General features: G+C 55.1%; 2 protein-coding genes and 1 non-coding gene across 12 annotated transcripts; 1 reads left to right on the top strand and 2 right to left on the bottom strand.

Annotated features, from left to right (window-relative positions):
• Positions 1-4,237: 4,237 nt before the first annotated feature.
• Positions 4,238-4,311, bottom strand: TRNAI-AAU (transfer RNA isoleucine (anticodon AAU)). Its single transcript has one exon. It is a non-coding gene; the product is annotated as a tRNA-Ile (tRNA).
• Positions 4,312-16,476: 12,165 nt separating this feature from the next.
• Positions 16,477-31,189, top strand: MOK (MOK protein kinase). 2 transcript variants are annotated; one of them, XM_056113726.1, is made up of 12 exons: positions 16,477-16,637; positions 20,498-20,612; positions 23,194-23,283; positions 24,553-24,623; positions 27,656-27,734; positions 27,858-27,906; positions 29,214-29,389; positions 29,564-29,665; positions 29,774-29,947; positions 30,305-30,416; positions 30,810-30,989; positions 31,061-31,189. In XM_056113726.1, the coding sequence occupies exons 1-12, from the start codon at positions 16,631-16,633 to the stop codon at positions 31,139-31,141; spliced, it is 1,236 nt and encodes a 411-aa protein (XP_055969701.1). In that variant the 5' UTR covers positions 16,477-16,630; the 3' UTR covers positions 31,142-31,189. The 2 variants fall into 2 exon arrangements, with proteins under 2 accessions (XP_055969701.1, XP_055969700.1); XM_056113725.1 differs by having other exon boundaries at positions 29,211-29,389.
• A 5,625-nt stretch (positions 31,190-36,814) lies between these two features.
• Positions 36,815-90,462, bottom strand: WDR20 (WD repeat domain 20). 9 transcript variants are annotated; one of them, XM_056113709.1, is made up of 4 exons: positions 90,095-90,461; positions 46,077-46,259; positions 43,574-43,666; positions 36,815-38,694 (listed from the first exon to the last, which is right to left on the bottom strand). In XM_056113709.1, exons 1-4 carry the CDS (start codon positions 90,341-90,343, stop codon positions 37,438-37,440), a joined length of 1,782 nt encoding a protein of 593 aa, XP_055969684.1. In that variant the 5' UTR covers positions 90,344-90,461; the 3' UTR covers positions 36,815-37,437. The 9 variants fall into 9 exon arrangements, with proteins under 9 accessions (XP_055969684.1, XP_055969685.1, XP_055969686.1 ...); XM_056113714.1 differs by having other exon boundaries at positions 38,264-38,435; positions 90,095-90,462; XM_056113710.1 differs by lacking the exon at positions 43,574-43,666 and having other exon boundaries at positions 90,095-90,460.
• Positions 90,463-106,166: the final 15,704 nt, after the last annotated feature.

The raw sequence follows: 106,166 nt of genomic DNA, 5'->3' as shown, positions 1-106,166 counted from the left end.
CACTCCTGGTGATCCATATTGGTCACTCCGGGACCCTTACTGGGTGCCAGAGATGGAATCCTGGTCAGCCTCGTGCAAGGGAAGGGCCTTAACTCATGTGCATTCTTTCTGGCCCATCTGCCTTTTATTATTTTTTTTTTCTAAAAGATTGTCTCCCGGGGCTGGAGCGATAGCACAGCGGGTAGGGCGTTTGCCTTGCACGCAGCCAACATGGCCGACACAGGTTCGATTCCCAGCATCCCATATGGTCCCCCGAGCACCGCCAGGAGCAATTCCTGAGTGCATGAGCCAGGAGTAACCCCTGAGCATCGCCGGGTGTGACCCAAAAAGCAAAAAAAAAAAAAAAAAGATTGTCTCCCGCCCCCACCCAGTCCCTTGGTCTTGTTCTCTTCTGGGCCTTATACTTGCGTTGCTCTTCAGGAATTTCTTTCCCTGTCAGTTGTCTCCTCTCACAGAAGCCGAGGCAGCCCTTCTGGGTTCTGTGGCACTGACGTCACATCACACCATCAGAGTATTCCCGGCATCAGCCAAGGGTCTCTGCAGAGGAACCCTTCCCAGCCTGTCCCAGACACCCTGATGGCCCGCTCTCAAAGAAGCAGCAGAGGGTGCTCCCCACCCCGCAAACTGCCCTTTCTTACCCTCCCACCCTCACGGGCTCCCTGCGGGTGAGATGATGCCCAGTAGGGGTGCCAGCCTAGGGCGCATGCTCAGGGCCTGACGCCGGCTGTGTGCTGTGAAGAGTGAATGGACTGAGGGGAGCATGCATCCCTTCACCTCCAGTGCTCCCCTCTCCGGTGCCCCCAATTCTGCGGCTGCTTTCCAGCCCGCCTTGCAGCTAGCTGTCTGCAGGGCCTGTCTGAGCGCCTCTCCGCCACAAGCCCGTGGGCTGCAGGGTCAACGCACACTCTCCAGGGCCTGAGAGCTGAGGCCGGGGGCTCAGGTTCCACCCCGGCCTCCTCAGGGGCCCCTGAGCAGTGCCTGTGTGGACCCAAGCAAAACAACTTGCTAAGTTTCTTGCAGGCATATCACCGTCCCCACCTCAGGCTGCTCCAGTCCATCGACTCGCCAGGCTGGACAAAGGAGCATTTGCCGCAGGTGATGCGGCCACGAACCCCTTGCAGGAGGCACGAGATCTGGCTGGTGTCGGAGAAGGTTCTGGGACTTTCCTTTCCTTTCTGCTCTTTGCCTTCCCTCAGGTCATCTTCATCTCAGCTCCCACCCGCACTGTCCTCTCTGCAGGGAGGCCCTGCGGCCTCACCATAGAGTGATGATATTTGTGACCTTGGCTTCATACTTTTCTCTTTTCTCCTTCCTTTCCCTCCCCACTCCTCCTTTTTTTTTCTTTTTTCTTTTATTTTGTCTGTTGGGTCACACCAGGCACTGTTGTTCAGGGACCATATGTGGTGCTGGGGATTAAACACAGGTCCGGGGCTGGAGCAATAGCACAGCGGGTAGGGCATTTGCCTTGCACGCGGCCGACCCAGGTTCTATCCCCAGCATCCCATCTGGTCCCCCGAGCCAGGAGTGATTCCTGAGTGCAAAGCCAGGAGTAACCCCTGAGCATCGCCAGGTGTGACCCAAAAAGCAAAATAATAAAATAAAATAAACACAGGTCCGCTGTGTGCAAGGCAAGCACCCCACCCACTTCGTCTCTGCCCTATCTAACTTCTCTCTGGTTAACTTTTACAAGAAGTTCCTTACCACCTTCTCACCCTCAGCTGTCAGAGGTCCCCAAGCCCTAAGTTCAGAGTGTCCCTGTTCCTTTATCTAGATGTGGGATTCAGTTGTAGCATCTTCTCCAGCCTGTCTTGATCACTTGATATCTCATTACTCATCAATTTGCTCGAGCAGGCACCAGTAACATCTCCATTCGTCCCTGTCGAGTGCTAGCGTAGCCCAATGGCATCTGCTTGTTCTAGGAACACAAAGAGCCTCAAACCAGCCTGTCTAAAATACGATAAACACTTTTTGGGAGGTTTGGACAAGATAAAAGACAGATGTGTGTGTGTGTGTGTGTGTGTGTGTGTGTGTGTGTGTGTGTGTGTGAGACTCTGTGCTCAGGATCAAACTGTGGTTAACTGCATGCCTTAACTCTTATGCCATCTCTCTCACCCCAAGAGAAAAGAAAAATTGAATTAATTGAATTATGTGTGTGTGTGTGTGTTTTATCTGTATCTGCCTATATTGGTTGTAGGGGACACACCCAGCTGTGCTCAGGGAGCCATTTCGGATGCAGGGTTCAAACCAGGGTTGGCTGTGTGCAAGGCAAGTGCCCTTCCTACTACACTATCTCTCTGGTTCCCAGGTAATATTTCTATTAATGTACCTTTAAGAATGTATGTCAAAAATGTTACTTAAAGAGGTCATTATAACTGGTGCTTATGTAAGGCATTTTGGGTTTTTTTTTTTTTTTAACTTTGGGGCCACACCCAGTGGTGCTCAGGGCTTACGCCGGCATCTATGCTCAGGGATCACTCCCGACAGTCCTTTATGGACCAGTGTTTTGGAACCAACTTGTAGGATCAGTAAGCAGGTCCTTAGGACCGTGGAGTGACAGTTTGGGGACAATGCCTTCACATCCCCTCACCTGTGGTAAGAGTCAGTCTCCCCTGATTGCTCCTGCGGCTGGGAATTGACAATGAATTCTTTTTTATTTCTTTTGTCATTTGTTTTCGTTTTGTTTTGGGGCCACTCCCAGGGGTGTCAGGCCTTACTCCTGTCTCTGCACTCAGGGGTCATTCCTGGCACTGCTGGGGGACAATAGGGGGTGCCGAGGACCAAGCCCGGGTGGGCTGCATCCCAGAGAAGTATCCCACCCACTGTACTATCTCTTTGGCCCCTCTTGATTTCTTTGGAAGATTCTGCTTTTAGGCAGATAAGACTTTTCAGAGACTCAAATGCCCTCAACGGATACATAAAATATAAGCATGCTTTTTCCTGGAGGCCTGTTCTGGACCCCTCATGCCCTGCCTATTGAGGACTACGTGTGCCCCAAGAATAACGGTCTCAGCTGGCTTCCGCCCACGGTGTCCCTGATGCAGGAGCGGCATCTGGCTTTGCCCGGGTGGCTCCTGAATCTGTCATAGCCCTGCCCCTCCCTCCAGCCCAGCTTCCCAACTCAGTCTCATCACCAGAGCGCCTGTTGAGGCCCAGGTCTGCGGACAGCCCGTGGTGACTCTGCACAGCGTTCAGAGCAGGCGGTGGGTCACTGGCAGTGGGGGAAGGGCGCACGGAGAAAGGCTGGGGTCCTCAAACCTCCCTCTGAAATCACTTCCTCTGGAGCTCCACGGGGAAGTATCAGCTTCCACCCCAGCCTTTGGGGACTGTGAAGTGGGGTTGTCAGGGCGTGGGGGCGAGCGCCCAGCCTGAGTGTCCAACAGACCTGCATGCCCCTGACTGTGAGGCAGCTGGAGGAAAGAAGGCAATGAGGGGGGCTGGGGACCCCACTGTCCCTGCCTGCACGGGAGCCTGCGAGGACGGTGATCAATAACCAATGGTTTAACAGTTCATCGAGCCAACTTAGGGAGGTCACCACTTTATTACGGGCTGGGGAGCTGGTCATGTACCAAGTTACCACTGCAGGGAGCTGCAGCGGCCTTTATTTATTTTTTTAAATATGAAAATGCTTTATTAATTGTGATGTAAGGCAATATTGAAATAACAACTTTCTTTAAAATGGAAGCAAATTGGGGGCTGGAACAATGGTAACAGTGGGTAGGGGCATGTGCCTGGCACATGACCATCCCGGGTTCCATCTCAGCATCCCGGCATCCCATATGGTCCCCCCAAAAGAAAAACCAATAAAACCACAAATCTATATCTATATCTGCAAGTTATATTCCAGGGTGCCCCGGCCTTTAGAGTCACGGCTGGGGCGGTGAGGAGAGGGAGGGAGGAGGCCTGGCCTAGACCTAACTCGGTGGGAACCGCCCTGGGCGCAGCTAGTGGCCGCTCCGATTGCAGGCCTGGCCCTGCTCTCCCTCCGCCGCGTGGGCACCGCGTAGCACCGCACACACAGGCCTGGGTTTCGGCCAGAACCCCACGGGGAGCCCCTCCGGGAGCCTTGCATTGGCCAACAGAGGGGGCAGCAGCCAAGCTGACCCTCCTCCCCCCACACGCAGCCCGCCGCCACTCGGGCGCAGGTCACACGGGTTCTGAGACTTTCGTCAGCACGTCTCACGTTTTTCAAAATAAGTGCCAAGCTGCTGAAAAGGAGAGAGAAAAGGAGTTGCACCCGTGGCCCGTACGGGGATCGAACCCGCGACCTTGGCGTTATTAGCACCACGCTCTAACCAACTGAGCTAACCGGCCACTCGTCCCCGGAGCGCGGCTGCGGCGCCTACGAGCTTGGTGCGCCTGCGCGCAGCGCGCTCGGCGGGGCTCCACGCGGCGGGGGGTCGCGCTTGGGGGCGGGGGCCCGGACCGCCGCGGGGGCGACCTGGGACGGGATCGGAGCCTGCGGGGCACCGGCCGGCTGCGCACGGAGGCTCGGCGGCGGCTTTCGAGCACCGCGCTGGCCCCTACTCGGCTCCCCGGGGCGCCGTGCAGGCGGGGACACGGCAGAGCCGGGGAGAGAAGGACCCCGGGGTCCCTGCGCCAGCGCCCGCAGGGGGTCCGACGTGCGTCCAGACCCCCGGGTTGCAACACACAGATATTTTCGGGCTTGGCTGTTTTGGCTAGCTCTTTCGGGGTGGGTGCATCTGGGAGAGCTCAGAGTGGCCCCGTAAAGCCAACCGCAGCCCAGCCAAAGAACGTGTTTGGCGTCCACTGGCATTTATTAAAGCAACATGAATATAGGATTTTTTTAAAGTAAAATTTATTTATTAATTTATTTTCCATGAGGTTTGCACGTTTTTGTCATCATAAGCACGTCCCCAAGTCCGTGTAAATGTCAGCAGTGTGGGGCACAGTGGAGAGCCAGCGCTTTTTTTTTTATTTTTCTGTGTTTATTTCCTTCCTTTTTAAAAAATTTTTTTTTTAATTTATTTTTCTGTGTTTATTTCTGTGTTTATTTCCGGGAGTGTGTCGTGTTGGCTGGTTGGGGCAGGCCTGGTGGTGGCGTTTGCACACTCGGATTTGGGGCTTGCTGGGGGTCGTGACGGTGGGGGGCGGGGGGGGGGCGGCTGCTGCTGGGCTGGAGGTCTCCGCCTGTGCTGGCCACTGAACCCCCCCAGCACCCCCTCACGCCCCCTTCACCGGGGAGCTGTACCCCGCAGCCACTGCCAGAGGGGTGGACCCTGGCTTCCTGCAAACGTGTTTGCATTCTGCTCCCGGCGTCTTGCTGCCTGGGTGGCCCGTGTCCACGGGGCAGCAGGCAGGAGACAGTGGACTCGCGCCTGGCTACTCCGAGGAGGGCAGTCGCGGTGAGAGGTGCGCCTGGGTGCTGTGCTGGGTGGGGACAGAGGCTGGCCATGCCTCCCGGGATGGGACACCTCCCCGAGTCGGGGCTGGCAGGACCCAGGGAGGACAGTCCCGCTTCCCGCGCGGGCATCACGCCCCGGTGACCGAGTTCCTGCAAAAAGCACGTCCGAGCCGCTGGCCTGTGAGAGTAACGGTCCCGCCTGGTCCCACCCAGTGCGGTCCCCGCAGGGTCTGTCCACTGGTCCCAGTGTGGTCCGCATAGGGTCAGCCCGCCTGGTCCCAGGGTTGCTGTGCTGCGCGCGGCTGTGTGGTGCAGTGAGGGGAGACCCCCCACCCCCACCCCTCACTGTGCTGTCCTGGGCCCCTCCCCGGAGGCCGCCTCGGTGCGAGGATGCGGTCCCCGTCTCCCCGTTTGCTCTCGGTCACCGGCCGCCTGCTCCACCTGCCGGCCCCCAGGACACCCACTCCTCCTCGGTTGGTCACTCCCGGCACTGAGCACGGCGCTCGAGGCAGGGCCGAGGCCGGACAGGGCGTGCCCCTCGCTGTGCAGTGGACATCCCTCGGGGTCGGCCCCGGGCGGATCTCGCGCTGCAGGTCGGCGACGGCAGGGGGCGCCCGACACCCGCGGAGTGGGTACCACGCCGGGTGCGGATGGGACTGCGCCTCGGGCATCTGCTCCACCCCAGAGCAGCCCCTGGGCCCCGGGGGTGTGTTGGCTGCGGGTGGGGTGCCAGGGACTGAATCAGGCCCTGCCGTCACCTGTCTCGGTCCAGGTGCTTCCTCCTCCGTTGCCCTGAGTGGCCTCCTGGGCTCGGCCTTGCTCCCCACTCTCTCCTTTCTCTGGCACCCACAGAATCTGGGAGGTCTCCAGTTTCGTTTCTCTCTTCTGGGGTCTCGGTGTCTGGCTTTTTGTTTTGCTCCGTTTGCGTTGGGGGTGGGGGCGCACAACTGAGCAATGCCCAGGCCTTACCCCTGGCTCTGCACTCAGAAATCACTCCTGGTTGTGGCCAGGAGACCATATGGGATGCTGAGGATCGAACTCACGTTGGCCTTATGCAGGGCAAGAACTCTACCCACTGTACTATCTCTCCAGCCCCTGGCTTTTGGTATTCTCCTGAACAGTTTGCTTGGACTACCTCTACTTTTCTAACTTTGTTTTGGGTCCACATGGATGGTGAGGGGATAACTGCCAGCATGGTGGGTGAAGACTCCCGGCTGAGAGTCCTCCCGGGAGCTGCACGGAGCTGGATCCAGTGCTGGTACTGGCGAGGTGAACCCGGGGCCCCCTCCACGTGCAGTGTGTACTCAGCTCACCTGCTGGGAAGCTTCAGGACTGAGGCTGACCAGCTCGGGAAAAGGGGCAGCGTCAGGGGCAAAGCACCACGGAGTAGACAGTTCTAGGCTCAGTGCAGTTAGATGGTGAGGAAGGAAGAGAAACAGTTGCAGCTGCCTCTAATCTGTGGCAACAAATCATTTGGTTCCAGGGACTTTAAAAAGTGTCTTTCCTTGGGGCTGGAGGGATAGCACAGTGGGTAGGGCATTTGCCTTGCACGCGTCTGACCTGGGTTCGATTCCCAGAATCCCATATGGTCCCCCAAGCACTGCCAGGAGTAACCCCTGTGCATTGCCAGGTGTGACCCAAAAAGCAAAAAAAAAAAAAGTGCCCTTCCTGGGGTCAGAGCAATAATTCAGGGAATTCAACCCCTGGTGATGGAGGTGGACCCCACGGATGGCTCGCGTGAGTTGAGAAGCGAGAAAGACATTCACTTTCTCTCCATTTGCCTCTGCCACCTGGGACAGGTGGACCCAGGGTTACTGGGTCTCTTGAAAAGAGTTTCAGTAGACAAGCAGTGAAGTAAAACAGATTTTCTCTTTTTGGGGGGTCACACCCAGCATTGCACAGGGGTTACTCCTGGCAGAGCTCAGGGGACCATATGGAATGCTGGGAATTGAACCCGGGTCAGCTGCATGCAAGGCGAATGAATACCCTACTCATTGTGCTATCGGTCCAGCCCCAAAACAGATTTTTTTGTTGTTGTTGTTGCTTTTTTGGGTCACACCCGGCGATGCTCAGGGGTTACTCCTGGACTCATACACTCAGGAATCACTCCTGGCGGTGCTCAGGGGACCATATGGGATGCTGGGAATCGAACTTGTATCAGCCATGTTGGCTGCGTGCAAGGCAAACACGCTACCCACTGTGCTATCGCTCCAGCCCGCCCCAAAACAGATTTTATTTGGAGTTTTTTTTGAAAGTGTGGAGGGGGAGAGAATGTGAGAGAGAGAGACAGAGACAGAGAGACAGAGAGAAAAGCAGTCAAGAGAGAACACGGGCTTCTCCAAGGGCAGAGAGAGCCCTTATACACACCCCAGCATAAGGCAGGAGAGCATGAAAGTCCCCGTCTCAAGAGGGGAGACGCAGGCGACACATGTGCTCGGCCACGTGGGCACAAGCAGCACATGGGCTCGGGCAGCATGTGCTCACACTTTCTTTGTTCAAAGTGGCTTTTATTTATTTATTTATTTATTATTTTATTTTAGTTATTGATTTTTTAATTTTTATTAGTGAAACATCATGAGGTACAGTTGTAGACTTACAAATTTTTGTGCTTGGGTTTCAGTCATACGATGATCGAATACCCATCTCTCTACCAGTGCCCATTCTCCACCACCACTGATCCCAGTATCCCTCCCACCCCCATCCCCCCCATCCCACCCTGCCTCTGTTGTAGGGCATTCCCTTTTGTCATCTCTCTCCTTTTGAGTGCTGTGGTTTGCAAAAGAGACATCGAGTGGCAATCATTTTCGGTCTATAGTCTACTCTCATCACGCATATCCCATCCTGGGAGGAACCTCCCAGCACCCTTTATTTAGTGCTCCCTTCTCTATTTGAGCTGCCTTTCCCCCTAGTGTGTGCGGCTGGTCTCAAAGCCATGGAGTAATCCTCCTGGTACTTATCTCGGCTATTATTGGGTGTTAGTCTCCTATTTTGTTATCAATGTGACTTTTGTAGGCTCTTCTCAGGTTGTCTTGATCTGGAGTCTTCTCGAGGCAGAATCACTAAAGTTAATCAGATTAAGGGAGAGGTCCGAGGGTTTGAGGAACTTCATGGGGAGGGGTTCAATCTCCTCAGAGTCCGCTGCTGAAGGTCTTATTCAGGTCTGTTTTCTGTATCCATGGGGTGGATCAACCTTAGAACTTTCCTTCCCAAAAGTTTTGTTGACCTAAGTTTCCTTGCCGAGGGTCTTTCCCTGTCTACCTGCCTACATCAGTGGTACCCAATACTTCCCCCCGAGCCCACCAGGAGTGATCCCTGAATGTAGAACAGGAAGGAAGCCCTGAGCACAGCTAGGTGCTTCCCCAAAAGAACTTTTTTCTGCACACCCGCAAAAAAAAAAAAAAGCATGCCCTTCCTCAGAGCCCCGTAAAGGGGGTAAAGGCCCTCCCGTTGATCATCGATTTGCTCGAGCGGGCCCAGTAACGTCTCCATTGGAGACTTTGTTGTTACTGTGTCTGGCATATCGAATACTCTCGGTAGCTTGCCGGGCTCTCCGAGAGGGGCGGAGGAATCGAACTCGGGTCGGCCATGTGGGCTGCGTGCAAGGCAAACGCCCTACCCGCTGTGCTATCGCTCCAGCCCTTTCCTTAGAGCATGTAGATTTATTGTATTTTTCTTTTTTCTTTTTGGTGCTAGGGATCATCCCAGGCCTTCATTCTGGCCAGACTTCCCAGCCTACCACAGCAGACCTGTCTTCAGCCACAAGTTTTTTCTAAATCAACATTGCTGCGAGACATCAGCCATCACAACAGACACGAGAGGCAGAAGTGGCAGGCTGAAGTTGCACAGCCCAGGGGGCCAGGGGACTGAGCCCAGGGCATAGCCCAAAGCCCAAGGGCCCAGGGGATAAAGCCTGGGGCACACCCCAGCAGATGGGAGCCCCAGGCACAGCTCACTTTCCTTTCTTCTTTGGGGTGCTGGGCGTGGAGCCTGGTCACTGCACAGAGCCCGTGCCCTGAGCCCTGTCTGGTTTGGGGACATTGGTGGTGGAAAATGGGCACCGGTGGAGGGATGGGTACTTGATCACTGTATGACTGAAATGCAAGCACGAAAGTTTGTAAGTCTGTAACTGTACCTCACAGTGATTCACTAATAAAAAATTATTTAATTTTTTTGGCTTTTTGGGTCACACCCAGCAATGCACAGGGGTTACTCCTGGCTCTGCACTCAGGAATTATTCCTGACAATGCTTGGTGGACCATATGGGATGCTGGGAATCGAACCCGGGTTGGCTGCGTGCAAGGCAAACGCCCTACCCACTATGCTATCACTCCAATTAATAAAAAATGGAGGAGGAGGAGGAGGAGGAGGAGGAGGAGGAGGAGGAGGAGAAGGAGGAGGAGGAGGAGGAGGAGGAGGAGGAGGAGGAGGAGGAGGAGGAGGAGGAGGAACTGAGTTGTCCATACAGCTGTCTCTGTGCATGCAGCTGACCCAGGTTTGATTCCCTGTGTCCTGCGCTTTGCCAGGAGTGATCCTGATTGCAGAGCCACGAGCAAGCCCTGAGCACTGCCAGTGACATTTTCTTCTTTTTGGAGCTGTTCCGAGCCCCCCTTGGCTCCTTCCTGGAGTGCGTTTCCGACAGTGCTCCTCCCTCCGCGGGGGGCTTGACGCATGCGTTCCTGTCCCTCCGAAGTTCAGGAATCCTGTTTGTCATGTTCCCCTTCGCGGCGCGAGTGCATTACAAGCTGGCGGCCTGACACGGGAAATGAGGGCCGAGCTGAGACGGGAAGGGAGAAACCGCTAATCCGACAGGCTGTGGCGGGGAGGCTCCGCGTGCCAGAGGCTCGATGCCCAGCTTCCCACAGGTGCCAGGCGCCTGACTGCTGGCGCCGGGGTGCAGGGCGAGTCTGCTCTGTCCTTCCTGTCACCAGGGCATACAGTGGCAGGCCACACAGCTGTAGGCGGGCAAGGCTGACTCTTCTGCACGGCTCACTTTCCTTTCTTCCTCGGGGTGCTGGGCGTGGAGTCTTGGTCACTGCACAGAGCCCGCGCCCTGAGCCCCGTCTGCTTTGGTTCATGGTTCTGAGGGGAGTTTCCCAGCAGCATTTGTTTTGCTTATTATTTGGGGGCTACGCCCAGCAGTGCTCAGGACCCACTCCCAGCTGTTTGCTCAGGGGTCCCTCTCAGAAGTACTGGGAGGACCGGGGCTGGAGCGATAGCACAGTGGGTAGGGCGTTTGCCTTGCATGCGGCCAACCCGGGTTCGATTCCCAGCATCCCATATGGTCCCCTGAGCACTGCCAGGAGTAACTCCTGAGTGCAGAGCCAGGAGTAACCCCTGTGCATCGCCGGGTGTGACCCACAAAGTAAAAAAAATAAAAGTAGTATTGGGGGGACCATGTGGTGCCTGGGATTGAACCTAAGCCTCCTACATACAAAATTTGTGTTCCAGGGGCTAGGGAGTAAGTAGCATGTGAGGCGGCTGGCTACCTGGGTTCGATCCCTGGCCCCGCCCACACGGGCCCTGAGCATCTCTGTGCGCAGCTCCAGCTCGGGGCAGGAGGTGGGGTGGGGTGGGCAGTAACACATTCCTTGGGTGGGGAGGAATAAAAGCTTTTCTGCAGTCCTTTGGCATCATCTCCCCAGCTCCAGACTTTGTGTGTGTGTGTGTGTGTGTGTGTGTGTGTGTGTTTACTCATTTTGGTTTTTATTTTTGGGCCCCACGGGTAGCCTGGCAAGCTACCTGTGGCATATTCAATATGCCAAAAACAGTAACAATAACAGGCCTCATTCCCCTGACGCTGAAAGAGCCTCCAATATGGCAGCGTTGGGAAAGACGAGTAAGGAGAGGTTGCTAAAATCTCAGGGCTGGTGCGAATGGAGACATTACTGGCGCCTGCTCAAGTAAATTGATGAACAATGGGATGACAGTGATACAGTGTTAGTGATTTGGGGGCCATACCCAGTGGTGCTCAGGGCTTGCTCTTGGCTTTATGCTCAGGACTCACTCCTGGCCATGCTCAGGGGACCCTTTGGGGTCCAGGGATCAAATCTGGGTCAATCCCACGCACCCTACCTGCTTTCTAGCTCTCTGGCCCCCAAACAGTTCATTTTTTTCCCCCTGCCTCTCCCGCCCGCCCTCGTCTCTTCTCTTCCCTCTCTCCCCGCTCTCCTTGATGTCGGTGGACCCCATGTGTGGTGTATGTGAAGCGGGAGGAGAGAGACGGTCACTTTCTCCCCATCCGCCTCTGCCACCCGGGACCCAGGGTTACTGGGTTCTTGTCTCGCCTTGCAGAAAAGAATTTCAGGAGTTGACGAGCAGTCAAGTAAAACAGATTTTATTTGGAGGTTTTTGAAGGGAAGGAGGAAGAGAAAGTAAGAGAGAGAGGAGAGTGACGTGCAAGAGAGAACCCGGGCTTCTCCAAGGGCGGAGAGAGCCCTACACACACCCCAGCATTAGGCATGAAAGCGTGAAAGTCCCCATCTCAGGAGGGGAGACGCGGGCGCCATCTGAGCTCACTCGGCAGCATCTGCGCCAACAGTTTGCTCTTCTGGAAAATGCTCTGATGGAATATGTGACTCCCCATGCCCTCATTTCATACACGCCACAGCAAAGACACCCCCTCCTCAGTCATCCTCCCGCCCGTCTTTAGGCCTTTGTGAGCACTTTGCCAAATCACTTTGCTTTTTCCTTGAGGGTTTGACTCTTTCTGGACACTTGCTATCAGTGGACTCACGCAGAGTGGCCCCAGCAGCCCTGCTGTCAGAGCGGGGACCTGTCCCCAGCCTCTGCGTTCTCCTGGACAGCACAAGCTCTGCAGTCCCATCACGGGGTCACGTCCTCCTCTCCCGGTGGGTCAGGACCTAATGCAGCTGTGCTCGGTGTCACCAGAGGTGCTGGGCGAGCGGACCATCTGGGTTATCCTTGTAGCAGGACTGGAGTGGGCCTGGGCATTCAGAGCCAGGAGTGCGGGCATGTGGGGACGGGGACGGGCTCCTTCCCTGGTCTGTAGGAGGCCTGGCTTCCTGAGAGCACCAGCACCAGTGACCCCTGAGCACAGAGCCAGGAGTAGCCCCGAGTACTGCCCTGTTGTGTTCCAAAAGAGAACAAAATAAAAAAGTCATTTTTTCCCCCTGGAGATGACCTTAAAGTAATTTGCATTTTAAAATCATTTCAGGGGCTGGAGCAATAGCACAGCGGGTAGGGCGTTTGCTTGCACGCGGCCGACTCGGGTTCGATTCTCAGCATCCCACATGGTCCCCCGAGCACTGCCAGGAGTGATTCCTGAGTGCAAAACCAGGAGTGACCCTGAGCATCGCTGGGTGTGACCCAAAAGGCAAAAAAAAAAAAAAAAAAAAAAAGAAAAGAAAAAAGAAAAAAAATCATTTCAGTAACAATTGTACAACTTACCACCAATATTTCTTTTGCGCCCAGCCGACAGTGCAGGGGTGGAGAGCAAGTGTGTGCGGCTGGTCTTCTAGCGGGGAGCCGGGGACCCGTGTGCAGAGGTTTTCGGCCTGTGGAGGTGCCTCCTGCCACCATTTACACTAATAGATGGTTTGGAGGGTGATTTCAAGCCATACACGGCAGTGCTCGGTTGGGGGCTACACCTGGGGTCAGCAGCGTGCAAGGCAAGCGCCCCGACACTGCACTCCCACTTTTTGTTGTTTTATTGTCTGTCTAGAATACACCAGCAGTGGGTGCCTGGCACAGTGCTGGGGGAACGTGCAGAGCCTGGGATTGAACCCGGGGCTTCCAAGCTCCAGGCTGGATTGAACCTGCGCTTTGTGCCTGCACTAGACGCCCAGGCTTCGCCCGGCGTTGGCTTTCGAAGGCTTTGTCTTGCCTTTAGTCAACAGAGAAAGTAGTACTTTGTGACATATTTCTAAAAATTGATGACAGGAATAATTTTAAAATATCACTGTATCACTGTCATCCCGTTGTTCATTGATTTGCTTGAGCAGGTACCAGTAATGTCTCCATTCGTCCCAGTCCTGAGATTTTTAGCAGCCTCTCCTTACTCGTCCTTCCCAATGCTGCCATATTGGAGGCTCTTTCAGGGTCAGGGGAATGAGACCTGTTATTGTTACTGTTTTTGGCATATCGAATACGACACAGGGAGCTTGCCAGGCTCTGCTGTGGGGGTGGGATACTCTTGGTAGCTTGCCGGGCTCTCTGTGTTTAAAAATATAACACACATAATAAATGATTGTGCACAATACAATTTTGGCAATTACACATAACTTGGGATGTATAGGAAAAGAACACGTAACATCAAGAGAGAAAAATAACAGATGCACAAGTTAGTTGGAAACTGCACAGTAAGATTTTCTTTTTTGAAGTCACTGATGAGGGCTGGGAGACTCCGAGGGCAGAGCACGTGCTTTGCATCCAGGAGATCGGGATTCTTCCTGGGTTCTGTGTTGGTACTGCATGGTCTCTCAACATCCAAGCCAGGAGTAGGCCCTAAACTCTGCTGGTTGGGCCCAAGGACAAAAATAATTAGCCTAAATAGGCACAAGTAGAGTTAATACTTGAAAAAATATATATGTATTTTTTTTGTCTTTTATTCTTTTTTTTTTCTGTTTTTGGGTCACACCCGGCGACGCACAGGGGTTACTCCTGGCTCTGTGCTCAGGAATTACCCCTGGCGGTGCTCAGGGGACCATATGGTGTTAGGGCACGGCTCTTAATCTCCGACCGCCAGCAAGGGCCACACAGGAATGCAATCCGCAAGCAGACAGTTTATTGAGTTGTAGCCACGGTTAAGCCGTCCCACCGACACGCAGGCCCAGTAGGTTAGGCAAGACCCCGAGCTTCTTCAGAAGGGAACATTTATAGACCTATACTAGCCGTTACAGCAGATTTGAAGGTCACAATTTACGTAAGTGTCCGCTCCAGGCTTCATGTGATATCCGGGTCCAAGGGCGAGGATAATCAACCACAAGGTCTTTTATGAAGTTAGCTTATACCCTTATATGGCCATAGCTCAGGGGCCTGTACTTTCCTCCTGGAACAAGCAGATAGTGGAGGCCTGAGTAGAAACTTTACTATCTCCATTGTCCTTGGCCCAGTCCAAGACTCTCCTGTCCTAACAATGGGATGCTGGGAATCGAACCCGGGTCAGCCGCGTGCAAGGGAAACGCCCTACCCACTGTGCTATTGCTCCAGCCCTTGTCTTTTATTCTGGTTGGGGGCCCCACGCTGCACTATTCAGAGATCACTCCTGGTGGTGCTCGGAGCACCATACGTGGTGCCAAGGATTGAACTTGAGTCAGTTGCTGGCAAGGGAAGGGCCTTACCCCTGTACTCTATGGCACGTGATTTGTGTTATTGTTTTTGTATTTTTTCTTTTTGGGTGGCACCTGGTGATGCTCAGGGGTTACTCCTGGTTCTGCACGCAGGAATTACTCCTGGCAGTGCTCAGGGGGCCATATGGGGTGCCCGGGATCGAACCTGGGTCAGCTACATGCAAGGCAAACACCCTCCCCGCTATCCTATAGCTCTGGCCCCTGTTTGTTGGGTTTTAGTTTTGGGGCCACAACCAATGGTGCTCAGGGCTTACTCCTGAGCATCAGGAGTGCTCAAGAGTGCTCCTTGGTGGTGCTGGAGATGGAACTCGGATTGAGTGTGTGCGAGGCAAGCACCTTACTTCTTGTACTATCTCTCTGGCTCTGGTATGTCACGTTGGACTCCTTTTAAAGGTGAAAAAAAGGGGGGGGAGGTGGGGTCCTTGAGTAATGATGGAGGGACTGCACTGAGATGTGTGGAAGTAGTAAGATCAGACTGTTATAAACCACGACACCTCAGTAAAAACCCAAAACAAAAACCCAGCTCAAAACATGTTCTCTTTATGCTGGTGGGAAAATTCGAGCAAAACATAATGCCTAAAAGTAGAGAGAGAGCATTGGGGAAACTGCCTGCCATGGAGACAGGGTGAGGACTGGGATGGGGGTATACTGGGAACACTGGTGGTGGAAAGTGTGCATTGGTGGAGGGGTGGGTGTTTGATCATTGTACAGCTGAATTTCAATCATGAAAGCTTTGTAACTATCTCATGGTGATTCAATTTAAAAAAAATAGGGGCTGGAGTGATAGCACAGTGGGGAGGGCATTTGCCTTGCACGCAGTCGACCCAGGTTCGATTCCCAGCACCCCATATGGTCCCCCGAGCATCGCTGGGAGTAATTCCTGAGTGCAGAGCCAGGAGTAACCCCTGTGTATTGCCGGGTGTGACCCAAAAAGCAAAAAAAAAAAAAAAAAAAAAAAAAAAGATAAATAAAAAAATTAAAAAAAACATATTCTCTTTGATTCAGCAGCTCCACTTTGGAAATTCCTGGTAGCTGTTCATGGGAACTTAGAGGCAATGTTGACAATGAAAGCACTGGCGATCGCCTCAGAGTCTGCCTGTGGGAATAGTGAAATGAAGTAAAGGTGGTTACAAAGGCTGAGGAGGAGGGAAGTGCGGGAGGCCCAGTCCTGGTAGAGGGTCCAGCCCTGGCTGGGGAGGGGTGCAGAGGAGGTAGGTTCTGGCTGAAGGCTGGAGAGACACGATGCAAATGAGGGGCATTTGTGGGTGGGGAGAGGCCCCTTCTGGGCTTAAAAAGCTCGACGAACGCTCCCAGCAGCAGCAGGAGCGCTCAGTCTCGGCCCAGGTGGAAAAGGGAGAGGGACTGTGAACAGTAAAGAAACGAAACCTGGCCTGGTTCCCATCCACTCCTGTCCCGAATGCCGTCTCCGTCCCCGGGATTGTCGCTGCGTGCACGCAGGTTCGTGTGCACGCGGAGCGCTGCAGTGATTTTGCATCAGGCCCCATTTAAACTGCAGGGGCCTGTCACCCACGGGCTCCCGTAAGAACACGGCCGGGGAGCCGGGACAGCGGCCCCGATTCGCCCCAGGCACCGCAGATGGTCCCGGGTCCACCTGAGCGCGGAGCCCCGAGGAAGCCCCGAGCACCGCCGGGCGAGTTCCGCCCGCAGCCCCGGAAGAATCGCTTCCCACGAGCGGAGCGTCGGTTGCTTAGCAACCGGGCCCGGAGCCGCGCCCCATTGCGCACGCGCGGAGGCGGCGGGCGTTTTGCGCACGCGCCGGCGGCGGCGGTTGCTAGGCGACGGGATACAACATGGCGGCCGGTCCTAACGCTCTCATCCAGGGACCCCCGCGGAGGCCCTAGTGCGGGTCCGTACCCGGGCGAGTGGGAGCCGGGGCCGCCCTTCGTGCCGAGTTCCTCCGACGGTGTCTCGAGGGGCTTGGCCGGCGTCCGCGGCCAGGATGAAGAGTGAGTGGGCGGCTGCGGCGGGGGTCCAGGTCGCGGGGGCGGGGGCGGGGCCTGGGCGGCTGCGGCGGGTCCGGGGGCGGGTCCGGGGGCGGGGTGGGGGCGGGGCCCGGGGTCCGGGGCCCGGGTCGGGATCGGGGTCGGGGTCCGGGTCCGGGTCGGGGCCTGGGCGGCTGCTGCGGGGTCCGGGCCGGGGGCGGGGGCGGCGGCCGGGCTTGACTTAGTGTCGCGGCTGCTTTCCCCCGCGCGGGTCCAGAGGGGACGGGCCGTGGGCTCCTGTCGGGGGTCCGTGGGCTTCTTATCGGGGGTCCGTGGGCTTCTTATCGGGGGTCCGTGGGCTTCGTACCGGGGGCCAGTGCGCTCGCCGCTGGGGGCCGAGGCCGATGCGGGTGGACCGTCCTCCCCGCGCCCACGTGCGCCTCTCCCGCGCTTTCCCTGGAGGGTCTGGGGGCAGCTTCCGGCGGGGCTCAGAGGAGAGGCGGTTGCGCACAGCCGGCCCTTGGATCTGGATCCTCCGCATCCCAGAGGGTCCGGGAGTGATCCCTGAGCACAGAGCCAGGAGTAAGCCCTGCGCGAGCGGGCTGTGGCCCAAACACAAAAAAAGGGGAGTGTTGCTGAAAGCTGTGGAGGGTGTAGGCACCTTGGGAAACCGACAGAAGGGGTGCAGAATTCACCATGACCCCAGTGCAGTTACCACTGGCTCTGCACCCAGTGTTCACTCCTGGGCCCCCTGTGCTCTGTGGGCCCCCTGTGACGCCAGGGCAGAACCTGGGCCCACTACGTGCAAGGCCAGTGTCCTATCCCCTGTCCTGTCTCCGCAGCCCTGGGTCATTTTATTTAATTAATTAATTTATTTATTTTGCTTTTTGGGTCACACCCGGCGATGCACAGGGTTTACTCCTGGCTCTGCACTCAGGAATCACTCCTGGCAGTGCTCAGGGGACCATATGGGATGCTGGGAATCAAACCCAGGTCGGCCGCGTGCAAGGCAAAGGCCCTACCCGCTGTGCTCTCTCTCCAGCCTCCCCCTGGGTCATTTTAAACATCGTTGTACTGGCTCTGCACAATTGTCATTTTGCGGTCATGAGCCAGAGGTGCTGTGGAAAGTTTAAATTTTGTAGGAGTAGTGTAGTTTATGTTGTGGCCTAATTGTCAGTTGATAATTCTGTGTGGCAGCCGTGGTGTAACAAAGACTTCATATTCAACCTTTGCAAGACATTTATTTCTGTGAGAACATGTTTCTGTGTTTATCTTTTTCACCCATGTACCCAGAGCTGTAAGGGCTGGAGTGAATAGCACAGCGGTAGGGCGTTTGCCTTGCACGCAGCCAACATGGCCGACCCGAGTTCGATTCCTCCGCCCCTCTCGGAGAGCCCGGCAAGCTACCGAGAGTATCTCGCCCGCACGGCAGAGCCTGGCAAGCTCCCCGTGACGTATTCGATATGCCAGACACAGTAACAACGAAGTCTCCAATGGAGACGTTACTGGGCCCGCTCGAGCAAATCGACGATCAACGGGAGGGCCTTTACCTTACCTTTACCCAGAGCTGTAGTTTGAATACAGGCCTGCAAAACTGTACCTTTTTTATTTTTTTGCTTTTTTAGGTCACACCTGGCGATCCACAGGGGTTACTCCTGGCTCTGCACTCAGGAATTACCCCTGGCGGTGCTCAGGAAACCATATGGGATGCTGGGAATCGAACCCGGGTCTGCCACGTGCAAGGCAAACGCCCTACCCGCTGTGCTATGGCTCCAGCCCCGCAGAACTGTATTTTTAACTTCACTTCTAACCTGTACTTACAGTGGGTACACTTTTTTCTTTTGCTCTGTTTCTTCCAGTTTATTTTTGGGGCCACACCCAGTGGTGCTCAGGGCTTTCTCCTGGTTCTGTGCTCAGGGATCCGTTGTGTTCAGGGAACCATATGTGATGCTGAGGATTGAGCCAGGTTGCGTGTGTGCAGGGCAGGTCATTTCTAGACTGTCTTCCACTCCCTTCTCTGTCCTTTTTTATCTTTAAGATCATTTTGTCTGCTTCCTGCCTGCCTTCCAGCTTTCCTCTCTCCAAATGATGGGTTTGTTTGCGCTGCCCTTTAGAGAGTTGACATCATGACATTTCACTGCTTAAGCCAAGGACATTGGCCTCTGTAGTCTCAGACAGACGGGACGAGATAACTCTTGTGTCCGCATTATCTCGTACAGTCTATTGATCCTTTCCCTATTTACCTCCATAAGTTCTGCTGGAGGTTTGTTATTTTTTTCCCCAGGATCCAACCAAAAACCACAAATTGCATCTTGCCTGTCCCTCAGACTGTTGTTCTGGCTCAGTCTCCTGCCTCTCGTGTCTTTCACAATGTCATTTTTTTTCTTTTTGGGGGTCACACTTGGCGATGCTCAGGGGTCACTCCTGGCTCTGCACTGAGGAATCATTCCTGGCGGTGCTCAGGGGACCATATGGGGTGCTGGGAATCGAACCTGGGTCGGCTGCGTGCAAGGCAAACGCCCTCCCCGCTATGCTGTCACTCCAGCCCCACACAGTATCATTTTTTGAGAACTCAGGCATATTTTGCAGATTAGTACTCAGGTCGGACGTGTTTATTGCTACCTCCTAATTAGCTGCAGCTGCTCTCCAGCTGGTTTGTTTTGTTCTGGGGCCACCCCCAGCGGTGCCTGGGGACTCTGCGGGCAGTGCTCCTGGGACTCCTCGCAGCAGGACCCAGGCCTCCCCTAAGCCTGTGCTTGGGTCTACCTCTCCGTCTCCTGCAGCTTAGATAGTTTAGTGAGGAGCCTGTCAGGACTGTCCCTCTGTCCCCGCTGGAGGCCCACGGCGGCAGGCTTCAGTTTTGGGGGAGTGATGCTCAAGTACTTGCTCTCTCACTTTGGCCTTGTAGACCTGCCCCAGCTAGAGGCAGGCGGTGCTGTCCATTCCCCGCATGTGTGTGTGCCCTCCTTTCCACGTGTATGTCGAGAGACGTGGGCCTTTTTTTTTTTTTGCTTTTTGGATCACACCCGGCGTTGCACAGGGCTTACTCCTGGTTCTACACTCAGGAATTACTCCTGGTGGTGCTTGGGGGACCCTATGGGATGCTGGGAATCGAACCCGGGTCAGCCACGTGCAAGGCAAACACCCTCCCTGCTGTGCTGTCGCTCCGGCCTCTTATCAACTTGTTTATAAGACATTTGTTTCAGGCCTTAAATGTTCCAGCTACACCAATAGCCCACCACCAGTGTGTCCTTCCCGCCACGGTGTCCCCGAGTTGCCCACCCATCACCCAGCTGCCCCTTGCAGGCCCCAGGAAACCAGCTTCATACTGCTTGTTGCCACATGACAGCAAATGGAATTACGGAACGTTAGATCAACCCAAGTCAGTTTGCGATAATTTCTGCGTCTCACAGTGGTGTTTCTGAAGTCACTGTCCGAGGACTTACTGAGGTGGCCAGGCCCATTTTAATTTCAGATAATTTCCGCCTTTCCGCGGCCTCTGGCTTGTTTGTGGGGTGCCTGGGCCGTCTCAGCCAGTGGCTTCGGCGTGTGCCTCCCCACTCCTTTCCTGCTCGGTCCTGCTGGGGTGTGCCGCGTGGGTGTCCCAGGTCGGAGATTCCTGAGCAGGCCGAGGGCCGGGGAATCCCTCTTTCTCAGCTGTGCCCCCAAGTACCCGGAAGGGCCCCGCGGGCTGGGCACATTTTCTTCCACACCCCTGGTTTTCCCACCAGCCGCTTGGCCACGGGCCTCTGCCCTCCTGGCTGGGCTCTGCCTGCCCCTCCCCGGGCACAGGAAGGCACTTTCTCCAGTACATCTCTGGGGGGTTCCGGTCGAAGGCAGCAGGTGCGCGTGGACAGCCTTCTCCCTCCCATTCCTCTCTGCAGACTATAAAGCAATTGGCAAAATAGGAGAGGGAACGTTTTCTGAAGTCATGAAGGTGCAGAGCCTGAGAGACGGGAACTTCTATGCTTGTAAACAGATGAAGCAACATTTTGAAAGGTAGGTGTTCTGGAAGCCCGGGTCTGGGCCCAGTTGGGTGGGCGCTGTCCAGCAGACTGGGGCTCGGGGCAGCCCTCTCCCGACAGCCGTGTGCTCTGACTGTGTGCTGCCTCCGAGCTGACCCGGGGTCCGCGTGGCGGAAGAGGGCCAGGGGCTTGGAGCAGTGGGTTTTCGGGGAGGACCTGGGTTTTGGCATGGTCCCTGGAGAACCGGCAGGTCCATTCTCAGCGGTCACATGACTGGGGCAGCCACCGGAGGGGACGAGGCAGCCCAGCGCATGGAGTGGGACGGCTGCGGGTCATGGGACAGAGGGCGGAAGCTCTGGTTTGTGTGTGCCAACCCCGACGTGGGAGCTGCACACTGGAAGCGCTGGGGGTGGGGACGTGACCCCTTCTCTCCTGGGGGTCAGCGGAGGCCTGTGTTGGGGTGTAGACGGTTGTCCCCCACTTGGTATAGGAGACGGAGCAGCAGGGCGCTCCTTGCACCAGCGCACCCAGTTTGACCCCTGGCACCACGTATGGTGCCGCCCTGAGCTCCAGGAGTCATCCCTGAGCTGAGACGGGAAGAGCCCCGAGCAGCCCCAGGGCGCCCCCAACCGAAAGGAGTGAGAGATTAATTGCTTAATTAACTGTCTCTCAGCTCCAAGCGGCATCTGGGCGAGGCAGCATATCGGTGCGGGGAGAGCAGCCCACCCTCACGCTCCTCGCTGACCTCTGCCCCGCGTGGACACTGCCCCCCTCCCCGCGGTGCCCGCCCCCCACTCACTGGGTCTGTCTGTGATTCCTGCTCAGGGTGGCCCCGCTGCCCGACTCACAGAGGGCTGTGCAGTTCTCTGCGGCGTGAATGGGCAGGAAATCCCCCCCCCCCACCGCCTCAACTGTGCCGGAACATTCTAGCCAACAGAGAAAACGCCTTCGCGCCCCTTCTCAGCTCCCACCTGCCTTCAGGCCGCTGTCTTCAGGGCTTTTCCTCTGCCCTCTCCTAGGACTGCCGCATCTCCCGGGGCCCAGGGCCTGCTCCAGGGGGCTGCCAGGGCCTTGGCTGTCCAGCTGCACCCACAGCCCTGCCGCGGCCGTTCAGTGGTGACACCGTGGGGCTCTGTCTGCCGCCAGTGGCCTGGGTTCGTGGAGGCTGTCACTGCCGGACTCTGGACACAGTGCCCGTGGCTCGTGGCCGGGGTCTGAGTGAAGGGGCAGGTGCTGCCCTCACAGAGCGAGGCCAGTATCTGGTGTCTGCCGCAACTCTGGGCATGTCTTTGGCACCTTTGCTCTCTGGCTGTGCTGTCTCTAGTTCTGGCTCTGTTTGTTTGCTTTTTCTTGTCTTGGGTTTGGTTTGGTTTGGGGGTCACATCCGGTGATGCTCAGGGCTCCCTCCTGGCTGTACGCTCAGGAATCGCCTCTGGTGAGCGAGGATCAAACCCAGGTTGGCCGTCTGCAAGGCCAGGGCCCTTCCTGCTGTACTATCGCTCTGGCCCCTGGTTGCTTTTCCTTGGTTATTTTTGTTTGATGGGGGAGGGGGTCACTGGTTCAGTGCTTGGGGACCCTGCAGTGCTGGGAATCAAGTTTGGGGGTGCGGCCAGCACTGGGCACATTGCACCCTTTCCCTGGCGCCCGGGTCACTCATTGCTTTTGGGGCTCAGCCCTGGCTCTGCACTCGGGGTCACTCCCCAGTCAGCTATGTCGAGGCCAGCGCCTTCCCGTCCCCTCCGTGGGCCTAGTGCTCGTCACGGTGCTCACTCCTGGGCATCTGGCGGCAGAGACCCTGTCCCCAAGCAGGGACCACAATCCAGGGGGGCTCATGCGTCTCACAGGAAGTGGACAAGCTGGGGCTGCCTGCCTGTGTAGGTGACGTGAGCCCTGGGTGACCTGGGCCTAGAACAGGCGTTTCCAGGCTGTGCCAGTGGGGCTGCTGCCGCCCCTGGTGGGTCCCTACAGAAAGCCTGGGAGGCCTGACCCGGACCCCCAACTAGGGGTGCTGAGTCCTGGGGGGTGGGTCTGGCAGTAGGGATGGTGATGGCTCAGTGGTGCCCTAGTGAAGATGGGTGCTGTCCACCCGGTAGGGTGTGGGCCCTTTCTTGTCCGAGGCCTCTCTCAGGCGCTTTCGACACGAAACCCCGTGTGTGCGTTTCCCAGAGGGACCCTGGCCCGGGGACTCCACCTTGGAGGCTGTCGTGGGGACCTCTGGGGGCAGCCCGGTCCTGGGTCCTGACAGTGGGGTGTGTGGAGCCCCATGAAGGTCAGTCAGGCTGTGCCTGCTGCTGTGGCCCCCACCCGGCCACCTGGACACTGAGGGGGTGCCGGCTGGACAGGGAGGGGAGTGCAGGCGCCCCCCGCAGGCTGCCATCTTGCTTTTCAGCATGGGGGACCATGCACACCCTGCTCAGGACAGAAGTGTCACACTGGGGGGGAGTGCGCTGCGAACCCTGGGTCCCTGCTGCAGGGGCACGGCCGGGCAGGCGTCCCCTCTCTGGAGTCTGTGGGCAGCGCCACGCCCCACTGGGCCCTGGAGGGTGAATCGTGACTTCCTGGCCCCGACCTGAAGCTGACCGTTCTCTGCCGCCCTTGTGTTTACTGCACACCAGCATCGAGCAAGTGAACAACCTGCGCGAGATCCAAGCTCTGAGGCGCCTGAACCCGCACCCCAACATCCTCACGCTGCACGAGGTGGTCTTGTGAGTATGCGCGGGCTCAGGCCTTTCCGTGCCTGAGAGACTCGGCCTTGGTCTTTTCTGGCGGGGAGTTTGACCCTCAGCTGCCAGTGCTCAGGTTACTCCTGGCTCTGTGCTCAGGAGTCACTCCCGGCAGGACTTGGGGAACCCGGGGAGGGGGGTGCTGGGGTGGAGATCAGGGCCGGCCTGCGTGAGGCGAGCACCTTAACGCCTCTTCTCCTCCGTTCTCGCTCTCTCTTTCCTGTGTCCGGGCCTCCCCTGGGGGTGCGCAGGGCTCACTCCTGGCTTTGCACGCAGGGGTCACTCCTGATGGTGCTTGGGGGCCATACGGGATGCTGGGGATCGAACCCGGGTTGGCTAAGGGCGAGGCCAGTGCCTCCCCAGCGTGCTGTGGCCCAACCCCCTCTCCCCCCTTCCCACCTCTCAGCCCCCCTGCCTCTGGAGGAGACCGGCAGCAGGGCAGCCGTGTGCTCTGTGGCCAAGGAGCCCATTTGTGGGCTCTGGGGCCGTGGAAGCTCCCACTGGGTGCCAGGACTCTCGCTGACCTCCAGGACTGGCATGGAGCCCCTCTCTGGCCGGCCCTTTGGGAATACTGCCCGTTCCCTGCGCCTCACCCCCTTCCCTGGTGCTGGCACCTCCCACCCCGCACCCCTGCAGGCTCCTGCCTTTCTGATGCTGGTGTGGCGGGCAGCTGTCAGCAGAGGTGGGCGCAGGGCAGAGCACATGCCGGGGCCATAGCTCCCCTGCTTGGGCCCCAGAGACCCCGAGAGAGGGTGAGGTCAGCCCTGCAGCTGCAACCCCCTGCCCGCCCGCCAGGATGCTGAGGGGCTGGTGGACCTTGTCAGGTGTCTAACAAGGGGTCAGTCTTCGGGTGGTGGGAGGGGGCTTTACCGTTATGAGGAATTGCAGTATGGATCACATGGACATTCACGTGATGCAGGCCGCCGCTGCTTTTTTTTTTTTTTTTTACTTTTTTTGGGTCACACCTGGCAGTGCTCAGGGGTCACTCAGGAATTACTCCTGGCAGTGCTTGGGGGACACTATGGGTTGCCGGGGATCAAACTCTGATCGGCCGCTTCAGGGCAGACGCCCTGCCCCCTGTGCTATCTCTCAGCCCCGGGCCCTGGGCTGTGTTCAGTTAGTCCATGTTGCTCTTTGTCTGATGTGGGATACTCATGTTTACCAGAAATGTTCACAAATGAATGATTGGATGTTTTTTTTTTTCCATGGAGACAAGGAAAAAGCCTCTTACAAACCTGCTTTCTTCTTCAGTGACAGGAAATCCGGTTCTCTTGCACTAATATGTGAACTTATGGACATGAATATTTATGAACTAATCCGAGGTACGTAGAACAATCGGGCCCTGAGACCCGTCTTTGTGGCTGGTGCCCCGAGACCTGTAGTCGCTGTGGACCCCATGCAGGCACCTGCTTGGTCCCTTCCCCTCGCGGGCCCGGCCCTCTGGCCGCTGCAGAGAGGCGCTGGCCCGTGTCCTGCCTCTGCCCGGGACCCGTGCCCCTGCCCTGCTGCTGTTCTCAGCTCCGAGTGGCGCTAAAGGAGAGGCCCCGTCCACTCTCGGCCCACGGGCAGCGCCCTGCTCAGATCTCGCTCTCTAAGCTGTGGCCTGGGGGTGGCCACGGTGGCCGCATAGCAGCTGCCCGGCCTCTGGCCTCTGCTGTGCTGTGCATTTCAGGTGGGCCGTGAATGAATGCCCCAGAAAGGAACCCAGGGCGCAGGTGCTGGACAGCAGCGTGAGGGCTGCCCCCTGAGTGACCTGTCAGCAAAGGCTTTAACCTGCCCAGGAAACAGCCTCTGTAGGACGAGGGTGGACACTGGGCTTCCCAGGGCTGCAGGACGAGGATGGACACTGGCTGCTCCCCTGGGCCTGCGTGATGAGGGTGGACGCTGGCTGCTCCTGCGGGGGCTGTGGACTCGGAGGTCAGCTCGGGGCAGAGCTGTGGGCCCAGGTGCTGAGGGAAGTGCCGCCCCCCCCCCCCCCCCCCCCCGGGGCCTGGGGAAAGCTTCGGTGCCTCACGGTCCCCTGAGGGTGGTAGGCCTGGAGCGCCACCACCAGTGCTTGGGCCCAGACTTTCCTGGTCCTTGGGGGGACATGGATGATTCCTGGCGGGGCGGGGGAGGCGTTTCTTCCGCTCCCCATGTCTGGCCCCAGGGGGGTCAGGCCTGAGCTCTGGGACCTGGCACCCAGCTGTGACAGCAACAGCCGGGAGGCGGGAACAGCCATGTCTGAGGCGGCCACAGGTGGGCCCAGAGCAACCAAGGGGCCCGACAGCCCCACGTGGATGGAGGAGGCAGCCTCATGGTTCTGCTTCTCGGGGGGGCCCCGGGAGCGGCCCCGGCAAGGGCCCCGGCGTCGGGTCTCTTGGCTGTCTCCTGGCAGGGGCCCAGGGCTCACTCCAGAGCATGGAGACGCCCCATCCCCACCCCTGTGGCTCACCGAGAGGCGCCTTCGCCGGTAAAGCACCACAGTGCTTCCTTCCTTTGGGGCTGCTTGATTCTGTGCCCACGGGGGTCTGGGTGCACGGGCTCTGGGTGGGCTCTGGATGGGGCCACCTGCCCCACTGCCCCGGCCATTGATGTGCTTCTCACGGAGCCTCACAGATATCTCTCTTCAGCAACAGCTTCTCAGGGGGCTGACGTCTCAGAGTTCTGACGCTTGCTTCCAGGGGCATGAAATTCTTTTTGGGTCACACCTGGTGACATTCAGGGGTTTGTCCTGGCTCTGCACTCAGGGATCACCCCCGGCGGTGCTCGGGGGACCTTATGGGATGCCGGGGATTGAACTCAGGTCGGCCGCATTTAAGGCAAATGCCCTACCTGCCGTACTATCACTCCAGCCCCTTGGCTCGTTTTTTTTTTGTTTTCTGGGCCACACCCAGGGATGCTCAGGGTTAACTCCTGAGTCTGCACTCAGGAATTGCTCTCTTTTTTTTTTTCTTTTTTTCTTTTTGGGTCACACCTGGCTCTGCGCTCAGGAATCACCCTGGAGGCGCTTGGGTTGGCCATGTGCAAGGCAAACGCCCTCCCCGCTGTGCTATTGCTCCAGCCCCAGGAATTGCTCTTGACGGTGCTTGGGGGGCCATATGGAATACAAGGGATGGAACCTGGGTGGGCTGCGTGTGAGGCAAATGCCCTCCCGCTGTACTGTCACTCCGGCCCGCTAGAATATTCTTCATGGCACTGTTCGGTGAGACCCCCCTGAGGAGCACTCTGGGGCCAGCCTGGACATGGCTGGGGTTACTGTGCCCTCCTCAGGCCCTCGTACTTCTCTGAAGCTGGGGTGGTGGAGAGACTGGGAGGTTCCTGGTGCTCCCTGAGTCCCTCTGCTTTCAGCCAGGCTCAGGGGAGGCACGGAGGAACTCTGAAGTCTGAGGTGGGTGGGGACAGCGGGGTCAGCCCTGCGGGAGGACTCCAGGGTCCCAGGTGCTCCTGCTCCGCCAGGCAGGGCAAACTGGGAGCCGGGTCCTTCCTCCCGGGGGCTCCCAGCTGGCCTTAGTGTCTAGGTCCGCTTTCTCGCGCCCAGATGCCACAGGGGCAGGCAGATCGCCCCTAGGACGGGGCCTGGAAGGACACCGGGAGGGGCACGGGGCTCTGGAGCTGCTGATGGCAGGGCGTGGTGGCAGTGGGGTGGCCTCGAGCCTCGAGTGCCTTGAGGTCGGGCTTGTGTCCTCCACACGCGGGGCTGGTCCCGAGGCGGCTCCCGACAGCCCTGCGCCCACGTGGCCCTTCTGGTCTGCTGCCCGGAGCCACCGTGAACTGTGTGGAGTCGCCGGCGACTGCTGGGCTCGGTATTCTGTCATGCCCGTGAGTCGGCCCGTCCTGCAGAAAACGCTTTCACGCCTAAAGTGCAGCTGCAGGACAGGCCCGGGCATCCTGGCGGCATCGCAGAGTCCTGGTGGCATCGGGGCGTCTTGGGACATGGTGCCTGCAGGGGAGCCCGGCTAGCGGGCCCATGCACCCCTGCAAGCCCCCAGCTCCTGTTGGCTTCTCAGACCGGAGGTGCCCATGGGCAGTGTGTGGATGGTGCCCCCCGCTTGGCGGCCACAGTGTCTGTTTGCTTCTTCCCTGGGCCAAAGTTAGATTTTCACACAGCACAGCGGGTAGGGCGTCTGCCTTGCACACAGCCAACATGGCCGACCCGAGTTCGATTCCTCCGCCCCTCTCGGAGAGCCCGGCAAGCTACCGAGAGTATTCGATATGCCAGACACAGTAACAACAAAGTCTCCAATGGAGACGTTACTGGGCCCGCTCGAGTAAATCGATGATCAACGGGAGGGCCTTTACTTTTACTTTACTTAGTCTTGACTTCACGGAAGGGGATCTGGTGAACATGTTGGCTGTTTGCTTCACTGCACAGGGAGAAGACACCCATTACCAGAAAAAAGAATTATGCGTTACATGTACCAGCTCTGTAAATCCCTGGACCATATGCACAGGTACGCTGTGGGGAAGGCTCCACGCTCCCGCCCATCACAGGAACTAACATTCATTCAAAGTACGATGTAAAGAATTCCAAGCCATGAGGTACCATTAATTCTACCGTTTTATGTTGACTGCAGAAACGGAATATTTCACAGGGATGTAAAACCAGAAAATATATTAATAAAGGTAAGAACATAGACTTTATTTTGTTGTTTTTTGGGCCCACCCAGCAGTGCCCAGGCTTACTCCTGGCGAGCCGGGGTGGACCCTGGGCTGGCAGTCCCTGTGGTGTGTGTCTCGGCCACCCGCCCGTGGGGACGCTCCCATGAGGACTCTGTCTCAGACACTGGACGCCTTTTGCTGACCTTCCTCCATGCCAGAGCGCTGGAGTAGGTCACTGGCCTTGTCCCCAGCCTGCAGCAAAGTTCTTTAGGGTTTTCCAGCTGATTGCTTGGCTGTTTGTTTGGGCACCACAGCTGGTGGTCCTCAGGGGCTCCTCCTGGCTTGGTGCTCGGGGTCGCCCCTGGCAGTGCCAGGGACGGGTGGGTATGCACTGCCAGGGATCAGACCTGGCATCCTGCCACGCGCACTGAGCCGTCCCCCGACCGCACATGGCTCTGTTAGTGAAAGCTCTGGACGAGACAACATGGGACAGCCTCGAGCAGAGGCGGCAGGGCAGGCCGGGAGCGCACTGTGCCCTCAGGACTCGTGTCCCGTGAGCTGTAACCCGGGACCAGGGCTGCTCACTTGGCACCAGCCTGAGGTCTCCTGTGCCCGTGGCCCGTCCTCCCCAGGCTGGGCCTGGCTGCCTTAACGGGATCTTTGATTTTGGAGGGGTCACACGCAGTGGCGCTCAGGGCTGATGTCACTTGCGGCAGGCAGGCTGCATGCGAGGCAGGCGCCCTCCCCGCTGTCCTGTCTCTCCGGCCCTGGCCTTTACGGGCTCTTTCTGTAATGTTCTGTTACCCGTGGGATTGACTCACGCATGTCCCTCTGGGCCTGGCGTCTCTCCCTCTGCTCTGTCCTCTGCAACAGTCTGTGTCCCCTTCTCCCCTGGGGGTCTGTCTTGCCCCTCTGCTGGCTGTGCCGTGCAGCCACGGAGCGTGTCACTGGAACCGGCGCAAGGACCTTTCTGGCGTGACTCTTTTGGAGTCCCCAGTGCTCACCTGACGGTCCCCATCCACCGGCTTGTGCTGCAGACACGGTGACTGGTTGTTTCCGATCCCTGTGACAGCCCTACAGTCGATGCCACTGGCGAACCTGGTTCGAGGTTCACTGTGCCTTCAGATGGGTCTGCAGGCTGGAGGGCCGGTGCGGGGAGGAGGCAGTGTGCCGTGCGGCCGCCGGGCTCATTCCTGGCACCCCACACGGTCCCCCGCGCACCACCAGGAAGGCCCCCGAGTGCAGAGCAGGCGACGCTGGGGGCGGGGGGGCTGCGAGGGGCAGCCGGGGCTCCTGTGGCCGCCGACCGCCCGGCGCTGTCCCCGCAGCAGGACATGCTGAAGCTCGGGGACTTCGGCTCGTGCCGCAGCGTGTACTCGCAGCAACCGTACACCGAGTACATCTCCACGCGCTGGTACCGCGCACCCGAGTGCCTGCTCACCGACGGCTTCTACACGCACAAGATGGACCTGTGGAGCGCGGGCTGTGTCTTCTACGAGATCAGCAGGTGCGCGCAGGCCTGGCCTGTCTCCGGCCCATCCCCGGCCCGGGCTGTCGCCAGAGTCCTCCGGGGTGCAAGTGTCGAGAAACGCTGAGGCTGGGGCCTTGGGGAGTCCTGGGCGATGGGCGTGGCCGGGCTGGTCCCCGTGTCCGGCCTCACAGCCAGCCTCCCCTCCCCCAGCCTGCAGCCCCTCTTCCCTGGTGCCAACGAGCTCGACCAGATCGCCAGGATCCACGAGATCCTCGGCACCCCCACTGAGAAGACTCTGTGCAAGTTCAAGCAGTGAGCGCCCCGCCTGCCCGCCCGCCCGGGGAGGGAGCCCCGAGGGGCACGACGGACGTGGGTGCTGGAGTAACGGGGTGACCGACTGTCATTGGGCTTTCAATACAGGTCGAGAGCTATGAGTTTTGATTTTCCTTTTAAAAAGGGATCGGGAATTCCTCTAGTGGCGGGCAGTCTGTCCCCTCACTGCCTCTCCCTCCTGCACGCAATGGTGGCCTACGATCCCGAGGATCGAGTCACGGCCCACCAGGCGCTGAAGCACCCCTACTTCCAGGAGCAGAGGTAGGCGGGGCCTGGGGGCGCCCCGCAGCGGTCCAGGCCCTCTGGGTAGCCCCTGAGGAGCGGGGGGGCAGGGCCCGGGGGGCGCCCCGTGGGCGGAGAGGTGGACAGGACTTGGTGCCAGCGGGTGTGAGGGGTGAGCTGGGGGGGCCTGGTGTGAGGGGTGAGATACTTTGGGGGGCCTGGTCTGTGAGGCGTGTCCCGGGGGGAGGGAACGCCTGCTACTGCACATTGCGGTCACATCCTTTCCTGCGTGTGAGCGGGAGCTACTGCCCCCAAAACTTGTGATTCATGGGAGCGCCTGGGTGGCCGTGGAGTTGGGGAGCCACCTGGGGCCACAGTGGGCCTGTCCCTCCACAGGACAGCCGAGAAGCTAGCTTTGAGCAGCCACAGAAGAGCCTTCTTCAGCGAGAGGGCGGCCTCGGGACTCCTGGGCCCCGACTGGCAGGTGGCGCCGGAAAGCGGGAAGCAGGTACTGACCGTGGCCACGGGGCCGGGGGGCGCGTTCTGCCTGGGGATGCCCCAAGCTGGGGGGCTGCTTGCCCGCCCCTGCCCAGGGTGGGTGGGCTTCAGGAGAGGCAGCCCCGCGTCTGCACCCCAAGCACCGTGGGCCGCAGCCCCACCAGCCCGGAGCACAGGAGCAGCCCGGCTCATGGGTGTCCTTGTGCCCCTCTGCCACCAGCCTGTGACCGCCCGGCCCTGGGTGTGGTTCAGGTGGCGGAGGGGTGGGGTGCAGAGACCCCCGGGCAGCCTGGCCGACTGCGTCTCCCGCCCTCCGCCCCGTTGTCGCTGCTGTCCGGAGCGGTGCCTCCGCCGCCACTGCCGCCTCGGCGGGTGCTACTCCCCTCTGTTTTGTTCCGAGAAGCAGCCGCTCAAGCCCGAGGAGGAGTGTGGCCGGCGTGCGGGTGCCGCCTGCGTGAAGCTCGCGGGTGGCAGCAAGCCTCTGTCCTTCTCCAGCCCGGCGCTGCCGTCCATGCTGGGCCCCGGAGCCGGCGCGAGAGTCGCGGTGCTGAGGCCCCTCAAGTGCGTGGGCGCGAGCCAGAAGGTAGCGCCTCGCTGGCCTCCCCGTGGGCCCCGGGGCCCGGGCACCCGCTGAGCCGCCCCTTTCTCTGACAGCTGGACCCGCAGAAGGACCTGAAGGCCAGCCTGAGGCAGTGCCGCCTGCCGGCCATAGAGAGGAAGGGTGGCGACCACTGAGGCCCCGCAGGGCGAGCACAGCCTGGGGGGCCCCCCCGGAGCCGGCCCTATGCGCGGCCTCGGCGGGGCTGCTCCCCGAAGCGGCGGACAGTGGGGCCCAGCTGAGTCCCGCCTCGGACCGCCTCCTTCTAGGCCTTTCATGCACTTTTGGACACAGACGCGGGGGCTGAGCTCCGGTGGTCTCCGTCTGTGGCCCAAGACCCAGATGCCGGGATGGACACGCTTGGATCTGAGCCTGGTGCCCGCAGCTCTGCCGGGCACCCCCGGGTGCGTGCGCTGCGGGAGCCGCTTTTGATTAAAGCGGCATCGTTAGAGTTCGCCTGTGTCTTGGCACATCTGTCCTGAGCCCGCCACCTGCTTCCACGAGCACCTGGGAGCAGCGACCTTGCAGGGAGACCCGGGTGGAGGTGGACCGCGGGGCCCTGGCCCACAGGAGCGAAGCGGTCACTGTCTCGCAGCATCAGGCTGGCCTGGGGAGCTGCAGTAAGTGGGCATGGGGTGGGGTGGTCTGGTGGGCATTGGCTGGTGGTGGACAGGGGGACCCTCACCGGCCCCTCTCTGGGGAATGTCCCACAAAAGCTCAGCATTTTTCTCAGCTTCTCCAACCAATGTTTTTGAGACTCCATTTCCCAGGTTTTGTCGTGTCTTTTCCGTTTTTGGGACAAATCTGACATCTGTGCTTGGGCCACCAGCCATGGGAGGGTGGGGGGCAGGGAGGGGGCCACCGAAGGGGCTATGGGGGCAGATGCAGACTGGGGGGTCACTCATGGGGGCCCGGGGCAGGCGGCTTCCTGAGATGGCACACGGGCTCCTGTGGGCAGCCAGGCACCGGCTTCCCAGCCGCACTGGGGAGTGGCCGAGCCAGCCACACTGATGCTCAATGCCCTGAGCTGGGTGTGGCCCCCAGGATCTGGGCCTTTTTGGGGAGCGAGGCTTGGACCATGCCTTGTGGTGCTCAGGGCTTGCTCCTGGGCTGTATGCGGTTCCTGGCAACAAACTAGGGTTGGCCGCACGTAACCAACAATGTGCCTTTTCCCATTTCTATCCCCAGCCCCCCCTAAAATGAACTACAAAATTAATAAAGGGTTCTGGGCCAGAGTGATAGTACTGTAGGCTGGGCACACACACAAAAAAAAGGCACTCCAACTAATAAAGGCTTCCCAGGCAACCTTGTCAGAACTGGAAGGGCCTCCCTGTCCCCTCGCCGTGTGGCAGGGCTCACTGGGGTGCCCAGGCTCCCCATGCCAGCTCGCTGCTGCGTCCCCGCGTGGGCATTCCTACTGGGAAGGTGTCGGCTCCACTCCTCCAGCGCTTCCGAGTGGGGTGCCACCCCGGAGGCCGCCACGCCCCTCGGCCACTGCCCCGATGGCGCCAGCAGTTTGCTCGCGGAGCCCCGGGACAGCTGGCGGGCAGAACTGGGACCACAGCGTGTTCTGGGCTTGAACACGCCGGGTGGTCCTGGTGCTCCGATCATTTCCTGCACAGACTGGGGCGTCCCAGAGGCAGCTTGTTTGCACCTTGAGGTGGGGCTTCCTCGCCTTTGGGACCAGGACAAGTTGGGTTTCCTATGTATGTGAAGGTCACAGCCATGCTGGGGGAGGGTGACAGTCACACGTGCTGGGGCCCGAATGTCTGCCACCTTCCCACAGGTCACAGCGACTCTGGCCTCGGCCTGAACATGGGTCTGGCTGGCCTTGCCCTTGCTCTACCCTGGTGGGCGCCAGGCCTACCCCGTTCCTGCGGTCACAGACGGGCTCTGCATTGCGCAGGGCACAGGGGCCACTCCCAGAAAAGCTGGGCCGGGCAGGCCGGCTGACTAGCTGCTGTGCTTGGGGAAGATGCGGCTTTGAGCATGCCAGGCTGTGCTCCGGCTCCCACGGCAGGGCCGGGAGTGCAGCTCGGCTGGACAGCACTTTACGTGCACGCCTGAGCCTGGGTGACCTGAGGGCTGCTCCATCCCCAGCCCTGAGCGGTGGCTTAAAGACCAAACCCGGGCACTGGCCAAGGGTCCGTGGGGCCTGATCTTTGTAACTCAGGCCGGGCCTCCAGGGGCCTTCAGGTGCCACCAGCGGAGGTCCTGTGCCCAGTTTCCTGTGCGAACTGGAAGGCAGAAGCGGGAGGGCAGGGTGTGAGTGTGGGCGGAGGGACAGAGTTCTTCCTTTGTGATTCTCTAATTCAACCCAGTTTCCCATTAAAAAGTCGAACCATCACATCAGGGAGTCGGTGTAATCGGAAGAGAAACCAAGTGGTCTGTTCAAGATAATTTTAATATGAATACCTTTGTGAGCTAGAAATATTACTATTTCTAGCAGGATGAAACTGGGGGGCGGGGAGGGCAGGTGCTGCCCGCTGTGGCAGTCACAGAGTTACAGAGTTTGCACGCGAGCACAGCACTGATGCTCTGGAAGGAATCTTGGCCCAGCACAGAACTGTCTGACGTGCAGGTCACAGTGAAGGTCACAAACCACCTTCGTGGGCTCAGGGCTGGGCGCGGGGCATGTTCTTGTGTCCGTGCAAAGGTCTCTGCTGACACGTGTGTCTCTAGACTTGCTTCTTGTGATGCCAGATTTGGGCGTGAAAAGCAAAAACCACCCGTTTTTCCTCGATGGCCGGAGCCCGAGTGCCTTGCTGTGGGCGCGGCTTCCTGGGTGCAGGTCAGCTCTGCGCGCCTCCGGTGACATCCACCTCCCGCGAGGTTTGGCCGCCCTGAGTCCCCGGCAGCGCTACACTACAGTTCCCCGGGGAGAGCGGGCCTGGTTTGGGGGTGACAAGAAACCCTGCAAACAAAGCAGCTCACGTTAATCCGGCTCACCCACCGCAGGCTGCCGCTCCGCCGCCTCCAGAAGTTTCCCAGGTCAGAGGGGGTGGCTGCGGGCCAGCATTCTGGACACTTGGTCTTCGCCCGCCGCTGTGCGATGGCCTGTCCCCAGGCCCAGAGCAGCCCCTCACTCGGAGACCAGGTGGCCTCAGCTCTCATGGCGCCTGTTCCTGTCATGGCCACATTCAGTGGCACTTGTCAAGGATGTTTTCTGGGCGGCGGGCAGAATGTCTCATGGCAGTTTTCGTTTTTTTGGGGGGCTGCATACCTGCTAGTGCTGACCACTCGCTCATGGTGGGCTCGGGAGACCACAGGGGGCGCCAAGGATCAAAGTCAGGCTGTGTGCCAGGCAAGCCCCCTACCCGCTGTGCACTCAGTCCAGCCCCACCAAGACCTATGGGTGGTCTATCCCGGAGGGGGTGCCCCATAAAAGCTGTGGGCAGCAGCCCCCCGTGGGCATTGGCTGAGGAGTAGGTCGTCTCCCCACGTTCTCCAAGGTGCACTCTGCAGCACCCTGTAGGTCCGGGGCACCTCAGCTCCGCCACCCTGCTTCTGCTCTCAGATCTCAGATCTGGACTCGTCTCACTCCCACCCCACCTGCTGCTCCCCTTCGGGGCCAGTGGAAGGGGGAGGGGCCTGCTCAGCCACCACTGACCCGTCAGCGCTGCCTTGGGGTGTCCAGGATGGCTCATGGGGTCAATCTCCCATCCCACTGGAGGCCCAGAGGGGCTGGTGCAGGCACGGCGTGGCCGACCACTCTCCTGCCCTGTGTGCACGAAGCCAGCCAGGCCAGGAGCCACCCACAGTTCCCCGAGCCCCACCGGTCACTGCCACGCTGATGGGGACACATGCCCCCGGAGGAAGCGGCCCGGGGGCACCCTCTGCCGGTGGGCTCTGTCCCCTCAGGCCTCTCTTGCCTGAGCAGGAGAGCAGTCCTTCCGTGGGTCTGTCTGTCCTTCCGTGGACATGTGCAGACCCACGCTCTGCCCTTGGAGCCCTGTCCTATGGGGGGTGGGGGCTGCAGCCAGGGCTGGCACCGCCTGCGCTGTCCCCGCGCTGGTGGGCTCAGGCCAGCCGAGCAGGTTGTAAAAGCCCCAGGAGGTTTCTTTTCAGATCCACCGAGGCCCCCGCCCTCCAGCCTTGTACCCCTGCCTCAGGAGATGCATTTCTTTCCCGACTCTTTTTCGTGGCTATTCCTGGGCTGCTGCCGGTCCCAAGGGTGCAGAACAACGCCCCCTGCTGAAACCCGGCCGTCACAGCACCCACATTCCGGCCACGTGCACGGTGACCCAGCCAAGGCACAATTACCAGCATTTCACTAAGGAACAGTCCCATCTACTCCAGCCGTCAAAGCAGAGATGAGAACGGGAGGAGATACACAGGTGTTACAGCTGTGGTCCCCAAGGAGGCTCAGACAGTCACTGGGGTCACCGTGTCAGCAAAACCCGGACACAGAATCAAAGCTGCAGGCAAAGGCGCTCCGCTCTCAGTGCTCCCCCAGGGACCTCGCTCTGCTCTCCGCAGCTCTCCCCAAGGGCCAGAGCCAAACTCTTGAAGACTGGAGCAAGCAACAGTCCTGAGGCCCCCACGGGGATGGGTGCCCTCGGGACAGTTGGCACACACGGACACGGCAGGTGGGGGTCTCTGGGCTCCACAGGACTACAGGTGGGGGACGGGCCTGCTGGCCACCAGACCGGCCTCCAGCCTCAGCAGGAGGGCTGCTGGCCCGGGGGCACAGGTGGCCCCAGGCGTGGACACTGCCCCAGCCCCCGGGCTGTCGCCTGGCACTGGTGTCCTCAGAGCCGCTGTGAATCCAAGTCCTGGGTCCCGCCTCTCCGCTCCCCAGCCAGAGCAAGAAAGCAGGAGTCCTCCCAGTGCAGCGCTGAAGGAACGTGGGTCCAGGTGGGACGGGGCAGGGCGCACATGCGGCTGTGGGTTCCAGCCCCGGCACCGCCAGGTGCGGCGAACTCCCTCCAGCCCCCAAATGGGGGAAATGCTAGAAGGTTCCATGAGCACACAAGAAAGTGGGGGTGCCAGAACCATTGAAGCGAGTGGCTCCCCGGCAACCCGGCTTCCATGGGGCCAGGCTTGTCTCTGGTGGCTCACCCTGGGGGGTGTCGCTCTCAGGGTGCTTAGGGGCCATTCCTGGCAGTGCTCGGGGGACCAGAGTGGGGCCTGAGATTCGAACCACGGTACAGCGGCGGCCACGTGCACCTTAGCCTCTATTTTGTACTTAAAATAGGGGCCAGAGCTGGGGTGCTCGGGGTCCCCCTCATGCAGGTCCCGCTTGAGCTGGACTCCTGGCAGCCGGGTTCCCGAGGTGGCGCAGGGCGAGATCAGGGGTCGGGCACCCAGGCCAGAGGCAGGGAGTGGGTCACACAGGCGGCTGGCCGGGAGTCGGTTTTGTTTCGGTCCAATGCTCATTCCCTGTGCCGGCAGGACAGGCTGGGGGAACCGCGGGTCAGGGTCGGCTCCCTCCCACCCCTTTAGTCACCGAGGAGAAAGCAGCGAGGCGCTGAAGGCGGGAGGGGCCCGTCCCCACTCACCCCTGCAGAGCAGCTCACCCTCACGTCTGCACGCTCAGACCTAAGGCCAAGCAGAGACACGCGAGAACAGCCGGGAGCAAACACAGGGCCGGGGCCCTCACTGTGAGCGCAGGGCCACTAGCCTCGGCGTCCCGGGGGCCTCCCACCCCTGCAGAGAGGCCACAGCGCCCACCTGCCCGCATGCCCAGCGCCAGTTCCTCAGTCTGCACAGATAGAGCCGGGGCCTGCCCACGGCCGGCGTCCCCCGAAAAAGACGACGCCCGGCCGCGGGCTCCGGCACTGACTCTCAATCAAAGTGCTACAAACTGCTTCTTTGAAAAAGATGTTTATTAAACAATTTTAATTGTCATAAAATGACTAAAATGGGTTTTAAAAATTAAGGCTCTTCTCTTTCTGTGGATTGCCAGAACAATGTAAAAATAATATCAATCAACCCTGCTGAACGCTTTGTTCCTAAAGTTAAATTTCATAGATTCCTAAACATTTTATGATTAAGATAAAAAATTGGACTATAAATGACAATGGCCGTCCGCACTGAATAAACACTCTGATCGGGTGTACAATATTCTAATTGAGTAGTTAAGCAAAAATATTCCAGTTAAAGCAGAAATTTTCATCCTAGCATTTTAAAGTCGTGTTTCCCCGCCATGATTCTCTAGAACTGGAATCGCCTAGCACGGGGGCGCGGGCCGGGCCCACGGCCCCCGAGGTTGGGTGACTGCACTGGCAATTAGTTTGATTCTAGTTTTGAAACGCGCTAAGGTGAATTATCAAATGATTCAGAATTACATGGCATGCAGTATCCAAAATTATGGCTCTGATGCATTTAGATTTACATTAAGAAGAAGAAGTGTCATTCACATTCATCGCACACCCCCCGCCCGCAAGGAAACCGGAATCACTAGCTACGCAGTCCGAGACGAGGCGCGGCATCAAGGGTTGAAACTTACCACTTTCCCAGGCCTTCCCCATGTGCAAATAAATCCCTCCTGACAAGCAGTGACTATACAGTCTTCGAGGAAAATCAATACCGTCAGTCTCTCGTGCGCGATCTTTTTGCAGACCAGCGGCTCGAGCAAGGGGACGTCTTCCATGCGAGGACACAGGGCTGTCCCCAGCGTCTTAGCAGGGTCCGTCCTGGCTTTCGTGACCAGGTTCAGCCTGTCGCTGCTCTTGCTGGAGATGTGTCCCATGCTGTGGTTGCGCTTGTGGTCCTTCTCGTGGTGCCTGTCCTTGCGGTCGTGCAGCGAGAGGGTGGCGAACTTGCTGACCCCGGAGGCGATGGCCCCGTCGGCCACGCTGCTCTTGCTGCCGGCGTTGGAGACGGCGGAATGTGGGAGGCTGTTGGACCTCGGCAGGGGGGGCAGCGCCGAGTTGCCGGTGCTCCCGGCGGGGGGACTCGTGGCGTTCATGACGTTCGTGTGTGTCCGTGCTCTGGAGAGGGGCTGGTGGGGGAAAAGGATGTCTTCCGTGAGGTCCCAGAGGCAGAGCTGCGTGTCCTGGCCCACCGAGCCGAAGCGGTAGGTGACGCTGACGGGGCGGCTCTCGGCAGAGTTCCGTTTGGAGAGCCGGGACTGCGTGCTGCCGGCGCGGTCGCGGCCACAGTGCAGGACGTCCTGGAAGTCCTCGTCGCTGCCGCTCAGCTCCATGGGGTCGCTCTCGTCCACGCTGGTGGTGTAGGGGTCAAACGCCACCACGCTGACCCAGGACTTGTGTCCGTGGCCTCTGGCGATCACCCGGCAGTCCACGAAGGACCAGACCGTCACCAGGTCGTCCTCGCCGCCCGTCACGATGTACTTGCCGTCGGGGCTCCAGCACACGCACAGCAAGCCTCCAAAGTAGCTTTTCATGGTGCCGTGCAGCTCCACCGAGTCAAAGCTGAACACGCGCAGAAACCCGTCCTGGCTCACGCACGCCAAGAACTTGCCATCTGGGGAGAAAGCAAACTCGTTGAGGGCCCCCTCGCCCACCGTCCACTTGAGGAGAGGGTTCCTCGTGGATTTGCTCTTGCAAGTGTGCACGGCAAAGCTCTCGCCCTGCTTCAGGAGCTGGTAGTGGGGGGCTGTGGTGCCGCACGTGTGCTCCCCATTATACAAGTACATGTTCCCACTCGAGTGGGCTACTAGGAAAAGACTTTCCGAACCGGGAACCCATCTGACACAGGTCACGCGGGACTTGTCTATTAGCCTCTGTGAAGACAAAGGAGAACACGTTATCACCACGGAGAAGGGGAGGCCCCTGCAGCAAGAGCGCCCCGGCGGCCCGGGCGCCAGTCACTCCCGCGCACCCCCGCCTGGCCCTGCCCCCTCGCACACACATGGGAGGGGCACCAAGGCCGCTGGCCTCTGACCCCGAGCTCCCTCCTGCTCTCTGCCGAGCCCTCCTGCCCCCCCCCCCGGCCGCTACAATGTGGGGGCGCCCGACAGTCCCTCCCAGACTCCCCCGCTGCCCCCTCCTGTCCACTGGTGTGCCGAGTGTGGCACGTGTGTGGGTCTATGAGCCGTGTTCAAGGGACTCCGAGTGGCCAGACCTAGACTCTTGTCTTCTCCCGGGCCTCTGGGTCGCGTCTTAACTACTGGCACCAAAGTCTCGCCTTGGGAACCCAGAGGACAAGGCCACAGGCCGACTCAGTGCTCGGTGCCGCCGGCACTCTGCCACCTGCAGTCTGCGGGTGCGTCAGAGGCTGCTCACTGCCGGGGCTCCTGCGGCGCCCTCACGTCCTCTCCAGTCAGCCCCAGAGGGCAGGGACCAGGTGGGCACTCGCTGCTCACAGGCAGCCCCCCTCCCCGCTTTCCGAGTCACTGCGGCAGACAGTGGGGGCCTCCAGTGGGCGCTGCACTGCCCCAGGACTCGAGCAAGGAGCAGGTGGGCCCGGGGACGAGCGATACCATGGCCGGGCCTCAGGGGTCCTCCCGGGCACCCCTGCTCACCACCACCCAAAACGCCTCAGCCTGCCACGATCACGCGCTGGTTCTACCGAGTGTGAAAAACTGCAGGAGCACAGAATTTCCTAGTTCTACAGTTAAGAATTCCTAGTTTTGCCTTAAATCCCCCGCTCCCAAACTGCTCTGATGAAGACTTTGCTTTGGGGTCACACCCGGCGATGTTCAGGGGTTACTCCCAGTCTCCTCAGGAAGGACTCCTGGCGGTGCTTGGGGGACTACGGGATGCCGGGGATCAGACCAGGGTCGGCCGCGTGCCAGGCAAACGCCCTCCGCTGATGAGGGCTCAGCGTGAAGCAGCAGCTGGGGAAAGCTGGCCATCTGCAGGCGCGGGGCGGGCCCGACGGGGACACCCCCGCCCCCTCCAACGGCCAGACTCGCCTCTCCACACAGGGCTTCTCGCTCAACCCACCCGGCCAGCTCGGGAGCAGCAACAAGGTGTCCTGCATCGGGGTCCCCAGGTCCCATCAAAGCTGTGGCAGGAGAGGACTGACGGGGCTTGTACACAAGCTCCCCGATGCCTGGTCCAGCCCCGCCGCCACTGGAGACCAGAGAGCGAGCGCACACACCCAGCCTCGCCCGGTCCTGCTCCTGTGCTGCAGCACGCCACAGACCAGCGGGTGACACGACCACAGCACGTGGGGGACAGGAGGGCCCCAGGAAGCGAGAGCTGAGGAGACCAAAGAGGCCCCTGGGCGCAGATAGCTGGGCGAGGTGGGACACGGGCCCAAGATGCAGACAGCTGGGTGAGGGGACACGGACCCACGGGTGCGGACAGTGGGTGAGTTTCGAGGGAACGTGCCCGCAGCGGGAGCCCAGGGAACGCCCGACACCCCGCGGAAGGACGGAGCTGGCGCAGGCAGTGGAGCCCAGCGGGCAGGGCACCCTCCCTGGGCACAGACGTGGACAAAGGCCCTCGGTGTCGGAAGTGGCCCCAGCCCAAGGCTGGGCAGCAGAGCGGCCCTGGGCGCTGTCTGACAGCGGGAAGGGGAAGTGGCAAGCTCCGCCAACTCCTGCTCCACGTGGGGAAACGCCGGCGTCTGCTCAGCACACAGGCGCAGAGCAGTGGCTCCCTGCCACCGGCCACGGCAGACGGGGGACGGGGATGCTCACTGGGACGAGGGGCCACACAACGCCTCTGTGACTGGAAATTAGTACCATTGGCCGGGTACCCGATCCCCAGCACCTCAAATGGCCAGAGCCCCATCAGAAGGGATCCCCGAGCGCAGAGCCAGAAGCCCCCACAAGAGAAAGAAAACGAGAACAGAAAACGCCTCTGGAAGGCGGCCCCACCAGCTGCGGCTCCTGGCAGACAGGAAGTTGGGTCTGGACTCAGCCCCGGGGCCCGAGCAGGATGCGGCTCTCGAGCACTGGCTGTGCCTGTGACACGGGAGAAGCCGAGCGTCAGCCCGTGTCTTTCGTCTTGGGCTCAGCTGTGAAGGCCAACGTCCTCCCCCTGCAGTTCTCTCTGGCGCCAGTCACCGGCCTTCGCGGGGACAGCCATGCTTCCGCGAGCGTCGTCAGTGAGCAGAGGAAGCAGCGAAAGGCCCGGTGGGGTGGGCAGGGAGGGATGGTGCTGCCCGGGGACCTACCGTGTCCCCACCTCGGCTGAGCACCAGGCCTGTGGCACGCAGGGAGCGAGCAGAAGGTGTGAGCAAGGGGTGGCGAGGTGCGGCCAAGACGGGCTGTGTTGGGTGCCCTTCCCACTCAAGAGCGACTCCCCGATGGGTCCCCACATGCCCTGAAAGAAACTCACCCTCCCGATACCCACCAGGTGACCATCACCGAAACTCCAAACTGCCACGAGCCGTGGCACAACCGGACACGAGTTTCTCATCCCATCATCTCAGTAAGGGGAGAGTCCCTCAGGCACCATCACTGGGGGCTCGTCACATGGAGACGCCCCTCCAGAGTGCTGCCAGCACCCAGAGAGGTCACAGGCATCTCTCCACAACATAACACTAAAACCACGGCGGCGAGGTGTGAGACAGCGCAGGGCCCAGCTGCCTGACCGGCGTGCAGCCCTGGTCCCCAGAGCACCACCAGGAGCGATCCTGGGGCCCAGAACGAGGAGGAGGCCTTGAGCACAGCTGGGTGTGGCTCCCCAAACCAAACTAGACCAAAATAAACAACCAGAACCACGAGACGCAAGAAGCCAACACAGCCGCTGCTGGCGCGTGCTGCCAGCCCGGGTGAGTGCACAGCCGGGGAGGCCCTGCAGAGAGGGCGGACACCGCTCGGACCCAGGGGTACACCTTGCCTCCTCTCTACCACGAAGAACCACCCTGGGCCACAGACCTCAGAGGTCTCCAAGCTGAGCCCTTCTGTTCCTCTCCCCGGGGTCATCTCCTCACTGCCTAAAGACACCCGCCTGGTGCTGGCTCGCTCTGAATTCTGTCAAAGAGGAGCAAGAACACAGACGTCATTGTCAGTAACAAAGTCAAGTGACACGTTATTTTCAGATTTCACATCTGAAGCAACAATCGAAACATACTTGAAAATCTTTTGAAGTTACCGCCCAATGGCTACAAGCCTGCAGTCACCTGGGGCTGACTCACGGACCGGGCAGTGGCTCCCTTGTCAGGCTTCCCCCCGCCCCCCAGGTGATGAAGTGGCCGCCCGGGCCTGGGCTCGGGACACTCTCGATGGGACACAGCAAAACGCTCTCACGAGGCTCGTCTCTGTGGAGTCCAGCAGGGGATGTCGTAGCGGAATCTAAACCCACTCCCGAGGGCGAGAAGACAGAGAGTGGGGAGGGGGCCCTGGGGCCACAGGCAGGGACAAGCGGGCCACCTCAGCTGACAGAGCACCTCGCTGCCCTGCCTCAGTCCACAGATGAGCAGCCCGAACGCCCTGTGAGCTCAAGCTTTGCTCGCGGGAGGCCCAGGTTCAAGTCCTGGCACCGCATGTCACCCCCAGGCGCCCAGGAGCACGCCCAAGCCCAAAGCAGGAAGAGTCGCACAGCACCCCTGGGGGGACTCCCCACCCCGAACCCCCCAACAGTGAGCACCGAGACTTACAGAGACGGGTGTTCTCCGTCCTCTGGAACTTTCCATGTCCCAATTCACCTATCGACAAACTGTCCGAAGTGTCCGGTGGACGAGGAAGCGCAACACGCCCTCTGCGACAGGCCTGACTCCCAAGCACACACTGCCCTCTTCAGTCACGGGCCCGCTTCCCCCTCCAACTAAAGATGCACCCCGTTTCCGTGGGCCGCGCCCCTCAGAAAGAGCAGAGGGCAAGTGACCCAAACCTGAGGTTGGCAGCTAAGAGCGACAGACGGCCCCACTGCGGTGTCCGTGGGCCGAGTCTCCACCCAAGGCGTCCTGCTCTTCCCTTCTTGTTCTAGAATCGTCCCTCTGGGAGCTGCAGGGATCGCCCCTTCCTCGGCCCTGCGGCAGGGCCTGGGCCTTACCTGCTCTCCAGGGTGGTGGCTGACACGGGCCTGCACCCAGCAGCCGTCAGCGGTGGTGCCGGCACGCCAGAGCCCTGGGCTTCGGGCTGGGGTCTGGGTGTCGTTTCACGGCCCAAGCTGCGGGTCTAAGACCCCTCAGGAGCCATCTGATGAGGAGGTCGAGCTCGGCAGCCCCCCACACCAGGGCTGGCTGGGATGCTGCTCTCCCCGGGGTTTCCACACGCCTCTCCTCAGGGCTGTGATCGCTGCTAATACGCCGACACCCCGTGATGTCCCAGCATCTGGCTAAGCCTCTCTGGCTTCTGCAGCCTGTCGCCTAAGCCGAGAGGGGCTGAGCCGGGCAGGCGTCCCTGTCGGAGCCTGGTCCGAGCACCCCCGAGGCACAGAGCCGGGGGCAGCCCCTGAGCAGAGCCGGGTAGGGCCCCAAAGCCCTTGGAATAAACGAAAGTGGCCAAGGTGACCCTCGGAAGCCACTGTTGGCCTTCGTCCTGCTGCCCCTGGCTGCGAGCTGAAAGGCCGTCCTCTCCGCAGGCACGGGCCCTGCTGGCCCTGGCTGATCCTTACCTGACAGCTCAGCTGAGAGCCCCTCGCCGGGCCGTGGCACCGGAGCGTGTGAGTGAGTGTGGGGGGCGGTCAGAGCGTCTCCGTGCCGGGCACGGTGGCGGGGTGGGCGGGGAGACGCGGCCTCGCGCTCCAGGCCGCAGCTCTCACCTGCACAGCTACTAGGGACTCCTCACTGGTCTCGCTACCTTCATTCTCTCTTTCTTCACTCCAATCCACCTTCCACAAGTGCTGACAAGAGTTCTAAAAAAACACAGTTGATCCTGTCACTCCCCTGCCGCACCTGGGGGTCCCCACGGCCGCCAGGGCCAGACTCACTTTTCGCTTTTCGGTGGGTTGTCACAGGCTCCTGTGGCCCGGGGTTTGCTGCTCTGCACTCCCAGGAGCACCAAGCCCCTTCTTGCCCCGCTCACCCCCCACACCCCAGAGCCTCTGCGCTCCCGTGGGTGGGACGTGGCCTGTGGTCACAGGGAGAAGCGTTCCCTGCCGCTACCTTTTCTCACCGGCCCTCGCCATCGTCGAGCATACGGATGGAAGGCTCCAGGAGGGCCCCGAACCAACCAAGCCCACGGAAGCTTTGAGAAAGCCACGGGCGGGTCTCGTCCGTCCAGCCACCAAACCCGAATCAGGAATCCGTCAAAGAACTTGCCCCTGGTGGAAGGTGGGCAGTTCAGCCCCGCATCATGCTGGCGGGACCCCTATAGCCCTGGCATTCCGAACAACCGTTTTTCAAGGAAGATGTAAGACGGACCTCAGAGAACTGCTAAACCAGCAAAAATGAGGGTCCTGCAGCCCCCTACCGTCCAGAATGAGGGACTTCCTGGCTGAGGGGGCCCCTGACCGCTCACCCATGAGCTGGCATTGGGACCGAGGCCCCAGCCTCGCCCCAGAGATGACGCACAAACCTTTGTTCTCTGAGTGGCATTCTGTGCCACCCGCACCTAGCAGCCCCGACACGCCCCAACCCTCTCCCCTCTCTAGGCCACAACCAAACCCCACAAGGATGTCCAATCTCTGCCAATACTGCACTCACCCCCAAAATCAACCAAACATTCGATTCTTCAGAAACCACACCTCCACACAATAAAAGAGCTACGTGAAAAGAAGAATTTCTTGTTTATATTTGTAACAGGGCAAAGAGCACTAGAGCCGAGGGTAGGGCAAATGCCTGTCACCCCATCTGGTCCCTGAGCTCTACAGGAGTGACCTCTGTGTGCAGAGCCAGAAGGAAGCTCTAAGCTCTGCCAGATGTCACTGTCACTGTCCTCCCATTGTTCATTGATTTGCTCAAGTGGGCCCAGTAACATCTCCATTGTGAGACCTGTTACTGTGTTTGGCATATCAAATACGTCACGGGTAGCTTGCCAGGCTTTGCCATGCGGGCGCGATACTCTCGGTAGCTTGCCGGGCTCTCTGAGAGGGGCGGAGGAATCGAACCTGGCTCGGCCGGGCCGGCTGTGTGCAAGGCAAACGCCCTACTGCTGTGCTATAGCTCAGCCCCTGCCAGATGTGGACTAGAAAAAAAAAAGAAGTAACAAAAAGTAGCACTAAATGTCAGTCCAGATGGCCAATTATTTCTGTTTCCAGTCAGCCCCGATGAAGCTGGGGGAGAAGGTGGCATGGTTCCAAAGAGAACCCGGTCCGGGAAAGCCCAAGAGCAGCACCTCGGACGATGGAGCCAAAGAAGACCCAGTTCACTGACAACCTCGAAGTCCAGCGCCTCGGGCGATGGATGCTAGACATGAGAAGGCAGCGAATTCCCTAAACACCACAAAAAATCATAATTTTAACTGCAATCTGTCAAGTTTTCTTCCCCAAAATAACTTCTGAAAAACCAGAATGGATCCATTGTGTCCTGTGTGAACGGCCCTGAAGTGTGCGCCGAGAGCAAACACTTGGCTGTCTAGAGGCGGCGCCGGCCGCGCCCGGCAGACAGGTCCCATCAGGAGGCTGAGCGATCCTGAAAACCAGGGCCTGCAGGTCAGCATGGCCGGAACTGGGCCAGGCGTCCCCCTGACAGCCACAGCTGACAGTGCTGACATGTTCCTTGCAGGCAGCTCAGACACCTCCGCTCCATCCAGAATGAAACCGAAGACAGCAGAAACCCCGGTGTGGTCCACGGCACTGCCAGAGCATGTCACGGGACCTGCTTTGAAGTGCCAGGATTTCGAACTATGTCAAAGGTGATCCTACAGCAAATATTTTCACAAGCGAGAGAATGGTTCCTTAGCCAAAAGCCTGTCAAACATGCACATGGGGTTTCAGCTACCATTTAAAGCAGCCTGAGGAGAAGTTATAGAGTTCTTTGGTGTGCACAGAATTTCCTGATGACATAAACAAAGCCTGAAAGTATTCTCTGACGTAAACAGTCAACATCAAGCCCCTACCTTGCCCCTACCTCCAGCATCGAGTTTTAAAATACCCAGTCAGACAAGTGCCGTATTCCACGAAAACGCACAAGGCAGCCACTCCCCAGAAAGAACAGGTGGAAGCCGACAAGTCAATTCGCCCCGTTAGGCCTTGGGAAACGCCAAGGAGTGACAAGAGAGGGGAGCAAAGGCCGAGGCTCAAGGAGCGAAGCAAGGCCACTGCCCTGGCGAGCACGGAGAGGTTCTGACGGGGGCTCTCGGCAGCCACGACAGGTGCTACTTACTTCCTCATTAAAGAGTTTGCTAGTTTCTTTTTTGATGGGGTCTATAAGCTGGACTTGGCCTGCGGAAAAGCCCACTAGGAGAGAAACACTTTCTGCTGTGGCTGTGAGGTGGTTGAAGTCATGACAAGTAGGCTGAGTTCCTTTGTATATCCTTTTATCTATTGGTTTACTCAAGTCAGCAGCCTGGAGGAGAAAGAGAAAAACAGACACGGTGAACAGCACATTGAGGCGAGAAATCTCATTTACACTATTTTACACTCCATTGTGTCGTTCCCATCTTAAACACAGACACTTCAGTTGTAGCATTTTACAAAGGCACTCCCACATACAATAGCCAATCTGATGTCCTCAGATGCTCCGTGACGTAGCGGTCACTTTCCCGCCTCCTCAAGTCTGTTTCGTCCTGCACGGTGTAAGGGTCCGGGCGCCCAGTCCCCGCCCCCCCCACCCAGCGTTCAGGCCCGAGGATCCCCACCCCGGGCCTACCTGGCCCCTCAGCGTCCAGGCCTGTATCCCGGCTCCGAGTGCCACAGCCCACTGGACAAGAGGCTAAGGGAGTTCAGCTACTCCACTGAGGTCAGGCCACCTACCGAGCACGCAGCGGCGGGTGGTGGCGGCAGGTCTGGGAGGCACATCTGAGCGACAGCCTAAGTCAGAAAGCTCTTCTGACCTGCTCCGCCAAACACAGCTCCCCTCTGCCCGCCCCTCACGCAGGGCTGTCTCTGGGCCAGCCAACCTGCCGGGCTGTCAGTAGCAAGACAGAGGCAGATCAGCCTCCCAACCTTGCCAAAGGCTGCCAGCCCACCATGCCATGGGAGGAGCCAGGCAGGGACAGGCCATGAGGACACTGGGGGGAGTGAGCGACGGCGGAAGCACGAGCCCGGCCAGCAGCCGGGCAAAGGCTGAGGAACACTGGGGGGACCGACAGATCGACGCACAGGCCAGGCATGCGCCCCAGGCCGAGGCTGATCTGGGCATGGTCCCCTGGGGAGAACCCCAGAGTACTGACGAGTGTGGCCCCAAAGTAAGGTCTGAATAAGGTATGGCAAGAGGGAAGACTGTGGGAGCACGCAGCGAGGGGGCCGGGAGACTGGGCGGGCAGGAGAGCTGGGGAGGAGGGAGAGCTGGAGGGGGGGTCAGGAGAGTGGAGGGGAGAGAGAGCCGGGGAGGGGGCGAAGGAGAGCCTGGGAGGAGGGGAGTGGTGGTGGGGGGCAGGAGAGTGGGGAGGAGGAGGGAGAGCTGTGGGGGGGAGCGGCAGGGAGGAGGGAGAGCCAGCCAAGCCCCCGACCTCCCACTGACACGGTCCCAGCAGAGAACACGGCCCCAGCCCAGGCCCCAGCCAGCTGAGCAAAAGGGAAACAGGGAAAGCCCGAGACTAACATACAGCCCGCACACAGGAGGGCAGAATCCAAATGTGAATTGAAGCAATTAAAGGATTATGTGATTTCTACAACAGCATTACAATTTTTTGCTGTTTTGGGCCATACCTTGCTGTGTGCTCAGGGGCCCTATGGGGGTAGGGATCAAACCCGGGTCTGCCAAGTCAAGTGCCCAACCCGCTGTACTTCCACTCTGGTCCCAGGATTGCTCTTTGGTTAGAGTTTACAACAAATGTGGCACTTACTTGGTGTTTTACTACCAATAAAACATGTCTACATAAATAGCTGCATATTAATTTTATACACTATAATTCTTAAGACATAAAATTTTCTGCCTGGATATTAGTCCCTAAAAGAATACTCTTAAATTTATGCACTGAAATATAAAAATCAATTCAAAGGCCACAAATACACAGAGAAAAGTGATACATTTATTATTATTATTTTGGGGGTCACAACCAGTGGTGCTCAGGAGTTACTCCTGGCTCTGCACTCAGGAATTACTCCTGGTGATGCTTGGGGGACCATATGGGATGCCGGGAATCGAACCTGGGTTGGCAGCAAGTAAGGCAAACGCCCGCACGCCTGCCCCACTGTACTATCACTTGGGCCCCAGTGATAACTTTTTTTTTGCTCTTTGGCTCACACCCAGCAATGCTCAGGGGTTATTCCTGGCTCTGCACTCAGGAATTACTCCTGACAGTGCTCGGGGGACCATATGGGATGCTGGGAATCGAACCCAGGCATGCAAGGCAAGTGCCCTACTCGCTGTGCTATCACTCCAGCCCATCCAGTGATACATTTTGATGAGCAAATTCACAGCTTGTTTCCAGAAGGGGCCTGCGCTTCCCCAGGTGTTCCAGTTTAGGTCATCCTGTACCATACTGAGTCAGCCTGCTGCTGCTCGATTTGGGGCCCCCCAAGCAGGCGCTGGGGTGTGGAGGTCCCTCCCGGTGACACTACACCCCAAGTGCGCAGACGGCCAGGCCCCATGCTGCTGGGGGCCTCCAGGGCCACGGCCGGGGATTCTCAGGGCATCTCTACTGTACATCAGAAAGCAAGGCTGGGCACAGCTTTTGTTTGGGGAGGGGACGGGGACGACAGCCAGCTGTGCTCAGGGCGCACCACTGGCAGGGCTGAGGGGCCGTGTTCGTTGACCACAGGCAAGGTGGGCGCCTTAACCCCTGGACTAGCTCCCCGCCACAGGGACAAGGGTGTTTTTTTTTTAATTTTTGCTTTTCTTTGGGGTCACACCCGGCGATGCACAGGGGTTACTCCGGGCTCTGCACTCAGGAATTACTCCTGGCAGTGCTTGGGGGGACCATATGGGATGCTGGGAGTAAAACCCGGGTCGGCTGTGTGCAAGGCAAACGTCTACCAGCTGTGCTATCGCTCCAGCACCAGGACAAAGCTTTTTAACCCCCGTGCTACCTCCCCGGCCCCTAGCACCTAATCTCAAGCCTCTCCCGCCTGCAAAGATGTCGACTAGCTGAATTTTTACTCTTAAGTCATGGAGATGTTCCAACGACAATCCTGTTCTCTGGAACGTTCTTCTCGGATCACCTCTCCCCAGTCCCCGTCAGATCAAGCACAGAGAGAGAGGTCCAGGAAGGGAGGCTGATAGCTGAAATCCCACGGCCATCTGACTGTACCACTGGAGCCCACCAGAGAGCAAAGTCGGGCACCCACCACGTTCTGGCTCATTGGCCCAGGGACGGACCTGCCTGCCTGTCTGGGGGGAGAGAGGTAGGAGGGATGAAACTCGGGGGCTGAACCCACTCCTGCTACCAAACTAGCCCCTGGAGCATGCCCCCAGGTGGGAGCAGTCTGGAGAAGAGGCTAGACTGCATGCAGAAGACTGAGGGCCCAGCTCTGCTTGCCCTGACGGGAGGTGGTCTCAAGCAAAGTGCTCATCTCTTCTCCCCAATCTCAGAGAACAAAGCCCAGTCCCGGGCTCCTGGGGTAAGAACAGATATCGCCACTGGGCTGGAATGACAGTACAGCAGGGAGCGTGGTCGACCCCCAGACTCTCATATGGTCTCCCCGAGCCCCGCCAGGAGTAACCCTGAATGTCTCCAGGTGTGACCCCATAAAACGCTCTGGAAAGGCCAGAGAGATAGTACAGTACAAAGGGAGGGCGTTTGTCTTGCACATGGTCAACCCGAATCCAATCCTCAAAACTACACGCTGTTCTTCGAGCTTCGCCAGGAGCGATCCCTGAGCACAGAGCCAGGAATAAGCCCAGAGCATCACTGGTTGTGCCCCCGAAACCTAAATAAATAAATGAAGTTCTCCGAAAGTCCTCCTAAAGGCCTTTTTGAAAAACGCATGTCAGCTTACGATGGCTAAGGGAAGTGGCAGACGTTAACACCGACGGCGGACTTGGGGCTAGACACATGCTCCATCCTCAGCACTGCACAGTACTGTGAGCACTGTCAGGGATGACCCCTGAGCACCACTTGGTAATGGCTCCCAGAAATCAAACCCAAATCCAAAACTACAGGTGGGCTTCACTTTCCCTCCTGTCTGGAAATCGCCTCCGCTGGGCCCACCACGCCAGCCTGCTCTGCCTTCTTTGACCCCTCCTGCCAGAACCAGATCATTCCCTGGAAGAGCCCGGGTCTCCACCTACTGTCAGGGTGAACGCCTCAACTGCTGGGCCTGGCTCACGCGTGGTCTCTCCTCCTTCCACACTGGCCCACCCCAACGCCACAGGGAATCTGCCCATCACCACCATGTCCCTTCTCCCTGCTCTCTCTCTGCAGGGCGGCTTTTTCCTGCCCAGACCTCATGCACCGGTCACTGTCGCTTTATTAGCGGCACACACCGACGCATTCCTTAGAGCAAAGTCCAGCTGCCTTCCGGAAGGAGGAAAGCCAAGCCTCTGCTGAGTCACCGCCGGCTGGCTGCGTCACCCACAGAAGCGGGAGCAGCTCGGGCACACTCCCGTTGGCCGTCACTACCCGAACACTCGAGGGGCAGGGTCGTGCTCTGTGACGCTCAGACGGCCAGAAGGGGAGCCCCGAGGGAACAGAGGCCACACAGCCTCACCTGCCTGGAACAGAACAGAACAGGTGCAGTCTTGGCTCAAGACTCGGGGCCCAGAGCAGCAGGACAGCCCGCAGAGCGTTTACCTTACACGCGGAAAACCGGTTTGATCCCCGACATGCCATATGGTCCCTTGAGTCCCCCAGCAGTCATCCCCAAGTGCAGGGTCAAGACCTGCACATGGCCAGCCAGAAATAAATAAAACAAAATGGGGGGGTGGGGAGAAGACTTGCAGTCCAGAGTCCATGGCATTACAGGTTTTCTTGGGGGGAGTCATTCCACTGACTCAGATGCGAATTCTGGGGAGGGTCACGGTCAGAATGAAATGAGTGAACTCAGAGCTGATACAGTCACTTTGTTAACAAAATTCAGTGTGTTACGGAACTGAGACTTTCGTCAACAAAGTGGAAAATGATGGTGACTTCCAAACATCATCATTGCCCACACTTACATGCATGTCAACAGTTCCGTGCCGGGTAGCAGTCCACTGGAGGACGCTGCACAGATGCCAACTCTATGGTCCAACCCACTGCCCTGGCGTGGAAACAAGGTCAGGCTCCGTCTGTAGAACACCCACACATGCCTCTCTCTCCGGTTCCTGGCTCAGCAATGCCACCCAGAATACCTGCATCACTGGCACGCACAGTACTGACAACACCTAACATTCATTTTGAAAGAGCTATCAGTGGTACTGAGTCAGGCAGGTTGGCATCATTTCTCCCGGTGTGTGTGTGTGTGGGGGGGGGGGGGGGGGAATGTCGATTGTCAGTTCCAATGTCTCAGAAAGGAGAGACACTTCCTCCCCACTCGCCACACCGCCTCCACCATGGAACACTGGTCACTGGCTGGCACAGAAGGTCATTTCTTATCTACTGTAGAAATCAAACAACGCTGAAGACAGAGGGAAAGAAAAGCAACCGGAACAGAACAGAACAGTGGACGGGGCCAGTCACGGAGCACTCGCCTGCAGGTGCGAGGCCCTCGGTCTGGCTCCCGGCAACCCCACCCTGAGGAGGGAAAAAGAGAAAGAAAGAGGGGGAAAGGAAAAGAACGAAAAGAAAAGGGGGGGAGGAGAGTCCAGTTTACAGAGCACCCGGGCCTCAAGCCTGGGGCTAAGTACCACGCCACGCCCCTCTCAGGAGGGGAGGAGGGAGAATTCCTGTCACACCAGGCCCTCAGGAGAAGTCAAGATAACATCTGCAGTAACACCTAGTTTGTGAATTCTATCACTGTGTGACCATGGGATCAAATATTCCAGCCTTGCTGGCGGCCCAGATTCCGGCCTGCATTCTTGCACTTTCTCTACAGCTGCTGTACTGAGACGGGCCAAGACCCTCACGTTCCAACCCCACACCTAGAGAATCTCTCTCTCCCCTTCTCTCTCTCCCCCTCTCTCCTCTCTCTCCCTCCTTCTCTCCCTCTCTCCTCTCTTTCCCTTCTCCTCCCTCTCTCCCCCCCCACGCCCAGGGCTTGCCGAGAAGCACGCAGACCCATGAACGCTGGCAGAGCGCTGGTGCCACGGCTCTACGCTTCCAGCTGGCGGCGGGCACGCGGAGGGTATGCTTTTGCTCTGTGGAACTTTCCAGAACAAGCTGCTGCCTCTCCGGCCCTGTGCGGGTGCCGTGGTCAGACATGCTAGCTACGCCTGCGCGGCAGCCCCTGGGGAACACGCACACACCCAGGGCTCCTTGCTGCAGAGACCCCACGGAGGGAGATGCCTACTTCCTCCCAAACAAGGCACATGCCCAGACAGACAACTCCGGGGCAACATCACTTCAAACGTGGAGGTACAATGAGAAAATACCAGATCAAATTTCTGGCATGAAACATTTCCAGAGAAACTCACACCCACTCTCTAGAATCACTTGCTGCTTACAAGACGAGAGAGGGGCCCCCCCACTGTTTTTGGTTTCTGGGCCACACCCCCCAGCGCTCAGGGGTTAAGTCCTGGCTCTGGGAACATGTGGGTGCTGGGGATCAAACCTAGGTTGGCTGAGAGCAGGGCAAGCGCCGGACTCCCTCTGTGGGCCCAGGGAAAGGCGTTTCGCGGCGTCAGGAGGGGCTCCGGGGAGGAGGCGCCCTGTCAGTCACAGACCCGCAGGAGTAAGCGGCTGGCACAGACGTGCCGCTCCCCCCAGGCAGCCTGTCACTTAGAAACTAGATCAGCCCTCGGCGCCTCCCTCAGAAATGAGCACAGGAAGCTGTGGGCCGGTCGGCGCTCCTCCCTCTCACGGTGCTCCGGTCCCGGTGGACTCGAGAAATGGCTGTGCCCGGGGTCTGCTCCGATCAGGCTAATGAAACGCTGATTTCTTCATTAAAGAAAAACTATGAATAAACATAAGTTTCGATTCGCACACATTCTAATACCAGATATCATCACATTAAAATGCTGACATATTCAAATGACCTATTTTAATAAATGCTTCTGTTAAATATGCATAGGAATATGTATCCCGGCTCCTAAAGGAATACTGTCTCAACTGAAAGACAAATGCTTTCATTTCTGCCAGAGATACATTTTTGAATTCTTCGAAAATAATTTTTGTTAAGAGCCCCTTGTAAAGGGAAATGTGGATGGGTTGGGGGAGGGGAACCTGCTCTGCTGAAGCGGTCAAGACAATCCCTCGGCCCGAGCAGCTCCAATATGCGTTACCGCCTCTACTACTGTTTCCCTGACATTTAGACCATCCAAGACGCAGCACACACAGACGATTTGTAAGTGTTCTGAGTAACAGCCAGTGCTCAGCGACAGAGCTCCCGTTCGAGGCAAGAAATTTCCTGATGGGGCTGGAGCGACAGTATAGCGGGGGGACATTTGCCTTGCTTGCAACCGACCCAGGTTTGGTCCCAGGCATCCCATGTAGTCCCCGAGCTCCGCCAGGAGTGAGTCCTGAGTGCAGAGCCAGGAGCAACCCCTGAGCATCACCGAGTGTGACCCAAAAAGCCAAAAAAAGAAAAAAAATTCCCGAATCCCCAAATAGAATAAAAAAAAGCCCTAAAGGGGGACAAGGTAGAGCAGGTAGGACGCTTGCTTGCCCTGCATGGTCTGACCTGGTTCGATCCCCAGCACCCCATATGGTTCCCCGAGCCCAACAGGAGTGCTCCCCGAGCACAGAGCACCACAAGGTGTGCCCTCCCCCGCCCCACCCCCCCAAAAAAATCCTAAAGTGATCTATCTGGTCCTATTTACTCAATTTAGGAGAAGTGAGACCCAGGAAGGGGTGGTTATCCACCCAAGGGTTGACTTAAACTCAAGCTGTCGCTGCTTCTCAACCAACCAAATTTCCGGCAGAACAATGAACTATTCACTCTAACGCAGGAACGTTTCTACATGACACTGACTGTACTCCATGACAGCACTCCAGAGCCAGAACATTACCGTGTTTTCACTCAGGAATGAGAGAGAATGTATCCTACACATTAAAGGAGACGGATCCCACAGAGGTGGCCAAGTGACTCGTCGGCCCCCGGACCAAGCGAGCTAGTCCCTGACCCGGCCAGACCTCAGCGACGGTAATCAAAGGCAATACTCGGGAGGACTCCTGGCTCGGTGCTCAGGGGCGGCTGCGGCTGTGTGCTCAGGCAGGGAAGCTGGGTCTCCTGAGCGCAAAGCACACGCTCCAACCCCGAGGCAGCTTCCCGACCCTTCATCTGGTTTTATTTATTTTTGCTTTTTGGGTCCTACCCAGTGGTGCACAGGGGTCACTCCTGGCTCTGCACTCAGGAATCACTCCTGGCGGTGCTCGGGGGACCCTATGGGATGCCGGGGATCGAACCCTGGTTGGCCACGTGCACGGCAAACGCCCTACCCACTGTGCTATCGCTCCAGCCCCTTGATCTGGTTTTAAAGGACCTCAAGAACTCCTTACCTGGGCTGTGTCTCGGCTCCCCCAAGAACCTAAAATACTTCAGAAACACACCCCCTCAGTAGCAGTCATCCAATCATGTCGATTTTTTCCTTCTACTGAACCAGAAACAATTTTTTTTGGTGCCTGAAATGTGTCAGGACTGGCCTAGCCTGGTAACATGACAGCAGCCGTTTGGAAATGTGGACCCGTAAGACTGGCACACACAGTCACAGGGTGTATTACTGGAACAGCTCCTAGACAGAGCAAGTTGGCAGCCTGGAGCACAAGCCTCCTTTCCCTGCTCTTTCTGGGCGGGCTAGGACTGAGGGGCTCAGGTCCAGCATCAAAGCTCTTGAAGGCCACCCCAACTCTGGGGGAACCCTGGCCCCCAGCTGTTTCTTAATCTGGGGATGATTCCACTTAATTAAAAAAAAAGGTCAGGGGCTGGAGTGACAGTACAGGAAGTGGAGTGTTTGCCTTGCATACAGCCGACCCAGGTTCCATCCCCGGCATCCCACAGGGTCCCCCAAGCATCTCCAGGAGTGGTTCCTGAGTGCAGAGCCAGGAGTAATAACTGAACATCGCCAGGTGTGACCCAAAAAGCAGGCGGGGAAATGGTTAGGGGCTGCAGCGAGAGTCCAGCAGGAAGGGCGCTTGCCTTGGACACGACCAGCCGATTCAATCCTCCAAGCCCTGCCAGGATTGATCCTGAGAACAGAGCCGGGAGTAAGCCCTGGGCACCGCCCAACGTGGCCTCCAAAAAAACTTATTCACATTTATAAGCATTCCTGCTTGTATGCATCCTTAGATTAAATAAAAATTTTAAGTGAGAGGCCAGACACATTAGAGGAGGTGTGGTAGCTGCCTTGTCTGCTGCTGACCTCTTTGAACCCAGCACCACACCACACCTGGTCTCCTGAACACGGCGAGGGGTCACTCTTGAGCACAGAGCCAGAAACAGCCCCTGAGGTCCAATAGCTGTGGTCAACTCCTCCCCCAAATGAAAGTAAATGAATGAACAGGGGACAGGGAGATAGCTCAGAGGCGCGAGCGGGAGATCCCAAGTTGGACCCCTGCCTCTGCCCAGGCTACTTAGGATCTTGGTTTGCAACCTTGGGCACACAAACACCACAACCAAGGATGGCGCCCTCCTAACCCACCCACCCCCAGTCAGCATCAAAGAAGCAAAAAAAGAGAAAGAAAAAATTAGAAGAAGTTAAGCAAATACACAACTGAAGTCAACTCAGTTTTAACTAAAAAAGCATTAGTATCCTGGGTTCCAAAAGAAGGAAATGGTCAAATAACAGCAGAGTATTTTTAAATGAAGGGACTTACTGGGCAGCAAGGGATGTCAATGATCTATCAAATGAGAGAAATACCAACAGGGTTGTGTTTTTACTGCAAATCACTGCGAATCAAAAAGAACTGCAGGCCTGGAGCGATAGCACAGCAGGTAGGAGCTTGCCTTGCACATGTTCTTACCAGGTTTGACCCCCAACCTCCCATATGGTCCCCCTCCCCTGCATCAGTGGGTGTATCCAAAAAATAATAAAAAGAACGGCAAAGAAATCTTCAATCTCTATCAATCCTTTAGTGACAACCGTGCACAGTTAACATACCTCACCTGGGCTGAGAGTGCGCTGTAGGCTAGAGCATTTGCAGGAAGCCACAGGGGCCCAAACAATGCCAGAGGGCCAGGAGCAAGCCCTGAGCACTGCTGGGGTGGCCCCAAACCAAGAATAAAAATGAACAAGTAAAATATATTTTGTGGAATAAGGCAAATGTTAATTACATAATTGTGTCTTTAGGAAATAAGATTTCCAGATGAAATATAAAATCTCAGACCATTAATCCTGGGGTTGGAGTGACAGCACAGCAGGTGTGGTTTCTGTCTTGCACACAGCCCACCTGGGTTTACTCCTCCAAGTCCCTGAGCATAGACAGGAGTGATGGTGAGTGCAGACAGGAATAACTCCTGACATCACCAGGTGTTGTTGTTCCCCACCCCACCTCCCCAAAAGGAGACCATTAACCTTAAATCTGATTCGGACACACCAACGTCAATTCATGTGGCTACTTCTTTGTTGATTTACAGGGACCACACCCTGTGGGACTGGGTGTGGCAGTACCCTGCCAGGGTGCTTCCAGGGACCCATGTAAGGCCTTAAGTGGAGGCATTTGCTCTACCATCTGAGCTATTTCCCTGGCTGAGGTGAGTTTATTTTGTTTTGTTTGACCTGTGTTTCTTTCTTTCTTTTTTATTTTTCCTTTTCTGAACCATGATACCTAAACTATAATAAAATTTTTTGAAAAATTAATTTTCTTGAGGCCAGAGAGATAGTACAGTGGGTAAGTTTAAGGTATCTGATTTCTACACGGATAACCTGGGTCAGGTCCCCTGAGCCTGCCTAGGAATGATCCCTTAGTGCAGTGCCAGAACAGAGCCCTGAGCTCCTGTGGGATAGCCCTTACCCCCCCCCCCCCCAAAATAAAACAGAGATCTACTCTCTTGGGACTGGGGTAAGCAGGCTGAGGGCTGGACAACATGAACTTACAACACCTCTGCGTCTCTGAACAAAACAGCTACCAATCAGCAGTAGGCCAATGGAAGTGTCAATAGGCGGGGCGTGCGCAGGTTAGGGTCCCCAGAGCACCATGGGGAGTGACCCCTGAACTCAGAGCCAAGAGAGGCCCTCAAGCACTACCAGATGTAGCCCCCAAATCTAGACAAAACAGAAACTACAAAGACTACTGAAGTTGGGTCCAAAAGATTCCGAAAGACCAGTGGCCCAAAACAGGATGATTGCTTTTTTTCTGGCAGAAAGCCCACAGACAGCGGTGCTCAGGGGAACATCGGGTAGCCAGGAATCAAATCCCCGGCAGCCATGGGCAAGGCAAGCACCCTGTCTGCTGTACTATCTCTGCAGCCCCAAGACAGTGCGACCGAAACACGGAAACAGCAGTGCAGAGGCTGGAGCAATAGCATGGCGGGGAGGGCGCCTGCCTTGCACCTGCTGACCCGAGTTCCATCCCGTCAGACCATACGGTCCCCTGAGCACGACCAGAAGTGATTCCTGAGTGCAGAGCCAGGAATGACCCCAGAGCATCACCAGGTATGGCCCAAGAGCAACAACAAAAACCCTGCAGAATTTTCAAAGAAAGAATCTGAGTTCATAATACCAAATATTTGAAAAAGAAAAGTATTTCTTGCTGCAGAGGAATACCTAGTTAGTGTACGAGAACAGAAAAACAGAATTTGAAAATCAGCACATTACATCTAGATGGAAATGACTGGCTCAGTCGGAATCATGGATGTCGGGACTGGCAGGAGAAGGTCTGGGGAGAACAGGACACGCTCGCAGTCAGTCAGGAATCACACAGCCATGACAGAGGAAAGGCGAAGGGCTGGCTTAGGGCTGACTCAGCCAACACAGCCTGATCATAACAGCCGCAACGGCGGCAAGCCACACCATGTGCCACCTGAGAAGGGCGTGGTTATCGATCCCGTGACAGCCCCTCAGCCCCCCGCTGAAGACTATGATCCGATCATGAGTAAAACCAGACAACTTCAACTTGAGCTACAAAATAACTGGTTTGTACTTAAAATGCCAAGATCTGGGGGCTGGAGAAAGGACAGTTGCATGTAGTCAACCCGGGTTTGATCCTGGCACCCTGGTGGCCCCCTGATTCTGGTAGGAGTGAGCCCTGAGCACAGAGCCAGAACCCAGCCCCGAGTATACCCCGGTTTGGTCCAAAAACCATAAAAGAAAAAATGAAGTCAAAATCATGACAGCAAAGACCAAGCTATGGAACTGTGCTGATCCCTGCCAGTGAGCCGGGGCTGAGTCCCCATCCCAGGAAAATGACTTACAGGAGAACTGGGGCAGGCACGAGCTTTCACATGACCTGTGCCTGAGGGAAGAAAGCTGCGACGCTACAGAAGGGAAAATGCTTGATCTTGAAAAGAAAACCTGAATTTTATAGGGAAAAATGGGCATGGCATTTACTCTCAAATATCACATGCCATACAGACGTACACAAAGAGAGGGGAACTGGAGAAAGAAGGCGGGAATGAAACAGGCGAGGAAGGGAGGAGGGGGTGGACGGCATACCAATGACCAAACACAGCCCATCTATTAGTAATGGGCATATGGCAGCTTTGTAGTATTCTTGTCACTTTTCTCTACGTGTGAAGAATTACAGCAAAAGAATTCTTTAAGGGAAAATGGAGTGGGTCAGGAAGATGCCAAAGGCTGGTAGGAGCACTCTGCACGGGGAACTCTGGATTCGAACCCTCCAACCTCAGTGCTGACAGGTGTGTACCCCTCCACAAGGAAAAGAGGATTAAGAGGTTTGTACACTGATGGCAGTGAGTCATCCTTGCTTGGAAACAATTTTTTATTTTTTTGGGGTCACTCCCGGCAATGCACAGGAGTTACTCCTGGTTCATACACTCAGGAATCACTCCTGGCAGTGCTCGGGGGACCATATGGGATGCTGGGAATTAAACCTGGGTCAGCCATGTGCAAGGCAAACGCCCTACCCACTGTGCTATTGCTCCAGCCCCTGGAAACAATTTTTTAAATATATTTGAGGGCGGGCTGGAGCAATAGCACAGCGGTAGGGCGTTTGCCTTGCACGCAGCCAACATGGCCGACCCGAGTTCGATTCCTCCGCCCCTCTCGGAGAGCCCGGCAAGCTACCAAGAGTATCTCGCCTGCATGGCAGAGCCTGGCAAGCTCCCCGTGACGTATTCGATATGACAAACACAGTAACAACAAGACTCACGATGGAGACATTACTGGGCCCGCTCGAGCAAATCGATGAACAACGGGAGGACTGTGACTGTGACTGTGATATTTGAGGGAGCCAGAGCAATAGTACAGTGGGTAGGGAGTTTGCCCTGCATGCAGCTGAACCAGTTTGATCTCTGACATCCCAGAGGGTCCTCCAAGCACCGCCAGGATTAATTCCTGAGTGAGAGTTAGGAGTAAACCCTGAGCATTGGCAGACAAGCCCCCAAAACAAACAAACAAAAACACCACCATATATGAAGAGGGGTTGGAGCGATAATCCCCAGAATCACATATGGTCCCCTAGCATGGGCAAGGATCACTGAGGGCAGAGTCCCCAAGCCAGGAATAGTCCCCAAGCACTGCTAGGTGGCCCGAGTCCCACTCATCCTGCAAGAAGTAAGAAAGTCAACTGTTAAGAATATTTATTATCTTTGGGCTGAAGCGAAAGTAGGGCGTTTGCCTTGCACGCGGCCAAGCCAGGTTTGATTCCCAGCATCCCATATGGTCCCCTGAGTACCACCAGGAGTAACCTGAGTGCAGAGCCAGGAGTAACCCCTGAGCATCGGCAGGTGTGACCCAAAAACTGGGAGAAAAAAAAGAATATTTATTAATGTCTTAAAACATGTCTTAAAAGAACAGACTGAATCCAAATATAAATTGGGGTGGGGGGAGGGCGGCATTCACACGCCCCAAAGCCGCCACCCAGTGAAACATTTAACTTCTGCTGTATCACCCCATGAAGAATTCTGGATTTCCTGGAGCACAGGACAGCAAACTCTGCAATACTGATGTAACACAGAAGGCACCAATCTCAACCTGTAACAACATCTTAGTGATCTCTCACACGAGGCCTTAATGGCTCCATGGTGAGATACAAGAATCTTCACTCACTTTCTTCTAAGGAAACATTTTTTGATCATTATGTTAGCAAATTATTTATAACAAGCAATGTAAATTCATGATTGAGGACCAGCTATGGAAGGCGTAAGGGGCAGTCGGGAAAACTGGAGGCAACGGTAGAGGGAAGGCGCAACGGTGATGGGACTGGGGCTGGAATATCGAACGCAACAAACACAAACAACTTCACAAACCAGTGTTTATATAAAGAGTATATAAGGGGAAAGTTTTTTTTTTAAATTCCGGGGGGAGGGGCTCCCAAGAGCAGTTCATGGGAACCTGGGGGCTTCGTGGGCAATTCTCAGACCACTGGGCAGGTGGCACGATGCAAAGGCTAAAGAACAGTGCTGCTGGCGCCCTACGGGCTGCTACGCCCTGCGGACTCTAGGGCCATGCCCAGTGGTTTTGGGGATCAAACTGACACTGGCCACATAACCCCACACGATCTCTATTTGTGAAAATATGGCTTTATTTCCCAAAACCATCCACAAAGTACTGACGAGAGGCTATGGATTGGCTGTAACTCCTGGGATGGGAAAGGTCAGGCGATGCCCTTCGTCGGTCCCGGCACCAGAGAGGTTCCAGCTCCACCAGGGGTCACCCTTGGACAGAGAGACTCAAGTACAGCAACTGAGGCCCCCGGATGTACAGCTCTGGAGCATGGGTGGGGTGCAGCATACGCCTCGCCTGCGAGAGCCTGGACTCGACCCAACCCACGGCAGTTGCAGGACCCTGGCTGGGAGCTCAGCAGCAGAGCACTTGCCTCACCGGTGCGAGGGCCTGGGTTCAAACCCCAGTCCACACACATACACTGTTCGGGCCATGAATTTATTTCTGTGTACCTGTCTGCCAAGAAAACAACCTGGAAAGATTCTCATCAAAACGGCCAATGTGGTCCTTTACAAGGGCACTTGCCTTGCATGTGGCAGATCTGGGTTTGATCCCTGGCATCCCATTTGAACCCCTGTGCACTGCCAGGAGTAATTCCTGAGTGCAGAGCCAGGAGTAAGCCAGAGCAGTCAGGTATGACCCAAGACCAAAAGAAAAAAGGAGCAAAACCGGCATTTAGGTGTGTTTTTTTATTTTTGGTCACACCCAGTAATGCAGAGCATCACCTCTGACAGTGCTGGAGGACCACATGTGTGGTACCAGGGATTGAACCCAGGTCAGCCGCATGCAAATCAAATGCTCTACCCACTGCACTATCCCTCAAGCCCTTAAGTGGCAATTTTTTGCCTTCCTTAATTTTAACTTTCATCCATGTTTAAATATTACTTGCACAGAATTTTAAAAAGAAGGACAGGAGTACGGGAGAGAGCTGACGGGCGGGGGCACGTGCTGGCCAAGGGGCGAAGGTGGGTCCCGGCACTGCGAGTGGTACTGGCTCCAGCCCCAGCCCCATCACGAGAGAAAAAAGCGGCTGGGGTCGGAGAGACAGCACAGCAGGTCGGACGCTTGCCTTGCACATGTTCCACCTGTTTTCAGTCCCCAGCATCCCTATGATCCCCCACGCACTGCCAGGAATGATTCCTGAGCACAGAGCCAGGAGTAACCCCTACACATCAAGGCCCAGGTAGAGGCAGGGACGGAAGCCGGGGACCCTGTGCTCCAAACGGGAGCCATCCTCCCAAACCCAAAAGCTACCGAAAACTCTGAGAATTATTCTAGAAGTTTAAAACATGCCACGGCGTAGCACATGGACATCAAGGACATGCATGAGCAGGGACGATCCATGCGGGGACACATTTCAAAGAGGCCAAGGCAGAGCATGCCCCCAACAGGAGCGGGAGCCCTACCGTGGGTGTTTCGGTGATGCCAATGACCTCATTCGGCGGGAAGGGACGGGACAAGAAAACCCTTTCAAGAGGCTGCAGAGGAGGCGGCTACAGCTGGTTCTATTGTTTCACTCTGCAGTGCCCGTCCACTGTGGTCGGCTGCGCCGCAGTGGCAGACAAAGATGTCTCTTCCTAGGCAGCCGTGGGAAATACAATCTGCCTCAAGTTTACCTATTTTTCTTCAGCGCAGTTCTAAAAGGGGGCTCCCATCTTTCTCACAAAAACTGAACTGAGAATTTATCAACTCTGGGCTTTTCTAGAAAGTCCCAGGAAAACGAATTATGAAACAAAAACACTGACTTGATTGGGACAAACTGCACTTGTTGTCTTAATGGGGACAGTGTTGCATCTGAATGTAGGTTAGCAGGCCGACCAGTTCGGAACTGGATAAGCAGCTCCACGCTGAGGCGAAGCGAACCACACGCCGAGACTCGGCACTCGGCAGCACCTGCACATTTGCTCCACTCGAAGCTTTTCCATGATCTAATGTTTGGGAAAAAAAGCAGCTACTAGCTTCGAAACTAAATATAAACCTACTTACAAAAATAGGACTGAAGCAACCGATTTCCCATTGTGAACGATTTTATAATTATCTACCTCTACAAAGGTTTTCGGGGGGGTGGAGGTGGAGGGCGCACCACGAGCTGTGCTCAGGGCCTACTCCCGGCTAGGGGCTCAGGGGCTGTTTCCTCCTGCGAGCGGCTCGCCCGGAGCCACGGCACCCTCCCATACAAAGGTGTTCAAAGAGGCAAAGTCTCAGCGTCAGGGACCAGACGATGAGGAGAAGTGGAAAGGAGCTTTCGAGAGGCCACACTTGCTCTCAAGATGCTGCAACTTAAGAACCAAGAAACACCCTGAAGCATCCGTCCACTCACTCTACAAGAAACTGCACGCCCTCAGCGCACTGTGTCCCGTGAACTCTAGGAAAGGCAGGTGGCCTCAGCCAAAGCCCTCCCGGTGGCAGTCGCTCCCACTCTGTGGGCTCTGACTTCTGCCTCAGAAGTGAACACACCCGACTCCAGCTCTCTCAGCCAGGTGACATAGGTGGCCCTCCCAGCTTCCCAAGGGAAGCCAGAGTGAAAACTGCATCAACGGGGTGGGGTCAAAGCTTGAGACACGGAGGGGTCTGGGGGTGGGGAGATACACAAGAATGAGCCAAGATTAGGAGGCCCAGGTGGGAAACGCTGAGCCACACTCCACGCCTCCATAAGCTCTCAGGGTAAGCGGAGCGAACCGGCGCGCTGAGTCAGGCATGGTGGTGATTCCAAGTGGCCCACTCCGCCACTTCCAAAGCCCCTGCCTGCCTTCCAGAAAAACTGGCCCTCTGCAGGCCAATCCAAGGCCTTCTAATTAAATCCTGGCAATAGCCGGGACGTATACAAATCAACAAAGGCGGGAAAAGGCAGTGATGTTTAAGTTAGGTGCATACACATGGGAGGCCGGGGATCAGCTGTGTCAGAGCACATGCCGTGCACATGTGGAGCCTGGGTGTGACCCCTGGTGCCTCCCAGCAGTTCTGCCTGGTGGTGCCCAGGGCGATGACGGGCTCAGGCTCCAAACACCAGTCGGGTTCCTTAGTAGCCCCTGTGGTTACAAGCCCAATGGCAGTCTGTAGGGTCTAAGCAAAGATCATCTCTCTATGTAGAGCACTGCACCTAGATCTGTCTTTTAAAGAGATACACCCCCTCCCCCAAATGTTCTAATCCAGCACTGGTGTGCTGTTCTCGGGAAGTTCTCAAACCTCAACCACGTACACAAAAATCACGCTCTATAAGCCCAGGGTAGGGGCCCTGGTGCCAGAGCAGTACTACAGCGGGGAGGGTGCTTGCCTTGCGCACGGCCGCCTGGGTTCAGTCCCATATGGTCCCCCAAGCCTGCCAGGGAATGATTCCCGGTGCAATCAGGAGTAATCAGAGCACCACAGGCTGTGGCCCAAAAACAAAAACGGGGGGAGGGGGAGGGACTGGAGCACATCCTCTGCAGGGGGAAACCCCTGAGTTTCACTCCTGACACTGTTTTATCCCGTGAGCATCACCAGGAGTGACACTCCCCTCTGACCCCTCAAAAGAGAGAAGGAAAAGAGGAGAGCGCAAGCAGGAGGGGGGAGAGGGAGAGATAGAGGGAGAAAGAGAGAGGAGGAGAAAGGAAGAGAGGGAGATGGAGAGAGGGAGAGAGGGGAGAGAAAGAGGCAGGGAGGGAGGGTTGTAAAGTGACACATCACTGAGAAAGCTCTGTGAAGTCTTGTCACCGCAGGAGCAGTGAGCGCAATCCAAGGCATCAAGATTCAGGCTGACCGGCCGCTTGTCACCCTAGGCCTGGGAAAGTGACCAAGTTATTTGACTTTCCAAATCAGCTTCTACAACATGGGAAAACGGACGAAATAAAATGGGAGAAACCATTTTAAAGTGTTTAGAATAGCACTGATATAAACCAGGTTCTCTGCATTAGCGACCATCATTACTGAGTAAGTACTATCAATGTATATTGGCCAATTGCAATCAAACCAAGAAGTTGAGCATATCCTATGAAAACAAGCATTTTTCTCGTTTGAAAAACGAGGGAACATTTATGAATGTAGGGGAGCTGCAGAATATTGCTATCACAGCCACTGCTGCTTGAGCTGTTCTCTTTGGGCCAAGGATTCACGGAAAGGCAGCGCAGTGCGCGAGGAGCAGCCAGGGGAGGGGGCTGACAGAGCTCAGACGCCCCGCTGCCCCCCCACTCAGCTGTCTAGGAGTGAGAAATCCACCACCCACTCTGCTAAACGGTAGTAAGGCAAGAGATGTCTGTGAAAGGGCCTGGCCCAGGGGCTGCCTCGACAGCGGGGAGGGCGCTGGCCTTGCACACAGCCAACCAGATTCAATCCCCGGCATCCCATATGGTTCCGGGCATCACCAGGAGTAACTCCTGAGTGCAGGGCCAGGAGTAACCCCAGAGCACTGTGCGGTGTACCTAAAACCTCCCCACCCCCAAAAAGGAGTGTCTCGTGTCACACAGAACAGGTCTGAGTACTACTAGCTGAGCTGACGCAGAAACCAAGCAATGGCCATGCTTCGCGGGAAAGCCAAACAGCCACTGCTGCCTCTGGAGTCCCGAATCCATCCTTGAGGCGGGGCTCAGCTCTCAGAATCAGCCCCGCCATTTCTGATTCCGCAGGTCAAGAGCGGGCCTCCGAACTTCCCACCTACGTTCCCAGGAGCCGCTGCCGCTCTGCCTGAGCGCCAGAGGTGAAAGAGCCACTCGGGGAGGGAAGAGAAGGAAGAGGAGAGTTTCTGTGGAGACAGAAAGTGAGCCGGGCAGCTGCTCAAAGGACAATGGCCAGCAAGTGTGCGGGGCAAAGAGGGGAGGGGAATTCCCAGAAGCCACACGGAACACCAACTGCAAGCAGAGAAAACGTGTCAACAGGGCCCGTGGCAAGGGCAAAGGGAGCCAAGGGTAGAGGCTGTCGAGGTCCCTGCTTCTGTGCCATCCAGTCGGCTCGGCAGACCGCGATGATGCCCACACAGAGGCCTAGTAGGTCTGACAACTGAGCCTATTAAACCCTAGCAGAGAGACTTCAAACAAGAGGCAAGTCTTATTTCTTCAGTTTCAGATTTTTTGTTTTGTTTTTGGGCAACACCGGGCCATGTTTAGAGGTTACTCCTAGGTCTGTGCTCAGGAATCACTCCTGGCAGGTTCAGGGGACTGGACGGGATGCCTGGGATCGAACCTGGGTCAGCTGCGTGCAAGGCAAGTGCCCTCCCTACTGTACTATCTCTCTGACTCCTCATAATGTATTAATAATCATGTTCCTTAATGTGTAGTGCATAATGTTAACTATCTGTCTTAACCAATTTTTGTAGATTGACCCTTATCAATCATTTACTAACTTAAAATTCTTTAAGATTTGTTTTAAAACAGGGCTCATCGATAGGCTATATTTCAATCACTATTTGGGGGAACACCAGTGGTTAAGATAAAACTAAAACCTACCAGAAAAAAATCCGCCACAGCCTGAGGTCCAGTAGGAGGCTGCTGACAGGCTCTAGTCTACAATGCACAGGAGAGAAGGCAGGAGGCGGGAGATGGCTCAAGGGCACCCACAGGAGCCCAGAGTGTGATTCCCGGTACCCTGTGGTGTGCTGGGAGCAGTGTGGCCTAAACAAAAATCAGAAAGACATTTTGGGGCCAGAGTGACAGTACAGAGGGGAGGGCCTTTGCCTTGCACACGGCCAACCCTGGTTCAATCCCCGGCATCTCATCTGGTCCCCTGAGCACTGCAAGGAGTGATTCCTAAGTGCAAAGCCAGGAGTAACCCCTGAGCATCGCCAGGTGTGATCCGAAAAGAAAAAAAAAAGAACATTTTGATTTTTTCCACCCTACCCCTCTGAAATGGGTTAAAACTCCAGCTCAAAGCTCAATTCTACACCTAAATAAATCTCAGCAGTATCAAAGGGCTATCTAGTGTAAACAATAAAATCTCACTGGTACAAGAACCCACACTTTTAAAAATCAAGTTAGAGGAGCAAGAGTGCTTTAACACGGGTAGAGGTAGGCTCAGGGCGACAGCTCGTGGGCTGGCGCATGCTCAGTGTGCCGGAGGCCAGGGTTCAACCAGCACTGCCCAAGTGAGCTCTGACCACCAATCGGGGCAGCCCGAGTACCAGAGTTTGGCCCCAAACCCAACAGGGCAGGGGTTAGAGAGCATTCAAACTAGAGCACAAGATCTGCATGCAGGAGGCCTGGTCTGAGTTCAATTCCTGCCGCCACAGGCACTGTGCTGGGAGTAGACCCGGAGCACCAGCAGGTGTGGCCCAACTGCAAAACCAGAGTCAAGAGTCAACTCCTAGCAGGAAACGAGGCACAGCGGTGCAGGCCACGGGCCCCTGAGAAAGCACAAACGGCTCTTAATGTAGTAAAGGATGCTAAGCTCAGGACACAAATATAAAATTACAGTGCTCGATCATTTTTCATCTGTCAAACTGGCAAAGATCAAATACCAGCACATCTGCCAGAAATATAAATTGGTCCAACCTGCAGAAGATAACTTGACTCTGTCTCTCAAAATTACAAACGCCTATACATCCTTTGACTTAGCAATATGGCACACTGGCATACTGCAAGGAAATCTGTTGCAGCCTCATCTGTAACAGCTAAAGACTGGAAACAATTTCAGTGTCCATCAAAGGGGAATTATGGTCAGTTCACACAATGGGACGCTGTGCAGCAATTAACACAAGAAAGGCATTCTTCGCACACTGACAAAGACTGATCTCCAACGGATTTTATAAAACAAAAATAAGGTGCAAAACACAGCAAGCTGCAATTTACATTTTCAAATGGAAAAGAATCTACCTGATTTGTATGTAGAACCACAGTCCAGTCCCTAACACCCAACCCAAGACCCTAAAATCTGTTCCGCGTACTGCCAGCTTCTCGATTCTGCACCTTGTGAATCGCCTGAGGAGCCGGTGGCGGCGGCAGGCTGGGCCGGAGGGAGCAGGCAGCTCCTTCGACAGGGCACCTCTAGGGCACCTCTGGTGGGCCAGGGCTGCCTGAAGGCACTTGCACAGCTCTGAGGAAAAGACAAAAATCTGGAGCAAATCATACTGGGAATTGGGAAGGGGGGGATCAGAATAGCACAGTGGTGGGGGCCGGAGCGATAGTACAGCAGGGAGGGGGTTTGCCTTGTATGCAGCCAACCTGAGTTCAAATCTCTGCACCCCATATGACATCCTGAGGGCTGCCAGGAGCAATTCCTGAGTGCAGAGCCAGGAGAAACCCGTGGGCATTGCCAGGTGTGCCCAAAAACCATACCAAAGGAAAAGCATAGTGCTTAGGGGGTACGGCTAGCTGCCCCGACCCCAGTTAGCTCCCCAGCACCATGTGCCCCGGGTCCCACGGGGGTGGCCCAAGTTCCACTGCATCCTCAGGCCCTTGTGCTTAACCACTGACTCGTTTGGCAGAGACACTGCCTGCAAGGCTCTCCCCCCACGAAAGGACACTTGGAAGTGATATGGAAAAGCACTGAAACTGTTTGGTGACAGAATGCCTGCTGCGCCCCATGAGGGAGTTCCAAGGCCAGAGCACACTCTGAGCATGTGGGAGCCCAGGGCTGGTCCACAGCCCGCAACTGCCCCAAGCACCACTTGTGGCAACAAACAAAACATTCCTTCATTCTTTTTGACCTGTGGGCCAGCAGCCGCCCAGGTCATTAACCAGAGGTTAATGACCACAACAAACCAGTGGCTTTCAACCTTTATAAGCCTGCGGGCACCAGGCCAGCGGAAATTAGTTAGGGGCCAGGGAAGTACAGCAGGAAGACACCTGCCCTGCTCGTAGCCAACCCATGTTTGATTGCTGGCACCACATGTGGTCCCGCAAGTCAGGCCAGGAGTGACACCTGACCACAGTCCACAGGAGTGGTCCAAAAACCAACCAACCAAACTACCTCTTGTGGTTAGGAAGACACCCCTGACTGCATGGTGAGGGCAGGGGGCCCATTCCAGAGACCACTGTAATCATTCCAGTGTGGGACAGTACTACCGTGAATTGGGAGATTCTGGGACAGCAGGCGGGGCACGCGCCTTGCATGAGGCCAACCTGGGTTCCATCTCTGACATCCACATGTTCCCTGAGCACCACCAAGAGTGATCCCTGAGCACAGAGCTAAGAGTAAGCCCTGAACACTACTGGGCATGGCCCCCAAACAAAACCTGCGGAAGATTGTGGCCCTAGTGGGAAGTAATCAGATCCTAGAGATATATTTTTGGTGGAGATGCCGGGGGCGGGGGGGGGGGTGTCCCAAGGGGGCTTAGGAAGCTCGGGGGCCCCTCCTAGTCTAGCAGTTCAATGCAGGGGTCCAAGATGCAGTGCTGCTCAGTTACGCCTGTAGAACTTGGGGGTTACCCCCTTTACCTCAGCAGTGGTCCAGAACCCAAGCTGCACCCACGTGACACCTGGGGTGGTATCAGGGACTAAACCGGGGTTGGCCATTTGCAAAGCATGTGATTTAACCCCTATAAAATCTCTCCCGTGATTATGCATTTTAAGGCAGAGCCAGCAAGTTTCCTAAAGGCCTGGAAGGAAGAAAATCAAAAGCGAAATGTCACAGCTGACTCCAGGGTAGTGAGCCCACACGACTTCCTGCGATGATCTAACAGGCTCATTAACTAGAAGGGTCACACCCGTTTACAGGTAGCTCAACTGCTCCTGCAGCAGGTGATGAACACCATTAACAAAAAAAGGGTGCCAAAATAAGATAGGAATATAATTTTACAGAAAGCAATGCCTGACAACATACTAGAACAGGATCAACGGGAAAACTCCATGCCCAGAACAGGGAGACAGGCCAAAGGGCCAGTGCACAAGGCTTGCAGGGGGAGGCAGTGATCCGACGCCAGCAACATACGGTCCTCTGCCCGTAGCAGCGGTGATCATGAAGCTAACATTTGCAATGGCCACTCAATACCTCACAGGAAAGACTCAGGAACCTTGACAACAGTCACCTGGGTCTGGGTGCCCTGGATTGGAGAGCATTGGCTTTTTTAAGCTGAATTATTGCCAGGTGTGACGGCAGGCATAAATGCAAGCTTATCAATCTTCAAAAGCAGAACTCACTATCAAAGTATCAGAGATTACATTACTACCCCTTTGGTTTTTTGTTTTTAAATAGATACCATTCACGATTGTTCCCCACTTTTACTTTTAAAAATTGTTGCCAGGAGCAACCACAACACACAAAGTTGGGGGTACCCAGTATTGCCAGGAGTGGCCCACCTCCCCCAAAAGAGAACACATACCCAGGTTCATTCTCTAAACGCTAAATAAGCATCTTATACTGTGCCAGACATTAAAGTGGCTACTTGGGACCAAATAATGCTTCAAATATATAACCAAGCACTGGGAAAGGATTACAAAAATACACTCGATCACTTGATCACTTGATATCCCGTTACTCATCGATTTGCTCGAGTGGGCGCCAGTAACATCTCCATTCATTCCTGTTGCGTGCTAGCGCAGCCCAATGGCATCTGCTCGTTCTAAGAACATGAAGAGCCTCAAACTGACCGTTCAGGGTCTTGACGAAGAAGTCTGATCATCTCGTAGGTTGGCGGACACACGATCTTTTGACGTCCCATGGAATCCAGCCGGTAATGGCTCTAGTCCAGCGGTCGTCTCTAAATCTCATTACGTGTCCAGCCCATCTGATTTTCGATGCCTTGGCAAACGAGACAACGTCCCTGATTCTTGAGCGTTGACGGAGGTCAGAACTTCGTATTCTTTCTCTCATTTGAGTGAAGCGTGATACTCCAGGCACAGCTCTTTCGATTCCTCTTTGAGAGACCCAAATAGCGTTCTCATCCTGTTTGCGTAGGGCCCAGGTCTCTGAGGCGTATGTTAATGCAGGAAGAAAAATACCAATGGGGAAAAAAACTTCTACAGGGCAAGCTAATTTATGACTTGATTGGCAAACCTTCCACCTCCTAAGAAGACGCCAGAGTGGACCTCAGAGATTTCACTTCATGCCTCCTCTGCCTCTCACCAACGCCAAGAGGCATGAATAGGAAACATGTGAGTGCGTGTGTGAGTGCATGCACGTGCATCTGGGAGAAGCAGAGGAACAGACATGGGGTAAACGTAGCTCCTTGCTGCATCTCAGGAGAAACAGGGAAAAAGGATCAGAAAGACTCACTCCAAGGAGTCAACCGAACACCAGTTCCGTATTTCATACAAGGGACTAGTATGTGGCATGTATGTGCATGTGTTGCTCACACATGCAGCCCAAGCATGTATCTACCCTCCTGAGATGTGCAATGGCAACGCTGAAATGCATACTCTCTCTCTCTCTCTCACCACCCCCTCCCTCAGAACTTCAAATAACCCTGTTTTTACTTAAAAAAATGAATAAAGGACAATCTGCTACCCACAGTAATGTACCACCAACAAAGCCTTGCATATGCATATCCATCCAAACCCTCCAGTGCCTACTGCGCAGAAAGCAGCAGCTACACGCAGGGAGGGCGCGGAGAAGTGGATCCAATAAAAACAGTCATTGGGGGTCTGCGATCCAGTGTAGGGATGCGGGTAAGAGGGACGTCACCTTTCAAATCTCTATCATCTTAGCCTCGTAACTTGTGCTTCTAGCAGGGCTTCTAAACTTTTCCACTTGCGACCGTTTCTTGCCTGAGAACTGAGACACAGCCCGGGTACCCAGAGGTGTAAAACAGGTATGCCAAGGCAGGGCAGGAGACGGGCAGCAGGGAAGGCCCCTGCCCTGCACAGAGCCATCCCTCGGCACCCCCAGCAGGGCTCCGTCCCTGAGCACTCCGGCGGAAGGTGCCCTTACCCTCACAGGGAAGCGCCCAGGGGCTCTGTGGCGGAACCATGGTGCCGCGTGGGATGGTCACACATGATGGTCCAGAGTCAGGTACAGGGCCACAGAGACATTCAGCGGGCTGAGCACATGCAAAGATGCTGGGGACCCAATTCAGTCCTGGCATCAGAGCCAGCCCTGTGCAGAGCGCCGAGAGTGGAGCCCAGGCACTACCAGTCCTATACACGCCCCCAAACCTACGTGTGTGTAGTTTCACACGGAGGGGCAGGGGAGGCGGCTCCATGCAAATCACTTGCCTTACTTATGGAAGGCCTGAGTTCAACCCAGGTACCCGCCCCCCCCCCACGTGTGTGTATGTGTGAAAGGCCAGAGCAACAGTAAAACGCGTAGGGTATCTGTCTTGCCAACAGTATAATGGATAGGGTGAGCCAACTGGGGTCCGTGGCACCCCAAATGATCCCCAGAACACTACCAGGAGATCCCTGAGCACAGAGTCAGGAGTCAACCCTGAGCACTGCCGGGTGTGGCCCAAAAACAATTTTTTAATTAAAAAGGGAAAGCTTCATGGGGCTGGAACAATAGTACAGCAGGTAGGGCATTTGCTTTGCACGCGTCTGACCCAGGTTTGATTCTCAGCATCCCATATGGTCCCCTGAGCACCACCAGGGGTAATTCCTGAGTGCAGAGCCAGGAGTAACAACCCCTGTGCATCGCCGGGTGTGACCCAAAAAAGAAAAAAAAAAAGGTGTACTAAAGAAGAGTGAAAGCTTCAGAAAGCAAAAGGAAGAAGTGGCAGAAGTCATTAGCAAGGGGCCAAAGCGACAGTATGCTGGGTAGGGCATTCACCTTGCACACAGCTGACCTGGGTTAGATACCCGGCATCGAGCTCTGCCAGGACCAATTCCTGAGCGCAGAGCTAGGAATAACCCCTGAGCATTGTCGGAAAACCAAAATAAATAAATTAAAGTCCTTTGCAAGAAGGAAGAGCTCGGAATGAGGCTTTGCTAGAGGACCTGGAGTGTAAGTTTGAATTGCCCTTTGGTAAACAGATTCGTGCTTTCAGGGAAATACCTACTGGATTCATTTATTGCGACAAATACTTATTCCTGATGTGGGGGTGGAGGTGCACACACAGACAAAAAGGTAGAAACAGTTTTAGGAACAAAAGGTAGAGTAGAGACTTACACTGGGTGTGAGAAGAGAGGGAATGGAACTGAGTCATCAGGAAATTCAATTAAAGATCAGGTAGCACAGAAAAACTGGCAAAGGCAGTGATGCAGTAAGAGGCCAGAGTTCTGTGGGCCAGAGAGGCAGGCAGAGCAAAGCACCCTGGCAGGAAGGAGTCCTGAAGGAGTGTCTCAGGAAGGAGATGAGTGTGTGTGTGTTCAGTGTCACAGAGAGGTCAGAAGCGTGGACCGCGCGGCATCCACGGGGCATGGCAGCACAAAGCCCAGAGATCAGGAGCCCGGAGCGCTCAGAACAGTGGGGGTGAGGCCACTCTGGAGCAAGGCTGCTGCTCCCACGGTGCGGAGGACGCTGGTGGGGAACCTGGAGATCCAGACAGAAGGACGCCGTCTCTGTATCCGTGACGTTGGAGCTAATGCCGTTTCAGCGGATGACAAGGCCCAGAGTGTCACTATGGGACAGTGTCAGAGGCAGACTGGGGACCACTGGCGCTACACAGGGTGCCAACACCCACGGAGCCGTCCTCCTTGGACAGGAACCCACACAGGATAAAGGCCAAACCAGAGCAGAAAGGGAAGCTCCAAGGCAGGCCCAAGCCTCCCACAAACAGGACACGAAGCCAGCCATGGCCCTGAGGATGAGGCTGCCCCGTGTGAGGCTGTGCTCGGTAGGCCCTGCTCTCAACCACTGCCCAAGGGAAGCCCCCAGCACACACCATCATTCACGGGACTCTGAGTCAGGCCTCCCCTAGGGGATTGGCGGCCACTGCTGGACAACAATTTTTAAAATGACTGAGCTAATATGGCCCTCAATCTTGCTAACTGCACATACGCCTATTCCAAAATCCAGCAGGAAGAGCACTTAGGAGCTGTGCAAATCCCCCACTTTAGCAGAAGGGAGTGGGGTGGGGGACAGTGGCACAGTCACTTCCTTCCAGAAGGGAGAGAGTGAGCATGGTTTTCCAGGGAACCAGGGTAAGTTAGAGCTTCAAACAAGGCTTAGCTCCAGGCAACTCAGACACCAGGCAGCCTCGGCCAGGGTCACAGAACACTCTACCAGCACAAGAAGCTGTGAGCAATTTCTAAAGCCAACTCTCAGGCTAGAGAGATAATACAGCAGGGTGGGTGTTTGCCTTTCATGCCACAGACCCATGTTCGATTCCCCAGTCCTCCAGGAGTGATCCCTGAATGCTGAGCCAGAGCAAAGCCTGAACACCCCCAAAACAGAACATAAATAGAGATCCTTCTCACAATCTGGGAGCTTCCCTGCCTTCTTTTCCCTTCCCCTAAATGAGTCTCCTGAATTCAGGGGATGGGAGAATTCTCTCAACAGGGGCTGAAGAGATAGACAGCAGGTAGGGCATTTGCCTTGCATGTAGTCACCCCGGGTTTGACGCCAGGTACCCCACAATGTCCCTGAGCCCAACAGGAGTGATTCCTGAGTGCAGAACCAGGCATAAACCCTAAGTACTTCCAGGTGTGGTCCAAAACAAAACAAATAAAAAAAGAGTTCTCTCAACCACTGCAAAAGCGGCTGGTAAGCCTACTGCAGCAGCTCTAGTTAGAAGTTAACTCCCCACAACTCCAAACCGGACTACAAAGAGACAGTGATTAAAACAGCATGGTACTGGAATCAAGACAGACCCCCAGATCAAAGGAATAGAACTGAAAATCTAGAAACAGACCCTCAGGTATATGGGCAGTTAATGTCCAATAAAGGGGGGAAATAAGCGGAACAAGGAAAGTCTCTTCAATAAGTGGTGTTGGGGGGCAGAATGATAGTACTGAGGGTAGGGTACACACTGCCAACACAGGGTTCAATTCCCGGCATCCCATGTGGTTCCCCAAACACTGCCAGGAGTGATTCCTGAGTGTAGAACCAAGAGTAAGCCTGACCACTGCCAGGCCTGGCCCTAAAACCAAAAAAATGGAAAAAAAAGAAAAAACCAACCACCATCAGTATTGGCATGGATGCAGTGGAAAGGGGAAAGGGACCCTCACGCACTACTGGTGGGAACGCTGAGCTGCTCCAGCCTTTTTGGAAGACAATATGGACACTCCTCAAAAAACTAGAAATTGAGCTTCTATACAACCCAGCAATTCCGCTCCTGGGAATATACCCTAAGGGCCAGAAATCACAATACAGAAAATCACATCTGCATCCTTATGTTCATTGCAGCACTATTCATAATAGCCAGAATCTGGAAACGGCCCAAGTGCCCAAGAACTGGATAAAGAAATGATGGGAAATATACACAATGGGGTATTTCTCAGTCATTAGAAAAAAATGAAATCATGCAAATTGCCGCTGCCTGAATGGACCTGGAGAGTATCATGCTGGGTGAAGTCAGTCAGCGGGAAAGGGACAGGCACAGTGATGTCACTCAGATGTGGGAAATAAAGAAACATAGTAGGGGGACAACAAACGCCCAGAGACAACTGAAGAAGAGCATGAGGACTAGTCTTCAGCAGGAAGTTTGCCGGTGGGCAAGGGTGGGAGGGACAGTCAGGGGAGGGAGCACCAGGACAATGGGGGGCGGGGAGGGGGAGAGACTGGCTGGGAGGCAGGAGGGAAACTGGGGACAATGGCAGAGGAAAGCGGACAATGGTGAAGGGATAAGAGGTGGAACATCATACATCTGAAACTGAATCATAACTTTATAAAGCTGCAACTCACTGTGGTTCAATTCGAAACAGTTTTTTTAGTTCTTTGTGGGGCCAAAGCAATTGGACAGCAGGTAGAGCGCTTGCCTTGCACATGGCCGACCTGAGTTTGGTCCCCGGCACCCCATATGGTTCCCCCAAGCCCTATCAGGAGTGATCCCTGAGTGCAGAGCCAGGAGTAAGCCCTGAGCACTGGCAGGTACGGTCCCCCAAAAATCAAAATTACAGCGAGAGGAAAGGAAGGCGTGATACCAGAAACAGAAGCAAGGTCTCTGATTAACCTTTTATTTAGACAGATAGATATATAGAGATATACAGCATGCACTCTGGTGCTGAAGCCACGTGAATGTCTTAAAACAACATTTTTGAAATGTTGCTGGGCAGTACTGACCAAAAGACATAATGTCTACAGTGTACATTATTTTGGGCATTCGCAAACAACCGTGATGCCATAACTGTAATCGAGGTACCAGGCAGCCAGTCCCTCCCAGAGTTCCCTGGAGTCCTTCGCCTTCAGTGTTTCTGTTATTTCTCTCTAACATGAGACCTAGGTTCTTACTAATTTTCAGAACACAATATCCTAGGAGCATTGTCTTCCACAGTAGATCTTTAGAATCTATTTAAGTAGCATACATACAATTTAACATGATTTAAAACAATTCCTCATGTTCTAAAGCCGAATTATGTTAATAGCTGTAAAAGCTGGTAAATTTGCTGAAAACCACTGAATCGGACACTAAATTAGATGGCTGGAAGATGGAATAACTTGACGGGGAAAAGTGTGAAGAGGCAGTCAGAGAATTAAAGAATGTAGTCAAGATCAATGCTTTCCAACTTTAAGCACATTATCCCCCTCCAGAACTGCAGACTCCAGGCCAGAGCCGTAGGGCAGAGGGCAGGGTTCCTGAGGGGTCATCCAGCGCCCCACGTGGTCCCCCAAGCCCCGCAAGCAGTGATTCCTAAGCACAGAGTTAGGAATAAGTCCTAAGCTCAAACCAGAGCGAAGGGGAGGGGAAGGGCAGGTGGGCAGGCAGACTGGGACTTGGAAAGTCTGGGGGGCTGAGTACTAGCACAGACTCCCAGGGCACTAGCCCCACCTCACACCTGAAGGGTCCCGACAACTCCAACAAGGACAGAAGTGAGCAGGGGCAGGAGCTGCCACATACAAAGGTTCCACACTGAAGGGGGGTGGGGACAGCGGGGCTCAAAGGGGGAGAGGGTTGGCGTCGTTGCAAGGAGGAGGAAGTTGCAATCTGATTATTGTGGACTCCATTTAGTCAAGGGTAGAACTGAGAGTGGTACAAGGGGGTGCCAACTGGATTTCCCATTACCGTTAAAAGCACCGTGCGCCGGAGAGATCTTAGCGGGCTGGGGTACAAGCTTCACAGGAAGGAGGCGCAGGTTCCACACTGGGCACCACAGATGGTCCCCTGAACACTTGCCAGGAGTGATCCCTGAGCACAAAGTTAGAAATGAGGCTTGAGCACTGCTGAGTGTGGCCCAGAAACAGGCAAAAATCACACTAAGCATTTTGAAAGCTAACATTAAATAGTGGCTATCACTGAGGAAGATAATCCTGTGGCCCAAGACTGGGTGAGCTTAAAGCTCACACATCTCAAAAGAACCCTTCTTCAGCCCATACACCCTTAGAACTCAGTTCTAACATCACCTTGTTAGAGCCTCTCCAAGTTCCCACTGCAAGTGAAAAGGACAAACTTTCTACTGTAACTCTCCACTATCAAGAACCAACTGGAACACAGGGTAATTCTTACCATTCCTCCCTCTAGTGATGGCAGCAAGGCGAAAACAAAAAGGAAAGCAGCAAATGGGAAGGCCAATTTAGGCCACGAGACAGCACAGGGAGCAGGCTGCTTCCCTGGCACATGGCCGACCTGGATTCGATCCTCAACACCCCATCTGGTCCCCCAAGCCCCACCAGGAGGGATCCCTGAACAGAGTCAGGAGTAAGCCCTGAGCAACACCGGGTGTGTCAATACCCAATCCTCCGCCCCTCTCGGAGAGCCCGGCAAGCTACCGAGAGTATTCGATATGCCAGACACAGTAACAACAAAGTCTCCAATGAAGACGTTACTGGGCCCGCTCGAGCAAATCGACGATCAACGGGAGGGCCTTTACCTTTACCTTTACCTTACCAGAAAAAAAAAAGTCTAGATCATCAACTGCTGAGTCATCAAAAAGAATCACAATACTCTCTTCAACAGAGCTGAAAATTTCACTTAACAGGACAGGAGAAACCAGTTACCTTCCTATATAATCACACCGTGATAAAAAGCTTAAGATTTCTTTAAATCAAGGTGCTTTAAAGTTTCTGTGCCATGGATTTCTTTATACAATGTTATTAAACATAATAGATGACAAAGACAGCCAGAGAGAAAGCACAGTGAGTAAGGGGCTCACATGCAGATGGCCAACTGGGCTCAAGCCCTGCACCCTACATGGTTCTCCAAGAACTGGCAGAAATGATCCCTGAGCACAGTGGGGTGTGTCCCCCCAAAAAGGTTAAAAAGAATCAGTGATATTAAAATATAATTATAGCATACTAGACTAAAGATAGTCAAGATTTCTTCAGGAGCTGAGATGCAGTCTAGCAGGAGAGCACTGTCTTGCATGGATGAGGCCCTGGATATGAACCCCGGCACCAGGAGGGGCGTGGTGAATCATTTATTTCCCGTCATTAACAAGCACCAGGAGCAGGCCCAATGTCTATGTACTGTGACTCCACAGCAGTGATGAGGGCCAGAACGACGGTACAGCGGGTGGGCATCTGAGCCCCCGTACCCTGAGCCCAGTCAAGAGTGAGCTAAGCCCTGAGCACAGCTGAGTAGGGCCCCCAAAGAAATACATACATTAGACACAAAAAGCAGTGGTGAGTGTAAATGGTGTCTGATATAGCTGCAAATATACTGTGATGCAGACCGTCTGTGTGATTCCCTGACAATAAAGGCTGTCACTACTTACATCTGTCACCTATATTCGTTGGTGGTGTAAAAATAAAGAATGATTTTCCCCCATCTAGGTAGGTATGCCCCTCTCCAAGAGCCCGGCAAGCTACTGAGAGTATCCCGCCCACACGGCAAAGCCTGGCAAGCTACCCGTGACGTATTCGATATGCCAAACACAGTAACAAGTCTCACAATTTGTTGAGACGTTACTGATGCCCGCTCGAGCAAATCGATGAATAACGGGAGGACAATGCTACAGCTAGGTATAACCCCCAAATTCTATTCTGATTAAGAAGTCCTGCTGGGTGATGACACAGCGTGTGCCTCTCACGACTCCACACCATCGCCCCTCTAGACCGCGGGCACTTGAGACAAGGTTCCATGTCTTGCTTTTGGGTCCACCAATCCAACAAATGTTAGCTGAATAAATAAGCCATTTATTATCCCACTGGCCTGTGAATGCCATGATGGCAGAGATTCTGTCACAACACTCAATAAATCTTGGTCCAATGAGTCAGAGTGTGAATATCCAATCTCTCCGGTTAGATGATAAACCGTTCAAGGTTAGGGACCATGACTCAGACCTCTTCGACTGCCACACTGCTTTTCACATAAAAACCACTCAAGCACTTGTTAAATAAAACATTAAGACTGAAGGTCTCTGAAATGAAGATCGAAGTAAAGAGAAGGAGCACCAGAATCAGTTCGACCACAGCAGGAAAATAAAATGAAATAAGCACAGTCACACCACAACAGGGAAGCAGCTGCAAGCAGCCTCGGTCTCACACAATCACAGCACAATTACTGAGAATATGTTCAAGTCTCACTCTCTAGAACAGCAAACCCTTAGGAATTCATCCTCGTGTGGTTCTTCTTTCTTCTAAAACCTATGGTCTTAAGTACATTTTCCTACGTCTACGTGCAAGACACGAAAGTATAGTCGGAGTGGGAGAGTACGGTGAGCAAGGCACTTGCCTGGCACTGACGACCCGAGTTCAATCCCAGCACCACACACAGCCCCCAACACATGCCACGGTGATTCCCGAGCACAGAGCCCTGCAGGAGGAAGACCTGCGGCACAGCCAGGGAAGACCCCAAAACAAAAAAATGATGGTAATAATTGAAAAAATATTCTAAATATAGCAAAGACGGTTTGGCATGTTTTACTCAAGTTACAAATTGTCATTCCATGGAGATATTTTAGTTCAGAAAAATCTAAATGATAAGAGCAACTGTCCACTAAAGCTGGGGCTCAAGCAGCAGAGTAATACTGGGCACCAACCATATACCCCCACACCCATACCACCTAGTGTGGCCCTCCTGGCCCCCAATCGCTGCCCCATATGCAAACCCAAATTAAAGTAAAAGCAAGGGCCGGAGCGATAGCACAGAGGGAAGGGCGTCTGCCTTGCATGTGGCTCACCTGGGCTCAATCCCCGGCATCCCATATGGTCCCCTGAACACAGCCAGGAGTAACCCCTGAGTGCAGAGCCAGGAGTAACCCCTGAGCATCACTGGGTGTGACCCAAAGGTCAAAACAAAACAACAATAAAATAAAAAATGAAATGAAATGAAGCCCAATCAGAAATAAAAGCAATAATACAACAAGTAGGGCATTTGCCTTGCACACAACAGACCTGGGTTCAGTACCCCATATGGTCCCCGAGCCCTCCAAGAGTGGTCCCAGAGTGCAGAGCCAGAAGTAAACCCTGGGCAGTGGCAGGTGTGGCCCTGAAACAAAACAAAACAAAGCAAAAAAGATAAGGAGGAGCCAGAGCAATAGTAGTGCCACAGGGAGCTGACCTTGCGAGCGGCTGATCCGGGTTCAAGACCCGGCAGCCCATGTGGTCCTGAGCCCTGCCAGAAACAAACCCTGACCTCCGCTAGGTGTGGCTCAAATGAGAAGAGGAGGAGACAGGGTAGCCAGAGTACCTGTCCTACAAGTCTGAGGCTAGGGAAGCCAGAGTTTGACCCCTGGCACTGTCCCACACGCCCATGAGGGACTCCAACTACTCTGCTGGGACTCCCAGCGAGCCCCCACAACCAGTGTGTGAGCACTACAATCATACACAACACCCGTCAAACAAAAAAAGAGGGGCTGGAGCGACAGTACAGGAGGTAGGGAGTTTGCCGTGCACACAGCCAATCCAGGTTCGATTCCCAACATCCCATATGGCCCCCGGAACACGGCCAGGAGAGATTTGAGTGCAGAGCCAGGTGTGACCCAAAATGGAAAAGAAAAAAAAAGGGCTGGAGTGATAGCACAGCGGGTAGGGGCATTTGCCTTGCACGCGGCCAACCCGGGTTCGATTCCCAGCATTTCATATGGTCCCCAGAGCACCGCCAGGAGTGATTCCTGAGTGCAGAGCCAGGACTAACCCCTGTGCATTGCTGGGTGTGACCCAAAAAACAAAATTAAAAAAAAAAGGAATTTAAAAACAAGAAGCTGGGGAAGATAGGTCGATGGGCTGAGTGCATCCTGGCAGCACACAATGCCCCAGCACCACAGGAACAGGAAGTGGCGCTGAGAACTACTGGGTATAATACTCCAAAAAAAAAAAGTGATTTTTTTTTCTTTTACATGATCTCTGGCACCACAAAAAACAACAGAGGCTGGGGAGGTGATGCAGTGGTAGAGCACTTGCTTTCAAGTGTGCGGCCCTGGGTTCGATTCCTGGCACCAAACAATCCCCTAGCACTGCCAGGAGCAGAAGCCAAAACAAAGCACTGGAGTCAAATTAACAAAGGTGTGATCTGTGGACAGTGAGAGTACAGGGGGCTAGGGACCCTGACTTGCATGCGGGTTACCTGGTTCCATCCCTGGCACAACTCAGTCCCCCAAGTTTCACTGGCAGCACCCCTGAGCACCGCCAGGTGTAAACCAAGGCCATCCCCTACCTCCCCCCGTCCCAGAAAAAAATAATAGAAAAGAAAAAAGGCTATCTGTATACATTTCAGGGCAAATAATTGATCTGAAATCCGACTGAAGATTCTCCTCCCATTCACTTGGCAGAGAAATACCACTTCCCTTTGACTCCTCAATTCACTTGATCACGTGTACCACTTACACGATGTGCAGAACACACGCCTTGTACTTCATATTACAAGTCAGTAGCCCCTCAAAAAAGTTTCTTTTAATGGGGTATTGAGGGGCTGGAGCGATAGCACAGAGGGTAGGGCGCTTGCCTTGCACGCAGCCGACCCAGGTTTGATTCCCAGCATCCCATATGGTGCCCTAAACCCTACCAGGAGTGATCACTGAATACAGGGCCACGAGTAAGTCACTGCTGGGTGTGGCCCAGAAACCAAGCCAGGATTAGAGAGCGAATTCAAAACGCCTGAGTCCACTAGGCCCCAAGCCCGAACGCAACATCAGTCTCTGGAATCATATATGCTACCAGCACCGCCACCGCCACCACGGCCACCCCCACCTCCCAAATACCGCTGGGGTGACCCTGGCGGCCCTAGGCACCACTGGGTCTGCGACAATCACATCACTGGGCTGAGCATTTGCCATCCAACCTGCACTGCCCGCCAACCATCACCAGGAGTGGCCCCTGGTATTTCCTGGCACTGATTAGGGGACAGAGACGCCAAACGTTTAGCACTAAGATAAGGTAACCTTAGCACCGATACTCTCAGTTAATATTTAAAATGTCGTGGAGTTCATACCCAATTCAATCAGCCTAATCAATGGCTGAATAAATAGCAATACTCCTACATAAAATATACATATATAATGTCCTAAAACTGAAAATATGTAGCACTGTCCTCCCATTGTTCATCGATTTGCTCAAGCAAGCACCAGGAACATCTCCATTGTGAAACTTGTTACTGTTTTTTGGCATATCCAATACGTCATGGCTAACTTGCCAGTCTTTGCTGTGCGGCGCGATAGTCTCGGTAGCTTGCCGGTCTCTCCGAGAGGGGCGGAGGAATCGAACCGGGGTCGGCCTGGTCGGCTGCGTGCAAGGCAAGCGTCCTACCCGCTGTGCTATTGCTCCAGCCGGAAAATATGTACTAATTAAATTTATTTCTATTTTGGGGCTGAGAGCTAGCAGAAAGCTTTCAAAGGAAATTGGGTAAGGAAGTTCTGGAGCAGTGAGCTGAGAGCACGCTCCGCACGCCAGTCTTGGGTTTGATGGCTGTACTGCACGGTGCTATGAGCACTGTTGGGAACAACCCTCGGGCCCAGAGCCAGGAGCTGTCCCTGAGCAACACTCCGCTGTGGCCCCAAAAACTAAGTCTGGAATTTCTAACTCTCTTTCCAAAGTATAAATGGCGGGTCAGGACGTGACTGGCAGAGTGCAGGCCTAACTGGTGTCAAGTCCTGCGCTGGATCGCCATCACCTCAAACCAAAACGGGCAAGTATAGGGACGAAGAGTCCAGGCAATGCTGCCCTTTGCCAACATGCCACACACATCTCACCCTGCTCATCCGCAGAACGACAAAAAAAAGGGAAGGAAGGTGAGGGGTAGACGATGAATAGCTAAAGCAGATCAAAGTAAATTACAAATGAGGAACAGAGAGGTCTGAAAGTCATACACGGGAGCTGAGCTGGAGCCATAGCACAATGGGGAGCGTGCTTGCCTTGCATGGGCCCGGCCCAGGTTCGATCCCCGGCATTCCCTGGGGTCCCCGGGGCACCACAAGGAGTGACCCCTGAGCAATGTCGAGTACAGTTCCAAAACTAAAAAAAAAAAAAAAAGAAAATGCTACGCATGGGTTAGTGTGAAAACATCACTCTCTCTGGGGCAGCCTAACACCTAAAACTAGTCTGCGAGGAAGACTACCTTTGCAGGGCCCAGCAAGAGAGCTCATCAGGCTAGCGTGCATGCCATACAGAGAGGCCCAGGTCTGGTGCTCCAAACCCCACCGATGGTCGCACCCCCAAGTGTGCACCAAGCCAGAAGCCAGAAGCAGTCGCTGAGCGCCACTGGGTGTGACCCCAAAACCAAGACAGTGGGGCGCCTAGCTCCCCTCTCCTGCAGCACGATTCCTCTGCCATCACGGGGAGTCTTTCGCATACAGGATGCACCTTCTCTCCCAAGCCCACCCGCTCCCCTCCAGGGACAGCCCGACCCCGGAAACACAGTGAAATACTCCTGGAGGGCTCTGCCTGCCTCAGCCTCACTGCTGAGCTTTCCTGAGCCCCGAGACTCAGCTGACTCCAAGGCTTCTCCCAAGCCGCAGACCTAGGACTGGAGCCGGAGAGCAGGCTCCAGCAGCCGGACACGGGGGCCGAGCCCAGCACCACACGGTCCTCTGAACAACACTGGGAGTGGTTCGCTCAAGCCAGGAGCCTCTGAGCACTGCCAGGTGTGGTCCAAAATCAAACAAACATAAAGGACCTCAACTAAATCCACAGTTTCTTCAGGAGTAAAGATCTAGACTCCCATTTTAAACTTGCTTTCACGAAACACCCAACTCTTCCAAATTCCCGTGAAGCGACTGGTCCCTAAGACATGTAGACATCTTCCCAATGGAAAGATGAACTTAATTTCGTTAACAAATTACTGAAGGGACCAAAGAGACAGCACTTGCCTTGTGCATGGCCAACTCAACCTTAATCCCTGGCACCACACAGGTCCCCTGAGCCCTGCCAGAAGCAAGCCCTGGGCACAGCTGGGTATGAATCAAAAACAAAACGAAAAATCATTGAAAACAAAACCATTCCACTTTAGGGGGGCCAGAGAGATAGTACAGCAGGTAAGGTGCTTGCTTTGTATGTAGCCAATCAGGTTTGCTCCCGAGCATCCTGAATGGTCCCCTAAGCACTACCAGGTGTGATGCCTGAGCGCAGACCCAGGAGTGGAGTAAGCCCTGTGCATAGCTCGGTGTGGCCCCAAAAGAAAAAAATAATTCCACCCTAGGAGGTAAAAAGGTTCACCTTTTGTAGGAACTGCTTCAGTAACATCTCTGGGCAGTATATTCATTTGTATACTGCAATCTTAAGATGGGGAGGGAATGGTCCTTTAGCTTCAATATGAAGAAATGCTGAGAAGTTTTGAAATGTGGTTTGTCAGGGCCAGAGAAACAGTTCAACAGCTGGAATGCATCCCTGGCCTGTGGGAGGTCTGGGTTCAATCCCCAGCACCGAAAAAAGAAAAAAAATCTCCTTGAGCACATCTCCTTGAGCAGTCCCTGTGAATCCCACTGGGTGGGTGTGGCCTCAAAACAGTTTATAAACCAATGGTAGCCCACTGATCCAGTAGAGCAAAAGTAACCTGCACAATTAGGTTACTATCTATTACCTAACTGTCTCTGAGCTCAGAATGTCCCAACTGTATGAAAGTCAGATTTGTTACTCATTAGTAACTTTAAATGTCTTTTCTGCTTGCTTTTTTTTCCTTTTTGGGTCACACCCAGCAATGCACAGGGGTTACTCCTGGCTCATGCACTCAGGAATTACTCCTGGCGGTGCTCAGGGAACCACATGGGATGCTGGGAATCGAACCTGGGTTGGCTTCGTGCAAGGCAAATGCCCTACCTGCTGTGCCATCTCTCCAGCCCCCTTTAAATGTCTTTTAAAGGTTTAAGTGAAGGTCCCAAAAGAGAGCTCCATGGTCAAGCAGGTGCAAGGTCGAAAGTTCCAGCACAGGCTCAAGTCACCACCTGGGGAGGCGGGCTGGGATCTCCCAGGAGTAGGCCCATCCAACCCCTGCTGGGTGTGGCCCCTATTTTTTTTTAATGTGAGATACAAGACACCCCTTAAGAGTTCAAAAGTCAAAAGGTCTCCCTTAACAGCAGCTAAGGCATTTGCCTTGAATGCAGCTAACCCAGGTTTGATCCCCAGCACCCCATTTGGTACCCTGAGAACCACCAGGCAAGATCCCTAAACACAGAGCCAAAACTAAGCCCCAAGTACAACCAGGTGTGACCAGAAACAAAAACAGTGAATAGGCTTCCAGTTTCTAAAGACTTTCATACATAGGCTTGCTCTCCAAGACGGTTCTCCCCTGAACACGGACCTCACTTGCTTATCTGCTCTTTGCTGGCTTTTTCTACTCTGGAGAAGTCTGTGTTTTCTCCTGATAATTCCTCTCTTTCTCTCTCTCTCACACCTTTCTAAGCAAGTTTCATTCAATAAAATCTTGTTTCATTAAAATAAAGACACAGTTGATCGTGGATGCTTTATTCATTTACTCAACACACACTGAAGGACCGACCTGCTCTACATCAGACACTATGCTGGCAATTCGGAAGAAAGAGAAAGCAGAAAAGACCTGGTCTTCACTTTGAGGGCCCTTGGTTTACAGAAGAGATTATCGCCCAGAGAACATCACTGAGAAAAGTGCAGAAGGGCAAAGCACAGGCCACTGTGAGAATATGTAACAGAGTAAACTGTACTGGCCCCCCGGAATTTGGGGTGGGAAGGCTAGTAAGGGGAATTGAGCCACTCAGCAGTGATGGGGTTGGGGGTGGGGGTATCACTCCCAGCACGGCCCCGAGAACCATGCAGAGTACCCAACTGGGGACTGCCACATGCAAGGCAGGCACCTTAAACCCCTGTACCATCTCTGTTCACTAGCTTGGGAATTTAAAACAATCTGCTGGGGAAGTGATGGCTGAGATCAGAGTGGTGGCCATCATATTTACTTACCAACAGAGTGCCAAGGGACAGGAGTAGGGCACTTGGTTTTGTGCACAGCCGACCCAGAGTGGAGCCCCAGCACCCCATATGGCCCCCCAAGCACCCCAGGAGTAATTTCTGAGTGCAGAGCCAGGAGTAACCCCTGAGCACCACCAGGTGTGGCCCCAAAACAGAAAAAATAAACAGAGCTCCATAAAATTAAAGGGTTGGGGGCAGAATAGATAGCACAGAGGTCAAGGTACTTGGCTTCATGCATACCATGGGGTTCATACCACATATGGTCCTCCAAATACCACCAGGAGTGACTCCCGACCAGAGAGCCAGAAATAGACCCTAAGTACTGCTGGGTGTGGGGAGGGAGGGAGGGAGGAGAGGGGGAGAGAGAGGGTGGGCCCAGAACATTCACTACCTTCTCCAGCTTTATCCAAAAATATCTTGAAAGAGAAATCAAAAGAGAAGAGATAGTACACGGGGTTAAGGCCTTGCATGTGGCCAACTCAGTTTAATTCCCGGCATCACATACAAGTCACCGGAATCTGTCAGGGGTGACACACCCCAGCCAGGAATAAAACCTGAGCATCACCAGCTATGGCACAACCTACCCCACAACCCCTCCAAATGAAAGAGCAATGGAGCAGACAGGCTCTGTGATCAATGCGGTCTGCACTCCTCGCTCCAGACTTGCTTTTCTCCCAGGAGCTAAGAAGCCCTTCCAGCTCTCAAAACCATCTGTTTCGTTCTGGAGGTCACACCCAGGGGTGCATAGAGATTACTCCTGGTGGTGACAGGGGACCACGTGGGATTCCGAGGATCGAACCTGGGTCAATCGCTCTCCCCACTATTCTAACGCTCCAATTCCTGCATCTGTTTTAAAGGGCCAAGATTTCCTTCACTTTCTGTAACAGACTTTAGACTCAGGCCTCCAAACTCCTCAGGAATGGCAATACGCGGCTTGTGTGTTTAAAGACCGATTTTCCACTCAGTCCACAGGCAGAATTAGTGTATCTGTCTACAGCACACCTATGAATGATGGAAGATTAGTTGTCATAAAGCTTTTTTAAATGAAGTAAACTGGTTTCTAACACTGTATCTGTTTAAAACTATATACCCCCCAAAGGAAAAAATGGGTGGGGGGTGTCCAAATGACACAGATCTGTCACAAATTTCTAATTCTTTGACTTCGTAGCTGAGGGGCCACACCAAGAAGTGCTCAGAAGAGCTACTCCCAGCTTCTGCTCGGGTTGTCACTCAGCAGTCCAGGAAACCAGTGGTGCCAGGGATGGAGCTTAGGCCACCTGCTTGCAAAGCATGTCCACAGAATGACCACTCCAGACCCAGATTCCAAGGAAAACTGTGCAAAGGGACACACCCAGAGGTACTCAAAAACTATTCCTGGTTCTAGCTCAGGGGACCATAGCTGGTGCAGGGGATTCAAACCAGGGTCAGCACAATGTGAACCAAGCCACTACATCATTCTCCAGCTCCTCCATATCTAGAATCATTGGGGTTCCATTTTGTTCTTGGGCCACTCCTGCTGAGTTTAGGAGTGCGCTTACTTCTGGCTCTGTGCTCAGAGATCACATGAGGTGCCGAGGATCGAACCCTGGTTGGCATGTGCGATCTGTACTACTACCTTTCTGGTGCCCAGATTAGAAATTCTTAACCCCCTAAATTCTGGTTTTCTGAGCAAAGACAATGATTTGCACTTCTTTTCTTTTTCTTTTTTTTTTTAAGTAAAATAAGTTTGGGAGCTTGAGTAATAATAAAGCAGGGAGGTACTTGCTTGCATGTGCCAGTTCTGGTTCAATCCCTGGCACTCCACATGGTCCCTCAAGCCCAGCTGGGAGTGATCCCTTAGCACGAAACAAGAGTAAGCTGAGTACTCCAGGAATAGACTCCCCAGAAAAAGTAAAATATTTTACTTTTATTTTTTGATTCAGAGTTAACACCTGGTGATGCTCCTGGCTGTCCCCGGGAATCATTCTTGCCAGTGGCGCTCATGATCAATCCAAGGAAGGCCCCGTGCAAGACAAGCGCCTTAACCCCTGTACTGTCTCTCCAACCCCAGTAAAACTGTTTTATTTAGGAACTATGAGAGTTAAAGAGTCTCATAGAAAAATTACATCCTGCGCTCATGGATAATTCTAGAATGGAGTTTTGCTCTATTTGTAATTCAGAAAAGTTGCTGAAAAAAATCACTCAGAAATAGCAGAAAAAAAAAAGTTGAGGGGGAAAACGTAAGAGCTCAGTGGGATAGACACATGGTCCGCATGCAGAGGCCCAGATCCATTCTGGGCACTACACGACCTCCCATGCACCACTGTGAATGACTCCTGAGCAGAGCTGGGAGTAGCTTGAGTACCACTGTGGCCCCCAACACAAACTGTAGCACTGTAGCACTGTTCATCGATTTGCTGGAGCGGGCCCAGTAAAGTCTCCATTGTGACTTTGTTGTTACTGTGTTTGGCATATCGAATATGTCATGGGTAGCTTGCCAGGCTTTGCCGTGCAGACAAGATACTCTCAGTAGCTTGCCCGGCTCTCTGAGAGGGGCAGAGTCGAACTCAGGTCGGATAGCCGCATGCAAAGCAAACGCCCTACCCGCTGTGCTATCACTCCAGCCCCAAACAATAAAGAAAAATAAATTCATTTATAGAAAACAAAAAAATAATTGATTATGATGGCTGGAAGACATCTGAAATGTTTATCATGTAATGCAATGTGACAAAATTTTACACACACAAAAAAGTACTCACCTAAAGTTCAAATTCACATGTTTAAGACATTCTGTTTAAAATAATTTTTTAGGGACCAGAGAGATAGTACAATGGGCAGGGTGCTTTGCCTTGAACTCTGCTGCTCTGGGTTCGATTCTCAACACCATATATGGTCTCCTGGACCCATACTGAGCAAGGCCGCGGTGTAATCCAAAAATCAAATAAATGAAAGTAGTTTTTCAGAGTAGTTAAGAAATGCTTTCCTTTTGGGGGCCTGAGCAACAGTACAGCGAGCAAGGCACTTGCTGGGTTCCATCCCTGGCATCCCATATGGGCCCCAACCACCGCCAGGAGTGATCCCTGCGCCTAGAGCCAGGAGCTGAACCCTGAGTACTGCCGGGTGTGACCCAAAAACAAAAACAGAAACGGTCTCCTTTTAGCTGTCACTTGAGTCTCCCACGGACAGAACACTATTAGGACGCTTCCAGGCAACAGTCCTTTCGTGATGCAAACCAGGGCAAACAGATTCAGATACGGTTTGCCTCGATGAGCTTCGGAAGTCACCTACTTCTGGGGGGGCTGGAGCAATAGTACAGCAGGTAGGGCATTTGCCTCCAACGCGGCCGACCCCGGTTCGATCCCCAGCATCCCATCCGGTCCCGCGAGGACCACAGAGTGCAGAGCCATGAGCGACCTCCGGGCATTGCCAGGTATGACCCCAAAAGAAGAAAGAAATCAATATACTCTGCAGAGAAAACCACTTCTGTCTTAAAAGGTAACACCAGAAGCCGTGCCTGCCCGTGGATTTCGTTTCCAGACACTTTCATCATTCCAGAAACAAGTCTTAACAACAAAATCCGACACATTTTTCCCGGAGGTGGGGGTGGGGGGGAGATCCGTTAGTCCTACTGCCCAGCTAGCGACTTCCTGTTGGACAGTTACTCCTCCTGCTGCTCTGAGCTGTCTGCTCTCCACTGGGGTATTTCGGGCCTTCAAAGTCCATGACATCACGCCTGTAAATCACAACGCGTGTGCCGCAGCATTCTCCCGGGAGCGAGGCACGGGAAGAGTCCGACGGCGTGTCCGTGGCCAAGTTGGGCGCGGGACCCAACTTCCCCCGGGCCGGGCTGCTCGGCGCGCCGGGGCTCCGGGGCTCCGCGGCCGCCGCCGGGCCGGCCCGATCCCGGGGAGCGGCGGGGCAGGCGCAGGGGCCGGGGCCGGGGCAGGGCAGGGCCGGGGCGGGCGCGCCGGCGGCCGCGCGAGCCGTCCCGGCGGCGGCCAGCAGCCGACGTGGCCGGCCCGAGGAAAACTCCCGCGAGTTGCCGCCGGACCACGGGGCGGGAGGACGCTCCCGGGGGGGAGGCGCGGGGACACGCCCCGCGGGACGGGAGCCCCGCCGGCGACCCCCGGCGACCCCGCACCTGCAGCCCCGGGCTGACCTCCGGGGGACGCCGTGGGAAAGCCGAGCGAGGGTCACGGCCGCCGCAGCAGGTGGAGCGGCCGCGCCGGCCCCGCGCGCCCGCGTCCCCCGGCGACCCTCGCCGGCCGGCCCGCCCGCCCCCCGGGCCCGCGCCGCGCCCGTGTCACGGCTCCGCGCCCCCCGCGCCCGGCCCAGGCCGCCGCCGCCGCCGCCGCCGCCGCCCTCGGCGCGCCCGGCCCCTTCCCGGGAGCGCCCGGCGGAGTTGCCGGCCCGCTCCCAAGTGGCGCGCCGCCGCCCCCCGCGGGCCCGCGGCCCCCGCCCGGCCCGGCCCGGCCCCGCCGGCGCCCGCTCGGTACCTTGCGGACCCCCTTGTAGATGTAGAAGTAGAGCTCCCGGCCCACATTGAAGCAGAGGCGGTCGCCGTTGCCGGACTGGTCGTTGAGGTTGACGAAGGAGACGCGCACAGGGTTGGACCCCTGCGAGTTGAAGGGCACCCGGTTGGGCCGGCTGTACTCCGAGTGCGGCAGCAGCTTGTACAGACCTTCCCGGGTGGTGAATTGGGTCTTAATCTCGTTCATCTCCTTCCCTCCTCCCTCCGTCGCCATCTTGGAAAGCAGCGTTCATCCTGCCCCAAGTGCCCGGATCACGCCCACCGCGCAGGCGCCGTCGCGCCGGCCCCGCCCCCCGCGGCCCGCCCCGCGCCGCCCCGCGCCACTGCGCAGGCGCGCCCGCCGCGGCCCGGCGCTCGGCGGCCGGCGACCGCCCGGAGCCAGCGCGCGGGAGCCGGGCCGGGCTCGGGGCCGCCGCCGCCGCCGCCGCCGCCGCCGCGCGGCCTCCTCAGCCGCGCCGGCTCTCGCGGGGCGGAGGGCGTGGGGGCCCGGGGAGGGGACCCCGCGGGGTCGGCACGTGGGCGGCCCCGGAGCCTCGGAGGTGCGTCCGCGCGAGGGACGCGACTGCCCCTCGGCCACCGCAGGCGACGACCGTCTGGACGCCGCGCAGGGCAGGGCAGGGCAGCCCCGGCGCGCGGCTCGGCTCGGCTGCCGGAAGGTATCGCGGGACCCAGCCGGGCCCCGCCCACTTCCGCGGGGCGGGGCTGGTGGGGGCGGGGCGGGGGCGGAGCCACACCCCGCACGTGTGTCTGCAAATGTCAACAGGGAGCGGCCGCGCCGGGCTGGGAGGGCCGGGGCGCGGGGCCCGCCCGCCCCGGCCTGGCCCCGGCCCCGGCCCCGCACGCCCGCCCGCCCGCCCGCCAGGGTCCCGACGCTGCCGGAGACCTCTGGCGGCGGCTTCTTTGGAAGAACGCCGAGCTGGAGCCTGGCAGAGCCCGGGCTTGTGCTGAAGCTTCAGGTTCGAACGGACGAGTGAGGACCTAGGGTGCAGCACCCCTTTCTCCGAGGCCTGGAGAGGTTCAGGGAGGAAAACGCCATCCGTTTGACCGACTGACGCTTCTTAGAGTTCACAGCTTCACCTGAGAATCACACGAGTGGAGGGAGGTAAAGTTTCGAAGTAAGAGGGTTCAGACTCAGTCACAGGCGAGCGTTCTCCCAGTGGAAACTGCCCAGGGTGTGATCCATCACGCATCTGACACTGGCATCCTGCATGTGGCATTTGTCCATGTTGGTGAAAAGCATAGAGGGAGAAAAATCTTGCCTCATAGATCCATAAAACAATAAAATTGTTTTACTTTTTTTTCCTCTTTCGGGGGGACACTCCCATCTGTACTCGGTGCTTACGCCTGGCTCTGAGCTCAGGAACCACTCCTGATGGTTCTCCGAGTCCCATAAGGGGTGCTGTAGATAGAACCCTGGTCCTTCCCCAAGTACTATCTGTCCACCCCCCAATTCTTTTAATATTATCTATCCTCCCTAAAAATAAATGGGCATCATGATGTGCTGTGTTGTCACTGTGGATTTTATTCCAACTTCCTGTTATGTTACATTAAGTATACATATATAATAATCTTAGTCATCTGAACTCCTGAATCATCTGAAAATTATTCATTCGCGTTCCCATATCAAGAGAGGGGGAAGCATGATACCTTATGGAGAAAAATTTAGCAAGCAAATATTTGTCTTGTTTTGTTTGAGGCTCATACCTCATGGTACTCAGGAGTAACTCCTGGTTCTGCATTCAGAAATTACTCGTGGTGGTGCTCGGCAGACCACGTGGGAAGCTGCTGATCCAACCAGGTGGGCCACCTGCGAGGCCAGCACCCTGCCTGCTGTCCTATGGCTCCAGCCCCAGGAGCAAGCACATACTGAAGCATGCACAAGGCTGTTCACTACCCCGGACAGTGCATTTGTGTAATCTCTAGTTTTCCTCCTTCCCGCCCTTTGGCGGTGGTAACTGCTGCAGTGAGCCAGGGTCCACCAGGACATGGTTGTGACTTTCAGTCACATCCATGGTTGGGAACACCAGAGATGGTACCTGGGACACCAGGGGTCCCCATGACATGGGAGCATGGCAGGGATCGATTTTGGTAACATGAGGTACCTCTGGAGGCTGAACTGAGAGGCATGCATTTGCCTTGGTTCCATTTCTGGCCACCACAGTGTGTGTCTGTGGGGGTGGGGGGCGGGCACATAGGGAGCAGAGATCAGCCACTAGAATAAACCTTCCATTCATCCTAGACACAGTTCTATTGTCACTGTGCTCAGTCTCTTCCTTAGAAAAAACCTTCCTCTCCTTCATAGCTTTCAAGGACTAGGTTAAGGTTCTTCACTGAACATTTCCCGGGCCTGGGGTGATAAAAACAATACTTTAATCCAAGGATTCTCGACTCCTGAATTGATGGCCGGCTTCCAAGAGCATTTGAACTCCTTGCAATTGCATGTGAAATTTTGTTTATTCTATCATGAAAGTTTAGCTTTCTTCAGATTCTTAAACAGATACGGATACTTCCTCCCAAATTTAAAATATTGCCTATCTAAACTTTTATGTTATTTCTCTGACCTTCCATTTGTCATGTGGAATCCAGGAAGTGTCATCTTTTATCTGCCGTAAGTGCTACTTGTCTTGGGTCGGCCAAAATATCTTTCAGCATGTACTTGCCGCCTTTCTTTTTTGTTTTTTGTTCTTGGGCAACACCCAGCGATTCTCAGAGGTTACTTCTGGCTCTGCTCTCAGGAATTATTGCTGGCTGTCTCAGGGGACCATATGGGATGCCAGCCAGGGGTCGAACCCGGGTCAGCCACATGCAAGGCAAAAGCCCTGGCTGCTCTACCATCTCACCATCCCCATGTTCTTGCTGCCATTCAGCGAGATTGTGTGTACACTCGAATGTATGAGGGACCTTATTACAATTCTTTGTTGTCTCAAATATATATATATATTGCCTTTTGAGTCACACCCGGCATTGCACAGGGGTTACTCCTGGCTCATGCACTCAGGAGTTACTCCTGGCAGTGCTCAGGGGACCATATGGGATGCTGGGAATTGAACCCAGGTTGGCTATGTGCAAGGCAAACGCCCTACCCGCTGTGCTATTGCTCTAGCCCCGTCAACTATATATTTGAATGCCCACTTATGCATTTTGTTTCAGCATTTTGGGTGCACCAGTAAACAAGATTCTCATGTGGCTTATATTCTCACAGGGAGAAGGCAATACACATTCAGTATAAAGTTAGTCATGATTGAGTGTGTTGTGCACAGTTTGCCATCTGATACGGGACCAAGTGGGTACCCCACAGTCCCTAGAGGGCTGCCAGGTATGGCCCAAGAGCATGACAGGAATATATGGTGGCCAAAAGAAGCGTCTTTGAGTGATAGTGGGACAGGTAAGGCGCTTGCTTTGCATAAGGCTGACTCAGGTTTGATCCCTGGAGACACTCTTTCTTTTTTCTGAAAAGGGGTAGTAAGGTCCAAATAAGCTTGGGTTTCAGATACAGATTATTCTCTTTAGGCCAAATGTGTCAGTTTCTTATATTCATTAAGATGCTGAAAGATGGGGCTGGAGTGATAGCACAGCGGGTAGGGCATTTGCCTTGCACACAGCCGACCTGGGTTCAATTCCCAGCATCCCATAGGGTCCCCCAGCACCGCCAGGAGTAATTCCTGAGTGCATGAGCCAGGAGTAACCCCTGTGCATCGCTGGGTGTGACCCAAAAAGCAAAAAAAAAAAAAAAAAAAAAAAAAAAAAAAAGATGCTGAAAGACTATTTTTTTTAATTTGGAAGAAAATGCCACAGTGACTATCAAAAGAAATAGGCAGGGGCCAGAGCGATAGTATAGTGGGGAAGGTGTTTGCCTTGCATGCAGCAAACCCAGGTTCAATCCCCAGCATCCCATATGGTCCTCCTGAGTGTAATTCCTTGAGTGCAGAGCCAGGAGTAGTCCCTGAGCATGCCAGTTGTGGCCCAAAAGCAAAAACTAAATAAATTAAAAGAAATAGGTAAAGAAAAATTTCCTTAGGAAGTACATTTGGCTAATGTCAAGCGGTCCTAGATCAGTGTCACTGGAATAGTTTATTCTGTGATTAGGGTTAGTACTTGGCGCTTTCTTAGAAGAAATCATGGAATTTGAAAGGTCAGAGTGATAGTACAGAGGGTAGGGCACTTGCCTTACACTCGGCCAACCTGGATTCAAGCCACAGCATCCCATAGGGTGCACTGCGTGGAGTGTTTCCTGAGTGCAGAGCCAGGAGTAACCCCTGAGGATCGCCATTGTGACTCAAAAGGCAAAAATAATTTAAACATTAAAGAAAAAAATAAATGAACTTGGAAATGGCAGCTAATACTGTGTCTTCAGTAGAGTATAACAACTTTATAATAAAAAAAAATCAGAGGGCCAGAGTGATAGTACAGTGGGCAGGGCATTGGCCTTGCATGCGGCTGACCGGGCTTTCATCACCCGCAGTCCACATGACTCCCAAACCCTGTCAGGAGTGATCCCTGAGCACAGAGCCAGAAGTAAGCCCTGAACATCATTGGGTATCCCCCCCCCAAAAAAAAAGAAAAAACCCTACAATTTGTTTATTTAGCTTTTGGAGTCTTACCTGGCAAAGCTCAGGGATTACTCCTGGCTCTGCGCTCGGTAATCACTCCATGCGCTGCAAGACAAATGCCCTACCCGCTGTACTGTCTCTCCAGCCCCTATATCAATTTTTTGGTTGCTTGGTTGGTTTTGATTTTGGGGCCACACCTGGCAATGCTCAGGACTTATTCTGGCTCCACGCTCAGGAATCATTCCTGGCAGGCTCAGGGGACCATATTTTATGCCAAGGATCGAACTCAGGTATGCTGTGTGCAAGGCAAGTGCCCTACCTACTGAACTATCAGTTTGACCCCTCTATATCAATATTTTTTATTCTTTTTTGGGGGGGGGGCTACACCCAGCAATGCTCAAGGGTTACTCCTGGGTCCTGCACTCAGGAATTACTCCTGGCGGTGCTTGGGGATTGTATGGGATGCCAGGGATCGAACCAGGGTTCCACCAGGTGCAAGGCAAAAGCCCTGCCTGCTGTATTATCGCTCTGATCCACTAAATCAATTTTTGATGATAAAACCAGTTCTCAGGATTGCTAAACTATGATGTGTCTTTACTTATTTATTTGTTTTAATTTTGGATTTTGATTCAGTTCCAGCAGAGCTCACAGCCCACCCCTGCTCAGTATTTAGGGGTCATTCCTGGTGGTGCTTGGGACCCTGTGATGCTGGGTTTCAAACCCAGGCCACCTGTATGACTAAGGAGATGGCTCAAATGGCTGGAGTACTTAGAAGAAATCATGGAATTTGAAAGGTCAGAGTGATAATACAGAGGGTAGGGCACAGCTCCAAATCAAGACAAAACGTTTTGCAGACAGAACATGTGCTAGCTTCCTTGTTTATTGTTAAGCGGCTAGAAGTTCAACTTCAGCTAATCCTCCTGCCTGATAAACTTGGTGGGTTTTATCTCTGTGCATGCCTAAGGCCCCTAAATCAATCTCCCACACACTTCTCATAAGCACCCCCCCAATAATATGCTAGCACTGCACTGTCCTCCCATTGTTCATCGATTTTCTCGAGCAGGCACCAGTAACATCTCCATTGTGAGACTTGTTGTTACTGTGTTTGGCATATCGAATACGTCACGGGGAGCTTGCCAAGCTTTGCCGTGCGGGCGGGATACTCTCGGTAGCTTGCCGGGCTCTCCAAGAGGGGTGGAGGAATTGAACCCAGGTCAGCCGTGTGCAAGGCAAACACCCTACCCACTATGCTATCGCTCCAGCCCCCTCAATAATGAAAAAATTAAAAAAAAAAAAAAAACCTCCAACCTACTGTGCTTTCTCTCCAGTCCAGTCTTACCAACAGTGAGCAGGGCCTTGCCTTGCACATGACCAACCTGGATTTGATCCCCTGCACCCCATATGAACCCACTAGGCGCCATCCCTGAGCACAGACCCAGGAGTAAACCCTGGGCACTGCTGGTGTGGTACAAAAATGAGCAGGACCTGGAGTGACAGTACAGCAGGCAGGGCGCTTGCACACGACTGGCCTGGGTCGGTTCCCCAGCACCACATGTGGTCCCCTGAGCCCCAACAGGAATGATCCTTGAGCCCAACAGACCCCCCCCCCCCCACACACAAACCCATTAAAAAAAAAAAAACTAGCAGCTGTCTCCCAGACATCAGATAAACACAACTCCATGTGTGCTATTTTAATCACCTTAGGCGCCAGGGATCAGACAGAAATGTAGATTCCAAACTGAAGTATTGAAGGAAAAATTATGGGAAGAAAAGAATCAGTCAGAGGCTGCGACATTCTTTCACTCAGACACAGAAGCAGTTGAATTATTACTTAGAATATTCTTAGAACGGCTCCAAATCAAGACAAAACTTTTTGCAGACAGAACATGTGCTAGCTTCCTTGTTTATTGTTAAGCGGCTAGAAGTTCAACTTCAGCTAATCCTCCAGCCTGATAAACTTGGTGGGTTTTATCTCTGGCGGGGGGCACAAAGATGTTCAAGCTCACAGCCAAAGCACATCATCTGCCTCTGCCATCAGACGGCCTTACATGAGAACGGGGGACAGAAGATGCTGAAGACGCTGCTGCACTGTGTCAGGAAAAAAAGTCAGGACCAGAGCCGTAGACAGCGGGTCGGCATTTGCCGAGTGAGCATGCGTCAACCCCTGCATGGACTGAGTGTCTGGACCGTCCTTCTGAAGTCAGTGCCTTTTAAAATGAGCTGGAAGGACAGGACGTACAGTGGGTGGGGCACGTAAAACTATTTTAGGAGCTACACTTCGGGCAAGTAAAGAGATGCTTATGGGCCCAGAGAGATCGCACAGAAGGAAGCGTACTGGCCGTGCATGCAGCCAACCTACTTTCAATCCCCAGCACTGCATATGATCCCCTGGGCCCCATCAAGAGTGATCCCCGAGCACAGAACCAGGAGTCAACCCTGAGCGCGCCCGGTATGATCCCTCCCCCGAAAAAGCTGGTTTCTGACAACAGAGCAGGATAGAGAGAGAGCCTGGAGACAATCTTGAGAGGAGAGAGTCTGTTAGCGAGGGGAGGGGGTGCCTGGAGGGTGGGGGGCTGCAGGGGATCCAGCCTGGACTGCAACCAGGAGGCTCGCCGCCAAGTCCCCGCACATGGTCGGGGGTGCTCTGCAGCACCGTCTTCTCCCTCGTCATGGTCTGCTTTGTCCTCTGTCACTCCCTGGGTCCCTGCAGTTCCTCATACCTGTCACACCTGGGCTTCGTGCCTGCGCATACCTTACAGCACTGTGCTTCTGCCCCTCCCACCCAACCCCTCTCGGATCTCGCCCAGACCCCAGCCCTCAGTGGCGCCCCTGGTCATTGCCTCAGCTCCCCCCCACCCCCATCATCTGATCTGCCTTCCACAGAAGCCTGTTCAACCACCGGGTGCCCGCCCAGACAGGTCATCTTTCCTGCCAATGCTTTGTGCCCAGAAGGGGTCAGACCTGCAGTCTGTACTCACAGACACAGCAGGTTAGCCAGTGGCCAGCCCGCCTCTGTTCCCACCCTCTGACTTTGAGGCACTCTGTTTGTCGTTAACTGCTCACTGTGTCAGCCCTCAGGACTTCGCTGCACGTGATTGCACTGCACGTATTTGAAACACGCTCATTCATGCTTGCCTTTCTTTGGCCTGTTGCCTGAAACGCCAGTTGGCTTTGTGACTGGTGCGCCTGTTTTGCATGCAGGAATCCAGGGTTCCGTCCTCCGCATCCAACCTAGCTGGGAATGGTTCTCCCCCCCCCCCCCCGCCTCACACACACACACACACACACACACACACACGATCCCACCCAGCCAGGAGGGAGCCCTGAACACTCTGGATGTGGCCACAAAACCAAAAGAAAAACCAAAAAACTACCAGGTGACATGCTTGCTTCTCAGGATCACTTTCTTCCCTAGAGTTCTGGAAAGGCAGCCAGGGGCAGGTTATGGCTCAAAGTCAACATCAGAGACTGGAAACAGTGACGATTTCAGCATGAGTAAGGAAGATGCCAGCACGAACATAAGACACCTGAATGAGTCCTGGCTGCTATCCCTGGGGCGTGGGTCCCACTGGCCACAGCATGAGTGACGCCTGGGGTGCAGCTGCCCGTGTTCCCTGAGATCCCTAAAACTTCTTCAGAAACCACCCAAACACCAAGAGACAGCGCGAAGGGCTGAGGGCGCGCGCTGCACGCAAGGAGTCCCGGGTTCCGGCACAGCGACCCCCGAGCACCACCACCTGTGGCCCCAAGACGAGATAAACAAAAATCGCCTGCACGACAAAGCCTGGCAAGTTCCCCGTGACGTATTCAATTTACCAAACACAGTAACAAGAAGTCTCACAAAGGAGATGTTACTGGACCCGCTTGAGCAAATCAATGAACAATGAGCGGACAGTGACAGTGACAGTGATGAGTAAAAATCAAAAATCTGGTACCAAAGTGATGTGTAGTAGGTGGAGAGCTGGCCTTGCCCAAGGCTGGTCCAAATTCAATCCTTCAGCCCCACCAGGAGTGATCCCTGAGCACAGAGCCAGGAGTCAGCCCTGAGCAGCACCGGGCGTGTCCCAAAAGGAAAATAATGTGAACAAATCTAAATAAAATGGTTCAGTGAACACATTTTGTGTTCTTGGCAGCCCCACAACCTGCAAAGGTCATTCTTTGGCGAGACTGTAGTTACCCGGCCCTGTCTGAGTACTGTATACTCCACATCCAAATCAATTTCCTCTCCCAGAGGCCAGAGAGGTGTTTGCCTTGCATGCAGCCAACCCAGGTTCAATCCCGAGCATCCATATGGTCCCCGAGCACCGCCAGGAGTGACCCCTGAGCATCACCAGGTATGGCCAAAAAGAGAAAAAAAAAAAAACTGTGGAAAATTCTGAGCAAGCAAACGGTAAGATTCGGGAAGGGCTTTGCCCCCAGATGTATAATATTAACATTATAAAGCCTCTTTAAAATGTCAACAGAACACAGTAAAATATGAAATCAGACCCCAATAAAAATGGAAATGTTAGTTTTATTAATCCTTAATCGTCAACTAACTTTTTTAGCTTTTTTTTTCTTTTTGGGTCACACCCGGCGATGCTCAGGGGTTACTCCTGGCTCATGCACTCAGAAATTGCTCCTGGCGGTGCTCAGGGGACCATATGGGGTGCTGGGAATCGAACCTGTGTCAGCCATGTTGGCTGCGTGCAAGGCAAACACCCTACCCGCTGTGCTATCACTCCAGCCCCGTCAACTTTTTTTCTTTGCTTTTTAAGTCACACCCGGTGATGCTCAGGGGTTCCTCCTGGCTCTGCACTCAGGAATGACTCCTGGAAGTGCTCAGGGGACCATAAGGGATGCTGGGAATCGAACCTGGGTCTGGCACGTGTATGGCAAACGCCTTACCCAATCTTCAACTAATTGAAGGGTTATCTAATTTTCTCCTTGTTTGAGTGCCACACCTGGCAGTACTCAGTAGCTGAGTGCTGACGAAAGCAACACCAACCCGGCTGCAGGAAGGACATGCCCCTCTCCGGCTCTAAAGGGTTAATGGGATCAGCAGCACTGGAACAATCAACTATTTATAACAAAGCAAATGTGAATGCCGACTTCCCTCTTCATTCCAAAATAAACTCCAGATGGATCAAAGATTCCGATATACAAATTAATGATGAGTTCAAAAAGAAAATATGTGAATATGTGTAATCTAGAAATGGGAAAGGCTTTCCTAAACATAGTCCAAAACTCAGAAGCCAGAGGCTAATTTTATTCTGTTTTGCATGGTGCTAATCACCACTTTTAAAATAAAAAAAAGAAAAGATTTGGTCAAATTAGGACACAGCACTTTCTAAAAAGTAGGCAAAAGGCGGGATTCAACGGAGCGGCAGGGCCTCGGGAGGCCCGAGCAGGGGCAAGGCTGTGCGTTCTGGAGACTGGACGGCAGGGCCAAGACTGAGTCCCAGCTCCTGTCTGGAGGATGGCCTGCTTCTGTAAATTCTTCTGCTGGAGCTGACAGGGCCAAAAGCTCACTTTTTACAACCCTAATGTTTATTCACACAGAGAACAGCAACCTTACAAAATACTTGTGTATCAGTAGCCAAGACTTGGATTAATGAACCTTCAGGGGGAGGATGGTATCAATCTAGTCTCTGAGATGAAAGCATGAGGGGGTAGTAGAAGAAAAAAAAAAGGGGGGGAAGCAGGTCGTAGGGATAGGACAGTCGGTAAGGTGCTTGCCTTGCACCCTGTCAACCCGAGTTCGATCCCCAGCATCCCATATCATCCCCCAAGCACAGAGCCAGGAGTAACCCCTGAGCATTCCAGGTGTGACCCCAAAGCATAAATAAATAAATCACTTGATCACTTGACTTCCCGTTAATCGTCGATTTGCTCGAGCGGGCACCAGTAATGTCTCCATTTGTCCCTGTCGCGTGCTAGTGTAGCCCGATGGCGTCTGCTCGTTCTAGAAACACGAAGAGCCTCAAACCGATCATTCAGGGTCTTGACGAAGAAGTCTGACCATCTGGTAGGTGGGCAGCCACGTGGTCTTTTGACATCCCATGGAATCCAGTCGGTAACGGCTCTAGTCCAGCAGTCGTCTCTAAATCTCATTACGTGACCAGCCCATCTGATAGATAAATAAATAAATAAATAAACTAATGAATAAAGGGCTTGAAGAGAAGCTTGCACTGATGGTACAGCACTCTGGCCGAGCAGAGAATCATTTGGTGGCAACGAACATAAAGCTAGAACCCGGGTCCCCTCTGGTCACCCTCTCCTTAGCATTACCTGACACCTGCCTTGCAAGTACCGTTCCCCACCCTAGCAGAAAGCTCAACATTATGCTGACAAGCACTTTCCATCCCAGAGTGATCCAGACGGAAGTAAAACCAAACAAAGTGATGAAGAGAAAATAGGCAGGGGGTGACTGAAGGCCCGAACCCTCGCCCCCGCACTCAGGAAAACCTTTATTCTCCACACAGAATTTGTAGGAAACTCTGATCATTTCTAGTATTCAGGCCTGAGTGCTCCCCAACCAGTGCTCACACAGATCACCCGGCATGAGCCCCAGAGTCTTCGAGTCCGGCACTTCCAACCACTGCTCAGTTCCTGCTTTTACTAACCAGCAGACAGCCAGGACTGGCTCCATGGCTAACGTGCAAGAAGTCGGGGCTCCCCATCGAGGTGATACAGTCCCCCACGTCATCCGTCAAACTTGCAGAGCCCACTTCTGGGAGCTGGGCACCTTCTGGTGGCCAGAGAGCTTGCTCTTGTCCACACATGCTTCTTGCTTTCCAGCTTGCTGTGGACGGGATGGCCATACTGACCTGGCCACCCTGTCCCGGTTAGAAATTAAGACGGCCAAGTTTTGTTGCTCTTGGTTTGGGGGCCACACCCAGCCACGCTCAGGGCTTAGTCCTGACTCTGCGCTCAGGAATCTGTCCTGGCCGGCTGGGTGAGGAGACGGGGTGCCAGGGATGGAACCCTGGTCAGTCGCACGCAAGGCAAATGCTCCACCCTCTGTATTGCTGAAGCCCCTCTTTTCTTTCTTTATTTTTTGATCTTTTTAATGTCTGGGCCACACCCGGTGGTGCTCACTCCTGGCTCGTGCTAACTCCTGGCAGTGCTCAGGACTGACTCCTGGCTTGTGCTAAGGGTTCACTCCTGGCAGGGCTTGTGGAACCCTCGGGGGATCCAGAGATGGGACACAGACCTGGGTCAGCTGCACGCAAGGCAAGTGCCCTGCCCGCTGTCCTAGCTCTCTGGTTCCAACTGCCAGGTTCTTATCTGTGCTTGCAGCCTGAACTGTGGCCAGCTGGTCCATCTCCCTTTCTGTGGCTAAGGCCATTGAGACCCTTCGTTTCTCTCCATGGGACCTCTCAGCTCCCATGGCCTCTGGGTGCCCGGATGAAGACAGGGTGAAAGGAGCGACGGCAAATGCAGCTGACCCGATCCTGTAAATCACACTTGCACAGGAGAGAAGCGGAAGGCAGCGCCCAGAAGAACTCCAGGGGCAGAGTCTCACTGGACACGGAGGCGGGCACCGAGGCGTCCTGCAGGGTCCCACTGCCCCCTCTGCTGGCAGGTTCTGGACCTGCAGCTCCATGCAGGCCCTGCGAGCACCCAGCTCCGAGGAAAGGGTGTGTGCCAGGAGCTACCGCCTCGCCTCCTCCATCTCTCTTCTTTTCTCTTCTCTTCTTTTCTTATCTTTTCTCTTCTCTTCTTTTATCTTCTTTTCTTTTCTTGTCACACCCGGTGATGCACAGGGATTACTCCTGGCTCTGCACTCAGGAGTTACTCCTGGCGGTGCTCAGGGGACCATATGGGATGCTGGGAATCGAACCCGGGTCGGCCGCGTGCAAGGCAAACGCCCTACCCGCTGTGCTATCGCTCCAGCCCCTCTTCTTTTCTTTAATCATATTTTTCTCTTGGAGCCTAGAAATGTATTACTCCTTTCCAATTGTTTTGTTTGTTTTGGGGGACGCCATGCCCTGTGGAGCTCAGCAGTTACCCCTAGCCTAGCTCTAGGCTCAGGAATTACCCCTGATAGTGCTCGGGGATCATGAGGTCTAGGGTTCGAATCTGAGTCAGCACGTGCAAGGAAAGCAGCTTACCGCCACACTCTCTCCGGCGCCCTTATTTCTCCTTTCAAAGGCACGGCTCTTGCATTCATTCGCCTTTTTTTCATTATTTCCCTGCAGAGTTCATGAGAACGAGACCTTAGGCCCACAAGGCTTCACCTGTGTTTTGTTTTTAGGCCACATGTGGTGATGCTCAGGGCTGACTCCTGGCTCTACACTCAGGAATCACTCCTGGCAGTGCTCGGGGAGTCAGGGATTGAACCCGGGTCAGCTGTGTGCCAGGCAAACACCCTCCCCTCTGTGCTATCTCCTTGGCCCAGTATCCTGTTTCTCCTTTCTCTCCGTTATTTGTTGCCTGGACTTTTCCTGACTTTCTTCCTCCTGCTTCGGGGCCTGTAATTGCCCTCTGGCAACTGCTCTTGCCGCATCTCTAGATCCGTTGGAACATTTCTTTGTATTGTTCTTTAGTAATTTTGGGAGGAGGAGGCTGTGGGCTAAACCCGGTGGCACTCCGGGGGCGCTACTCCAGGGTAGGGGCTTAGGAATCACCCGCCAGTGTTCAGGGACCAGGCTGTGCTAGGACTAAACTGGCCGTCTCCACACAAAACAGGCACTCGGGTCCCAGAAATAAATTTTTTTTTTAAAAAGGCAAACATAAAAACAAAAGTTATCCTCAGAATAAAATGAGGAGGGGGCCCAGAGGCATAGAACAGGGGGAGGGTATCTGCCGTGCTTGTGGCTGACCTGGGTTCGATTCCCAGCATCTCCACAGGGTCACCTGAGCACCACCGGGAGTGAGTTCCTGAGCAAAGAGCAGGAGAAATCCCTGAATACTGCCAGATGTGGCCTAAAACCAAAAATTTATAAAATAACAAAATAGGGACTGGAGCGATAGCACAGCAGGTAGGGTGTTTGCCTTGCACGCAGCCAACATGGCCGACCCAGGTTCGATTCCCAGCACCCCATATGGTCCCCTGAGCACCGCCAGGAGCAATTCCTGAGTGCCTGAGCCAGGAGTAACCCCTGAGCATCGCCGGGTGTGACCCAAAAAGCAAAATAAATAAATAAAATAAAATAACAAAATTAAAAACGGGGGTGGGGATATGTCACCGATGTTTCTTTCCTAGTCACTGATCAACGCTTACAGAGCCTCAAGAGTACCCACTGCCACTGGTCCAACCACGATGGAGTGTGAACAACAGGGAGTGGATGGGGGTGGACGCAGGGGGTGGGGGGCAGGGTGAAGCTCTGAATTTGGGCTGGAGAGACCGGACAGGCCTTGTCTTGCTGGTGGCCATCACCAGCTTAGCACCACACAGTCCCCCAGCACTGCTGGGAGTATCCCCCAAGCACCCAGGTATGGCCAAAGGCCTCCCCCTAAAAAAAGAGCTAAATGTTCACCTGTCCTAACAAGAGTTTAGGAATATCTCTGGCCCCTGGCCGTGCTGGGACACCACAGACGGTATGAGGGACAGAGTCGGGGTCAGCCGGGATGCCAGGCAAGAGCCTCAACTATTTATTTTGCTTTTGGGGTCGCACTCAGCGAGGCGGGGTTACTGCTGGCTCTTGTACTCAGGAATTACTCCTGGTGGTGCTCGGGGGATGATATGGGATGCTGGGGATCGAACCCGGGTCGGCCACGTGCAAGGCAAATGCCTTACCTGCTGTGCTCTCGCTCCAGCCCCACCTGACCTCACTTAGAAACAGTTTTCCAAGGCAGAAGAAAGGAGGGTGAGGAAGAGAACACTGTTTTTCCCTTATCCATAATTAAACTGGAGAGATACACAACAAGGAGGGTACTTACCTTGTATATGTCTGACCAGAGCTCGAACCCCGGCATCCCATACAGCCCCCCTAGCCCGCTAGGAGTAATTCCTGAGTGCGGAGTCAGGAGTAACCCCTGAGCGTTGCCAGGTGTGACCCCAAACCAAAATCGAACAAAAACAGAGTCTGGCTGTTCTGTCCAGGCAACTGGGAGAGAAGCTGATGTTTCCCAAGCCAGTCCCTGGAGGAAGACCAAGCTGCTTGTCCTACACCAAGTGAGAACTTTCTCTCTTTTGGGGGGAGGAGGCTTTGGGGCCACACTCAGGCTCTCTGTGGCACTCAGGGGCTATCCCGGCAGTGCTTGCGGGGTTCAGATCCGGTCAGCAGCGTGCAAGGCCAGCGCCCTACTCGGTCCTGGCCCAAGTCCCGCTCTCAGCGCTTTCATCTTCCTTCTGCTTTTCGCTCCTGTCTAGAGGATCCTTTTCATCTTTTTTTATCCCTTCTGTTTGAAGTTGCATTATCATTTGGGGGAAGCGGGCTCCCAAGCAGTGCTCTGGGTCACTCCCAGCTCCTGTCTGTGGGCCAGTGGGAGCCTGAGCCGCTGGAAGCCACAGGGCCGCTCAGGTCTTTCAACTCGCTCCCCTGTGCCTTATTTTTTCGTTCTCTCTCTCCCTCCCTCTCTCTCTCCCTCTCTCCTTTCTCCCTCTCTCTCCTTTCTCTCCCCCTCTCTCTCCCTCTCTCTCTCCGCTCTCTCTCCTCTCTTTCTCTATGTCTGCTATCTTGATTCTTTCTCTTATGCTCATGATTTAGACCAGCAGAAATTCAGACCATCAGATAATTTTCCAAGAAATTATTTTGGAAGATAAATTTTTTTCTTTGACTTTTTGGGTCACACCCAGCAATGCTCAGGGGTTATTCCTGGCTCTGCACTCAGGAATTACTCCTGGTGGTGCTCAGGGGACCACATGGGACACCGGGGATGGAATCCAGTTTATTCATTGACAGCTAAAAAAAATTGTAACAAGCAATACAAAAGAGAGTATAGGGGAGACTGGCTGCCATAGAGGCAGGGGGGTGGGGGATGCTGGGGACATTGGTGGCAGAGGATGTACACTGGTGGAGGGTTGAGTGTCTGATCATTGTATGACTGAAAGGCAAACAGTGAAGCTTTGTAACTGCATATCATGGTGAGTCACTAAAAAAAAAAAGTGATGTGGAGTTCATGCCAATTCAGTCAGCTTAACCAACAGCTGAATGAATAACAGTACTCCTACATTTAAAAAAAATCATAACATATATTCTTTTAAAAATAAATTATTGAATATCTGTGAGCTAGACCATTACAAAACTGTCCATGATTGGGTTTCAGTCCTACAATGATCCAACACCCATCCCTCGACCAGTGTTCCTACCAGCATCGGCCTCGGCTTCCCTCCCACCCTCCCCCAACACGCCCCTCAGCCCCAGTCGGCCTCCAGGGTAGGCACTTTTCTTCTTTCTCTCTCTCCTTTTGTGCATTATGGTTTGCAGTACAGTTACTAAGAGGTCATCATGTTTGTAACATAGATTCTTAAAGCTAATCAATGAGGGGCTGGAGAGATAGCACAGCGGGGAGGACGTTTGCCTTGCACGTGGCTGACCTGGGTTCGATTCCCAGCAT

Source organism: Sorex fumeus, unplaced genomic scaffold (genome assembly GCF_029834395.1).
Source record: "Sorex fumeus unplaced genomic scaffold, SorFum_2.1 ptg000022l, whole genome shotgun sequence".
Lineage (NCBI taxonomy): Eukaryota > Metazoa > Chordata > Mammalia > Eulipotyphla > Soricidae > Sorex > Sorex fumeus.
This window is presented reverse-complemented; position numbering and strand designations above follow the sequence as displayed.

Coding starts and splice junctions, on each gene's coding strand:
- WDR20 (XM_056113709.1), bottom strand. CDS start 90,343: ATGGCGACGGAGGGAGGAGGGAAGGAGATGAACGAGATTAAGACCCAA. Junction 46,260..90,094: donor TCTACAAGGGGGTCCGCAAG/GTACCGAGCGGG, acceptor TTTCTCCTCCAG/GCTGCTGACTTGAGTAAACC. Junction 38,695..43,573: donor AGTCCCTAGTAGCTGTGCAG/GTGAGAGCTGCG, acceptor TTGTCTTCACAG/AGGCTAATAGACAAGTCCCG.
- MOK (XM_056113725.1), top strand. Junction 23,284..24,552: donor ACGCTGCACGAGGTGGTCTT/GTGAGTATGCGC, acceptor TTTCTTCTTCAG/TGACAGGAAATCCGGTTCTC. Junction 27,907..29,210: donor CAGAAAATATATTAATAAAG/GTAAGAACATAG, acceptor CTGTCCCCGCAG/CAGGACATGCTGAAGCTCGG.